Source organism: Haliotis rufescens, unplaced genomic scaffold (assembly GCF_023055435.1).
Source record: "Haliotis rufescens isolate VD_foot unplaced genomic scaffold, xgHalRufe1.0.p SCAF_44, whole genome shotgun sequence".
In the NCBI taxonomy this organism is placed as follows: Eukaryota; Metazoa; Mollusca; class Gastropoda; order Lepetellida; family Haliotidae; genus Haliotis; species Haliotis rufescens.
Window position 1 is genome coordinate 1,802,602 of NW_025964157.1, and position 144,179 is coordinate 1,946,780.

The 144,179-nt window shown below is 40.2% G+C and overlaps 2 protein-coding genes across 3 annotated transcripts; one reads left to right on the top strand and one right to left on the bottom strand.

The window, feature by feature from the left end:
• The first annotated feature begins 1,394 nt into the window (after positions 1 to 1,394).
• On the top strand, positions 1,395 to 22,165 carry LOC124136054. The gene is made up of 5 exons (XM_046501821.2): positions 1,395 to 2,233; positions 11,068 to 11,176; positions 13,647 to 13,777; positions 15,467 to 15,614; positions 21,819 to 22,165. Exons 1-5 carry the CDS (start codon positions 2,191 to 2,193, stop codon positions 22,072 to 22,074), a joined length of 687 nt encoding a protein of 228 aa, XP_046357777.2. The 5' UTR covers positions 1,395 to 2,190; the 3' UTR covers positions 22,075 to 22,165.
• Positions 22,166 to 28,381: 6,216 nt separating this feature from the next.
• LOC124136055 lies at positions 28,382 to 113,922 on the bottom strand. 2 transcript variants are annotated; one of them, XM_046501823.2, is made up of 4 exons: positions 113,492 to 113,922; positions 37,904 to 38,036; positions 35,427 to 35,569; positions 28,382 to 31,462 (listed from the first exon to the last, which is right to left on the bottom strand). In XM_046501823.2, the coding sequence occupies exons 1-4, from the start codon at positions 113,547 to 113,549 to the stop codon at positions 31,365 to 31,367; spliced, it is 432 nt and encodes a 143-aa protein (XP_046357779.2). In that variant the 5' UTR covers positions 113,550 to 113,922; the 3' UTR covers positions 28,382 to 31,364. The 2 variants fall into 2 exon arrangements, with proteins under 2 accessions (XP_046357779.2, XP_048239073.1); XM_048383116.1 differs by having other exon boundaries at positions 35,403 to 35,569.
• Positions 113,923 to 144,179: the final 30,257 nt, after the last annotated feature.

The following is a 144,179-nucleotide window of genomic DNA, read 5'->3' on the forward strand; positions in this document are numbered from 1 at the left end:
CTGTGCATAAAGAAACAGATGGGTATAAAGTGTCCTGTGTGGTAAAAGAAACAGATGGGTATAAAGTGTCCTCCTATGCATAAAGAAACAGATGGGTATAAAGTGTCCTCCTGTGCATAAAGAAACAGATGGGTATAAAGTGTCCTCCTGTGCATAAAGAAACAGATGGGTATAAAGTATCCTCCTGTGCATAAAGAAACAGATGGGTATAAAGTGTCCTCCTGTGCATAAAGAAACAGATGGGTATAAAGTATCCTCCTGTGCATAAAGAAACAGATGGGTATAAAGTGTCCTATGCATAGAGAAACAGATTGGTATAAAGTGTCCTATGCATAGAGAAACAGATGGGTATAAAGTGTCCCCCTATGCTTAAAGAAACAGATGGGTATAAAGTGTCCTATGCATAAAGAAACAGATGGGTATAAAGTGTCCTATGCATAGAGAAACAGATGGGTATAAAGTGTCCTCCTATGCTTAAAGAAACAGATAGGTATAAAGTGTCCTCCTGTGCATAAAGAAACAGATTGGTATAAAGTGTCCTCCTATGCATAAAGAAACAGATGGGTATAAAGTGTCCTCGTATGCATAAAGAAACAGATGTGTATAAAGTGTCCTCCTATGCATAAAGAAACAGATGGGTATAAAGTGTCCTCCTATGCATAAAGAAACAGATGGGTATAAAGTGTCCGCGAGAAAAGATGTTAATGGATTTGTAGCTTCCATCTTGGTGGGAATCAGATCAGGGTCAGAAACACATGCTACATGTGTCCCTTTAGGCAAGTGGCTTCGAGATTGGCCTCTGTGCACAAAACAACGAACTGGCACCAGATAGAATGTTAAGGTGTTGAGAAGGTCGTGTACTCCAAAGGATGATGAGAAAGATAATGGAATTAACGCTGATCCGTAAAAAATACCCTCCGTTATCATTTTTATTTTTGATATTTTTATCATTATTTTATTAGCATTAGTAGTAGTCGTTGTCGTCGTCGTCGTCGTAGTAGTAGTAGTAGTAATAGTAGTAGTAGTAGTAGTAGTAGTAGTAGTGATCTGTCCATGACAACGAATATGGATGTTACATGGTAAGACGTCGAAAGACCAGGAACAACGCTTGTTTTGACGGATTGTGCTTCCGACATGGGCGTTCATTTTAACTCACAGTGCAGAGTTAAGTGTGTTAATGGATAAAACTCGCAATGTAAAGACTTATGCAGAATCAGAATGCCTTGTTTTGTTGAAATTGATAATACAAGAACAATGATATATAGCCAAGCAACATAGTTTCTTAACTAAACATATATCGATGTTTCCTTTGGGCTGCGCATGCTCCTCAAGTTGAAGCATCCTTACACAAACACGCGCTGATATATGTTACTCGTGGAAAGGAATTTCGGTGAATGTGTTTATTTCTTCCATACAGCTATCAAGTCATAAGGATGCGAGCGTGACATTACCCACGGAACGTGGTGGAGCCGAATCGTGCTAGCCATCGCAAACAGCATCTGTCAGTTAGCCCTTGAGTCTTGTACCGCAAACACTGGCCGGGGCAGTCTACTCCAGCACCGCAGTGGAAAAAGTTTTACGATTATAGAGGAATATTGTTTCAGATGTTGAGGCATCAAAGACGAACAAGTGTGCTTCCTCATGTTTCGCCACTGCATCATGCATCCATAAATTCCTCATCTTGTATTCACGGTTTTTTATGATATCAAAGAGTTTTGACTTTCCCAGGGTGCATATGTGCAACATTCGGACACCTACGACGAAATTATTGGAAACGATTAGAAGTACTTCTCGTTCTCCACATGCATTGCATGGCAACTACACAATCACGAACGTTCACATGAAGAGAATCGCCCGTTCGACTTATCAGTGAAACAGATCTTCAAGTTGTGCCAGTGTAGGCCGTCAAAGAAGGCCGTCGTTCTGGAGGCAGGACATGGTGTTATAAAGATTATATTTCACACGTTTACATCACTCCTCAACGTTTTTATATCGGCGGAATATCAAGCGCTTTCACGCGTTGACTCAATACAATTAAGCCACGTGGGCACTTTTGGCGCCCAGTCGGAAGGAAACTACACCGGCAATTTGAGAGAGGCTTGGTTCGCATAGAAAAGCTTGTGTCAAAACACACACCACGTAACTTGGAGTTGCCCAGCTTTATTAGTTCTTGTCGAATCTTGTTCAAAGATGAATCTAATTGAGATTTCAGGAATTCTTTTATGGATATGCGGTAAGTTGAATTTTACAATCCCTTTAATTCTTTTTGTCCTTAAATTTAGGAAATGAATTATCGTTCCTCGCCGCCTTTTGCCCATCACGTTAACTGCGCGGAATCTATTTCCTACATATAGACCAATACTGGGAATCGAACCCACGGAGTGACGAACGGTCACTTTGACTTGACTTTACACCACGCAGTAGATGAGAGAACAGAGAAATCATTTAATCTATGATGAACATACTGTCATAATATGTTTTATTAATTCTATTTGAAAATTCGAATATAACACACAAACTCACGGACCCCCAGTCTCAGCGTTTTACAAACACGTTCCTCCAGCGGCAACCCTCGTATGATGTTTTGATGTATGAGGAATGACTTTACATTTCTCTAACAGTAACTCAGTGTCGATCAAACACTCCCGTGGGCGCCTTCAGTCCAAAGCCAAAGAAAAAGTTATGAAAAGCGGTTAAAGTCCATTGAATTCTGAACGTAATGCACATACCGGCTTATCAACACGTTTCCATGCCGCTCTAGGGTTACGGGTGATGGCGAGTGATGTGGTAATCTTGAACCTCATCTTACGTTGGCATCAGACAGATATGTACTACAGCTGTGAATGCATACGCCATGTTATTCAGAATGTCCTACTCCAACAGCGAATCCATGGGAAGTCTTTCATGTGTGTAAATTGCCGGGTTTTCTTACATCTGGGACCCCCAGGATTGTTTGCGTGAAAGTGAAACATAGATCCTTTCTTTCAAATAGATCGGCATACACTGTATGTAAACATCTACATTTGAATATGACACAGTGATACATAAACGTAGTTTTTGTTTCATTATACTAACGTAAAGGTCAACACGTACACCATGAACTACGCTTTTGAGCTTTTCAGCAATATTAACGGAAATCTACATTTTATCATAAACCTATTTATAGTAAGTTTATTTTTGACCGGAAAAAATGCTTTGTAATGAACTATATGAGCTAGAGTATATAGTTGTAGTGAATTATTGAAATATGTGTTGGTAGATATGTGCGGACGTATATGTGTTTTAATTTAAATTTTAACTATACACCTATATACCCCAGGTATTCAGGTACTAGTTTCATTTGATCCCCGACCAGTGGATCCGTTTGCATTCAAGTTGTCATTCTCAACTCCTTGGGGATTGTACCACCCAAGCTGTCCAGGGGCGCTAGAAGGTTTTTACATCCACGTCACATATCGGGTACCCATCCCATATGAAACCACACCTTGCTGTGTAGGGTTGAGTAAACACATAGACACACACACACACACACACACACACACACACACACACACACACACACACACACACACACACACACACACACACACACACACACGGCCAGAGGTATCGCAGTAGATTTAACAAACAAGTTTAACATCCACTAACTCACCTACCTTAGCCATATCACACAATGAATGAAGAAAAAACTGAACAAGTCCCATTGCAAGGTCGTGTCATGTTGCAAAAGAATGTGTGTACATGAATCTAAATAATTGGTCTAATTGCTGTAATATTACCGTTATCGATGTATTATTCTATGCTGCGGGCATATTTGATCGCCTGACTTCCGTCTCGCGGGATCTCGTGCACCTCTTGTGTGGTTTCCCCCATTACAAACGGCATGCATCTAATTGTTTCCGTCACCTCTACAGTAAACCATTTAAAGGAACATAAGAAACACGAGAATGACGCCTTTTAAAACTGACCTCAGTTCAATTTTCTCACGGCTACTGCTACGATGTGTTTCCGTACGAATTGTCTTAAACTGCATCCAGGTAAGTAGCTCACACTTCATAATTTAATTTAAAAAATCAGGGTCGTGGTTTCTGAGAGTTGATATAGTATTTCTACGGTCGAGGCATTATGTTACATATAGCCATAGAGCATTTAATGTATGGTCCAGGCACTCGAGATTTGGCCAGCGAAGTCAAGTGCTGCCATCTGACGGGATGACGACTAATTAAATACAATGAGTGGTTCACGCGCGGTTGCCTCATGCCACGGACGTGTATAGAAGATGTAGAGTTTGCTGGGTTTAAATGTAATCAGTGCTTCATCCACAACTGTCAGTGGTCGATAACACTTTTGGGACACTCAAAAACACATGCTTGTCGGAATCTCACACAGTACAATCGTACAATCGTACAAAGGACACTTCTTTATAGTAAAGATTTCTTACGTCTATGAAACTGTTTTCTTGTCGCTTTTTATTTTCAATATACAGTAAACTACGGTTATAACGAACACGCTTATAACGAACTAACGGATATAACAAACTAACTTTTTTGTCCCGACTATATGCTGTAGTTATGCTGTATATATGCTTAAAACGAATTACGGTTATAACGAACTAAAATTAGTAGTCCCTTTGAGTTCGTTATAACCGTAGTTTACTGTAAGTGATGGGTCGACATTCAAGGAATTAAATTGCTGAAGCCGTATCTGGTATCACTACATGTTCCGCTGGAACATACATCATACATATTGTTACATCGCCTTAATATACTGACCCGGAAGATGCTATGTAGCTCCTAAGTATGGGTGTGGTCCATGTTTATCTAGAGTGAGTGACTGGGTGAGTTTGTTTAACGCCACTTTAAACAGTATGTGAGTTTCATCGCGGCGTGGCAGCTTGTTGTGAGAATGGAGAAGTTTTTGGATACTTGCCACATTGTTAAAATCTATGATCAATGGTATGATTGTGACAAACATAAACAGGTCGAACCTAAGAGTCTGACCAACGATTCTAGGTTCCTGGCAGGCACAAGGGACGCAACTCTGAAAGGCAAATAGAGGCGCCTTTGACGACTGGGTCAACCCTGTCCTCAGCCCTCTCTCTATCCCCTTACCTTTCTCAAAAAGTTTCGGATGCATGCGCATAGCCTTGAATAGAAATCAACACCGTCTACAGACAACTGATGTGGCTGTTTACTGGCCATGGGGTGTCTGACAAAATGTTATAAATGGCTGTTAGCAGTGTAATTTGTACACGCAAACGGTTGCTGTAAAAGCTGTATGTAATTCTAGTTGTAGACAATGACATTTGTTGAGGCCATGGCTTGTAGTCAGTGATATTTATACCGGCTAAGGGTTATAAGTAGGGCTATTTGTACATGTGAAGTGTTGCAGTAAGTGATGTCGATATACGTTTATGTTTGAAGGCAATGATACTGCACAGGCAAAGACCTTTTGGCAGGGATATTTCTACAATATTTCCACCATATTTGTTAGCAGGAATATTTTGACAAACTAACGTTTGTTGAAGGAGATATTTGTTCGGGCTGACAGTTGTAGACAGGGGCGCTTGTAAAGGCTACAAGATTGTTAGAGGCAATAGTTGACAGGGGTGTTTGTATAGGCTACAAGATTGTTAGAGGCAATTGTTGACAGGGGTGCATGTATCCGGTGCTAGTTGTAGTCAGGAGTGCTTGTATAGGCTACATAATTGTTAAAGGTTGAGGCTAGTTGACAGAGGTGCTTATATATGGTGCTAGTTGTAGTCAGGGGTGCTTGTATAGGCTACATAATTGTTAAAGGTTGAGGCTAGTTGACAGAGGTGCTTATATATGGTGCTAGTTGTAGTCAGGGGTGCTTGTATAGGCCACACGATTGTTAGAGGCTGAGGCTTGTTGACAAGGGTGCTTACATATGGTGCTAGTTGTATACTTACAATATTTATTATTATTTACGGATTAAAATAAAAAGCAGCAAAGAGGGTTTGGGTGATCCTGGCACAGTCAGGATGGTTAGGCTCATCGTCAGCTCAGGGCCCTTGCCCCCTCCACACGCAGCCCAGACAGCGAATGGGACTTCTCCCAGGGAGTGTTGCCTAGTCAAAGCCACCCAGAACTTTTCGGAGAATGTTAAGACTCCCCAACACTGCAGCCTTCTGCATTACCCAGATTGTCAGAAGGGCTGTATTCCTGGTAGCAAACCCGGGTACTCTCTCAAAGTCAGTCAACAGATTGGGAGGTACTAAACCTAAGACACCGAGGACAATGGGGAGTCGGACAACTTGGTACTTGGGATGCAAGTGTGATATTTCGAAAGCGAGGTCCGCATATTTGCCATGTTTTTCCTCAATCCTGTTAATCACATTAGTGTCAAAGGGGACAGAAAATTCAATGATATAAATGATTTCATTGGAATTATCAAAAAGGACAAGATCAGGTTTGTTGGCCTGGATACGTCTGAGTTTATATGCAGTGTTGGGAAGATTGGGCAGATACCTTTGCTTTGATGAAGTCGTCCGGCCTGAAAATTGAAACAGAAGGCTTTCTGTTTGCTGCTCAGGACCAGTCACTTCGCACTCGAAACCGTCAATGTGTGATTTTGCATCAAAATGTTAATATGAAATGTAGATTATGTAATGAATTTAATGAGACTGTCCAACACACTGTCAGTGGATGCCAAGCTTTGGCCCAAACACAGTATCTTAAACGACATGATGGTGTAGCTCGATCATTTTATTACCGTCTTCGCCATGCTTATGGTTTTGACACAGAGGCCCACCCATGGTACGACCCGGAATATGTAAAGGGCGTCATGGAAAATGATACATAGAGAAAATTCTTTGGAATAGGCCCATTTACAGCCTCAGACGTATCCAGGCCAACAAACCTGATCTTGTCCTTTTTGATAAATCCAATGAAATCATTTATATCATTATATCTGTCCCTTTTGACACAAATGTGATTGACAAGATTGATGATAAACATGGCAAACATGCGGACCTCGCTTTCGAAATGTCACTCTTGCATCCCAAGTACCAAGTTGTCCGACTCCCCATTGTTCTGGGTGCCTTAGGCTTGGTACCTCCCAATCTGTTGATTGACATTGGGAGAGTACCCGGGTTTGCTACAACGAATACAGCCCTTCTGACAATCTGGGTAATGCAGAAGGCTGCAGTGTTGGGGAGTCTTCACATTCTCCGAAAAGTTCTGGGTGGCTTTGACTAGGCAGCGCTTCCTGGGAGAAGTCCCATTCGTTGTCTGGGCTGCGTGTAGAGGGGGCAAGGGCCCTGAGCTGATGATGAGCCTAACCAGCCTAACTGTGCCAGGATCAGCCAAACCCTCTTTGCTGCCTTTTTTATTTTTTATCTGTAAATAATAATAATAATAATAATAATAATAATAATAATAATAATAATAATAATAATAATTTAAAAAAGCGACAAAACCCTTTCCATATTCAAAAGAAATATATGCATATGAATCACTATCAAATAAATGATACCAGGTGTTCGCGAAAAGGTGACGGAACTCATTTTGTTTATCTTTGCAGAATACCCATGGACAAATAGCACAAACATCCAAAATCAATCGGTTAGAGGATTCATTTGGAGCGTGTTTCCTTATTGATTAAAATATAACGTCAGCTGGGAATTCACATTTCAACATATCTAAACCGTGCACTAACCCTTTTGTAAATTATTTGCTCCGCTAATGCACTTTTCGAATGCATTGAAATATATGGGGACGTCAACATTTCCTGAACACATTGATAATTACATCATCGTTTTCACATCTTTTACATGTTTACTCAGCGGATTTCTGTTGGGATATTGATCAAAATGTTCATTCCTAGTCTGTATGTCATCCCCGGACACGTCCGGGATAAAATGCATTTCCAGCAACCCATGTATGTATGTTGATGTGAGCGACCGTATAGACCACGGAGCAGGATACGCTGACTTTTTCGAAAAAACTCTTGGTGTCATGACTATTTATTTGATATAGGAGATAAACATACTGTGTTTTCAATGTAGAGCTAGGTTACCTGTAGATTTAACCGTGCTAAATTGAATTTGGAACCGAACGTGCAGCAGTTTGTTTACAGGGTAATACAGTAAACTACGGTTATAACGAATACGCTTATAACGAACTGACGGATATAACGAACTTACTTTTTGGTCCCGCCTATTTGCTGTAGTTATGCTGTATATATGCTTATAACGAACTACGGTTATAACGAACTAAAATTAGTAGTCCCTTTGAGTTCGTTATAACCGTACTTTACTGTACTTCACTCGAACATATGAGGGGCATTGACAGCATATAAACACGGCAACTTAGTAAGCTAACATGAGGTAGGCATCCCAAAAGAAAACAAAGCAAGCTTTGCAAGGCTTTCGCTCTATATCGCACGTCATCATTAACACGTCATATCGCTCATTGTGACGCAAAAGATATGACGTCACAGTCATATATAGAAAAGCGCCAAATTTCAAAGCTCTCTTGTCTCCAAAACGTAAATACATTCCCTTTGTAGATTTCTATCGTGTTTCCTGCGCGAAATGAATTGCCACACATCCTTTGAATATTGTAGTAACCGCATCTGTGCATTTTGTAACCTGTAATTGTAGACATAATTATTTAAATATGCCTACCGACAATGACTGAAAATAGTACTATCCTATGAATATTAGCTTCCGCGGTGATGGGGCCGTCAAACCAGCTGTTTCAATCAGAGGGGTTTATTGTGATTTAATTGCCTCTGATTGTCCAATCAGAATCGAGTGAATTCCAAAATCATGGTAGAATTATACCTTTAACACATGCTCATGATATTGTCGGAAGCCCACACTCGACTCGCTTTCTGCGAGATTTCTTTTGATTAAGGAAAGGGCTTTGTCGCTTTTATGTAGACCTGTGTGTCGTGTTTATCTATCTTGAATTTCTAACCGCTATTCATATACTGTTTCGTCTATTTCTGTCTATCACACAAAAATAACAACTTTGCATACGTCACATTTTTGAATGATTAAAATATTGACAATCTACAACTGGTCTTTATGACTAACATCCTGTTTGAGAACAATAAATCACTTGCCGTCCTCGGTTCTATTCTATACAATGAATTCCTGCCAGAGATTAATCCTGACATTTTCAAAGTTGTTACTGACCGCCTCTGTGATCTAGTGGCAGAGCGTCCGAGGTTCGATTCACGGCCGCGTCATACCATAAGACGTTAAAAAGATGGTACTTGTTGTTACTCTGTCTGACGCTCGGCATAAAGGGGCCATAACAAGGACTGGTCGGCTCGGTCTGGGGTAATCATGTTAAACTGTGGCATGATATCTCAGTGGGCTAGCACTATAAATCAGCCACGCACACACGTCGCTATATGAGTTCAATAATCTTGGACGCGACCCCATTTTACCTCATCCAATGTTGTTACTAAAAGGCATTAGTTGATAAATATGAGACTGGCCGCTGGAATAATGTACCCAGAGACCAACGTCCTTGTTCACTCTGTAACTCCCCGGCAATAGCTGATGAATTCCATTATATATTTCGTTGTCAAGATTTGATAACAAATGACTCTCACGTATTCCTAGCAGATATTTAACTTGGTCAAATATGTTTTCATTAAAAGGCCTATTTTCAACGACCAAACTAAACGAGCTAAAACGTCTATAAAAATATGTATAATTTTTATTTAGCACTGTGAATGCTTAATCTACATGCACACAGCCTTCGCGATGTACATATTATATTTGTCTCTCTGCTGTATATATGCTCTTGTACCACCGTCGGTGGTCTATGGAGATATAAAGAATCATAATGTGTATAAGCTGTAAACACGGTAATCAAACGGATGAGCGTAATGCGATTAAAAATCCGGTGCGGAAAGCTACCACTAAAATTGTATTTAGTTGTAGGTCACAGATTTTAGTTATGTTTTCCTGAATAAATTATTATTAAACCTCATTACCTTACATCTTGCAGATAATGTGTGGCCTGGCCAATATCAAATATACAGTTCAAACCAAACCCAGACATTACAGACATACCAAACTTGTATTAAGTATTTCTTGGCACCATATGTTTCTAGTCACCAATACGCAGGTCGAAAACAACCATTGTTGCAGAAATGTGAACATAAAGTATTTGCTTCAAAAGAAAATACAAAGTTATGCCTAACTCGTGAGCTCTTAGAATCCTTGTCCGAAATCGAGAACCTTGTCAACATATTTACTTGGCACCACGCCTCAGGGCTAAGCACAATGTCTTGTTAAGATGTATGTCCACGAAGAGTATCGATTTATTCACACACTCTAGGAAAGGTGCCACATGTCATAAAATCAGTTCCATTTCGAGTCTTTAATGGACATTTACGTGACACTTTGTGGAGGATTACAACTGCTTTCATTCTTTGCAACGACGTTTCAGAGCAACGTCTTGCCCCTTCCCCACCTGATGAAATGAAGCACCATTTATTTGCACGTTACGACTCAGGATACGTAGAGGGCGTCATGGAAAATGATGCTTATAAAGCTAAATTCAGTCGTTATCGTGAATACAGTCGATCGAACACCTGTTTAAATCACACATTACCATCTACAGTAAAGTACGGTTATAACGAACTCAAAGGGACTACTATGTTTAGTTCGTTATAACCGTAGTTCGTTATAAGCATATATACAGCATAACTACAGCAAATAGGCAGGACCAAAAAGTAAGTTCGTTATATCCGTCAGTTCGTTATAAGCGTGTTCGTTATAACCGTAGTTTACTGTACTTATTGTCTGAAGTCAACTCAACAACGTGACGAACACCTTAGGGCTATAGGCATGCTTCAGGCTGGTACATGCCTCAGGCTGGTTAGGTGTATCATGATAGCTAGTAAACTGAATGTGTCATCTTTGATTAGCAGATAGCGGGATATTTTCTATGAAGCAGTACACATGAAAGTGATTTTATCCGTACAAGCGGATTTTAATTTCAATAAATAAAAAAGGAAGAAAAACCTAATCAAAACGAGTCGTATTAATATCCATCATTGAGGTCAATTTTATTTCAGTGCGATACACCCTGGGGAATGATGGCTGTAAACTTGACGCCTTTCAGCGCTGCTTCCAGTCTCAGTTGATGGACATGAGCGGACCAGACAGTGCCCGTAGTATGTGCGTGTAAGTAACAGGGTAGGGCATTCTTATATATATGATCCTGTGAGGAGTCTGGGGCAGAAAGGGTCCCCATGTCCCATGCTTATCGTAAGCCGACTTCGGTTTTTGGTTTGGTTTGGTTTGTTGTTTAACGCCTCACTCAGCAATATTCGAGCTATATGACGGCGGTCTGTAAATAATCGAGTCTGGACCAGACAATCCAGTGATTGACAACATGAGCATCGATGCACGCAGTTGGGACCGATGACAATCATCAACCAAGTAAGCGAGCCTGACCACCCGATCCCGTTAGTCGCCTTTTACGACAAGCGTAGTCCCCTTTTACGGCAAGCATGGGTTGCTGAAGACCTATTCTACCCCGGATCTTCACGGGCCTTGACCTAGGTCAACCGTCTAACAACACCCGGTGTCGCTGGTCCATGATATTCATGCACTGATTTACTTTTAATTCGCTTTCTAACGTTTATCAATTTGCCGTTTTGTTTCTCTGACATATGCCTGACATTCGAGTTCCTTTTAAGTTTGATGTTTTCATGAACTCAACTAATCAATGTTTACTTGAATCATTGACGTTGACATGAACACATCAATTACTGACGTTAATATGTACACGTAAAGCATTGGCGTTCATATATATACACTAACAACATAGACGTTTAGATGTACACAAATAGCACTGACGTACGTTTGCCTTGCATTTATCAATAGTTTCGATATTTCTCGTTTTCAACTCGGACATTGAAGCATCGTATAATACCAGCGAACGCCATAAATTCCGTTCAACTTTCAGACTGGCGTGATTTCTGTCCCCTGATATGACGCGCTAGAAAAAATTGAGCAGCTGCTTTGCATGGGCAGTTAGCTCTTTTCATTAACAAAATACATTATATACAATCTCTACGTTCAGATTCGTAAGTCTTATATAGTGCTCCCTCGTCAATTTTTTGGTTCGACTCCAAGCATGGTTACGAAGTGTGTACCCAACTCACTGCCGACCCCTGTCTTGATACGAATGTATGCAGTTGAATTAGTCGAAAATAAATCTTTGCATTTAAAAGTGCTTTGCATAACGCAAATATGTCTTAATCTTATTAGGTTTGGTTTTGTTTTGTTAAACGCCGCACTCAGCAATATTCCAGCTATATGACGGCGGTCTGTAAATAATCGAGTCTGGACCAGACAATCCAGTGATTAATATCATGAGCATTGATCAACGCAATTGGGATCAATGACTTGCATCAACCAAGTCAGCGAGCCTGACCACCCGATCCCGTTAGTCGCCTTTTACGACAAGCATGGGTTGCTGAAGACCTATTCTACCCCGGAATCTTCACGGGTCTTTAATCTTATAAAATCTAAGGGGGGCACGGGTGGCCCAGTCGTCTAAGGCGCCGCGATTCGCTGTGCAGAGTTGCGTCCCTTGGGCACGCCAGAAACCTATGATTGTGGGTTCGAATCCCGGTTCGCCCCAATTATGTTTCTAGGTTTGTCAGCACCATACCCGTGCTCGTGGGTTTCACCGAAGTGGTAAACGTCTGAGACCTGCATCACTTCGGGCTTTCCTCCCACATTAAGCTGACACGCCGCGATATAACTGGAATACTGTTAAAAGCGGCGTTAAACCCAACTCACCCACTCACTCACTATTAAATCTAAGAACCGAGTATTTTTCAGTTATCAGATCATTGAAAAAGACAGTTGTGTATAAAAACTGTCAATCATCAATATGGGTGATGAAACAGGAGCTCATGGTAGAGAGACAGATGAAAGCGCGTTAGCGTAACATAACACCCACACGGCTCTGTTTACAGAACACGTCCCACGCTGCAAGAGTTTGGCGTACAGTGAAACAATTAATGTTGAAATATAATCAGAAGAGGCATCCTCGATTAATCTGTGAATGTCTTAATCTAGGAGATTTCACAGTATACCGGATAAACGGGGTTTCATTGTACGGATGTATATAGTACTGCCTCACTCTAACGTTGTTGCGTGTGAGGGACGGTGGGGTAGCCTAGTGGTTCAAGCGTTCGCTCGTCACGCCGCAGACCCGGGTTCGATTACCGACATGTATACAATGCGTGAAGCCCATTTCTGGTGTCCTCCGCCGTGATATTGCTGGAAATTGCTAAAAGCGGCGTAAAACCCAACTCACTCACTCTTTCGTGTCGAATAAAAAGTGACGTAATTCTTGCGGATTTCCGTCTGAACTGAGCTCAGATTTCACCACCAGGCGAGAACGCTTTTGATAATTTAATTCATTTAAAAAAATATAGATGACATACAAATATAAGCCGCACATAAGTTTTGCGGAGATGTTTCTTTCTGCCTAAAGGGTGCACAAAGAGCATTAGTTAAGTATTGTCCCTTGAGATTTTTCTTGCATTTATTTCCACGGCCAAAAGAGCAATCAACTGTCGCAAAAGAAGTATATTTTCTTCTTAAACGTTGGTATTATTTATGGACATTTCAGTCGTCAAAGGTTGTCAAAGTCGTTACAATGCATGGAGAAGATAAAGTCAGAGTGTGAAACGGAGCTGAGACGGACCATCGATACGGCCGCGTGGAAAGAAGCTGTGGCATTATATTGTGACAACACTGATCGTAAGTATAACCTCGGAAACCCACTATTGCATGAAGTGCGTTGCCGGCAGTGAATAGGCGAGTATTGAAGTGAATGATGTCGATGATAACATTTTAATTGAATGGTAATGACGATAATCATTGAAAGTGATTGTTAATACCGATATCCATTAGAGTGATTGTTATTGACGATAATCGTTAAAAGTGAGTGTTAATTAACTATAACCATTAAAGTGATTGTTATTGACGATAATCATTGAAAGTGATTGTTAATACCGATATCCATTAAAGTGATTGTTATTGACGATAATCATTAAAAGTGAGTGTTAATTAACTATAATCATTAAAGTGATTGTTATTGACGATATTCATTAAAAAAATGTTTTTGACTATAATCATTTAATAGAATGTTATTGACGATAATCATTAAAAGTGATTGTTAATAACGACAAACATTAAAATGATTGTTAGTGACGATATTCGTTAAAAATGTTTTTGACTATAATCATGAAATTGAATGTTATTGACGATAATCATTTAAAGTAAAATTTAATGACGATAACCATTCAAGTGATTGTTAGTGATGATATTCGTTAAAAAAAGTTTTTTGACTATAATCGTTTAATTGAATGTTATTGACGATAATCACTTAAAAGTGATTGTTAATGACGATAACCATTAAAGTGATTGTTAGTGATGATATTCGTTAAAAAAAGTTTTTTTACTATAATCGTTTAATTGAATGTTATTGACGATAGTCATTAAAAGTGATTTTTAATGACGATAACCATTAAAGTGATTGTTATTGACAATAACTATTAAAAAACTGTTTTCGACTATGATAATTTAAGTTAATTATATTGACGATGATCATTAAAGTGAATGATGCTGACGAGAGCACCCTTGTATTTTCACCGTTTTCAAGCTAACATTCCTTGGTATCATTGACAGACTGTTCAAAGCTGCGTTAAAACTGAGATCAATTTCTCATTATTGTATATGTAAATGTAAATGTGACTTCAGAATATTGGATAGGGCCTGGCCTAGTGGTCTATGGCACCACGATTTACTCTAATGATTCGCCGGTTAACGGTACAAAGGTTCTTTTGTAAGCACCATACTATACAAAAAGGCTTACTTTGACATTAAATACGTGCATGGTGGGCCAATAGAAATGATGTTCAATTTGCTCACTCCCTCTGTTTGTTTATTTGTTGTTTAACGCCACACTCAGCACTATCCCAGCTATATGACGGCGGTCTGTAAATAATCAAGTCTGGACCAGACAATCCAGTGATTACCATCATGAACATCGATCCACGCAATTGGGATACGATGACATGCATCACCAAGTCAGCGAGCCTGACCAACCGATACCGTTAGTCGCCTTTTACAGCAGGCATAGGTTGCTGAAGAACTATTCTAACCGGGATCTTTGCAGGTGGTTCTAATATGCTAACATTAAGTTAGACCGTCAGCTCAATAAGCACTCTCACGTTACAGTGATCCGATCTACCTCCTAAACAGATCATAATAATATTCAAAAGGATGTTTTATGCCATGTTCAGTGATACACAGTGAAAGGCTAGTGATCCGTTAACACGCTTTCAGGACGAGTTGTTTGAGAAACGTATACTTATATGTCTGTCTTTTTAAGTAGCATGACGATGTTTTTAATGTTTAAATGTGGTAGTGTTGTTCTTGATGCAGTCTTTGCTGACAACGTCAATTGCACTCAACGGGTCCGGCCTTTTATGAGGACGTGCTCAACGTCGCGCATGATACACTTCGCTCAAAGGATAGCAAGGAGAAATATTACCATGACCGACCCCAAGACAGGGATGCAGCTCACATGCGAGTAAGTATGGGGAAGAACCAGCTTCTTATAATGCCAACTATATGATTGGCCTGACGGCGAAATGGCATCGTTAAACTGGTGGCCGACCATTTAGACATCAAACATGCTTACCTTTTGTGTGAGCACCTGGTGTCATCACTGATTTCAGCGATCCATTCGTATACTCACCCCCCCCCCCCCCCCCCCCTATTTTGCCTAGTTACGCCGAAGAGAATCTGTTTTGTTGGACAATCGAGACTGGTTATTTTCTGGCGTTGACGTTTTATCGTCATCACATTTTTGGTCTATTTGTTGTCCATTACTTGATTTTTATTTAGAGTTATTTAAAAGTTGGAGTATTAAGTAAAACAATAAGGAAAAGATATATGGATGAACAACTTCTTTATTACAATTTGGACCGACGTTTCGGTGTAGGTTCTTACCCCGTTATCAAGCAAGTTCTAACACTTGCTTGATAACGGTGTTAGAACTTAACCGAAAAATCGCTCCAAATTGTAATAACGAAGTTGTTCATCCAAATATCTTATACTTACTTACATCACTTGATTGTCTGGTTTGTTTATAGGCCGTGTTATGGCGGCGTTTTGCAACAAACAAACACTTACGTTTTTGTTATGTGAATTGTGTGAATGACGGGTGCTACCGGTTGGACAGGACAAGCTTACCCTCTTCGGGAACACCTGGTGTCATCACTGGTTTTCTGTGAACCATTCATATAATTGTCACCGCTATCTTGCCTTTTACGCCCAGTGGAATCTGTAAAAGCGGATAACCGAGACTGGTTATTCTCTGGCATTGACGTTTTATATTCTGTGTAATTAGGGTAATTGTTGACCTCTTGAGTGACTACTGTCTACAATGTTAGTACGAAGATACACAAATTGAATAATACAAATGAACTTGCCTTGACTGTTAAATTACCAGAGCCTAGCTCACAGGTTTATATATTCTAACCGCGACGTATCCGTTAAAGCAATCATTACCAGACAATCTTTGCGAACCCTGAAGCCCAAATGGTCCTTAGAGCGAATCACAAAATAAACAGACCACACTCAGAGGTATTCATTAACCAGATTATGTAAATATAACACGTAAGTCCTGTTTAGCACACCGACTGAATATTAACATCCCACTTAAAAGCCCTGGGACTAATGAAAAAATGCACATTTCAGATTTAACATAGCTCTGATTCAAATAATCATGTTACAAAATCTTTGATGAGCATCTAAATGTTTGAAGACATGAAACAGTTGTGGGTAGAGAGTGATTGTTTGTCAATATACACAGAAAGACCGTGTCCATACTCAAGCTCGAACGCCCTGCTTAACGTAGAGTCCCTGGTGTGATTCCGACCGTATCGTAAGGATGTGTTTATGCATCACTATCACATAGTAATGATACCAGGTGTTAGCGAAAACATAACACAATAACATCACTATAGCGTAACAATATAAGAACATGACAGCATGACAGCATAACAACATAATAACATAACGACATGACAGTAAAACAACACAACGTAACAAAATAAAAGCATAGCACCATAACAGCATAACAACATAACATCTTTAAAGAATAACAGTATAACAACATAAAAACATAATATAACATGACAGCATAACACAATAACAGCATAACAATTTAACATCGTAACAACATAAACGCACAACAATAACATAACAATATGACAGTGTTACAACATAACAACATCATGATATAAAAAACTCAACAACAAAATAATAACATAACAACATAACAAGGGTACGAAAATGTCAACATGGCAGCATAACCACAAAACAACACCACATCACAACTGCATACCAACATAACTGCATAAGAACATAAGAACATGACAGCGTAACACCACAACAACGTATCAAGTTAACAGCACAACAAAATCCCAACATCACAGCATAAAACACACCAACACAACATCATAAACAGCACAGCAAGATAACAGCATGACATAAAGGCACAAGAGCATAAGATCATCACAGTTTAACATCAAAACATTACCACAACATAACAACGTAACAACATGACATGACATAATAAAATCAGGTAAACAACATACCAACATAACAACATCACAGCATAACAACACAACATAACAGCATAATATCATAAGAACATAGCAATTTAACAGCATAAAAAAATTACAGCATAACAAGATGGCAACATAAAAACATAACAGCAGAACAACAGAACAGAATAACGGCTTAACAACATAACAAATGACAGCATAACAACATAAAAATATAAAAAGAACATAACAGAATAACATAACAGTATGAGAGCATCACAGCATAAGAGCACAACAGGCTAACAGCATTACTACATAACAACAGTCATCTCTGTATTTAATTGGCCTTTCTCCTGCTAGTCCTATTTACTTGCTCGTTTTATTGGTATCTTTGCACATTAATCCTACCTTACTACCACATTACTTTACTATAAGACTGTGAAGATCCGGGGTAGAATAGGTCTTCAGCAACCAATGCGTGCCGTAAAAGGCGACTATGCTTGTCGTAAAAGGCGATTAACGGGATCGGGTGGTCAGGCTCGCTGACTTGGTTGATGCATGTCATCGTATCCCAATTGCGTGGATCGATGTTCATGATGTCAATCACTGGATTGTCTGGCCCAGACTTGAATACCTATCAGCAGTAGTATAGCGTTAAGGTGTATTTATACGTTTTACGTCTTACCTTATCATGGGGGAGAAACAAGAGGTCAGCCTGATGAACTTCATTCGTTGTAAAAATATCAAACTTCTTCCTCGGTATATAACGCGGTGCCGGTAAATATATTTGCCACATCGCTTGTTTCTTTAACCAATCCTTGGCCACATCTTTAGATACCTTAGCCGCGATGGCTATTTTTTGTATTGCTCCTATACCTTTCCATTATCCTCGAGGGCTATAGTAAATTTTATCCATTATTAATTAATATTCAATTTTCTTTTAATACGAGTCATGACGATCGTTGAATTGCATCATCGTTTTTGCATAAAAAAAATTCCCTCTGTAGTAGCAGTATAGGGGTATAAGTCTGGCTCCAGTGGAAGTGAGCCAGAACCATAATTACCTATACTACTATATACAGTAAAGTACGGTTATAACGAACTCAAAGGGACTACTAAGTTTAGTTCGTTATAACCGTAGTTCGTTATAAGCATATATACAGCATAATACAGCTAATTATCGGGACCAAAAAAGTAGTTCGTTATATCCGTCAGTTCGTTATAAGCGTGTTCGTTATAACCGTAGTTTACTGTACGCTATATACGCTTACTCAGTATTCAAGGAGTAGCCCTGAAACGTCCACGTTATCTATCTTCACGTTTACCATTTGAGATTTTATTGGTCAATTTATTCAAATTCCTAATAAGGGAAAACCAATACTATTATTACCAAAGTTCTGCAAGGTATGATAGTAAGAGAACAACAAACCATAGTGGAACAGGAAAACGCAGTTGTTGAGAGAAATATCACTTCGTTATAACATAATGTCAATATGTTCCTCATACGTCGTAATTGTCATGCTTGTCATGTGAAAAAGGTCAAAGGAAAAGGATCAGTCAGCTTCTTTCAAGGAGAAGCATTGGTCTCTTTGATGTGCGTTAGTGTCAATACATCCAGGCTTGGCAGGGGAAGGCGGATATTTGTGTTGCGCTGTTTTCTTTATACGAGTGAGCTGTGAATATGTGACTATCATCGTGAGAAATATTGTTATGATTTATTTAATTAAACCAGGCTTGGCAGGGGAAGGCGGATATTTGTGTTGCGCTGTTTTCTTTATACGAGTGAGCTGTGAATATGTGACTATCATCGTGAGAAATATTGTTATGATTTATTTAATTAAACCAGGCTTGGCAGGGGAAGGCGGATATTTGTGTTGCGCTGGTTTCATTATACGAGTGAGCTGTGAATATCTGACTATCATCGTGAGAAATATTGTTATGATTTATTTAATTAAACCGAGAGAGGGAGGTCGGTGGTTCGCTGGTTCGCGTAATACCAAACGCAGTGTATGAAATTCCCCAAATTCTCGGTCACACCACCGGACTGGCAACTTTGCAAATTTACCAGATCAGATAAAATGATGCCAGTCCAGATTTTTCTAGACTGACAAACAAAAGATGCAGAAGCGTAAACATAAGAATAGTATTGGGACAGAAACTTGATATCAACATACGCTGAAGTGACTGAATAATGTGTTTTGTTAACAGTTAATTTACCTCTTACATAGAATTAAAACTAGAATGCTTAGGTTATTTAGGGAGTACAGTAATAGCTTGACCATCGGGCGTAAAACACTCCTTCCATTTTTTTACATCTGTCTTTTTAAATGGATGAAAGTGAATGTAAATAATATGATATTTGTAAGGTACAGAGATACAGTATTATTTGGAGTGAAAAAGAGTGCGTCCACCGACGAAACGATACTCAATTATCTTCCACTAATGGCACAATATTATGTGCGTAAATGTAAAATTCTTGAATGAATCTGTACATTTAATAACTTTTATAAGGTCTTAGTGTTTCATGTACAAATTATTAACAAATATCAGAAAATGAACCATGTAATGATAGGGCGAATATCAGAAGCTGTTCCCAAGTGATGTCTACTGAGCCTGCACATACAACGTACGACCCGTTAGGCCAGCCATTTTGTTGTAAAATCGTGGCACCTAATGTGAATTAGATAAAAAACAAAACAAATTCAAAACACTGCTGCTTGGCATCCCAGTTGACTAGCATTAAAACCGACATTAGTCCAGACGATATATACTGAAGGGCAAAAGTGAGTGAGTGAGTATGGTTTTACGCCGCTTTTAGCAATATTCCAGCAATATCACGGCGGGGGACACCAGCATTGGGCTTCACACATTGTACCCATTTACCCTATCAAAAATATATATACAGGGTACAAAACCATTTCCATAATCACAAGAAGTCTCTGCTGAAAGCAGTCCCCGTTTTACGATTCCAGCGTTGTGTTTGAAACTATCAGTTAGTGATGTTTCCCGGTGTCCGCGTCATGGTAAGCGTTACCTACCCTACCGGTTGGAAAGAAAAATAGTGTAAGATTCTAACTGCAGCATAAGAATATAGTTTGAAATCCCTATCAGTTAATGATGTTTCCTGGTGGCCGCGTCAAGGTAAGCGTTACCTACCCTACCGGTTGGAAAGAAATCATTGTACGATTTTAACTGCAGCATAAGAATATTGTTTGAAATCCCTATCGGTTAGTGATGATACCAGGTGGCCGCGTCAAGGTTAGCGTTACCTACCCTACCGGTTGGAAAGAAAAACATTGTACGATTTTAACTGCAGCGAAAATGTCAGCGTAGCCTGCCCTACTGGTGTGAAAGAGTGAGTGAGTATGGTTTTACACGCTTTTAGCAATATTCCAGCAATATCACGGCGGGGGACACCAGAAATGGGCTTCACACATTGTACCCATGTCGGGAATCGAACTCGGATCTTCGGCGTGATGAGCGAACGCTTTAACCACTAGGCTACCCGTCCGCCCCCGGTGGGAAAGAACTCCAATTCCAATTATGTCATAAATATTTATGAATCACAATCAACAAGACAATGTGGTCCAACACTCCCCGGCAACGTAAATGAAATAGCCATTCAAGACACATTCAATGGGTATCAAGACTCGAATACAAATGCCACATTAAGATACTATTAGGAATGTACAGAAGCAAGGGGGCTTATTCGCCTAGGGTGGCGGAAACAAAATGATGTGCAGAGTTGTGTACATTTGACCCTTGATTGTAGGTTCGAAAAAGGGTTAGCCCCAATGGTGTGTATAGTGAGTGAGTTAAGATTTAACGTCACATCGGCAGTATTTCAGCCAAATCGTGACGAGCATGGTGTTTATAAGTATCTCAGAACCATTCCCGTGCTCGTGGGTTTCACCAAAGTAGTAAACGTCTGAGACCTGCATCACTTCGGGCTTTCCTCCCACATTAAGCTGACACGCCGTGATATAACTGGAATACTGTTAAAAGCGGCGTTAATCCGCTCAAATTATTATGCTCAAATCTGTTTCAAATGACTCAATTGTGAATATATGAACTGTGGCTATAAGGCTGAAATAATGCTGATGCGACGTTAAATTTTAACTCACTCATAAACATCAGGATCTGTGAAAGAGACAAACAGATTGTTGTATGTCCTCTTTCAGACATATAGAGGACACATTGGAGTGTGTGGACAGTAAGCTGACCAGGAAGTGTCCAGACAATGCCCGGAACGTCCTCATGAAGGTCATCCGTCTATTCAGCCAGCCAACGTGCATGTTCGGACCGTACGTGGACACGACCGTGCCTCCAACTCTCTCTACACCATCACAGCAAGAGACCATCACCAATACTAGCTCCAGGATGACAGCGGCATATATTATCGTGTTGGCTTTAGGTCTAGTGCACTTGTTGTGGTAGCTGATGATAATGAAAGAGTCAATGTTATTATATGAATGGTTTTAATATTATAAGCAGCAGTGTAGATTATACCAAATTGTCCTTCTTTGAATATAGAATTCACCCTCTTTCATAAATTTGCGCGAGACAAAATTCGGTTGTATCAAATTCGACTTTTTTTTATTTAATAAGGAATTGTGGTATCCTTAGAACAATACTCATATGCAAATTATGATTCATGTTATTTTGCATTTTATGTTTACATCTGATGTAAGGTGTGTGAAGGTGTTTTGAAAATATACAAATGGCGTCACAGAAATTCAGTTGTTTCTTTGTCAGCGTCTCAATTCAATTACAGCACGAAAGGATGTTGCATATGACAAACTTCAGTTCACATATGGACAGACACTGTGTCACTACACAGGGGATAAAATGAATAAAATGATGTAAATAAATTCTTCTAAATACCTCTCAAAGAACTATTATCTCATAGTTTTAACGAAATGAACATTGTGCTGAATGTCAAGGTCACTGTAATAGTAAAGCCGTTGTAAAGTATGGTATTACTGTAATAGTAACGCAGTAGTGAGATTGTAGTTAAGTAAAAGTAATGTAGTTGTATAAAAGTAACGTAATAGTAAAGTCTTTCTTTCTTTGTTGTTTAACACCGCACTCAGCAATATTCCAGCTATATGACGGCGGTCTGTAAATATTCAAGTCTTGACCAGACAATCCAGTGATTGACATGATGAGCGTCGATCCACGCAATTGGGATACGATGACATGCATTAACCAAGTCAGCGAGCCTGACCCCTCGATCCCTTTAATCGCCTTTTACGACAAGCATAGTCGCCTTTTACGGCAAGCATGGGTTGCTTAAGACCTGTTCTACGCCGGATCTTCACGAGTCTAATAGTAAAGTAATGTGGTTGTAAAGTAATGTGTTAGTGTAAATTGAGTGAGTGAGTGTGGTTTTACGCCGCTTTTAGCAGTATTCCAGCAATATCACGGCGGGGTAGTAAAGTAATGTGATAGTAAAGTAAAGGTAAAGTGGTTGTATGATAGTAACGTTGTAAAATTCTAATATGGTTGTAAAGTCCATCGTTGTAGTGACCGCATCCGTGGTCTAATGGTATAGCATCCGCCCGTAGAGCGGAAGGTCCGGGTTCGACTCCAGTCGCGTCATACCAAAAGACGTTTAAAGATGGTACTTATCGTAACCCTGTCTGGCGCTCGGCATTACTGGGCAAAAACAAGGAATTGTCGGCTCGGAGTCAGTATGTCTGAGTGGGGTATTCATGTTAAACTGCGGCATGGAATGTGCTAGCATATAAATCGGCATCAGCCCGGACTAGTACAAGCAGCCGCACACACCGTACACATCATAAGTGCAATAATCTTAGAACCCCATTTCACCTCACCTCATTGTTTATTCTCTGGCTTTGATGTTTTACAATGTATATATACAAAGCAAAACAGTTAGAATGTAAGTTAATGAATTACTTTCATGTCACACTGTTTATTTAAAATACATCTTCTTAAACACTTTGTGTGTTTAGCTTGCAGTTAAACTCAACATTACAGTCATGTGGGATGTACGGAAGACTGCTGAACCCATTTCTTATATACGCGGAACTCAAACTCATTAAAATCAGATCTGGTTCCTCGATACGATACCTCTGTGTGTGTAAAGATGTGCCAACTCTTGGAGGTTGGAGTGGAACTAAATGTTATCGTACGTGAATAATGAACTTCGAATAATGATTTTTTCGGGTAAATAATTGACTTGCCTTTGCATGTGTATGTGACGGGTGCCACCGGTGGGTCAGGATACGCTCACCTTTTCGTGAACATCTTGTATCATTACTTGATAGTGATTCATACACACATGCTCATGATCTTGTCGGAATTGTACAATCGATTCTGCTTTATGCAGAGATTTCTATTGGATATGGGAAGGGTTTTGTCGCTTTATTTATTATTATTTTGTTGATATCAAAACTACACAGAGAGTAGATTTCTGCTGACCTCTCATATTCTGAATAATTTTCACTATAAAATGAAAATTACAAGGGGTCATAGGTAATATCAACATTCTTCATTCCAAATTGATCACATTTGACTTGTTCTGCAATGCTCGTCTTTGGTACCAAGGGATACGTGTTTTTGTTTGTTGTTTAACGCCGCACTCAACAACATTGCCAGCTATATGACGGCGGTCTGTAAATAATCGAGTCAAGGACGGACAATCCAGTGATTAACATCATGAAGCATCGATCTACGCAATTTGGATAAGATATAATGCTTGACGAAGACCACACGACCCCGTTAGTCGTTTCGTACGAAGTGCATGGGTTGCTGAAGACCAATTCTTACCCGGGCCTTTACGGGGCTTGCATTAAAATGAGTTGCTGGGATAGCCTAGGGGTTAAGCGATTTCTCGAAATGAGGGGTTCCGATTCCTAATGTGAGTACAATTGGTGACTCCCAATTCTAGTGTCCTCCTTATTGATACAGCTTGAAAAGAGCTAAAAGCGTCTTCTTTTCAGAATGTAGACGACATTGGAAGCATTGATTCCCTTGATAATCTACGTTAGACTCTCAGTGCTTTTGAGGGGGCACGGGGGGCCCAGTCGTCTAAGGCGCCGTGATTCGCTGTGCAGAGTTGCGCCCCTTGGGCACGCCAGAAACCTATGATTGTGGGTTCGAATCCCGGTTCGCCCCGATTATGTTTCTAGGTTTGTCAGCACCATACCCATGCTCGTGGGTTTCACCGAAGTGGTAAACGTCTGAGACCTGCATCACTTCGGGCGTTCCTCCCACATTAAGCTGACACGCCGCGATATAACTGGAATATTGTTAAAAGCGGCGTTAAACCCAACTCACTCACTCACTCACTCAGGGCTTTTGAACTTGACGGAAAGCCAATTAACGGCAACGTTATCAACTTCTAACCCAGATCTTCACTGGTTAGGATAGATGTCCGAACAGCTTAAGAACTGCAAATCTTTAAACTATTTGAACAAACAACAAACATTTTTTCTGTTACTTAGTAAACATTTTTATTGGTAAAGTGTAACATATATTAACGTCGAAACATAAGTAAGAACATAAGCGAATGTACATTTAGAGTCAAAATTATCACATGACTTAGAAACAAACATTAGATACACTATGACATCGCAAACATACTGCTCAAAGAATATGCAGGTTGGCTGCCCCACATGATATTAACAAAGCCCATTGAACATCGATCCTCATCATCCTCAGAAAAATAATTTTGCAAAACCACACGAAAGGTATGACATGGTCGAAAACGCCTCCGTGGTCTAGTGGTGGAGCGTCCGCCCAGAGAACGGAAGGTGCGGAGTTCGATCCCCAGCCGCCTCATACCAAAAGACGTTAAAAGATGGTACTTGTTGTTACCCTGTCTGGCGCTGGGCATTAAGGGGTTAAAACAAGGACTGGTCGGCTCGGAGTCAGTATACTGTGTCTGAGTGGAGTATTCATGTTAAACTGCGACATGGTATCACAGTGTACTAGCACTATAAATCGGCATCAGACCGGACCAGTACAAGCAGCCACACACATCCACATCGCTATATAAGTGCAATAATCTTGGACGCGACGTAAAACCCAATTTAACCTCCTTCACCTAATTGGCCGATATTAAATTTAGAATAAACACTGTCTAGTTGAAACTAAATCATATTTTCTAAGACATCTTCTGTAATTGCAGTAGGAATATGACTAAACGTTCTAGGCATTTTGTAAATTTCCTAAGTGAATCACATTTTCCTCATTGACTGTAGTGTATATACCTTAATCATCTTTTCTCTTTTGCAGAAATGTCTCCTATTTTTGTGGCGACAAACCTTCATTTCTTTGAGTGAAAAAGTGAATTAGTATTTTGGTTATGTACCTGTGGGTCAGCTTTAAGTGGGACCGGAAGTCTGCAGAGACTCAGGACTTACACGTTAATCCCTTTGTGAAACCCACCAGCACGTTCATGATGCTGATAAACTTTATTAACCATAATTAACCAGGACCAATCTGGGATTCCAATTTTCTGGCACCCTCTAGGGACGCAACTCCGCACAGCGAACTGCGGCGCCTTAGATGATTGGGCTTAGCGTGCCCCTTCAGTTATTGGGAGTGTTTGGTGATTTCATGTAAGCCTTGTATGACATGCATGAACATCGAGATACTGTAAACTACTGTCACAATTCGTCCAAACTGAATATTTGCATTCCATCTGGTACCGTACTACGATAGCCTAATGGTGTCTCTTTGGTAGCATAATTCTTTTTTTAAAACTGAAATTTCGAGAATATTTCTCGTTATTTCAGTTATTCATCTTTTTTGACTAAATTTAGAGATCTTTCGCGTAACTTCGATTATTTTCTTGTTATTTCGATTTTTTTATCGTTATTTCGAAATAACGAGAAAATACTCGGAAATACGAGAAAAACAAGTGAAATTTCGATTTCAAAAATAAAATAAAACTAAAATAACGAGAAAAAAGTCAAAATTACGAAAATATAATTGAAGTAGCGCGAAATTTCGATTATGCTACCAGCATATTAAAGTGCGCCATTAGGCTTTCGAACTGTACAATCTATGTTCAGTGTATTCATCAGTAGCTTGCAATGAGAATACCTGAAAGACAGATACCTGAGATATATGGTATCACTAGTGCATTATAATAGTTCCTTCGCGGGGTTGTCGTACCAACGAGCGCATACGACCTTAAACTGTGCAGTGCAATATGTTCCCAGTGAACTCAGTGAAGGAGATGCTCCATCCGTCCCCAGATCAAGAAAACGATTTTCACTATACGCCTCGTTACATTCATTTTGTACCTCAAAAGATAAACAGGAACTTTGAAAAGATTGAGGCACCACGGGATCATATCCAGACTGTAACTTACAAGAACGACACTGTGGTAACAGCGGTTATTATATAATGCTAGGACGCTCGACGTACAATGAACTGTATTGATTTTTGGGCCCTTTCAGATAACTTCTGCGAGCTATCGGTTATCTTCCTTAACGCTGGCTAGACAAGTCAATACAATGCCGGCTATGTTTTATTTGCTAGGGACATGGACACCACAAGTCGTGAGCAGTCATACTCAGCTCTCTGTATAACGGTGATGCAGCGAGAAACTAACTACGCGTTCATTGTCCCGCGACTAACCACAACGTGTACTGCTTTGTCAGACTTTAGACGGCATCGTATGAGAATAGTTAATGGACTGTGCGGCCACTGATCAAAACTCTGCTTCATCACTGAACGGAACAAGTACCGATTTGTCACTGGATAGAACATGGGCGGCCAAGTCAGTAAAAACAATTAACCCTGCGTTATCACTGAATAAAACACGATCTGCTTTGTCACTGAACACACACTGCTTCGTCACTGAACTGAACACACACTGCCTCGTCACTGAACTGACCACGGGCTGCCTCGTCACTGAACTGAACACACACTGCCTCGTCACTGAAGTGACCACAGGCTGCCTCGTCACTGAACTGAACACACACTGCCACGTCACTGAACTGACCACAGGCTGCCTCGTCACTGAACTGACCACAGGCTGCCTCGTCACTGAACTGACCACAGGCTGCTTCGTCACTGAACTGACCACAGGCTGCCTCGTCACTGAACTGAACACACACTGCCTCGTCACTGAACTGAACACACACTGCTTCGTCACTGAATAGATGAGCTGATGTTGGCTGACATGTGTTGTATTTGATGCAATACTAGTTAATGTTTATTGTCTGCTTTTAATTTTTCTTCCCGCATATAAACTGGTTAATCATTCTTCTCTGCATTAACAATAGGTTCAGTTTTAATCTACAGAAAACAAACTTGATTAAAAGGGGCAACAAAACCTTTCCTAATCCTTAGAAATATCCGTGTTAACGTTGCTCTGCTACTAGGGGCTCGATATTGTTATGCCCAAATATGTTTGACAAATTTGTCTTTAAAAATATAACTTGTATTCACGACTCAATTGTATATGTATCAACTTGTTCGGATCGCTATATGGCTGAAATAGTGCCGATGCGACGCTAAATATTAAATCAGTCACTCACAAGGGGCGCATAATATATTAATCTCATATGCGACTGTGTCATGTATACTTTGTAATGTGTTACATATGTGTCACACATGTATACTGATATGTTACACATTGTACCTTGTTACATTTGTGTCACACATGTATACTGATATGTAACACATTGCACCTTGTTACATTTGTGTCACACATGTATACTGATATGTTACACATTGTACCTTGTTACATTTGTGTCACACATGTATACTGATATGTAACACATTGCACCTTGTTACATTTGTGTCACACATGTATACTGATATGTAACACATTGCACCTTGTTACATTTGTGTCACACATGTATACTGATATGTTACACATTGTACCTTGTTACATATGTGTCACACATGTATACTGATATGTTACACATTGCACCTTGTTACATTTGTGTCACACATGTATACTGATATGTTACACATTGTACCTTGTTACATTTGTGTCACACATGTATACTGCTATGTTACACATTGTACCTTGTTACATTTGTGTCACACATGTATACTGATATGTTACACATTGCACCTTGTTACATATGTGTCACACATGTATACTGATATGTTACACATTGCACCTTGTTACATTTGTGTCACACATGTATACTGATATGTTACACATTGCACCTTGTTACATATGTGTCACACATGTATACTGATATGTTACACATTGTACCTTGTTACATTTGTGTCACACATGTATACTGATATGTTACACATCGTACCTTGTTACATTTGTGTCACACATGTATACTGATATGTTACACATTGCACCTTGTTACATATGTGTCACACATGTATACTGATATGTTACACATTGTACCTTGTTACATTTGTGTCACACATGTATACTGATATGTTACACATTTCACCTTGTTACATTTGTGTCACACATGTATACTGATATGTTACACATTGTACCTTGTTACATTTGTGTCACACATGTATACTGATATGTTACACATTGCACCTTGTTACATTTGTGTCACACATGTATACTGATATGTTACACATTGTACCTTGTTACATTTGTGTCACACATGTATACTGATATGTTACACATTGCACCTTGTTACATTTGTGTCACACATGTATACTGATATGTTACACATTGCACCTTGTTACATTTGTGTCACACATGTATACTGATATGTTACACATTGTACCTTGTTACATATGTGTCACACATGTATACTGATATGTTACACATTGCACCTTGTTACATATGTGTCACACATGTATACTGATATGTTACACATTGCACCTTGTTACATATGTGTCACACATGTATACTGATATGTTACACATTGTACCTTGTTACACATGTGTAACATATGAATAAAATGTAAACTTAGATGAATTAAAAAGACTCCATGTGAAGTGTCAAATTAAGTTGTAACCGATGATATGAACCTGAAGGACGAGGAAGGACACTGGAAACGTTGCAGTTGTTAATATATGGAAACCTTCCAAATATTCGTATGAAAATTATCAGACATGTTCAAAAGGCTGCCAAATAGATGTTTGTTCTGTAACGTTGGGAAGGTTTGAACTCCATCTAATGCATAATTTAGTCAAGAATGAGTGATAAAGTCCATTTATCGAATTTTAAGAACTGTGGGAAAGTCGACCCTTGACCCACGATGATCGTTTCACAGGTGATATTATAAGGGTAACGCTTTTTTTCGGGGCATTATCATATGCAGAAGCCCGAGGTCTTCCATTAACTGCCCGACGAAGGAGGGCGGTTGAAAAAGACCGAGGGCTTCTGCAAATGATAATGCCGTGAAAATAGCGTTACCGTTATTATAGCTAACATGAGTGGAATTTGCTATAAGATAAAAAGAAACAATAATATTGGTTTGGAAACATTTACTGTAATCAACACGAATGACCGACCCACTTTTACAAATATGGAAACGCCAGGGAACAAACCAGATGACGTCACTATTGAACGTGACGTCACCGTTCCCTATCCTATGACGTCACTTAACAACGGGCGTGATAATGGCCCGTCGTCAAGCAATATGAGGGCATTATCATGTTACAGTGGCCCGCACATTTCTGATAACATGCGGGCGGTTTAATGATAATTCTATCCATTTTAGCTATAATATATCTATATACATCTCTTAAGAGAACCAGAGGACAAAAACTTGCACATGTTCAAATATTAGAAAACGCTTCACTAAAACCTTTCCATAAATTTTGACATAGACCAACTACCCCGCCATCTCACAGAGATCTATCAGATCGAACGAAAAAGGACGGAAACGACTGTAACATACACAAACACGTATTTGACATTCCAAGCTTAAAGCTGACAGATCTTTCACTCTTATCATGACACACAGCTATTACAATACACTAATTACCGGCGTATAATCAACTTGTGTCATGTTATGTGCATCAGTGACGGTCCACATTCTGTACTGAGGTTTCAAACAGTATTTGAAACCTGTTCAGTTTCAATACAATATGTAAACGGCTGCCAAATGCATTGGTTACGTGAAACATAGACAAATATAGGCAATTCATAACATGTATATGGTAATATTAATGCTTCAATACAATTCAGAGGTACAGCTGAAGTGACAGTCTAATCAAAGGACCATGTAACAATAAAAAAAGTCGCAAAAAAATAATCATAGACGAGACCAAAGGCCGGGATTTTTTTTGCGACTTTTTTATATTTTTATTGTTACATGGTCCTGTGGTCTAATGCATTCAAATCAGTTCAATCTAACGTTATCATTGAGATAACTAACATGGCGCGATAATTTGGCCTTACATAATCATGTCCGTCATGCATGTAAATATACCCATTTAAAACAAGGAACAAAATGGTATAAGGTTATTAATGGTCACTGAAATAAAGTGTCTGTATGATTCATTGAAGCGGATGAAAGATAGCCCCTTGTCTGCATAGGGGGATACAGATCCAAGGCGGACTCTATCCGTCACCGACACCCTGTTCAAGAATGAAGCATGTCCACGTTTCCATACTGTTATGTACGATGCGTGCTGATTATTCTGCATATATGTTGACGTGCGCCCGAATCTGTTAAGTGGATAGATAAAGGCACCTCATGGAGATTTGCATCATCACAAAAGCTGATATTCAGGTTCTTGAAAACACAGTGTGTATCCATTGTCTCTGCCAAGGAGAATCAAGAAGTAGAGTGTACATATCACGATGCCAACATCCTAGTCGAGAGGACGCCACCGAGGATCAATGTTAAATGGTGCCAAACCATCGATGACGAGCTGATCGCCTTTGCGTCAGGTGCTGGAAAATATGAACGCAGTGTCTTACTTACATGAAACGTTTCAGGCAAAAATACAACACGTATAATTTAGATTGAAATACTGATAACATAATGCATTTACCAATCTCTCTCTCTATATATATACACATCCACAGATAAATGCATAGTTACAATGTATATGCCACTATTTGACATTTGACAACACAGAAGTAAGACATACAAAGAGGAAAATGGATTATTGAGATTTCGTTGGCATGTCAGATATTGACTATATAACATGCATTGAGCAATACAAATTGAAATCTTTCTATCGCATATACAGTTCCACGTACTAACTGTTTGATTGGCATTCTTCAAGGTGGTGAGTAAGTAAAAAAACGTACAACAATATGGATAGCAAAGTTCTGGTTTATTGCATATATATTGCAAGAATTGCAAAATAAAGAGAAACGTAAAGGTTAATTATCAAAATCTAACTAATAGCATATATAAAGAAAAACAATCATGTCTCAAGAAGGACTAATCTTTTGGAAGGACTTGGGAAGTTGATTTGAGCATTTTAAGAGGGTTTTTATTAATAATGAAATGAGATTTTTTTCAGGAATGTATGCTGAAGTCGCACATCACGGATTAAGAGATCAGGCAGCAATTAACCCTGTCCCCTGAACATGACGATAATATCAACGAAATGTTGAAATGTTCTGAAACGGTCACATTTCCATTCTCAAGACTTTTATTTAAAAAAGTTGGTTGATTCTCGGGATAATAGGGAACCTCCACATGTCTACCATAACACGTTTTGAAAGCTTCACTGAGCCCTTGAATGTTATAGCCTTGACTTCTAAACTAGACTCGTATGACGCTCTATGACATTTCGTAGAAAGAGCATGCTCAATTATACCTCAAAAGTTGTGACGCCAAGGTCTCGAGTTGCTAGAATATTGCTTCACATAAAGGGACATTTGGAACTGGAAGTCATCTGTCCAGTCATATAGTCTTTTCGAGAGTGTTCTTTCACTCCGAATCTTTATGCATAGATCTAAATATGAAACGGAGGACGCGGTCTCACTGGTCTCCTTTATTTCTAGTTCATGTGGGTAAGTCATTGGAAGATGATTTGATGGTTATCAGATCATCGATATACCTGAAGCTTAAGTTAAACTTCTTGGCCAGATTACCTCGTTTTGATATGAGAAGAGGTGAGGTGAGGTGAAATTGGGTTTAACGTCGCGTCCAAGATTATTGCACTTATATAGAGACGTGCATGCACGTGTATGTGTGTGTACTAGTCCGGACTGATGCCGATTTATAGTGCTAGCTCACTGAGATACCATGCCGCAGTTTAACATGAATACCCCACTCAGACACAGTATACTGACTCCGAGCCGACCAGTCCTTGTTTTAGCCCCTTAATGCCGAGCGCCAGACAGGGTAACAACAAGTACAATCTTTTAACGTCTTTTTGTATGACGCGGCCCGGGATCGAACCCTGGACCTTCCGCTCTCCGGGCGGACGCTCTACCACAAGACCACGGAGGCGGCTGATATGAGAAGAAGTTCTGATTCGTATGTATAAAGAAACAGATCAGAAAGAAGGGGAGCACAGTTAGCGCCCATCGGGATGACCCCCAAATTGTACATATATATGTCATCATTGGAAGCTCACATATTGTTTTCTCAGTAAACTTCAGATGACATTGGATTTCATTTTTGACAAATTGACCTTAATCTCGCAAGATAGATTTGTAAATATACTCACCGCCAAAAGAAACGCGAATACCATACATGTTGGTTAATTTATGAAGACTTACTCATATTAGAGACATTAGATTTGTTCGATGCACAAACGAACACAGTGGTATGTTGTATGAACCGATGCCCATGAACGCATCATATGTGACGTCATAGATCCATGACTCCAGATTTACTATTTGTATCGTTCAGGGTTAGCATGTAAAGTTTGGAAGTCACATGCAGCATATCGTGATAAGAATTAATTGGTACACATTGGAAACATTTCTTCTTAACGTACATACTTCCCTTTATGTTTCTGAGGTTGGCGTTTCTTTTGGCGGTGAGTATATATCTATGGACACAACGTTTTGTAACAAAAGCACCACGTGTCAAGGAATAAAGTTAAAGAAAGGCAACGAACAAAATCCAGATAATTACAGAGTAATATAATATATCTCTTGGGTATATTAGTAAGTAAAATGTATACCTCCCTATTAAATACCAGACTTTCCAACTGGGGAAATTTGAGAAATACAGTTACAGAAACACGAGCTGATTTTCGACATGGATACTCTGCAATGGATAATGTTTTCACTTTAAATGAAATGTTCAGTCGGGTTTAACAAAGTTTGTCTTGTTTTGTCTTTGTTGACTTTGAAAAGGCATTCGACTCGGTTAATCGTGTTAGGCTTTGGAATTATTTGTACACATCAGGTTTAATCGGGAAAATGTTATGAGCCCGTATAAAGCCATCTATATCTTCTTCCCCTCGGTGGTAGCATGTGTCAGATGCAGTGATGGTGTGTGGCCTGATCTTTCACTGTACTATTGGTTTAAAAACAAGGTTTGGACACAAATACTGCATTAAAGAAAGATTAGAGAGCTCAGGTGAGACTGTGGATGAGGCAACTCAACAATACTAATGGCTCTGTGCGATTTGACGACATTTCACTGTAGAGTCAAATCTAAGAATTACCCCCGACCGACGCACACAGAAGAATTGCAACAATTGCACGTTTCGGGTGTGTTGGTAAATATCCAATGTGTTGGTCCGACCTATTTCCTCAAAGTCAAATAAAAAACCTTCCATAACTATTTATCCTGTTGTTGGGCCTGGAGTATTTTTGCTTGCAATGAACACATTGATGGCTCAATCGCTAAAGTCTTGTTATATGGCAATGTAATCTATTGTTAAACAATGATTGTAACTGTATTACATGGGTTCTTTTGAGATTCAGTAGAAATTCATTGCATTGTATTTGGACAATGATTAGTTGCCAGGAATGTAGTACTATTTAATGTAAGCAGTGGTGAGAAAGTTATTATATTTATATGCTACAAGTATCTGTAAACTTCCGGAAATACATGGATAGACGTCAAATGTTAAGAAACATGTTGAATATTTTGTGATGTTCAAGTGGCACTGTACTGGTCAAGCACTGTGTGGAAAGTGCTGGAAGCTAGATAGATTATATAAGTGGAGCAGGCGCGGGCCTGTCATCTCGTATTTCATCTCTTAATTTATGAAAAATAACATGAAGACAAGCTTTTTTGTGAAGATCAGATTTCACGCTGGATTTCCGAAGATTGACCACTGTTGCAATGAGGCAATTATTCTTGTCATTGTCATTTCCGCTTCTGTTACATTTTATACTGCCATTAGATATTGTACTACAACTCTATTGTGTACTACTATTCTAATTGCTGGGTGTGCAGTAATTTGTTTTGATTTGTTAACTTTTTCAATTTTAACTTGTTTTGATTTGTTAACTTAGTTAATTGTTGACACAAAGTCAACCAAGTCACTGAGCCAAGCTGTGGCCTAGTACAATCATACTACTCAACATTTGTTAAGGCTTTTCTGTGAGGGGATAAACCTGGATATGTTTTCATGCGAGTAGGATGTGATTTGTGCTTAACCTGATGCATGTTGAGCTTCATTTCACTTTTAGAATATCCCTACCAAATGTTGAGTAGCATATATGATGCGGTGGACCTATTGCAACATGGAAACCACATTGGGTTCCTAACGAATTATAATTTCCTGCGGAAACAGACAGGCCTCGCCTGAGTGATCAGTTCAATATGGAGACTGCAGAATATGATCATATTGAAAACGTAACAAATTTAGGATATTTATATGCAACACAACAGCTACACAGCATAGGCAATCATTCAAGCAAGCACATAGACAAGGAATATATTGTAAGAAGTAACATGTCCTACTTGGAATGTCATAGAAGCACTGACCACAAATTTGTTCGCACTTCTTGTCAAATGCAGCCTTCAGTTGATTGGTCACATTCTTCAGGACTTCTATTGAACCGAGGCCTGTGTCTCCTTGACATTGGTGGAGGATCTGCTGCAGACATGCCGGGGCTTCCTTCAGGGTTCTGCGTTCAGACATATTACTGGACTTCAATAAATCAACATTGATTCCACAGTTTCATTGTTTGAAAAGGTCACTTGCAATGATTGCAACATGCATTTAACATTTGATATAACGTTGGATTGCATCGGACGCATATTTAAAATAATATGATATAAAATATAACGGAAAACTGTAAATGTGCTTCATACAAAGTTCAAATATAATATTCTGAAATTTAATAATGTACCTGGCAATAAATATTCATGAGAATCTTCTCGAGTTTAAGATCATGATTCACAATTTGCACGTGCAAATTATGATCTCTGCGTGTTTGTTGGGAGCACGATACTCTTGCACTATGCTATGATTGTTTAGCTATGATTGTTTAGCTATAAGGTGCTCATAAAAATATATTACCACGGCTTTCTGAAAATCAGCCTCTACACGCCGTCGGTATGCTGCAAATAGGAATGGCGCAAAACGTCACCACACACTTTTATGTTCCTCGAAAGACAACGTCATCTCTTTGGAGACAGCAGAGTTGCCTACAGCAGGGCAACACTCATGACCTCCCACGGTCGGATGTCCACGTGTGACGTCATGTCAACAAGTCACCCATTTTCGGTTCATCTACGGAATCGACACCAAACTGTCACATTAACAGCTCGGACAATCTCTGGGTTAAGACCAATCAGTGGCAGAACCGTATACAGCCGTTGAAAGGGCACAACACTCGGCCCCTTCGTCCAACGATACGCACAACGTTGCTTCCACGTCACCGTCAGGCACGCCTAGCTTGGATTAGACAACGTCCGAGATTCTGAAGACGATACCAGGACAGTATCCAGTTCCGATGTGAGTCCAGGTTTCATCTGAACACCTCTGATGGTCGTGCTAGGGTCTACAGATGTCCAGGAGACCGTTATAGCGACACTTGCGTTACTCCAAGTCGTGGAAGGGTGGACGTTAATCATAGGGTGGACGTGTAATGGTATAGGGTGGTATCACCACTCAATCATTGTTAATGGTAATTTGAATGGCGTGTACGCTACTGGTACGACATCGATCGAGAACATGTTGTGCTCTTTGTGTAAAAGCAGCGACGTTGCAGCAGGGTAATGCCTATCCTAACCAGCAGGTAAATAAAGCGACAAAACCCTTTCCATATCCAATAGAAAACTTTGCATAAAGCCGAGTCGATTGTACAATTCCTACTATATCATGAGCATGTGTTTATGAATCATTATCAAATGGTAATGATACAAGGTGTTCGCGGAAAGGTGAGCGTAGGCTGCCCAATCTGTGTCACCTATCACAAACACATGCAAAGGCAAGTCAATCATTCACCTGCCAAAACACGGGAAGATATGGTACAAGTTAAAATAAGGAATTGCATCGGACATAATTTTTGTCACTGATGCGTCAAATTTGGAAATGTCCTCCACATGTCTACCATAAAACGTTTTGAAAGCTTTACTGAGGCATTGAATGTTGTTACCTTGATCAAACAACTTCTGACAAGAGTCGTATGACGCTATTTGAAATCTTGGTAGGAAGGGCATGCTCGATTGTATCTCAAGTGTTGCGAAATGTGACCACCAAAGGCTGGAGCTCGACATGAATTCGAAGGAAAAGCTGACTGTTGGAAAGTTGAAGTTATGCCTCTTGTCATACAGTCTTGAAGAGTCTTTATGCATAGATGTAAGTATGTAACAGATGAGTTGGTCTAAGGCCAACTAAGTTGAGAATCTGTGGGGAACAACATCCCCCTGACTAGTGTCGTCAATTAATCATCGATGTCTCGCCTGCATCAACGCCATTGGTGGTCACACCCGATATTGACTATAATATTGAATTGTTACACCACACCTCCTTTAGGGCGTGTCGCTCTGTCATTAACAGAATTCGAGTTGAAGAAGTTTCATATTGGTTTAGGGTCTGAATTGTGGCACAAGGCAATATAATAACAGTTGCCTGTTTACTTAATAACGAGCAAAAACAAATACCCAGACCACTTAATTTTAAATTAAATGTTTGTTTCATCCCAAAGCTTCTTTCAATTGTACAAATACGAATCGAACTATAACCCTCGACACATGATCTCATTTGACATGTTGAATCAAATATTCGAGTTATGGTAACTTTAAACTCTTAAAAGATATGCGACCTATCAAAATATTCTCAAACTGACCGCTCTTTTAGCAACGTTTTTGAAAGATTTCATTTACGTCAGCCGATCCTTGCATGAGGTCACGAAGTTATTTGAAACTTCTACTTTCTGTGTAGACAATAGTGTCATGTCACTGTATTTAATGGTCAAGTATCGTATCGTCATGAATAACTATGAAAGGTGTACCTGCAATATTTGGTGAGGGCCTCTTTGTTATTGTTGTTGTTGTTGTTACCAAACTGATTGAGATGCTTGGTGCACATTTGTATTCTGTTCTCAGCGTCGGCGGGACACTCTCCTGACACCATTGTGGACAGGCCTGAAATGACATACCATCGGTAATTGGTGTCTGTGGTAAGGACAGTACATAATAAAACACATCTACACACTGATTAAATTGCATGGCACTCATAGATGGTCATATATCTCAAGATATGTCTCATAGATGGTCATATATCTCAAGATATGTCTCATAGATGGTCATATATCTCAAGAAATGTCTCATAGATGGTCATATATCTCAAGATATGTCTCATAGATGGTCATATATCTCAAGATATGTCTCATAGATGGTCATATATCTCAAGATATGTCTCATAGATGGTCATATATCTCAAGAAATGTCTCAAAGATGGTCATATATCTCAAGATATGTCTCATAGGTGTCATATATCTCAAGATATGTCTCATAGATGGTCATATATCTCAAGATATGTCTCATAGATGGTCATATATCTCAAGAAATGTCTCATAGATGGTCATATATCTCAAGATATGTCTCATAGATGGTCATATATCTCAAGATATGTCTCATAGATGGTCATATATCTCAAGATATGTCTCATAGGTGGTCATATATCTCAAGATATGTCTCAACGATGGTCATATATCTCAAGATATGTCTCATAGATGGTCATATATCTCAAGATATGTCTCATAGATGGTCATATATCTCAAGATATGTCTCATAGATGGTCATATATCTCAAGATATGTCTCATAGATGGTCATATATCTCAAGATATGTCTCATAGATGGTCATATATCTCAAGATATGTCTCATAGATGGTCATATATCTCAAGATATGTCTCATAGATGGTTATATATCTCAAGATATGTCTCATAGATGGTCATATATCTTAAGATATGTCTCATAGATGGTCATATATCTCAAGATATGTCTCATAGATGGTCATATATCTCAAGATATGTCTCATAGATGGTCATATATCTCAAGATATGTCTCATAGATGCTCATATATCTCAAGATATGTCTCATAGATGGTCATATATACAAGTATTAGCACTATTCCAGTAACATAATGGCGGAAAAGGTGTTCGCGAAAAGATGAGCATATCCTACCACTCCAAGGGTACCCACCACAAACACATGCAAAGGCAAGTCAATTGTTCACCCGAAAGAACATGGGAACGTATGGTACAAGTCAAATCATTATTGTCATTGATGAGACAAATTTGGACATGACCACATGTCCAGCATAAACCATTTTGAAAGCTTTACTGAGGCCTTGAATGTTGTAACTTTGATCGAACAACTGAGCAAGAGTCATACACAAGTTGATATAAACCTGATTAAATTCATTTAAGTTGAATTGCGTTGCTTATAAGAGGTGTTGTTTCTTGCGAGAATATTATTTTACTCCATAGTCAGGAATATTTCACCGACACAATGGCGCTCTGTAAATAATCTATAAACCAGTTATTGATAAAATATGCAAAAATTCATAGGGGCGAGCTAATGTCCCTTTGTATTAATAAAGACGTTTCTAATGAGATCTCCCGGTGGTGACATTTCTGGAAAAAACCAGGGTTCGACATTTGTATTATCCAAATCGGCTGCCAATATATCCTCCGTGTGCGATTTTTAAAACCAGCAAAATATTTATTATCTGAAATTATCAAAAAGTGAATGTGAAAAAGCCCCCAAACCATTTCCATAATCATAACTGATCTCTGCAAAAAGCAGAGTCGATTGAACGATTCCGCCTATATCATTAGGATGTATAAATCACTGGCCAACAGGTGGTACCCGCCACAAACACACGCACGGGCAAGTGAACTGTTCACTCGAAAAAAGCCACAGGAACATATGATACAAGTCAACATTGGGAATTGCATGAACTAATGATTGATGTTCAATAACAAAGACTGAGAAAACTTGTATTTGAATGTTGAAACTTGTTGACATGTGCCACTCCTTTGGTGCAGCAGACTAAGTATAACAACGCTAATGGACTGTTCACCTGTTCAAACAACCATAAAAAAACGGGTCACCAGCTAGTCAAGCGTACCTCAGAGGGAAGCACCTGACGCCGTCGACTCGTACATCGACGCCGCTACAGCTGGTCTTTTAGTAACCTTGGTAGACAACGAAGGGCAGATGTCTTTTGATCACCGTGGAAGATTAGGCGTGATCGATGTTGCAGTGGCTAAGTGTCAGAACGCCTACACTCATTCACGAAGGTTGTATATAGATATACCTCTTCCCATTAATGGTTGATACCATATATGTATATGTATTCTGATATTTTAGTCCCGAGTCTTGATTCTACTGAAAGGTGAAGCCTTAGAGCGCGGTACAAAGAGAGCGAAACTTGTGAAGACTACTTGGCGAGCCATATCTCCAGACATGCTCTTAATACTCACTCTTATGACATACATGGTGCCGCATATTTGAATGTGTAGGCTAGCCCTTACTCTGAACAAACAAGAGCGCCCATGGACAAATGTTAATTCCAGAATGTCCCTCCTTGTCGCCATGAAGTACATTGCATAGTGTAAAGTCGGTTCATGTGTCTAACGAATCTACGGCTCTTAGTTGATTATATCATATGTTTGATTTCAATTGAAAATACCGCAAGTTAGCGATATTATATTCCAATAATGCTTAGTCATCACTAAAAGAATTCTTCTACATGGTTTTATAATTTACAATATAATTTGATTTAAACCTTTAAAAAAATAAAAGAATAATAATACACAAGTGCTAATGGGTACCTAAGACATCTTATTTTTGAAAATCAACAAACTTGCATTTTTCGGCAAAAATATACAACAAGGTACATGTAGAAGTCATGCTGGTACGAATTCATTTCTTACCCCAGTCTTCATTAAACCTTTTTATTGTTACACAAAATTATATACACACAGTTTACTTTTTACAAACTGTTCCAGGAATGAGTGATGAATCGATAGATCTAAAACCAAACTCGGTTTATATTCCTTTGTCCCCCGGTTATGTTCTTATTTTAACTTTGCGTACCCTTAAGTTTTCAGAGGTTTGTCTTAACAATATTTTCTGTATGAATACATGTTATGATAAAAGACCTTGACCATTGCTGTCGGCAGTATATTGAATGGATCAGGTTGGTCTTCATGCCGTTTATGTTCAGGGCTTTCCATATATGATGCTGAGGTCTGAGACTGACACCGGAAGGAAAAGGTCCATAGTCAGACTAACGTATTTCGAAAACGCATATGCACTAGCAAACATCCTTTAAGAATTGACCTTCACTTTCCGTGAGTTCATTGGAGTATGAACCTTCAAAGAGTGAAGGCCAAACTGTATGAACGTCGGAGCTTGCAACGACGTTTATACAATGTTTGGCCCTCACTCTATGAAGGTTCATACTCCAATGAACTCACACAAAGTGAAAGTCAATTCTTATAATTTTTCATCACAATTTCTTACCTCAAAGGATGTAGGCCAAGATCTAAACACAATTTCATTTAGTACGTGTGACTTCATGTTTACACTGACAACCATGCAACAACCAGCTACATCGCGGAGTAAAATAGTTCCTCAAAAAAAGAGGTGACATGGGCGTATGGATGCACAACTTGCTCTTCAGAAACATCTTAAGCAGCACATGTGTTCAAATCATATCCTCATTAAATGAGAAAGGTCTGTAGAGAACTACCTCAGTAAGTCAGTCACAATGACAGCGCGTCGTAATACATTTACATCAAGTACAAGACGTCAAAATGGCCGACACGATAAACGTGACGGGAGAGATTTCCGAAGTTGTTAATGAACATGTGGCGGTTACATGTGTTAGTCATCATTGATCAACTGGCCGATCATGGAAAGGTGAATAAAGATGCGTCAAACAAACACTAAGGTAAATTCGTAGATTGCTGGAGACGGTCAGTGTCAGCCAAGACACGAATCGAGTCGATACTACGATAGTTTAGATGTGCATTTCTTCGTTTGTTCATTAGGATAGGCCGTAGCGAGGATATTCGTGAACAATCATGAAGTCACGCTCTCTGACATTTCTCAATGTATACTGAAACGCTGAGACCAAGACTAAAGGACCTAAATGATCAGAAAGAACGCTTATGTATGTTTTTGTGCTAGGGAATTCCCAGGGGTTGCCCCAGGAATGTGGAAGTAGTCCGTCAGTGTTTACGCCATTTCAAGAACACGGTCTCGTGAAAAACGTATGAATGTCAAATTGTGTCGTTCATACACTTATGAACGTCAATTTCGCGGTCATCTGACCGACCTCTCGTCTAATGGAAATGCCGTATATCGCGTAAACTTCAAATTAAAAAATTATTACAAAATGACTGCCTGTCTTAGGCGTGTACCACTTTGATAAAAAAAAAAACAGGCATGGTGCTGACAAACCAGAATCGTAGTAATGGCAAATTTGGGAACCCACGATCACTGAATTCTGGAAGGGTGGGACACAACGACTGGGCTACATGAGCAATCCTGTGTAAAAGTGTTGTTTATATGTCTTAATAGAATTAGTTGAGTTCTTTGATCACGTTTACAACATTCAAGTACAGCTTTCAAAAAGGTTTATGGTAGACATTAAGAGGACTTTTTTTAAAGTTAAGGCATATGTGACAAGAATGTTGTCCGATGCAATTCCCTTATTTTACTTGTACCATATGTTCCCGTGTTTTGACAGGTGAGCAATTGACTTGCCTTTGCATGTGTTTGTAACAGATTCCATCCGTGGGGCAGCATACGCTTACACTTGGTATCATTACTGTTTGCCAGTGATTCATAAACAAATGATTATGATTATGATTATGAATCGTACAATCGACTCTGCTTTTAGCAGATATGTCTCATGAATAATGACAGGGTTTTCTCGCTTTTAATTAAATTAAGGGTAGAATTGCCATATAATCCAGACATTGAGCAAAGATATCATTGTTTTAATGCACGAAGTTAGGGAATAACCCACAGGCGTCACGTCGTAAGGATATGCTACATAGGGGAGAACACATGTGCCTCAGTGGATGCACAACGGACGGTTCCTACTTAGTGTTACTGTTCCTCTCTGCCGGATGCAAAACATTGTTACTGTTTATCCATTAGGCTAATGATACTGTCAGCAAACAGCGGGCGCTGGCGGTAGATCGTGACTTGCTCATCCTCAGAAAATGGTTTTGTTTCAAAAAAATATTTTGGTCTCAGCTGTTATAAGATAAATGTTGACTGGAAATGCTGGCTGTTTTGTGAAAAAGGGAAGCTGTCCCCACCAAAACGAGTTCGGATCCTTTTTTAAGGGAAAGCAATACAGTTTGTGATTATCTGTAAATCAGTCTCCTAGGAGAATGTGTGTAGTGACTGTCCGTGACAAGCTACGTGTAGGGACTGTCTACGACAAGCTACGTGTAGTGTCTGTCTATTACAAGGTACGTGTAGGGACTGTCTACGACAAGCTATGTGTAGTGACTGTCTATTACAAGGTACGTGTAGGGACTGTCTATGACAAGGTACGTGTAGGGACTGTCTATTACAAGGTACGTGTAGGGACTGTCTATGACAAGGTACGTGTAGGGACTGTCTATTACAAGGTACATGTAGGGACTGTCTATGACAAGCTACGTGTAGGGACTGTCTATGACAAACTACGTGTAGGGACTGTCTATGACAAGGTACGTGTAGGGACTGTCTATGACAAGGTACGTGTAGGGACTGTCTATACCAAGCTACGTGTTGGGACTGTCTATACTAAGCTACGTGTAGGGACTGTCTATGACAAGGTACGTGTAGGGACTGTCTATACCAAGCTACGTGTTGGGACTGTTTATACCAAGCTACGTGTAGGGACTGTCTATACCAAGCTACGTGTAGGGACTGTCTACGACAAACTACGTGTAGGGACTGTCTATGACAAGGTACGTGTAGTGTCTGTCTATTACAAGGTACGTGTAGGGACTGTCTTGGACAAGGTACGTGTGGTGACTGTCTATGACAAGCTACGTGTAGTGTCTGTCTATGACAAGCTACGTGTAGGGACTGTCTATTACAAGGTACGTGTAGGGACTGTCTATGACAAGGTACGTGTAGGGACTGTGTATGACAAGGTACGTGTAGGGACTGTCCGTGACAAGGTACGTGTAGGGACTGTCTATGACAAGGTACGTGTAGGGACTGTCTTGGACAAGGTACGTGTAGGGACTGTCTATGACAAGGTACGTGTAGGGACTGTCCGTGACAAGCTACGTGTAGGGACTGTCTATGACAAGGTACGTGTAGGGACTGTCTATGACAAGGTACGTGTAGGGACTGTCTATGACAAGGTACGTGTAGGGACTGTCTATGACAAGGTACGGGTGGTGACTGTCTATGACAAGGTACGTGTAGGGACTGTCTATGACAAGGTACGTGTAGGGACTGTCCGTGACAAGGTACGTGTAGGGACTGTCTATGACAAGCTACGTGTAGGGACTGTCTATGACAAGGTACGTGTAGGGACTGTCTATGACAAGTTACGTGTAGGGACTGTCTACGACAAGGTACGTGTAGGGACTGTCTATGACAAGCTACGAGTAGGGACTGTCTTGGACAAGGTACGTGTAGGGACTGTCTATGACAAGGTACGTGTAGGGACTGTCTATGGCAAGGTACGTGTAGGGACTGTCTATGACAAGGTACGTGTAGGGACTGTCTATGACAAGGTACGTGTGGTGACTGTCTATGGCAAGGTACGTGTAGGGACTTTCTTTGACAAGCTGCGTATGTGGACTGTCTATGACAAGGTACGTGTGGTGACTGTCTATGGCAAGGTACGTGTAGGGACTTTCTTTGACAAGCTGCGTATGTGGACTGTCTATGACAAGGTACGTGTAGGGACTGTCTATGGCAAGGTACGTGTAGGGACTGTCTATGACAAGCTACGTGTAGGGACTGTCTATGATAAGCTGCGTCTACTGACTGTCTATGACAATCTGCATGTACGGACAGTTTATGACAAGCTACGTCTACTGACTGTCTATGACAAGCTGCCTGTACGGACAGTTTATGCTGCCTCATGTACGAATTGTCCACGCGCAGCTTTGTGGACTGAGAGTCGACATCATGCATTAGGAACATCTTTGGAGATATCGAGATGGAGATAGTGTTCCTATTTGTGCTTTAGACTTTACTTTCCAGTTGCCTACAGAGAGTTCAGGGCAGTATACGTCCAATTACGAGCAACATTTGGCTGTCTACAAAAAGTTGAAGGCAGTGTACGTCTAATTAGGAGCAAACATCGGCTGTCTACAAAGAACTCAAGGCAGCGTACGTCCAATTAGGAGCGGAACAGACCGTCTATACTTACTTCAGAGCAGAGTACGCCCATTTAGAAGCAGAAACCGAATGTCTAAAACGACTTCTGGGCAGGGTACGGAGGTGAGGCGCAGTTATAACCGGTTGCTTTTTGATACGAACAGTCTACTCATGGACCGGGCATTCGTCAGAACAACTAGGAAACGCCGCGAGTAACAACGACCAGTATACGACAGTTCCTGTCAGTTTAGAGCTACGAGGTCCTGTGAGAAGTTACGAGGAACTGATAATTAGACCAACGGTTGTTTCGCTCTCACTCACCAAGGCATTCCATCAGAAAACCGATAGTGTTGACGAAGAAGAAAAGTACTGGGGACTTTTATAGACTACACTATAGCACTCTAGAGATATAATCTCTACATGCTTCATTCGTTGTATGAATACTATATTAACTGTGGCTCCCGAGGACTACCAAACTGTGTCAGCTAATTTCCGGCCAAGGCAATAGGCTTGGGCATCCGCAAGGTATTATTCATATATATTATCATCCTCGCTTTGTGCAGTTGGCTTAAATAAAAGCGGCTGAACCCTTTCCATATTCATGAGAAATGCCTGCTAAAAGCAAAGTCGATTTACGATTCCGGCCACATCATGAGCAACGGGATCGGGTGGTCAGCCTCGCTGACTTTGTGGATGCATACCATCGTATTCCTTCATCGTAAGACCGCCTCCGTGGTATAGTGGTAGAGCGTCCGCCCGGAGAGCGGAAGGTCCGGGGTTCGATCCCCGGCCGCGTCATACCAAAAGACGTTAAAAGATGGTACTTGTTCTTACCCTGTCTGGCGCTCGGCATTAAGGGGCTAAAACAAGGACTGGTCGGCTCGGAGTCAGTATACTTTGTCTGAGTGGGGTATTCATGTTAAACTGCGGCATGGTATCTCAGTGGGCTAGCACTATAAATCGGCATCAGTCCGGACTAGTACAAGCAGCCACACAAACACACACACGTACATGCACGTCGCCATATAATCTTGGATGCGACGTTAAACCCAATTTCACCTCACCTCACCTATATTGTAGATCAATGTTCATAATGTCATATTTACAGACCGTCGTCATTTTACTGGCATATTGCTGAGTACGGAGTTAAACAACAAACAAAGTATCTGAACGCAATATCTGATCATAATGACATTTCACATCATGCATGCACAGCATGTGATGCACGTGCACACAGAAGCCAAAGTGTGTGCGCCTATAGGGGAAATCACAATCACTGATGCAATTAAGCTAAGCACACGCTTACAAATGCCTCCGAGACAGTATCTCACTGGACAGACAAAATGGCGAGGGGGCCTCAATATCCGAGGTTGCCCGAATGTTTGGTTGATCAAAAAATGGAATTTATCAACTGTGTGTGCCCTCAAACGGATGGGGTTGCATTGAGACATGGGCGTGGCAGGTCTAAAAACACGACACCAAGAAAAGAATTAGATTAATTCCGTCACGCAATAGATTCAAATCTGCGCCTTTTATCAATAGAGAGTACAACAACCTACGCGGACTTGACATTGCCTATTGCCAATCAATCCAAATCATGTATATCTTTTAAGATATCCTGTTTCCATGTTGTGTCATATACTATTTGTAGATCGAAAAAGATAGACACTACTTGCGACATATGTTCCTGTGTTTTATTCTGAACGATTGACTTTCTTTTGCATGTGTTTGTGACGGATGCCACAGGTACAGCAGGATAGGCTGGTATCATGACTATCATTTGATAGTAAATCTTACACACATGCTCATGATATAGTCGGAATCGTAACTTGACACTGCTTTTGGCAGAGCTTTCTGATGAATATGGAAAGCATTTTGTCGCTTTGACTTCACATAAACATAATGGTCAGTAGTACTGCGGTTTTTACGAAAACCACATTGAACGCTAGATATTTATTCATTTGATTCCAAGTACCATGTCAATCTATTGTTCCATGGTTTTGCAAATGCAACTGGTCCATAAATTGGTCCATAATTTGAGGGATGGGTATGGGAACAACTATGGTGAGTGAGTGAGTTTGATTTTACGCCGCTTTTAGCATTATTCAAGCAATATCACGGCGGGTGACACCAGAAATGGGCTACACACAACTATGGCATTACACAATGAAGAAGGAAATATCATCATATAATAGCAGAAGGGTTTCTATGGTATGGTAAATGTTTCAGGAGTTGATGATGTATGTTATCAGCTCATGTAGCGGTATAATGAGCTCCAGGGCCCACTTGCACAAAGCGATCTTAGCGCTAAGATGATCTTAACTCCCATACTTTAACATAGGCTTACAATAGTCGTAGCGCTAAGATCGCTTTGTGCAAGTGGGCCCAGGAGGGTAGTTTGAAGCTCACGAATGGAAAAGTTTTAGTGTAGTTTTCCCCATTATCTGTTTTAAAATTAGTGTTTTCTTTTGCTGCTAATTTTGAAATGTAGGTACATAATTAGTCGAGGAAGAATGTTTTGCCGAAGTTTCACCCAGTTTATTAGCAATATCTGAGCTATTAGTTAGCAATTCATCCCAATTATCAAGATGACGGAGGCTGAATCTAGAACTCTTACTTTTGATCTTTTGGATCATGTTCCATACGTGAATTTATTTTTGAAACATAATTTTGCTAAGATAGGATTTTAATTTGTTTAACTGTGAGTCAGGAACATCAATAAACAGATGATGTTTTAACTTGTTTGATGAAGTAGATCAAATTATACTTGTGTGGTATTATTTGTTATTTAACGCCGCACTCACCAATATTCCAGCTATGTGTCGGCGGTCTGCAAAAAACCGAGTCTGGACTAGACAATCCAGTGATTGACATCATGAGCAACGGTCCACGCAATTGGGATACATTGCATCAACCAAGTCAGCGAGTCTGACCACCCGATCCCGTAAATTGCCTCTTACGACAAGAATAGTCGCTTTTTACAGCAAGCATGGGTTGCTGAAGCCTTATTCTACCCCGGATCTTCACGGGTCGACAGTATGCCCGCAACCATCAGGCTGCTCTACATTGTCTCGTCGCAGTTAACAGTCCCTTTATCTACACAATAAGCAACACCGACTCAACACGGGTCGAAGTAGATCAAAGTACGGCCAGTTGGCGTTAGTAAAGTTCCATCTAATTTGGCAAGACTTCACATCAAATCAGCAGATTACTTAAGCACTGAGCAGACATCGATGCCGTCTTCACTGGCTCCCCATCCCCCAGGGCCATCCTCCAAGATAATAGCCGTAATCTCCCCCAACAAGTAACCTCCAAAAGGAGTCATCTATAAGAATAACTGTGCCTGTGGTGACATTGGCGAAACCTCCTGCACAGTAGACAAATCCAAGTCCCCCCTACCAATCATCAGGACTTCACGAAAACCAGAAACCATAGAAATACGCCGTCACAAACCTTTGATTAACAGAGATCAAGGGTATTACATCCTGTCTGCCTATTGAGATCTAATCAAGCAACATACTTTTTAATTAGTATCCAATGAGCTTGTTAATTCAAACACCTTTTTTAATTCATACTATTGTTAATCTGCTTCCTATCACTACGCATCATGCATATATACCACTCTTCGCATGGTTGTAGTCACTCCAGCTTGATAAGAATAAGTGTAAGAATCTAACGCCGCACTCAGCAATATTCCAGCTATAGGACGGCGGTCTCTAAATAATCGAGCCTGGACAAGACAATCAAGTGATTTTCATGCATCGATCTACGCAGTTGAGATTCAATGACATGCATCAACCAAGTCAGCGAGCCTGACCACCCGATTCCATTAGTCGCCTCTTACGACACAGTCACCTTTCCCGGCAAGCATGGGTATCCATAAAATTTATGAGACATATTGTGTTATTAGAAATCAAATTTTCCAATACTTTCCCCTTATTGCTTGTATGTGCGTAGGGAGTTATGTACATTAAAATCACCAATTATGATGCAGGGCTTGGGAAGCTTGTCATAAAGCGCCTGACGATCAACATGTTGAAGCGAAGAAGACGAAGGAACATGGAGGAAGCACAAGGTGAAAACAATGTGTATGGTAACATGAACAGCAACAGCTTGAAGTGTGGTATACAGCAACTGCTTGAAGTGTGGTATTCAGGGATGGCCATGCTTGAAGAGTGAGTGAGTGAGTTGGGTTTAACGCCGCTTTTAACAGTATTCCAGTTATATCACGGCGTGTCAGCTTAATGTGGGAGGAAAGCCCGAAGTGATGCAGGTCTCAGACGTTTACCACTTCGGTGAAACCCACGAGCACGGGTATGGTGCTGACAAACCTAGAAACAAAATTGGGGCGAACCGGGATTCGAACCCACAATCATAGGTTTCTGGCGTGCCCAAGGATGTTTCCTGAATACATCCAGCTGATGGTTTAAAATGTTGTTTAAGTAACTGTAAATCATTAAGATTATGGCGCAGTTTTCAGTAAGTCCTTTGAATGATATCACCCGAACAGCTCATGAGTCTCAACTGGAGATCTTGAGGGAGAGGAAGGGTCACGTCCCAGGACTGGGTGTGAATGACAGACCCCAATCTTTTGAGGCTCAACTGATTATGAACACCTACAAAGGTTGCAACAGGAGAAGTCACCTCCAAGTGTTGGTGAGATCTGAATTTTCTCTTTTTTTCTTTGACTGATTCATGGGAATCGGCCTGAAATGTTCCTGTTTCGATTCTTCTAGAGTCTGGTTCTGGGTGTTACATTTGATCTGTAAATGGAGTTGAGATGTTCTCTATTTGGGTGGCATCAGTAGATATGGTTGGGTGGTCTTGAGATACCAGAATGGTGTCATCAAGGGTAAGTTGATCATTCTTAACCAAGAGATAGAAGTGTGGTATTGTACAGCGACCTTAGTTTCTTTAATTTTGCCATTGGAAGTGGGAAAGAGACGCCAAGCGGTTTACTTTATTGGGTGTCTAGTGTACGGTATGTTATTAGTATGCTTGATTTTCGATGTTTTGTTTCCCAATAAAAAAGGACAAGATTTTATAATTGTCGTCGCAGTTGGCACATGTGATCACTTCTGCACTCAGGTTTTGTTCCCATGATAAGTTCTCACACGTGTAACATCGCGGTGGATTTGGGACATAAACCTCGATTCTGATGTTAAAGTAACCAGATTTTGTGGACTTTGGAAAAGTTGTTTGAGAAAAAGTGATAGGGTAAGTTTGGGTCTGATGTTTCCATCTTCCGGTTTCCTGGTAAACCGCTTCATTGCGGTGACACCTTTTTTTTTAATTCAGCTGCTATCTCTTTTTCAGTCATGTCAGACAGACAGCGAAACCGATAACGAATGATGCCTCTACTTGAATGTAGTGTCTTGTGCAGAGATATATCAACCTGGGTGTTTCAAACTGCTGAAGGCCAAGCATATTGACAGATTGCTGTATCCACAAGGATTGATCAGCCATAGCACTTTCAATGTCCTTTGATATCTCAAACAGGTTAAGTTCTGGAGGACTTTCATCCATAGATGAAATGACCAATGTGAACTATTCCTCAGATATTTTTTCATCGGATGAGGGCGAAAGGTGTCTTTATTGTTAGCTTTTGATGAAGCAGTGCGTGCTAGGAGCCATAGTGTAATGATATATACTAAACAACAAAGGTTCCTGTGACATTGAATAAGATTTAATGCAAAGTTATGTTTTTTACCAAATCTGAAACAATTTCGGTTTGCAACAGATAAAAGACTCCTGTAAGTGATCAAATGGTTTATACTGACTTCAGAAAATGCGTGATTTCATAAAAAACATGAACATGCAAAAATGTCAATTTACAAATCAATATTCGTAAAAGGCGACTCACGGGATCGGGTGGTCAGGCTCGCTTGGATTTGGTCGATGCATGTCATCGATCCCAACTGCGTGGATCGATGCTCATGATGTCAATCACTGAATTATCTGGTCTTGACTTGATTATTTACAGACCGCCGTCATATAACTTGAATATTGATATCATGAGCATCGATCCACGCAATTGGGATGCGATGACATGCATCAACCAAGTCAGCGATCCTGACCACCCGATCCCGTAAGTCGCCTTTTACGACAAGCGTAGTCGCCTTTTACGGCAAGCATGGATGGCTGAAGACCTATTTTACCCCGGAATCTTCACGAGTCTTTTAGTAGAGATTTCTTATGATTATGAAAATGCTTTTTATCGCTTTTATTTAAATCTTACCCGTCCACTTCGTGGCAGCATCCAAGCCAACATGAGCAGCTATGATAGGCTCCCCCATTGCTGGTTTGCACGGAAACGTTTATCAAGGAGACTGATGAGCCCTTTACAATTCACCCATCATCCAATATGTCAATTACATAGCCATGCTTCCTGGATCTCTGAAAACGTAATCGTGAAACACGAGCTCTGATAAAGGAGAGGTTTAGCTATTTTATGTTTACTTTTTGTGTTATGGTAGTTGGTCTGATCTTAATTGGATTCACATCAGAAACAATAATCGCGGAATTCATTGGAAAACGTTTCAGTCCTATAAAGGATAACGATCTATTATAACATTGTGTGACGATGCAAAATGATTTTTATTCAAAATAACCTCAAGTGGTTAAAATGATAAAGAAGTGGATGCAGATTAAGAATACAAGGTGAGTTGAAATGGGGTTTATCGTCGCGTCCGAGATTATTGGACGTGTGTGTGTGGCTGCTTGTACTGGTCCGGACTGATGCTAGCTTTGGTATCTAGCCCACGGAGACACCATGCCACAGTTTAACATGAGTGAGTGAGTGAGTGAGTTGGGTTTAACGCCGCTTTTAACAGAATTCCAGTTATATCACGGCGTGTCAGCTTAATGTGGGAGGAAAGCTCGAAGTGATGCAGGTCTTAGACGTTTACCACTTCGGTGAAACCCACGAGCACGGGTATGGTGCTGAAAAACCTAGAAACAAAATCGGGGCGAACCGGGATTCGAACCCACAATCATAGATTTCTGGCGTGCCCAAGGGACGCAACTCTGCACAGCGAATCGCGGCGCCTTAGACGACTGGGCCACAGTTTAACATGAATACCCCACTCAGACACAGTATACACTCGCCGACCAGTCCTTGTCTTAGCCCAATAACGCCGAGCGCCAGACAGGGCAACAACAAGAACCATCTTTTAACGTCTTTAGGTATTAGGTGGCCGGGGATCAACCCCAGACCTCCCGCTCTCAGCGCGGACGCTCTACCACTGGACCACCGAGGAGGTAATTCCTTACAAGGAAATATTTTAAAGATATATAATAAAAAGATGCATATGCTAGGTCTCATTAGAGAAGGTCTAGGTAGTAACCATTGAATTTTCTGAAGTATCATGATCGACAGCTACATTGAGGTGTGTTTAACATTTTGAAAGTACATTTAGGCCTCTCCAAAACGACTTGAAAAACAACTTAAACGTTATAGCTAAGATTAATTGTCCTTCTCAGTTTTGTGGAACACATAAATCTTTGTTGCAATTAGCAAATTTGTTGAAACTTGGACAACACATTGCTCCAAGAAATGTCTCGAAGCATTTCTAATGATACAAATAGCAAAACATTCTCATTTGTGAAAGGGATAATGGCAATTCATTTTGAGTGGATATCTCGAGTATCAAGAACAAATCTAACCATGCTAATGTTGAAGTCATACAAATAACAGACTTGAGGGAATCAAATCAACGCCATATCACTGTAGCTCACCTTTCATTGTTGAAACACCTGTCGTGGTATGGTATATAGCATTTTCTCCACATATTATATTGATCAATAAGGTGAGGTGCCGTGTGTGTGTGGCTGCTTGTAGTGGTCCGGACTGATGCCAATATATAGTGCTAGCATACTGAGATACCATCCCACAATTTTAACAAAAATACCCCACTCAGACACAGAACACTGACTCCAAGCCGACCAGTCTTTGTTTTAAACCTGAGCGCCAGACAGGGCAACAACAAGTATCATCTTTGAACGTCTTTTGGTATGACGCGTTCGGGGATCGAACCCCGGACCTTCCGCTCTTCGGGCGGACGCTCTTCCACTAGACCACGGATAACGTTTCATGAATTGATATAATAATTATATAATATAATAAGGCCTTAGGGTTAAGATGATTTTGGATAGGATATTTTTTTCCTCAACTTGAACAACATTAAAAAAGCGACTATGCTAGTCGTAATAAGCGACTAACGGGATCGGGTGGTCAGGCTCACTGACTTGGTTGATGCATGTCATCGTATCCCAGTTGCGTGGATCGATGCTCATGTCAATTACCGGATTGTCTGGTCCAGACTCGATTATTTACAGACCGCCGTCATATAGCTGTACTATTGCTGAGTGCGGCGTTAAACAAACAAACAATTGAACAGGGGTATTTGTGTGGACAGCAACAGTGTATTAATGTCGTGAAACCTTCATATTGAGTCATGACAGATATTTCCTTTAAACCTATATGACATTTTTATGTAGTTTGATCAAGCTTGTACTTTTCAACAGTCGAAAGGTTAACGAAAGTATAAATGCTAATTGCCAGTCACATTTACACTCGTATTATATTTGAAAGGGCATTTTCAAAGCTGTACCAACCTCTTTAATTTTGTCTGGTTTGTTCTTTGCCAAAAAAGATCTCATTATTCACCTTCACTTGGGCACCAGTTGTGCTCCCTCCCTGCCGATCTGTTTTTTTAAGCAAATGAATTGCAATCAAAACACGGGAATCTGGCCAAGACCTTTAACTTCAGGTATATCAATGATATGACATCATTCAATAATTGTTACATAGCCAATTCCCTTCCAGTGGATTTCCTACTTGAACTTTTTGGCAGATACTTGAGACTGATTATTATCTGACTTGTTTCCCTTTAGCACTATCCCAGGAGCTCCAGTCTTTGGTGCCTACATGGCAAAGATTGTGAGAAAAAAATCGATCATGATCTTTCTTCGCAATATCGTACGACTCATGCTCAAAAGCTGTATGATGCTGGTTGCAAAATTCAAGGCCTAAGTGAAGCTTTCAAACGTTTTATGATAGACACGTGGGGGACAGTTCAAAATTGTACGCATCAGTGACAAAAATGATGTCCGATGCAATTCCATATTTTGACTTGTACTTGTTCCCCGGATATTTATTCATGTAAACAATTGACTTTCCTAATCATGTGTTTGTGATGGGTGCCATCAGTGGAGCAGGATACGGTCACCATTTCGCGACCACCTGTTATCATATCTACTTCATATTTTTTCATTTGCTCAGAATAAAGTTGGAATCGTACAATCCACTCAGCCGATAGCAATGATTTGTTATGACTATGGAAAAAGGTTGGTTGGTTGGTTGTTTTACGCCGCACTCAGCAATATTCCAGCTTTATGACGGCGGTCTGTAAATAATCGAGTCTGGACCAGACAATCCAGTGATTGATATCATGAGCATCGATCCACGCAATTGGGATCGATGACATGCATCGACCAAGTCAGCGAGCCTGACCACCCGATCCCGTTAGTCGCCTTTTACGACAAGCAGAGTCACCTTTTACGTCAAGCATGGGTTGCTGAAGACCCCGGATTCTTCACGGGTCTCCAAAACTTGGTAGAAGGACCATGTACCTCAACATTTGTGAAAGGTAAACAGCAAGGGTTGGATCTGCTGGAAGCGAGCCTGACCACCCAATCCCGTTAGTCGCCTTTTACGACAAGCATAGTCACCTTTTACGGCAAGTATGGGTTGCTGAATTCAACCTATTCTACCCCGGAATCTTCACGGGTTTAAGGGATTTGTCGTTTTTCTTAATAAGGATGCAGCGGCAGGTCCCATATTAAAGGACCGTGAAGAATAGGTCTTCAGCAACCAATGCTTGCCGTAAAACGTGACTATGCTTGTCGTAAAAGACGACTAACGGGATCAGGTGGTCAGGCTCGCTGACTTGGTTGAAGCATGTCATCGATCCCAATTGCGTGGATCGATGCTCCTGAAAAACAATCACTGGATTGTCTGGTCCAGACTCGATTATTTACAGACCGCCGTCATATAGCTGGAATATTGCTGAGTGCGGCGTAAAACAACCAACCAATCAACCCATATTAAAGACTCATCAACCAACCAACCCATGTCATTGGCCCTGAATGATTCTCGAGCTGTCAGTTCCCTGTCCGTACTCGCGCATTTCACCATAGTGGTAAACATCTAAGGCCTACATCACTTGGAGTTTCGCCCAATGTGCGACAAAACCCTTAATATTATTACTGAAAAAACGTTTAAAGCGGTGTAAAAAGCGAACTAAGTTTGAGAGTAGATATTGCAATTACGACATTTTCACTTTAATCCAACAAGCATTGGCGACATGTATGACAACGACGTCGAATGACATTAATGCATTCTTATAGATGGCTATTTTGACAAGTGTCTCTATTAGATTGCGCACCATGTGTTACTCAAGAGCAGCGGTTTGAAAGACTACGAAAACAACATGACAGAAGAAAGCATTTCCTTTCCGCCTTTTCGATTGAATCAATCGGCCTTGTATGTCGTCTTACACTCAACGCTACCCCGTTGTTTGAAGACTGTAATTGTTTTTAAACGTATGGGCACTAACGGATGTAGTTCCAGACAAATTGTCCCCTTTCTTTCAGCGCATTGATTTGTGTACCATCCATGAGAGGCTGAATTGTTTTAGCGTCCGCAATATGTTCAGAATGACTCTTGTCAAGTTAAGCGATGTTTAAAGTGAAGTGCATTAGATCAAAGCACTGAGTTACACAAGTGGGGTATGTAGTTGACTTCATCCATGATGACAAGATGCAGTGAATGTTTTGGTATAACAAGGACGGGTTGCTTCCCACGGAAAGATTGAAGTAAAATATTTGGGTTTCCAGTTTCAAATAACCACATTGTCAAATTGTTCTTAAATGAAACCACCAGTAAGTGAATGTAAAACACTCTTTGGTTCATTCAATAATTTTATATTGTTGTGGTCAATACACCTGTATTGGTGTGGTCTAGTGCATGTTTTGTTTGTTCGTTGATTAACGCCGCACAATTCCAGCTAAATGACGGCGGTCTGTATAATAATCGAATCTGGACCAGACCATCCATTGATTGACATCATGAGCATCGATCCACGCAATTGGGATGCGATGACATGCATCAACCAAGTAAGCGAGGCTGACCACCTGATCCCGTTAGTCGCCTCTTACCACAAGCATGGTTTGCTGAAGACCTCTTCTATCCCGGATCTTCACGGGTCTCCATTGACACGATACCACATAAACTGATTTCGTTGAAATTAAAAAGATAAGTTATTTTTTAAATACGTTTGCTGTGTACAAGTACGGAGATTCCCATTTTCATAGTAAAGAAAATAGTAAAAGTAAAATATGTGTTTGTTTTTTGTTTGTTGGGTTGCTGAAGATCTATTTCTATTTCTTTCAAAACTCAATACAATGTGTGTTTGGGTACTTTAAATTGTGTAGAATGTTGAATTGTTAACTTAAATTATCATAATACTAAATGCACTCTTTCCAAAACGTGTTTTGTATCGGTCGTTTAACGGAGGCAATGTAAACTTTCATGTACAGCAAATGTACATGGCGCACGTACACTTTGTACATCTCAACCTTAACAATTAGCATTCCCCTTATAGAAAAGCATGACTATTTAAGCATTTCAACAATACTACACTATGTGCAGTTGTAGGTAAAAACCTTAATAACTGTCGAACGGACATGGCAAAATATATTCCTATCGAAGAATAACAACTGATACACCACTAAACTTTAACTGTTGACACAACAGACGATATCGAAAACCTATTCGCTGAATATCAACCGGAATGGAAATACAGTAAACTACGGTTATAACGAAATCGAAGGGACAATTAATTTTAGTTCCGTATAACCGTAGTTCGTTATAAGCATATATACAGCATATATACAACAAATGGCCGGGACTTTAAAAAAAGTTCGTCATATCGGTCAGTTCGTTATAAGCGTGTTCATTATAACCGTAGTTTACTGTAATCACAGGAACACGCTCATCACTGTCACGTCTTCGTAAAGGCTCAGAAATTAAAGATACCTCAAGCTCTCTGGCTCTTACACCTACATTATTTGGTGTGTACGACAGGTTGTGACTGCGAGAGCGCGACAATGTCCTTTACAGTATTCCATAGGTAATATCTCCATGTGGCCGTGCACGTATCTCACACCAATACAGTCATCGTTGATACTTCAATACGTTCCTTCATCACTCGTGACTACATGCAGCTTAACAGTATGGACACTATGTTTAACCAACGAAGTCAGAGAGTGTTCAGACCAATTAACGTTCATGCAGCTAACGGCGCACTGGCGGCAATGCTTCTCGCTTGACATTGTGTGCAACATGTGTTACGGCCTTGCGGTCGTCTGATGTTTGCATTGCCTCAACGTCAGCAAATAGTAGGCTTTGCACAAGTCTCAACCATGAAGTAGGGTTTTTAACGTCCTTTTGTTGAAATCGTCCAATATATGTCAAATAGCCAATCCCCGTCCACTGATTGACCCACTAGAGACCAGTGAAACTACCTCATCCGCTTCATATTTATACAAGACACTATTCACAAGGCTGTACAACAAGATGGATGACTTCGACTTTCCAGTTGTCCACTTTCCCTTTAAGTCGAGCATTGTTCAGCATCTCCAGCCTTTGGTGCCTTTGATGTACAAGATGAGCATGCTCCTTCTAGGAAGATTTCAAAGACTCCTGCTAAAAGTTGTTTGAGAGGTGTACAGTCGATTCTGCGTTTGGTAAAGAGTTCTTACGATTATAGAAATGGTTTTGTCCTATCTTTCAGTAACTGCTTTGCCATTGATATTGTTGAGTGTGGCGAAAGAGCCATCGTTGCCGAATTATCTCTGGATTTTTTTTGGGTTGTAGTGGGAATCTTACAATGGATTTCCTCATTGATGACATCTATGTGAAATTTCGGGATAAGACATTTAGGTAAGAAGTAGGCATCCCCATGGGCACCAATTGCGCTCCTCGTCTTTCTGATCTGTTTCTTGCATGTGAAGTTCTGCACGGATTGGCTAAGTTGCAACAAGGTAAGAAGTGGAACTTAAGCATTAGGTATATCGATGATCTGATTTCGTTCAATAACCATCAAATAGCCAATTCCCTTCCACTGATTTACCGGGGCGGTCGGGTAGCCTAGTGGTTAAAGCGTTCGCTCGTCACGCCGAAGACCCGGGTTCGATTCCCGACATGGGTACAATGTGTGAAGCCCATTTCTGGTGTCCCCCGCCGTGATATTGCTGGAATATTGATAAAAGCGGCGTAAAACCAAACTCACTCACTCCACTGATTTTTTCCAACTGAGGTAATGGTGAAGGAACACCGCCTCATCTGTTTCATATTTAGATCTATGCATAAAGATTCAGAGACAAAACACTCTACCTAAGATTGCATGATAATGAGGGATGGCTACAACTTTCCAATGGCTAACTTTTCCCTTTATGTGGAGGAATATACCTGCAGCCCAAGCCTTTGGTGTTTACATTTCACAACTTTTGAGATACAATCGAGCATGCACTTTAAACCAAGATTTCAAAAAGCGCCATACGACTAAAGCTCAGGAGTTGTTTGATCAAGGTTTTACAATCCGTGGCCTCAGTAAGGATTTCAAAAAAGTTTTATGTTAGAAATTCGAAGGACATTTCCAAGTTTAAGTGTCAAAAAGATGTCCTTTGTAATACAATATTTTGATTTGTACCTTAGGTTCCCGTGTTTTTTTCAGGTGAACAATTGACTTGCCTTTGCATGTGTTGGTGACGAGTGCCACCGTCGGGGCAGTATACGCTAACATTTTCGCGAACACTTGGTATCATCTCTATTTGATAGTGATTCATAAACAGATGCTCATGATATAGTCGGAATCGTAAAATCGACTGTTTTAGGCAGAGATTTCTTATCAAGATGGAGAAGGTTTTCTCGTTTTCATTTTGTAGAGATTCCTTATAATTACAAAAAGTGTTCTGTCGCTTTTAAATATACACGAGCTCATTTCATTGTAATTAGTTTAACACTTCAATGTATTACGACTGTGTTTATTCACGAGTGGGGCGGTCGGGTAGCCTAGTGGTTAAAGCGTTCGCTCGTCACGCCAAAGACCCGGGTTCGATTCCCGACATGGGTACAATGTGTGAAGCCCATTTCTGGGCCGTGATATTGCTGGAATATTGCTAAAAGCGGCGTAAAACCATACTCACTCACTCACTTATTCACGAGTGGTTGAAAACTGTAGAGGCAACAATACGTGAAGTATTGACCATCATATCAAATATCTAAATGTGCATATGCAACCAGTTGTTGAAGAGTTACGTTCACCATGTCTCATCAGGGCAGTGGTGTAGCCTAGTGGTTAAAGCGTACGCCTGTCATGACAATGGCCCGGGTTCGATTCCCACATGGGTACTATTTTTTAAGCACACGTTTTCTGGTGTCTGGAATCTGATAGCCCTATCATATGATAGCCCCGATAGAGCTGGAATATGATACGTTTTTATCTGACTTCATTCGCCCAGTTTCACGTGAATATTTTGAGATGGTTTATAGGAAATCCTACAATCGTCACTTTGTACAATACAATGAACCAGTATGGTAAAACGACAGTGAATATGTACAACATTCAAACTGGATATAACACGTTGTAAAATGGGAAATATGTTTTACTAAATTATGTATTTCGTCAATCACTAATTTGGAAACCCGTTAGATTAGGCTTGGTGAAATAGATACTGCACTTATTATAAATACATACGTTTGATAAATCTGCAGCAGAACAGCTTAGACTTCGTTCATTTGCCTTTGAATTCTGCTAACAAGGTGTGTTCAGTTAGCAGCATCAGACAGGATCCAATGTATTATCATAAGGAGACACTATGCAGACTCAAATGCAACTTGACATGTCACTGTGGCAGATTAATCAATAATGTCAAAAAGGTTACCATAGTATACTTCCTGATGGACATAAAGTATAGAAGACAGTTAAAACATACAAACAAAAATAATCTATACCAGTGGTGTGAATCCCATTTCTGGTGTCCCCCGCCGTGATATGGCTGGAATTTTGCTAAAAGCGGCGTAAAACCATACTCATACACTATTTCAATGGTATTAAAAATCAAGGATGAATAACGAAACACAATTTCACAGTAAAGATAATAAAATCATTATATTCTTAGGAACAAATTCCATTTCAGTTCTCAGTGAGTCATAATACGACAATATTGATTGAATTGTGACAAGTCAAATAACATACCCATGCGATAAGAACGGGCAGTTACATCAAGGTATGACGCGTCTAACAATTCGTGATCGGCTTTTCCTCCCACATCAAGCTAACACACACCGTTAACTGAAATATCGGTCAGAGTGCCGTCAAAAGTAATCACTTACGCACCCACGCCTTAGAAGGATACCAGCTGTTAATACTAAACAAACGTCTCGAAAACATGTCTTCAACAGAGATATTCGTTTGACAAAAACAATATTGGATAAACCTGTAGATTATGAAGTAAGTGTTCGTGGTCTTCTGTGTATTTAATCACATTACTACATGTATAGAAAGCTACCTCAGACGTTCGCACTGATCAGGTTATATTTGTTTAGCATTCAATGCGTCTCAGAAATCTCTTCACTACCCTGGGCAGTGTTACACACTGAAGCCCCCATCTCTCAATCAATAAAGAAGTATAACCATGCTTGTAGTAGTGCTTGGCTGAACTTGATATCCTGAATTGGCAAAACGTGAATCTTGTGGAATAATGCTCCTCCAACTTTCTATATATCATCTTCGAGGGGGGGGGGGGGGGGGGAGCCTAGTGGTTAAAGCGTTCGCTCGTCACGCCGAAGACCCGGGTTCGATTCCCGACATGTGTGCAATGTGTGAAGCCCATTGGGTGTCCCCCGCCGTGATATTGCTGGAATACTGCTATAAGCGTGTTAAACCATACTCACTCATTCATCTTCGACAGTCTCATTAAAATCATATCTTAGTTCTCACTACCACTAAACAAAGATCTGAGGACATCCCGTTAGGGGTCATGTCAGAACGACCTTTCATCCGACCAATCAGAGCGTCGCTTTCCAGATCATGAAAGTGACAGTCGGAAGGTGATTTCTAATCATGCAGCCTCGAAAACGTTAAAACGGGGTATTCTTAACGATAGTTACGGGCTCAACGACTAAATCTATACAATCTAGACCATATATTAGGCATTCTAGAACGTTCTTTTGTTCAGGATTCAAATTTGTAAGCGAGAATTTGTCAAAATATGTTTCGAAGCGTAGTCGCCAATTTGAAATTAGTGCCGTAAAGCACGAGAAAGCTGCCTCCTGATTGGCTAATGTCGATTTCCTGTCAGTAATTCCATTGGTCGGTCAGAGTTTGCGAAAGGTCGGTCTGACGTGACCCGTAATGGGATGTCCTCAGATCTTTGTTTAGCGGCAGCGAGAAGATCTGATTTTAATGAGATTGTCATCTTCGAGGGCATGCCGCGACGGACACAATAAGATAGATAAACTGATAGAAGGGATCTGTTCAACACGATATGGTCCAGTTCTGCTAAAATGATTGGAGAAAAAGTGTGACGTTGCATGCGTGTTTACACACCTCTTCACTTTGACGCTTGTTTTGGAACCATTTACAATCAATGAGCAATTCGAGACTTGACTACACCACAACCCATTGTTTCACGTGAAGTGTTTCGAAATAATAAAGATGATATGATCGATTGATCAATAGCGGCGGCTGAATGCTACACAATTGATGCAATGTAACATTTCATTTTGGACATGTATTTACGTAGAATTTAGAAATAAGGACAGGTAAAATAATCGACAAAACCATTTCCCAAATCATAAGAAAGCGATTGCAAAATCCCCATTGTACGATTCCCAATGTTTCATTAACATGTGTTTATGAATCACTATCAAATAGCGATGTTACCAGGTGTTCGCGGAAAGGGACGTGCATCCTGTCCCACCGCTGGCACCCGTCACAAACACACGCAACGGCAAGTCAATTGTTCACCGGAACAAACACAGAAACATATGGTTAAAGTGAAAATAGGGAATTGCATCAGACATCGGACAAGTTCAATTCCATTTCCCGTGTAATAACCTTTCCAAAAGCAGAAAATCGACTCTGTTTGAAACCCTGGATCCTATTGGAATATTGCAAGAGTATCCGGAAACATCCGGAAGCCGCATTGCGGTGCATAAATCAAAATATGTAATGCTGCATTCTATCTTTAGGTATAAAGTTACATGGACTAGATAACTGTGCTTGAGTCTTTGGTGCTTATTTTGTAGATGGAGGTGCTGCTAATTGCGACGAGACAATGTACAGTAGTTAGATGGTTGCGGACATATTGTCGATCCGTGAAGATCCGGGGTAGAAGGGGTCTTCACTAACCCATGCTTGCCGTAAAAGGTGACTATGCTTGTCGTAAGATGCGTCTAACGGGATCGGGTGGTCAGGCTCGCTGACTTTGTTGCATCAACCAAGTCAGCGAGCCTGACCACCCAATCCCGTTAGTTGCCTTTTACGACAAGCATAGTCACCTTTTACGGCAAGTATGGGTTGCTTAAATCAACCTATTCTACCCCGGAATCTTCACGGGTCTAAGGGATTTGTCGTTTTTCTTAATAAGGATGCAGCGGCAGGTCCCATATTAAAGGACCCGTGAAGAAGAGGTCTTCAGCAACCCATGCTTGCCGTAAAACGTGACTATGCTTGTCGTAAAAGGCGACTAACGGGATCGGGTGGTCAGGCTCGCTGACTTGGTTGAAGCATGTCATCGTATCCCAATTGCGTGGACCGATGTTCATGACGTCAATCACTGGATTGGCTGGTCCAGACTCGATTATTTACAGACCGCCGCCATATAGCTGGAATATTGCTGAGTGCGGGGTTATACAACAAACAAACATACTGTCTGGACACTATCCATTGTTGAACGTGGGAAAGGCGGCGCCGTGTATAGCCATTTTCTTGGCCGTTGAGACAATATGGAATCACGTACTGAAGCGACGGTACAACATCGAGGATTGGGCCAGTCAGCTGCAGATCCTTTGCTGCCGTCATGTTTATTTGCCTTTGTTTGGTTCCTCACATTACTATTTAATCAACGCATCATGTACAGACCCGAAGGAAATTCAATCTTAAGCTTGTCGGAAATCGTCCGTGCTCCCCCTGTGGTTCTGATGTGGAACTTCCTGGGCCACACGAACGCTCCCATCTATCAAGAGGGATACTATGGAGAGAACAATGACTATCCTCTTTAGTTTTATATTAGGGATCTGAAGAGGATTACTCCTGCCTCAGAAACTAAAGCTTGAAACGGGAAATTGGCTGACTTTGAATAGGTGCAATGTTATTCTGATTGATGAGGCGGATCTTGTCTCCCTCGTCGCCAAGTAAATTAGGACTTGCACGATATATACGTGTCCTTGACGCGAGGCACGATGCACAGGGTTGTATGTTCGCAGGGATGAATATTGCGGTCATTTGGTATTGCATAAGTTTCTATTACCATTATCACCTCGCCAAAGTGTTGTCGTTACAGCAGGGAGCTCCGGGAGTCCGTTATTCTATATCGATATACAGGGAATTAGTTGTATCATAATTGTGTATGGGACTTCAAACACAAACATGGGTGCTGTGTCAAACACAAAATTGTAAAGGTTATACATATACTGATCGACATAAATAAGATTGGTTTGTTGGTTGGTTGGTTGTTTAACGCCGCACTCAGCAATATTCCAGCTATATGACGGCGGTCTGTAAATAATCGAGTCTGGACCAGACAATCCAGTACTTAATATCATGACCATCGATCCACGCAATTGGGATCGATGACATGCATCAACCAAGTCAGCGAGCCTGACCACCCGATCCCATTAGTCGCCTTTGACGACAAGCATAGTCGCCTTTTACGGCAAGCATGGGTTGCTGAAGATCTTTTCTGACCCGGATCTCCACGGGTCGACATAAATAAGAGAACACGTCCATAGATTATTGTCGTGTTCATGAAGTAAGTCCCTGAGTGAAATATACGTTTCTGGCTGCATGAAAAGAAGTGTGACTTCAACTTTTAATAATCAACTTTTCCTTTATGTAGAACTTCATTCCAGCGACACCTACCTTTGATGTCTACGTTTCACAACTTTAAGGTACAAAGGATCTTTCTGATCTTTCTGCGAAGATTTCATTATGTTTGATGCAATTCCCAATTTTGAACATAATAATGGTCAAGTGTTTTTCGGGTGAAGAATTTACTTGCCTGTGCATGTGTTTGCGATGGCTGCAACCGGTGGGGCAAGGCACGCTTACCTATTCGCGAACAAATGGTATCACCACTATGTTAGAGTGGTTCAAAAACACATGTTATGATATAAGCGGAATCATACATGGACTCTGGTAAGGATTCTTTTGATTATGGAAATAGTTTTTGTCGTTAAAATTCACGAAAAGGTTTGCCAGTGATATTGTTGAAAACCCAACAACATTACACATTGCCGAATAAACTTTGGATTTCTTGGGGCTTCATTAAAATCACACCAAATATGTTCTGCTTTTATATGTTCCCTTATTTCTTTCCGCCAGTATAATTAAATCAAATGTAAAATCGCAAGGATCTATCACACGCTTTGTGCATACCCAACATAAAAGAGACAAGATCAAAATACAAATTTTCTCTGATCATGAGTTAACTACACCCACGAGGACATCATCCTAGCCGTCCGTGGAAGACCCATGATCTTCAGCAATGAAACCCAGCCAAATAAATACATAACAGATGACACATCTTTTCATTGAGAGTTTTCAGACGTCATAAATACAGCACCAGTTGTGTTTGGTCCAATTACCAATGGATATCTGATCATGATAGAGACGCAAATGACCTTTGTGATGTGCTGTTCCCTCTGGTAGGGAAATCCTAGAAGACACTTACCATGTTGTGGAGTTTTATCATTAGTAATTATGCTCCTCTTAACACATCGTGAAGACACATTTACTGACATTGTAGGGCACTGATATCATAATTTGTAGGGTCTCCTGTCCTTTCATGTCGAGAAATAATCCTGCAGCTCTATCCTTTGCAGTCTATATTTCACAATTTTTTAGGTACTCTCAAAATGTTTTTTCTTCGAAGATTTCAAAGAGCATCATATACGTCTCTTGCTCAAAAGTTGTTTGATCAAGGTTACAACATTCCAAGGCTTAGCAAAGCTTCAAGAACGTGTTTTGGAGGTCATTTCCACTTTTGACACATCATTAACAAACATGATGTCCGAGCTATTCCCTTGTTGACGTGTATCATATGGTCCCGTGGACAATTGACTTACCCTTGCGTGTGATTGTGACGGGTACCACAGGTTGGGCAAGACACGCTTACCTTTTCGGGGACACCTGGCATCGCCACTATTTGACAGTTATTCCTAAACACACCCTATGATAAACTCATATGTGCAAGGGACACGTCTTTTCGTATATTTCTTATGATTATGGAAATGGTTATTGTCGCTTTATCTATTTTAGATACGGTCTGTGGTTATACGTGCTTGTCTAATGTGGCTTGGTATGGATTTTGTCCTGTGCTAAATATTTTGATCTCTGTCGTGTTTCTACAGCGGGTGTGTTTGGTACCATATGAAAGTCACAAATTGGTTCAGGTGTTATTGCTTTGTTGAAACCAGCGACCACGGGGATGGTACAGACAAACCAAGGAGCACTATCAGGGCGAATCTGAGATTCGAACCCCCGACGCATCACTACACGGTAATTTTGGGCGAATTTGTCGCATGTGACCCGTTGTAGATGACATCTATTGCAGTAGGGATATGACGGGCTATGGAATTATCCGACCATGGTAGCTGACCACTTAACCTATCCTCGTTGCTTCATGCATCCATAACCAGTACAAACGTATCTTGGCAAACCCTTAAGTCGAGAGTCAGTTGAGTGTCATGTTTGTCTATAAATACAAATACAAATAAAGATGTCATCTGGCATGGCCATTCTCTGCGCAACTGTTGTGCGTGGAAAGACATTTCACGACATATCCTCATCAAACATGGATCAAGAATATTCTTTTGGATATTTTTATGAAATTGTATGCTTAGTCTTCACGAGAAAAATACTAAAATACTAATGATTAGTTTCATTTGTTCTGCACATGCAGTTTTTCGCAAGTATAAAATGATGCTACCGAGAATCAATTAATATCAATACGACAGGTTGCGTGTTGCTAATATAACCTTTTCAGTAATGCCTTCATATGATTGTAATCAATAGTCTGCCTTTTACATTCAGCGGAATCTGTTTCGGCAGATAATCGAGACTATTTGTTTGTTCTCAGGTGTTTCACAGCGGAATCTGTTTCGGCAGATAATCGAGACTATAATTAATGTTTGTTCTGAGGTGTTTCACAGCGGAATCTGTTTCGGCAGATATTCGAGACTATAATGTTTGTTCTCAGGTGTTCCACAGCGGAATCTGTTTCGGCAGATAATCGAGACTATAATGTTTGTTCTGAGGTGTTTTTAACAGCGGAATCTGTTTCGGCAGATAATCGAGACTATAATGTTTGTTCTCAGGTGTTTCACAGCGGAATCTGTTTCGGCAGATAATCGAGACTATAAAGTTTGTTCTGAGGTGTTTCACAGCGAAATCTGTTTCGGCAGATGATCGAGACTATAATGTTTGTTCTCAGGTGTTTTTAACAGCGGAATCTGTTTCGGCAGATAATCGAGACTATAATGTTTGTTCTCAGGTGTTTCACAGCGGAATCTGTTTCGGCAGATAATCGAGACTATAATGTTTGTTCTCAGGTGTTTCACAGCGGAATCTGTTTCGGCAGATAATCGAGACTATAATGTTTGTTCTCAGGTGTTTTTAACAGCGGAATCTGTTTCGGCAGATGATCGAGACTATAATGTTTGTTCTCAGGTGTTTCACAGCGGAATCTGTTTCGGCAGATAATCGAGACTATAATGTTTGTTCTGAGGTGTTTCACAGCGGAATCTGTTTCGGCAGATGATCGAGACTATAATGTTTATTCTCAGGTGTTTTTAACAGTGGAATCTGTTTCGGCAGATAATCGAGACTATAATGTTTGTTCTCAGGTGTTTCACAGCGGAATCTGTTTCGGCAGATAATCGAGACTATAATGTTTATTCTCAGGTGTTTTTAACAGCGGAATCTGTTTCGGCAGATAATCGAGACTATAATGTTTGTTCTCAGGTGTTTCACAGCGGAATCTGTTTCGGCAGATAATCGAGACTATAATGTTTGTTCTCAGATGTTTTTAACAGCGGAATCTGTTTCGGCAGATAATCGAGACTATAATGTTTGTTCTGAGGTGTTTCACAGCGGAATCTGTTTCGGCAGATAATCGAGACTATAATGTTTGTTCTCAGGTGTTTCACAGCGGAATCTGTTTCGGCAGATGATCGAGACTATAATGTTTGTTCTCAGGTGTTTTTAACAGCGGAATCTGTTTCGGCAGATAATCGAGACTATAATGTTTGTTCTCAGGTGTTTTTAACAGCGGAATCTGTTTCGGCAGATAATCGAGACTATAATGTTTGTTCTGAGGTGTTTCACAGCGGAATCTGTTTCGGCAGATAATCGAGACTATAATGTTTGTTCTGAGGTGTTTCACAGCGGAATCTGTTTTGGCAGATAATCGAGACTATAATGTTTGTTCTGAGGTGTTTCACAGCGGAATCTGTTTCGGCAGATAATCGAGACTATAATGTTTGTTCTCAGGTGTTTCACAGCGGAATCTGTTTCGGCAGATGATCGAGACTATAATGTTTGTTCTCAGGTGTTTTTAACAGCGGAATCTGTTTCGGCAGATAATCGAGACTATAATGTTTGTTCTCAGGTGTTTCACAGCGGAATCTGTTTCGGCAGATAATCGAGACTATAAAGTTTGTTCTCAGGTGTTTCACAGCGAAATCTGTTTCGGCAGATGATCGAGACTATAATGTTTGTTCTCAGGTGTTTTTAACAGCGGAATCTGTTTCGGCAGATAATCGAGACTATAATGTTTGTTCTCAGGTGTTTTTAACAGCGGAATCTGTTTCGGCAGATAATCGAGACTATAATGTTTGTTCTCAGGTGTTTCACAGCGGAATCTGTTTCGGCAGATAATCGAGACTATAATGTTTGTTCTCAGGTGTTTTTAACAGCGGAATCTGTTTCGGCAGATAATCGAGACTATAATGTTTGTTCTCAGGTGTTTTTAACAGCGGAATCTGTTTCGGCAGATAATCGAGACTATAATGTTTGTTCTCAGGTGTTTCACAGCGGAATCTGTTTCGGCAGATGATCGAGACTATAATGTTTGTTCTCAGGTGTTTCACAGCGGAATCTGTTTCGGCAGATAATCGAGACTATAATGTTTGTTCTCAGGTGTTTTTAACAGTGGAATCTGTTTCGGCAGATAATCGAGACTATAATGTTTGTTCTCAGGTGTTTCACAGCGGAATCTGTTTCGGCAGATAATCGAGACTATAATGTTTGTTCTCAGATGTTTTTAACAGCGGAATCTGTTTCGGCAGATGATCGAGACTATAATGTTTGTTCTCAGGTGTTTCACAGCGGAATCTGTTTCGGCAGATAATCGAGACTATAATGTTTGTTCTCAGGTGTTTCACAGCGGAATCTGTTTCGGCAGATGATCGAGACTATAATGTTTATTCTCAGGTGTTTTTAACAGCGAAATCTGTTTCGGCAGATAATCGAGACTATAATGTTTGTTCTCAGGTGTTTTTAACAGCGGAATCTGTTTCGGCAGATAATCGAGACTATAATGTTTGTTCTCAGGTGTTTCACAGCGGAATCTGTTTCGGCAGATAATCGAGACTATAATGTTTGTTCTCAGGTGTTTTTAACAGCGGAATCTGTTTCGGCAGATAATCGAGACTATAATGTTTGTTCTCAGGTGTTTCACAGCGGAATCTGTTTCGGCAGATAATCGACACTATAATGTTTGTTCTCAGGTGTTTCACAGCGGAATCTGTTTCGGCAGATGATCGAGACTATAATGTTTGTTCTCAGGTGTTTCACAGCGGAATCTGTTTCGGCAGATAATCGAGACTATAATGTTTGTTCTCAGGTGTTTTTAACAGCGGAATCTGTTTCGGCAGATAATCGAGACTATAATGTTTGTTCTCAGGTGTTTCACAGCGGAATCTGTTTCGGCAGATAATCGAGACTATAATGTTTGTTCTCAGGTGTTTTTAACAGCGGAATCTGTTTCGGCAGATGATCGAGACTATAATGTTTGTTCTGATGTGTTTCACAGCGGAATCTGTTTCGGCAGATAATCGAGACTATAATGTTTGTTCTCAGGTGTTTCACAGCGGAATCTGTTTCGGCAGATGATCGAGACTATAATGTTTATTCTCAGGTGTTTTTAACAGCGAAATCTGTTTAGGCAGATAATCGAGACTATAATGTTTGTTCTCAGGTCTTTCACAGCGGAATCTGTTTCGGCAGATAATCGAGACTATAATGTTTGTTCTCAGGTGTTTCACAGCGGAATCTGTTTCGGCAGATGATCGAGACTATAATGTTTGTTCTGAGGTGTTTCACAGCGGAATCAGTTTCGGCAGATAATCGAGACTATAATGTTTGTTCTCAGGTGTTTCACAGCGGAATCTGTTTCGGCAGATGATCGAGACTATAATGTTTGTTCTCAGGTGTTTTTAACAGCGGAATCTGTTTCGGCAGATAATCGAGACTATAATGTTTGTTCTCAGGTGTTTCACAGCGGAATCTGTTTCGGCAGATAATCGAGACTATAATGTTTGTTCTCAGGTGTTTTTAACAGCGGAATCTGTTTCGGCAGATGATCGAGACTATAATGTTTGTTCTCAGGTGTTTCACAGCGGAATCTGTTTCGGCAGATAATCGAGACTATAATGTTTGTTCTGAGGTGTTTCACAGCGGAATTTGTTTCGGCAGATGATCGAGACTATAATGTTTGTTCTCAGGTGTTTTTAACAGCGGAATCTGTTTCGGCAGATAATCGAGACTATAATGTTTGTTCTCAGGTGTTTTTAACAGCGGAATCTGTTTCGGCAGATAATCGAGACTATAATGTTTGTTCTCAGGTGTTTCACAGCGGAATCTGTTTCGGCAGATAATCGAGACTATAATGTTTGTTCTCAGGTGTTTTTAACAGCGGAATCTGTTTCGGCAGATAATCGAGACTATAATGTTTGTTCTGAGGTGTTTCACAGCGGAATCTGTTTCGGCAGATAATCGAGACTATATGTTTGTTCTCAGGTGTTTCACAGCGGAATCTGTTTTGGCAGATAATAGGGACTGCACAAGAGAATGAGAGTATCAAAGCAACCCATGCTTGTCGTAAGATGCGACTAACGAGATCGGGTGGTCAGACTCACTGACTTGATCGATGCTTATGATGTCAATCACTGGGTTGTCTGGTCCAGACTCGATTATTTATAGACCGCCGTCATATAGCTGGAATATTGCAGAGTGCGGCGTTAAACAACAAACAAACAGTGTAAATGTTTTAGACTCTAAATACTGTGAATTACGTATAACTGTTAATATATCATGGTCATGTGTTTATGAGTCACTGCCAACAGTGATGATACCAGGTGTTCGCGAAATGGTGAGCGTATCCTGTCCCATCTGTGGCACCCGTCACAAACACATGCAAAGGTAAATCAATTGTTCAACACGTGTCTACAACAACCTTTTTTAATGCTTTACTGAGACTTTGAATGTTGTCACCTTAATCAAACAACTTCATTCTCAGCATCCTGGGGGTATACAGCCAAAGCTAACTGACCCGTGAAGATCCGGGGTAGAATAGGTCTTCAGCAACTCATTCTTGCCGTAAAAGGCGACTAGGTTTGCAGTAAAAGGCGACTAACGAGATCGGGTGGTCAGCTCGCTGACTTGCATGAGGCATGTCATCGATCCAATTTGCGTGGATCGATGCTCATGATGTCAATCACTGGATTGTCTTGTCCAGACTATTTACAGACAGCCGTCATATAGCTGTGGCGTAAAACAACAAACAAACAAACAAACCAAAACTAACTGTAAGGCACAGGAAAGTTAAGAGTCACATTACCATCCCATCCTACCGGGTACCCATTCACTGTGTTGAACAGAAGCAGCTTACGAACAAAGTCATGTGCCACAGGTGGGGCAGGAAGCGAACCGAAACCCTGGAAACTCTCTCAGAAGTCAAGATGCTGAACTGGTCAGCCAAACATTGTTCATTTTCACCTTATTTGTGACTTGTGCACATGACACGAGCCAACAGCTCATTAAACATTCACTGTAGCGTGTCCACCATAAAACCTATAGAAAACATTGCTGAGGCCTTTAATATTGTAACCTTTATCAGTACAACTTCTGACAACGAGTCGTATGACGATCTTCCAAATCTCGGTCGAAGGACCATGTACCTCAACATTTGTGAAAAGTAAACAACAAGGGTTGGATCTGCTGGAATATCGCTCGACATGAAGGAAGATCTGATGATTGGAAAGTTGAAGACGGTGACATAACCCGAGGAAAAATTAATTAATTTTATTAGTATTAATTAATATGCTGAAAACGGGCAATCGGATACCACAAAGTAAGCAGTGCAACTTTTTCTAAAACCCATACTACTCTCAGCCGCTAACCATATGCTACATGTACAATATGACAGAAAAAACGGTATGTAACATCCACCAGTTTTTAATAAAACACAATTACGAAACTGTAAACATTATTGCACGTAATTGCACGTATTTACAGAAAAGATGATGTTTCAAATAGCTTCGAGACATCTTCAACTTTTTTATCAGATGGGAAGGGCAGGTCTGTCTCCTGTTTGTCAACACCGTAAAGGAGGTCCATAATTGTTTATCATCACCGTATTTCATGTGGAAAATGTAGTGAAAAGTTTAAAATGTCACTAATGGCAGCCAAGGAACTTTTTCTCAGCGTTGATACTGGCATATTTTCTACATAACAGTGAGGTCAACAGTCTGGCAATGTCTTAGAAGGTTTTTACAGAGCAAAGTATCTTGAGAGAATATTTAAGAATGGTCAAAACGAGGTCAAATGGCCAGGCAATGGCCAGAATAGAAAGTGTTTTCAATATGGCAGACATGTAGAAAATCAGATTCAAACGTCAAAGAATTCCAGGTCTCATCATTAGTGGGAACAAGTATGTGAAGTTTCAAGATGTATACACCGCAGATGGAAAACGGTCAAACAGGCAATGACATAAAAAAAACAGGCAATGACATAAACACAGTGAGGCTACCTCATATGGAATTGACGTTGAGTGGTTATTCTCATATTCTCTTGCAAACAGGCAACAACAGAACATGTTGGCTGTGTATAGCGAGGAGGCAAACAGGCAACAACAGAACATGTTGGCTGTGTATAGTGAGGAGGCAAACAGGCAACAACAGAACATGTTGGCTGTGTATAGTGTGGAGGCAAACAGGCAACAACAGAACATGTTGGCTGTGTATAGTGAGGAGGCAAACAGGCAACAACAGAACATGTTGGCTGTGTATAGTGAGGAGGCAAACAGGCAACAACAGAACATGTTGGCTGTGTATAGTGAGGAGGCAAACAGGCAACAACAGAACATGTTGGCTGTGTATAGTGAGGAGGCAAACAGGCAACAACAGAACATGTTGGCTGTGTATAGCGAGGAGGCAAACAGGCAACAACAGAACATGTTGGCTGTGTATAGTGAGGAGGCAAACAGGCAACAACAGAACATGTTGGCTGTGTATAGTGAGGAGGCAAACAGGCGACAACAGAACATGTTGGCTGTGTATAGTGAGGAGGCAAACAGGCAACAACAGAACATGTTGGCTGTGTATAGCGAGGAGGCAAACAGGCAACAACAGAACATGTTGGCTGTGTATAGTGAGGAGGCAAACAGGCAACAACAGAACATGTTGGCTGTGTATAGTGAGGAGGCAAATAGGCAACAACAGAACATGTTGGCTGTGTATAGTGAGGAGGCAAACAGGCAACAACAGAACATGTTGGCTGTTTATAGTGAGGAGGCAAACAGGCGACAACAGAACATGTTGGCTTTGTATAGCGAGGAGGCAAACAGGCAACAACAGAACATGTTGGCTGTGTATAGTGAGGAGGCAAATAGGCAACAACAGAACATGTTGGCTGTGTATAGCGAGGAGGCAAACAGGCAACAACAGAACATGTTGGCTGTGTATAGTGAGGAGGCAAGCAGGCAACAACAGAACATGTTGGCTGTGTATAGTGAGGAGGCAAACAGGCAACAACAGAACATGTTGGCTGTGTATAGCGAGGAGGCCAACAGGCAACAACAGAACATGTTGGCTGTGTATAGTGAGGAGGCAAACAGGCAACAACAGAACATGTTGGCTGTGTATAGCGAGGAGGCAAACAGGCAACAACAGAACATGTTGGCTGTGTATAGCGAGGAGGCAAACAGGCAACAACAGAACATGTTGGCTGTGTATAGTGAGGAGGCAAACAGGCAACAACAGAACATGTTGGCTGTGTATAGTGAGGAGGCATGCAGGCAACAACAGAACATGTTGGCTGTGTATAGTGAGGAGGCAAACAGGCAACAACAGAACATGTTGGCTGTGTATAGTGAGGAGGCATGCAGGCAACAACAGAACATGTTGGCTGTGTATAGTGAGGAGGCAAGCAGGCAACAACAGAACATGTTGGCTGTGTATAGTGAGGAGGCATGCAGGCAACAACAGAACATGTTGGCTGTGTATAGTGAGGAGGCAAACAGGCAACAACAGAACATGTTGGCTGTGTATAGCGAGGAGGCAAGCAGGCAAGAAAGACGAACCTTTAATTCGAGATGACTTCATCAATTATGTGTCATTCTCCCATGATTGATTGACTGTTTTGGCTCGATTTCTTAAACCTATTTGCTGATTGTTTGATTGGCTTTCTGCAGAAGCCTGTTCCAAAGTCTGTAAATTACAGACTGAGACACATTGAAAATATTGGCTCCATCTCGCTGAATTGCAGTTTATGAGTTTGAAACATGCCAGTAGCGCCACGGCGTTCACCACAATGGAGACGACGCATTCCTCATCTGATCACAGTACTACAATAGAGCGGGATAAAGAGCTGACGTGTTATAGTTGTGAATGTAATCAATGCTACTCGTGACTCGGAGCGATTAGACGAACTCTCCCTGAAAAATCAAGAATGTTTGTTTGTCTGTTTGTTTGTTGTTTAACGCCACACCCTTCAATATTCCAGCTATTTGACGGCGGTCTGTAAATAATCGAGTCTTGGCCAGACAATCTAGTGATTGACATCATGAGCATCGATCCGAGCAATTGGGATACGATGACATGCATCAACCAAGTCAGCGAGCCTGACCAACCGATCCCGTTAATCGCCTCTTACGACAAGCAAGTCCAAACCGGATCTTAACGGGTCAAAAATCAAGAATGACCCACGCGCACGGAACAATTGCATGGTCGACATTCAATGTTTCGGGTGTTTTTGGCGTCAGGTAGGTACAACTGGCAGTGTTTACAAACAATCTCCTCGGTCGGCTATCGAGTCAGATTACTGGGATAAATATTATCATTATCAAAATAATAGTCTAATATACAGATGACTAGTATCTAGCAAGGGCGAAGCTCAGGTCTTTTCACAAGTGTGGGTAACTTTGGAAATAAAAATAGCGATGCAATAATAGCGAGGACTCAATTTCCATATCTGCACATGCAGACCTCTGGGGCTTTGGGTCTTTTTCAGAATTTAAACCACTTGAGATGGTTTCCCTCTTTTCATTTTGCTGCTTGGACGGACATCTGACGAACTTCATGACTCCAGACGCAACGTCTCATTGACAAGAGTAAGTCTTTACAAAGTGCAATTACTCAAGCGAGCGGGCCGACTGATTACATAGTATGTATTCAGCTCTTTCAGTGTAGCCCACTGAGATACCATGCCACAGTTTAACATGAATACCACTATCAGACACAGTATACTGACTTCGAGCTGACCAGTCCTTGTTTTAGCCCCTTAATGCATATGCCGAGCGTCAGACAGGGTAACAACAGTGCCAACATTTTTTGGAATGACGTGGCAGGGATCGAACCCCGACATTTCCGCTCTTCTGGCGGACACTCTTCCACTACTAGACCCCGGAGGCGGTCTGATATGAATGACGGTATTTTTGTTAAATATATCGATAACTGGCCATGTTTTGAATAATCAATGAATTGACAAACACAGAAATACATTTTAAAATAATTATAAAATATGGTATGTACGTTATTGCATAGTCCCGCGTTTTAATGCTTTATCGGAGGACACAGTATTTATACCTCATATTTGAATGATTCTGTACACATCGATGTTACTTGATGTGCGTATCCAGCCTCCCAACAGTTCACATAGATGACAAGGTAAGACGAATAACTTTTCTGACCCACAGGATAAAAAAAAATTACAATTGAAAGAAAGAACAAGTCCGATTATGTTCATACCGAACGATTTGATTTTTCAGTTAACATGTTCAGTTAGCCTTGCTCCAAGGCTGTGCTGACAGATAAATCCATGGACATGTAGTAATTCTGTCCTCCAAATAGGCAAGTCTAGATATGGGGACAGTAGAAGGACTCCAGTCTCTTATAGGGACAACTTGTACTTATTATTTACATAATCTAAAAATAATGATTTAAACTAATACTTTTTGCCTTAGAGACTTGTGCAAGTCAAACACACTCCAGTCTCTTATAGGGACAACTTGTTCCTATTATTTACATAATCTAAAAATAATGATTTAACCTAGTAATGATTGCCTTAGAGACTTGTGCAAGTCAATGACACTCCAGTCTCTCATAGGGACAACTTGCTCCTATTATTTACATAATCTAAAAATAATGATTTAAACTAATACTTATTGCCTTAGAGACTTGTGCAAGTCAAAGACACTCCAGTCTCTTATAGGGACAACTTGTTCCTATTATTTACATAATCTTAAAATAATGATTTAAACTAATACTTATTGCCTTAGAGACTTGTGCAAGTCAAACACACTCCAGTCTCTTTTAGGGACAACTTGTTCCTATAACAGTAAACTACGGTTATAACGAACACGCTTATAACGAACTTACTTTTTAGTCCCGACTATTTGCTGTAGTTAGGCTGTATATATGCTTATAACAAACTACGGTTATAACGAACTAAGAATAGTAGTCCCTTTGAGTTCGTTATAACCGTAGTTTACTGTATTAATCTAGAAATAATGATTTAAACAAATGATTATTGCCTTAGAGATGTGAGCAAGTATTATATTCAGTGGGCCAGAAAGGTTCCCTTTCGTAGCCTCATGTTTTGTAAACCTATCCTGGTAGATTAAAGCCTAAAAACATCCAAGGGAAGGAGAGAACTTCTTTGTCTTGTCATTAAAACACGAACACTACCAGCGGCACATTTCTTTTAGTAATTTATCGCCCAACTGATTAATCAACGTTTGAAAATATAGGTTTTTGCAAATGTTCTTTTTTATTTCTCTATTGAAAAAGAAACAGGATCTGCCTAATCTTCAGCGAGTGAATGAGCCATGAGATAATAGTCGTGATGTAACCTATCGTGTCGCTGAAGACTGTGTACAGATAGGCTGGCACTGACAACCAAATGAATGAGACAGTTGCTGACTCGTGATTAATGCCGAAGGAGATGGTGTTTTTTTAGTGGGGACACTCCTGTGTAGGAGTGATAGAATTAGTGGAGACAGGTTATCTGCCCCAGCAATTACGACAACCAGTAATAACAATACTGATAAGAAGTTATGACATTAGACGTTACCTGATCGAGAATGCAGACGCAGACTCACATCAAGCCAAGTAACGGGCACTTTAATAGGCAGCTGCACAAGCGAAACCGGGCAGAGAAACGGGTGGTGAGGGAGGGGAAGGGGGAGTGAGGGAGATGAGGGAAGGGGAGGGGAGATGAAGACGGAGAAGAGGGGGAGGGGAAGAGGGGGGAGGGGGAGTGAGAAGGAGGTGAAGAGAGGGGAAGGGAGAAGAAGGGGGAGTGAGAGGGAGGTGAAAAGAGGGAAAGGGGAGGGGAGGGGAGATGAAGGAGGAGGAAGGGGGAGTTTGAGGGGGGTGAAGAGAGGGAAAGTCGAGATAAGGGAAGGGGAGGGGAGATGAAGGGGGGAAGAGAGGAAGGGGGACGGAGAGGGAGGTGAGGAGAGGGAAAGGGGAGGTGAGATGAAGGGGTTGGGGGAGAGGAAGGGGGAAGGAGAGCTGAACTACGGTACTGTTGGAAATGCTAGAAAAATGCTTTTTGCCTGTTAAAAAAGGATAAAAACTTCACAGACTGTTGCTATTGTAATATCCGATCGACCTTCCTGTGGTTCGAAGTATTTCAGTCACAAGAAGTCCTATCGATAAGCATACAGGAGAAAAATTCGAACTTCTCATTATTCGAAGTCTAATGATGGCAGACTAACACGGACTATAGAAGTATGAGCACGCGACTCCATTATAATGGTAATAATGTAGTCTTAATAAAATATCTAATCCACAAAAAAGAAATCATACTGAGTATCATACTGAGAAAATTCGAGATGTGCATCTTCTAAAATAACAAAATGACGCTGCGTTTGTTTTGCCAACACTGCCCCCTTGATACATATTACATTTTACTTGCATAGCAATAGCTAAGGTACACGACAATGAGTCTGTGTTAGGAAAGTTCATTACACTTAAGAGAGCTAGAGGGAAATAATTTTTCAATTTTGGGGCACGGGTGGCCCAGTCGTCTGAGGCGCCGCGATTCGCTGTGCAAAGTTGCGTCCCGTGGACACGCCAGAAACCTATGATTGTGGGTTCGAATCCCGGTTCGCCCCGATTATGTTTCTAGGTTTGTCAGCACCATACCCGTGCTCGTGGGTTTCACCGAAGTGATAAACGTCTGAGACCTGCATCACTTCGGGCTTTCCTCCCACATTAAGCTGACACGCCGCGATATAACTGGAATACTGTTAAAAGCGGCGTTAAACACAATTCACTCACTCACTCATTTTTCAATTTAGATAGCGCGAAATACCGAACTGCCCAAGCTATAGGGTTTTCAATACCATCAAGTCTACGGATTGATAAATAAAACAAAAAGGTTTAAGCAATTTTTTAGCATTTCCGACAATGCTTTAACACCAATAAGGCCATCACTCAAGGACAGCTCCGGTGTAACGAGTGTATGCCAGTATAACGCACAGTCCCTTCGTGATGTATTGCTGGTACTATACGGGAGAATTGGTTGCATATGGACCGACATAAACAGTAAGCTGTCAACATTGTTTTTGAAATAGCGTTGTCAGCTGTCTTCAAGCGTCCTCAGCTGTTGCATGTCCTTGCTTCCACGTTCTAGAATTGATTTTATGACTTCCAAAGAGACGCTTTGACAGGATCGTAGTGTAATAATAACAGTTAAAGCCATTCGAGAATGCAAATACTCCAAAAAAGTCAAACTACATCTTAGATTGACCTCATCACCTTATTCGTGTAGTAATTTGTTTGGCATCATCATTAACACATGTATCGTACTGTGGACTTTGCCTTAATTTAGCAGATATTTCTCACGATTATGGATAAGAATTGTCGCTTATATTAACTACTTTCGTGGCTTGTCCGGTGTAGGAAAGCATTTCAAATACTCACATAAATAGTTTACCATGAAATTATTGCTGTACTTGCTGAGATTATAACAACTTCTGATGAACACATGCTTGCCGTAAAAGGCAACTATGCATGTCGTTAAAGGCGACTAACGGGATCGGGTGGTCAGGCTCGCTGACTTGGTTGATGCATGTCATCGATTCCAATTGCGTGGATCGATGCTCATGATATGAATCATTGGATTGTCTGGTCCAGACTCGATTATTTACAGACCGCCGTCATATAGCCGGAATATTGCTGCCAACCAGCCAACTCTGCAGCCCTGTGACTCACAGGATGGTCACTAACTCCTCACCCACGTGTACTGACTGACCTTCCCTCTTCTACCTTGCCATGTTTCAGTTGAAGAATGCCATAATTGCTCTTCGCTAGGTTAACAGCTATTTCTGTACCGTCAAGCAGTACAGACTCGTTTAAGAAAACTGTGGAATGCCTTGTTTTCATCACGAGTCTTGACGTGCTTCATAAGAGGATCTTCAGATATATAAATGTGTTCAAAAGTGCACAATACAATTCTATCACAAAGTGACTCCACCCAGCAATATTCAAGCTTTTTGACGGCGGTCTGAAAATAATCGAGTCTGGACCAGACAATCCAATGATTGCCATCATACGCATCGATCTACGCAATTGGGATACGATGACATATAATTCATACAGATGTTCAAAAGCAATCATACGACGCTTAACAAATCATTAAAACCATTAACTGTAAAAAGAAAATGCATGTGACAATTCTTAAATACCTTCGCGCCGGATAATACAATGAGATCATCATATCCTAGTCTTACGCTTCCAGATTCCTGTGGGGCGGTCGGGTAGCCTAGTGGTTAAAGTGTTCGCTCGTCACGCCGAAGACCCGGGTTCGATTCCCGACATGGGTACAATGTGTGAAGCCCATTTCTGGTGTCCCCTGCCTTGATATTGCTGGAATTTTGCTAAAAGCGGCGTTAAACCATACTCACTCACTCACCATATTCCTGTATTTGTTGCCGTCAGTAAATACCTGTATAAACCTGTTTGTGTATGCAATTTCCAAATCGGAATAACTGTCAACTGCATTTTAACTTTGTACTTTTCACTTTAATTGAGAACGTTGTTAGAACAAAGTTAATTGTGCGTGACCTCTGCTGGCATGTGAGATCCAAAGATGGTATTACTCATGAACCTTGTCCAAACCTTACATCCATACACGCCTGTTCCTATAAACTGATACATTGTGCAAACAGAATCAACTTCGGTTCCTGCTTCGGAAGTTACCATTTACCATGGATCCACATGATTAATGACAGAATGCAGGTCGAAATCGCATAACTAATCATTGCTTTCGTCCAAGGCAACACAACTCCTCGTTCGTAAGAGACCCTCCAGACCTGCTGAATATCTCCTTACCACCTTCCGTTAAGCTTACAGTGTGTTTACTCCGCGGTTCCAGTGTGTTTACTCCACGCTCCCAGTGTGTTTACTCCACGCTAGCTAAATACAACGTCATCTCCACCTGGAGTTGGAAGCCTCTATCACACACTATATATCATGGAGACCCGACCGGGGGAGGGAGTTGGAGAGGCAATTACGTCTCATATAACAGTTTATGTTCACCATCGGAAGACCTAAACAGATTTCTGCTGATAAGTCTGGTTCTGAAGATATGTTTAGGGTACGTTGCGAAGACAGACACATCGACCTGGATTGGATTGTTATACTAAATACAGAACACATTTCGGTCAGTTTGTAGGTAGAAATTGAGCATGTTTTTTTCGGCACAAACACAGACATTTTACAATGTTTACTCAAGTACTTGTTTGATCTGCGAGATACAGTAAATTAAGTTGCTGAACGTCTGTTGTGGCCATTGTATTTCGGTCACGTGTTGCTTTAGATCTTCCAGGATAACTCAATGACTACCTTTGAGATTACGATTCTTTGAGACTAGAGGTAAAGTGAGGTGAAATGGGGTTTAACGTCGCGTCAAAGATTGTTGCACTTAAATAACGACGTGCATTGACGGTGTGTGTGTGTGTGTGCGTGCGTGCGTGCGTGCGTGCGTGCGTGCGTGCGTGCGTGTGTGTGTGTGTGTGTGTGTGTGTGTGGCTGCTTGTACTAGTCCGGACTAATACCGATTTATAGTGCTAGCTCACTGAGATACCATGCCGCAGTTTATGATGAATACACAGACACAGTAAACTGACCCCTTCAATTCTGTAAATAGTTGATGTCAATCAACATTTCCACATAAAAAACGGCCAATCGGTTCCATCGGTAAACCTTAATTTGATCTGCTCGGGCCGAAGGGTTCGGATGACGCACAACACTAATCTTATACTCTCTCTTGATTGACATTTTAAAAAACAAGCGATTCGACATAAGGTTATATGACACGTTGTCGTTTCCGTTGAGCTTAAGTGAAGAGGGTTAGTTTCCAATCGCTAATTAGAACTAAGTGAAATAGGTAAATATGTCTTTCAATTAGTGTCCATGTGGTTTTTTCCAAGAGAGTTTTTTTCGAAAAATAAGCCAATTTCCCTTGAACTCTACTGGCCAAATGAATCTGAAGACAGAGGTGAAAACAGCTTGTGACTTATCCGCAGACATAATTATTTGATTAACAGATGGGTTCCTGTTCAAGTAAGACGCACGTGGTGGGCATCGTGATAAACACATGGCTACTAGTTAGTTTTGTTGTGCCATTTAAACATTGTACATCTTTTAACAAGCACATCAAGTAGAGTTAGTATATACACCTTCCAAAGCTTTCTATTCATCGCGTAACAAAACACGTAAGATCAGTATCTACTTCATCATGCTTTTGTATTTGGTGAGATATCAAGATGTTTTGCAATTTCATTTGCGAGGAGGTAATAAATTATTTTCGTCATGGAATCCGAAGTTACTGTAACACTGCTGTTTCAATGTTCTGTTTTATAGAAATGTGCCTTTATCAAGTGTAGCGATAAGGTTTGACTTTTTAAGTTTAAAGATGGTTCCACGTGATCTTCAGAAATTCACCATCAAGACATTTGTAGAAACGGGTCATGGTCACAGGTTATGACCTTGACATCTAGAGCCGGCCACAGCAACATACAATCCCTGAAGTCAGCACCCAGTCTGATCACGTGACAACACCCTGGATGGACGTACACGGAGAAGGACGTACAGGTATGAACTACACTACTGGACAAAAAAAGGTCTTTCCATACCAGATGTTGATCTATTCAAACTGATGGAATGACAATAGTTTCCCTGCAGAGTAAGAAATCTTTGTAATCCTTCGGTTGCCTATAAAATACCATTGTTCTGCACGTCATATTGTTCAGCACGTACTTTTGTTCTCCTATTGTCCTATTGTTGTGCACGTGGCATTATCCTGTTCGTCATTTTGTTCAGCATGACTTTTAGCCTAGACGAAACATGAAAGTACAATCATAAAGGGCACAAATTCTCAAAATAATTCAACAAACCACTACCAGTGAAAATTATAAATTTAAAAACCCATCTCTTGCATTATCCACCAGCCCATACAAAGCTGTTTCTTATGTGTTTTTCATGTTATTGTCATACGGCTTACTTATGTGTATCATCCTTGTGATTGTACGAGTATAACGACTGTATCTTAGTGAGCTAGCAGAAATAACTTCCAAAATGTTTCTTGTATATGGATAGCCGCCTCCGTGGTCTTGTGGTAGAGCGTCCACCCGGAGAGCGGAAGGTCCGGGGTTCGATCCCCGGCCGCGTCATACCAAAAGACGTTAAAAGATGGTACTTGTTGTTACCCTGTCTGGCGCTCGACATTAAGGGGCTAAAACAAGGACTGGTCGGGTCGGAGTCAGTATACTGTGTCATGTTAAACTGCGGCATGGTATCTCAGTGAGCTAGCACTATAAATCGGCATCAGTCCGGACTAGTACAAGCAGCCACAGACAAACACGTGCATGCACGTCGCTATATAAGTGCAATAATCTTGGACGCGACGTTAAACCCAATTTCACCTCACCTCACCTTGTATATGGATAATTATAAAGGTGATAAAGACATCTTCATAAAGTCTATTGGACGATTCCAACTATATCGTGAACATGTGTTTACGGTTCACCATCAAATAGCAATGAAGGTTTTCCGGAAAAGACATAATCCGAACTGCTCTACACTTCCAGAGCATTCCAATGCAATTCAAAGCAATCCGGATATTCATGGAACATCATTCGTTACTGATCGCTTCCGTGGTGTAGCGGACATAATAATAATAACTACATATTTATAAAGCGCTGGTATCCAGTTCGAAGAACTGCTCAAAAGCGCTTCATTTGAGTCTACAAAAAAAGAGACATTACACAGCTAGGAAAACACAAAGCCTCAATACTCAAAGAAAGATTTGGTGAAAAGATAGGTTTTGAGTCTTGATCGGAACAAAGTAGGACTGTCAATGTTCCTGATATCCAATGGCAGCCTATTCCATAGCTCAGGGGCATCTTTGGCGAAACTCCGACCTCCAAAAGTCGCCGTTCTAACACTAGGCACAGAGAGTAGGGACTGGCAGCTTGATCTGAGAGATCTCCCAGGCACGTACTCTTCAAGAAGCTCCCTGATATAAGTTGGTTTTTGACATAGCGTCTGTCTTGGTTGTATTTCCACTTCATTCCGCGTAATCCCAAAAAGGGCGGCGGGGTGGCCTAGTGGTTAAAGCGTTCGCTCGTCACGCCGAAGACCCGGGTCCGATTCCCCACATGGGTACAATGTGTGAAGCTCATTTCTGGTGTCCCCACCTTGATGTTGCTGGAATATTGCTGAAAGCGGTGTTAAACCATACTCACTCACTCACTCACACAAAAGAGGTTAATGATGGTGACGCTTTTACCCTACCTGGCGTTCAGGTCGGCGTCAATGCAATGTGTAGGCGTTGGGTATCTATTTTAAACTGAGGCATGGTATCTCAGTGGCTTGGTCGTGACTATAACACCGGCATAAGTCTAATACAACCAGCAACGCACGCGAGCATTCAAGGCACTTTAGAAGTGAAATACAAATGTAAGCTTTAAGCGTGACGTTAAAACCGTTCGGGCTGTACTGGAGGGGCGGTCGGGTAGCCTAGTGGTTAAAGCGTTCGCTCGTCACGCAGAAGACCCGGGTTCGATTCCCGACATGGGTACAATGTGTGAAGCCCATTTCTGGTGTCCCCCGCCGTGATATTGCTGGAATATTGCTAAAAGCGGAGTAAAACCATACTCACTCACTCACTCACTCACTCACTCTCAGTACTGGATATATTTGTTTCAGGGTCTGCAGACCAATACAGTCCATGCAAGTCTACAATATTTGGCAAATCTAGATGAAGAAAGTCTCTCCTTTGTATTATATTTTATATATTTAACTATAATTTAACAACTGGTTTTCTTTCTGTAAAATATGTTCATTGCAGTCAGTCCAGTTAAAACCTATTTCACTTCACCTCTTTCGACTGAAGAGTTATTCCAAACATGGTGAAGGAGGTGCAATGAAAAATTTGAAACAGTGATGTCCTACACAGCAATGTGAGGTGAAAAATGATAAACCGTATGTCTTGAAGTTTTGCCCCGAGAACATATTTTAGTTATGAATAATAAACAGATTCAAACCCTTTCCACATTCAAAATAAATCTCTGGTAAAATAATTCAGCAGTTTTAGGGAACTGGGCTATCCCATATTTATTACACTTAAACTGAATATTGAACCCGTTGCTAGATAGTTTTAGTTTAAGTACGACATAGGCGAAATGCCGTTGAATGAACTTATATTTGCTACATGTTTTGTACAAAGACATATAAATGAGTTATATTGATATATTGTTGTCGTTTAATATACAGTCTGAATTTGGTGCTAGCTTGTTTAAGTTAAGTTAACATCGGGCTTCTGTGAGGTATATACTCGGGGGTACACCAATGAGCGCTCAGATAACATGGCCTAAACGTCAATGTATATCGCATTACGACTTATGCACAGTGGGGCCTACAGGTTACACACAACCAAATGTTTTCCCATAGACTTCTATAGTAACGTTATCTTTTTCTTTTAAAAAAAAATTAACTAAGCAGTCAACAGCTATTACATGTACGTGTGTGCACATTTTGGCCTTAGAGCAGCAATAAAAAGAAGAAAATGACAAGCTTAGCCAGCTCCTTTTCCGAGTACAGGAAGTTCAACACACCACCCCCAGTTTCGCACCAAATGTCACCTACTTGAAAATAGCTGGGGTCACATTCAGCATGAGTCATCATGTTGAAAAAGACAGTACTAAATATAGCCAAACCTGGTCAGTTGTAATAACTGGATGGATGTACATTTAAAAGACATAAAAATCTTACACAATATCCTCCAATCACAGCCTGCAGATATCTCTCGATCTGCACTGAAGGGAGCGGTACCGCAGTAAGCAATATTAAGACTGCATAACCAAGGCGACATTAAACTCGTCGAATCTGAACCAGGCAAACAACAGAATATATAAGCAGCTTCCCACGCGTAAGACAAGCACAGGGAACGCATGCCCCGGTAAGGGGCTTATACATATAAACAATGTGTTTGCATTGCATGAAACGGAAGCGCCACAAAACATGTTATTCGACTGTCGCGTCTACGAGTTTTAGGTAATTTTTTACTATCAATAGTATCGTGTTTGAAGTTTGTGGACGAATTGAGGCGACAACTTAAAAGCGATGAAATATGAGATCCACTGAACACAACTCTCTTTAAACGGTGCAACTTAATGTCAAAGGTTGCATAAGCAGTAAAAACGTACAATCTAAACACGAAGGTATCATAATGGGTGATTTCAAGACGCAAATTGCCGAGTGAATTACATCTTAATAGCTCAGAAAGAAATGATGCTTTGAGTTCTCCTATGCACATACCGCTCAATGTATTCTAACTACCGATTATTACTTTCCGTGATTGAAAACTGGAATCTAAACATGATCAATATACAAAGGGTTAAAAATATCTTTTAGTTAGATATCCGGTGACTTTGACTACAGACGTAAGTAAAATCAAATTTAGAGATAACATATATCTGAATCTATTTTGCAATAAATTGGAAATTGAATTAATATTTCCCCAAGATTTATTTTCCGGGTTCCCAATGCTCCATGAAGAGTAATACAATAATATAAATTGGTGTTTTAAACCGACAACCTTCATCTAGCAAACGGCACCATCATACCAATGTATATATGGATGTTTGAATATTTTAATGATAAGAATTGCTTTTGTAAGTTCTTCTTAAGGAAGTCCAGTGTTAGTTGAATCCTAGTTCAACTTGATTCTTTGAATGTTGCCATCAACCAATCTTTGTATATGATTAATTTCATTTGAAGATTTCATGCATTTACGGTTATTGCTTTCGTTCCATGTGTAATCATCATAATTAATACAATTCTCATAAACAATGTGTAATTAATTGTTGAATGGTTAACTGTTTAGCGCACAGAGCACTTATGCACAGTAAATGTTGCGCTATACAAATGAATAAATTACTATTATTATTATTATTATTATTATTGTTGTTGTTGTTGTTGTTGTTGTTGTATGCCGATTCCAATCTATTTGGATGGTTATGTTCACTAATACGTTAATACTTATTTTCACCCTTGGAGCAGGATACGCTCACCTTTTCGCAAACACCTGCAGCTGATAGTGATTCATAAACACATGTTCATGATATAGTCGGAATCGTACAACAGAACAAAAGTTTTCGCAGAGATGTCGCGTGAATATGGAGAGAGTTTCGTCGCATTAATTTCATTCACAAGTTTTCAAAATACCACATTTTTCTTCCAAAACTCTTTTTCTGATTTATGTGTCTGTCAGTAATCAAGATGGAAAAGCCTTTTATATGACAACAAAAAGTCAAATAATCAAAGTGGTATATTTGATGAACGTGTCAATTCCCTTTTAACCCAACGAGAATTGAACAGAACCGAGCAAGCAGTACACCAGATCTTGATTTCCGATCAGATATAACGTCTAAACCTACAACGGGGGCACGGGTGGCCCAGTCGTCTAAGGCGCCGCGATTCGCTGTGCAGAGTTGCGTCCCTTGGGCACGCCAGAAACCTATGATTGTGGGTTCGAATCTCGGTTTGCCCCGATTATGTTTCTAGGTTTGTCAGCACCATGCCCGTGCTCATTGGTTTCACCGAAGTGGTAAACGTCTGAGACCTGCATCACTTCGGGCTTTCCTCCCACATTAAGCTGACACGCCGCGATATAACTGGAATACTGTTAAAAGCGGCGTTAAACCCAACTCACTCACTCACTCACTCTAAACCTACAACACGCTTTCATTAAAATATCGCGTTCCGTTTCTGACGGAAAAAGCATCCTACTCCTGGAGGGGATGGAGGAGTACGTTAACAACTAACTGTTGTGCCGCAACATTGATGTCACAGCATGGTATGTGAGGAGAGAGGGGCAATACAAAAACCTCATCATGAAGAGGTAAGGGTATTTTTTCCAATGCGACCATCATCATTATAATATTCCTGTTTTTAATGTTTTTGACATGGACTACACAATGTCAATTATTAACATCTCAATGTGTAACTAGAAACTCCATTTCACATTCATGATCAAGTGATAAGAAGGCCAAGTGATAAAACACCATACTTTGAACTGATTCAATCCATTATTATAGATATAGAGGTATTATAGATCTATTAGATTATAAGAATTAAAGCTCACACTCAAATTAGATACAGAATTTAACATTTCCAGATTTCTAGTTATTCTGTAATCTGATGTTTTGATGTGTAAAATCGACAGTACATTCTGATTACACACAATAGAAATCAATAACTCGTTAATTGAAACGTATGAGTTACTCAGATCAAAATGAAGCCAGGTTTAGAACCGTAGGAGATCTTTACGAGAACATCATTTCAAGTGATCTTGTTTCACCTAATTATAACACAAAGGGCCCCTCTACAATTAGTTTATAGTTATACGTCTTCCAGAAACACTATACTCTTGATGGAGAGTTTCACTACACCAGCAATCAATGTTTTACCTGAAGATATGTCTTGTATTGATTAATCCACGACAGGTTGGTGATACTGAGGGGTTGTTGTCGTGTGTGTGTGTGTGTGTGTGTGTGTGTGTGTGTGTGTGTGTGTGTGTGTGTGTGCGTGCGCGCGCGTGTGTGTGTGTGTGCGTGCGTGCGTGTGTGTGTGTGTGTGTGTGCGGGTGTGTGTGCCTGCGTGTGCATGCGCGCGCGCGCGTGTGTGTGTGTGTTGGGGGTGCGGGGATGGGGCTCGGTGTGTGTGTGTGCGGGTGTGCGGGTGTGTGTGCGTGCGTGTGTGTGCGTGACTGTGTGTGTGTGTGTGTGTGTGTGCGCGCGTGTGTGTGTGTGTGTGACTCTGTGTGTGTGTGTGCGGGTGTGTGTGTGTGTGTGCGGGGGGTGTGCGGGTGTGTGTGTGTGTGTGTGTGTGTGTGTGTGTGTGTGTGTGTGTGGCGTTTAATGACTCATCCAGCTGTTCCCTAAGTGAGGCAAAGAAGTGGCTTATCGTTTCTGATTTAGGGTACACTTATTGTTTCTGACTTCTCCTGGGAATATTTCTGGTAAGGTAGCTGGGGTATACCGTCAAACGTGAAATGAATGCGTCTCCAAAAGAATGCGACCGCAGGCCCCTAGCCAAAAATGCGACTCAATATGAATGCGACACCCCCTCCTCTCTAGCATCAGTGGATTTATATCTAAACAAAATGTCTTCTGTCAGGTTTACAGGAGAATCCTCACCTTAATCCAACCTTACATCAATCCAATCAAACACCAAATAGCAGCGCTTATTAGCGCTGAGTTGATTACCTCAGCTAAAACAATAGTATATCTGTAGTACCCTTAACTACAACGTCATTTCTGTTAGAATTAGTCCCCAACATCTCTCAAATTGCCTGACTATTGTTATTAGCCCCGATGTTCTCATGATGGAACTGTCATGTTAATTATCCTGTCTAATGAGCTGAAATTCGTTGTGCAGGCTCTTTTGACGGTGGGTTGAACCCCAGAATCGTCAGAATGTTTCAAGGTGTGTTTCCGACATACTGTTTGTGCTCATTGCACCTGCATCACCCGTGACATGACTGAAATACAGTAAACTACGGTTATAACGAACTCAAAGGGACTACTAATTTTAGTTCGTTATAACCGTAATTCGTTATAAGCATATATACAGCATAACAACAGCATATAGTCGGGACTAAAAAGTTAGTTCGTTATATCCGTTAGTTCGTTATAAGCGTGTTCGTTATAACCGTAGTTTACTGTACTGTTAAAAGCGGCTGTCACCCAAACTCACTCACTATCAATATCGTACGTACTATATCCTGTACTTTACATAAACCTACTGGTATGCGAGTATGTCCTTCCATAATAATCTCTTGTTCCTATGTTGACGGTACCACTGACTATTTTCGTTTTATATTTACTACACAAGAGAATGAAAGTATCATAGCAACACATGCTTGTCGTAAGAGGCGACTAAAGGGATCGGGTGGTCAGGCTCACTGACTTGGATGATGGATGCCATCGCATCCCAATTGCGTGGATCGCGTTATGATACCAATCACTGGATTGTCTGGTCCAGACACGATTATTTACAGACCGTAGTCATATAGCTGAGTGTGGCTTTAAACAACAAACAAACAAACAATCAAACAAACATAATAACATATGAGAACAGTTACTTCTTTAATTGGATAGATGTTATAGTTACAATAAAGAAAGCCGCTTGTACCGGACACTTGTTGGATTTGTGCCCCAATTACAAGCCCTGCTTTATCCAGTTTATACACTAAAGTCACGTGATAAAACACAGGTACTGATCGAGATAGAAACTTAGCAACGATAGAAACCAAAGTGGCAATTCAGTTTTAATCGTAAGTGACGCCATTGTCCAATGGATGACATCATTTCTTTTTTACGGTTTGACATCATATGTTCTCCGTTTGTTTGTTACTGCTTGTCGACCGCACCCGTGGTCAAATGTTAGAGCGTCCTCCCGGCCGAGTCATACCAAAAACATGTTACTTGTTACCCTGTCTGAATCTCGGCATTAAGAGGTTAAAACAAGGACTGGTCGACTCGGAGTCAGTATACTGTGTCTGGCTGGGGTATTCATGTTAAAATGCGGCATGGTATCTCAGTGGATCAGCACCATAAAATCGGCATTAGTCCGGACCAGTATATGCAGCCACACTGTCGGAAAGGTACGCCCGGATTAACGATGTTCACTGTGTCGGCATTATAAAGTCAGCACGGATTAACATCAGCACGGGTTAGAACTGCACGGGTTAACATCAGCACGGGTTAGAACTGCACGGGTTAACATCAGCACGGGTTAGAACTGCACGGGTTAACATCAGCACGGGTTAGAACTGCACGGGTTAACATCAGCACGGGTTAGAACTGCACGGGTTAACATCAGGTGGACTGTAAGTTGTATCAGGATCCTGAGGGGTACATGAGGTTTTATGCGTCCCGCTTTAGGTTTTATACCACGAGCCACGAGGGAACCCATGTACCCCGAGTGATCCTGCTACAATGAATTTATCTTACCGACATGTTTTAATATGACATTGTAAAATATTTCAAATAAATTCCAACATGATAGAAAACAGCTGCTCGATTGAGCTGGGGTTAACTTGGGCTATGTCACGTGACATCCACTGGCTCGGAAGAAGCGTGCAGTTTTTTGCTTCGAAGCGGGGTATAAAGGATTTATTCTGTCTCTCAGAAATGCAGTGCAGCCTGTAGCGCTCGTGGCGGGGTATAAGAGATTTATTGCCCCGCTGAGAAATTTATTACCCTCCCTACAAGGCGGGTTACACAGTATTTTATCAAGATCACGTCGACCGTCAGATCTCATCATTCTGACTTGGAGGTATGATAATACAGTCTACACCATGTGGGGCCTCCCCTTCACCCAGACCTGGGACGCCGTGCTTTAACGGAATTACTTTCAAATCCACGTTAAATGTATTCACTTCCTCAAGTGATAATTTTAATAGTGAAAGGGGAGACGTTTGTGGGGAAAATGTCTTGAGAGTCTCTTTGCAAATGTTTTACAAAATGACCGACATCATGTTTAACAATGAATGACCATCAAAAAATTATGATGCCCATTTTTACATCATATTTTGTTTTCCTTCTTGGAACTTTGGTAAGGGCTTGCATCCCCATTAAGGCTATTTGTAGAACAAACGTCATCTCACTGCCAATAATTTGAGCAATTAGTGTCCTTGATACCAACGAAACAAATAACAAAATCAGATGTTTGGTCTGTAAAACAATAATGTTATTATGACAATTTGTGTTGATATCCCAACTCACTTGGTTACGATATCTGTTTCTAAGTCCATTACTCTTTCAGAGACTGTCTGACAAGGGATTTAAACGCATTATGAATATCAGTTCTGTTAAAGATAATTCCCCCCTATAGGATCTATCAAAGCACCATTACTCATTCTGAAAGCAGACAGGTATTGCCAGTGCTGTAAACCTTCCCTTGGTTTCACAAAACCTGCACTTCCCAGAGACGTCCCCGGAGAGGACATATCAATGAAACATCGAGACAGTTTTGACAGGCCGTCATAAACCACGTTTTGTATCTCTCACACTAGAGAGACACATGAGGATTGCTACGATCTGTCTGCGATGATGTATTTGAGTGTCAGTGAGAACGGCGTATAAGCAGCATAAATAGAATCAGGTTTGTTTGGAGATGTCAATCGGAAGAAGAATTATCTTCGTTTGAACTCAGACTTGTCAGTTCTCTGGAAGTATCAAGTTCAGGTTTTGTGAAAATGTACGCGCTTACCTCGTATGCTATGGGTTTTCGCTTATATTATATACTTCAGTGCATATTGAGAAAAGTAATATTTTTGCCACTTGAGCAGCGTGTATTCTTTCGCATTCAACAGCGTTCTCGTATTTTTCAAGAATATTTTGTTGCTATAGTTGATTTTGTACATTATCATATCTATATCTATGGTACAGACTTTCCGGTAGACAACTACACAAAAAGTATATATTATATAGAATATTTCATGTGATTTTTTTCCGCAACGACGATGCACAATACCGGCAGGGTATCTGATCAGATGGGTTTTAAGGTTGCAGCAAATATTCATTTCGAGAACCCCAATAGCGTGTTAGCTAATGTGCTGATCTGGGGATGAGAAGCTTTTGGCGTGGGCAGATCACAGATGCTGCTGATGTTGCTGAGATGAAAGACGCATGTGAAGTTGATGGGATTCAAATTACTTCAGGGCTCCTTCTTGGTCAGTCTGGAAAGTCTAAGACCCGCGGATTGGATCCGTGATTAACGTATCGTAAAAGTGAGTGAGTGAGTTGGGTTTAACGCCGCTTTTAACAGTATTCCAGTTATATCGCGGCGTGTCAGCTTAATGTGGGAGGAAAGCCCGAAGTAATGCAGGTCTCAGACGTTTACCACTTCGGTGAAACCCACGAGCACGGGTATGGTGCTGACAAACCTAGAAACATAATCGGGGCGAACCGGGATTCGAACCCACAATCATAGGTTTCTGGGTGCCCAAGGGACGCAACTCTGCACAGACGACTGGGCCACCTGTGCCCCTCCCCCCCAGTTTGTTTCTTATGCAATTGAAAATTGAAAAGAACTGTTGTTAAATTTGATTATGTCTATTAACCATCACTCATTTCTGCAACAGTTTGTAAAAGGTATTCTGTGGCTGGGTAATTTTGTGTAAAAATAAATTGGTTCAATAAAGGCTGGGGTAAAAAATAACAAACACCCCTACCATGTTTGAAATGTAAATTTGTGCCAAAAGGAGAAATTTATTGATTTGCAAAGATAAAATGTCTAAGATACCCATCAGCAGTCGTATGTTTTGTGATTTAAAAAAATAGTTTAATCAATCGATATCAATTCAAAGCTACAACCACGTAGACGTATTCCTTGGGAGCTTACTAAGCGCCACTGCAGTTCATGTAATAGCGTTAACCTCAGATATTATGCTAATCGAACGTATAATAAATTCAGATCAGAGGTACAGTTTTGTTTGCCCTCAGTTTATGATTAGATTTAACAAATCTTCAGAACTGATTGTATATGGACATCTTAGTTTTGTAAGGTAGATGTATGTGGACGTTTCTCCTCAGTGACTATACTGAACACTACATTAGTATTTGGATTATGACATGAGAGATATAAATATTTGAAAAAGGCTGTAAAAAGCCTTTATATAGTTTTATTTTCATGCACAATATCTTTTCAAGATGAGAACGAAAAATCATACTTCATTCCACTCATTGTTTCAACAATAGTTACCATCGTTGGTTAGACTTTGAAATTCGGATTTTTTAAAAACTAAACTATATTATGCATCTTCCAGAGGCAAGGGAGTTAACTGACTGTAAAAGTCTAGTTTTCACCCTTGCCGAAATAGGCTTGAATTTCGTGGCTCGGCCGTAGCGTCACCAGTGGCCGTTTCGAGTTATGTCCCTTCCTTTCTCTCCTATTGTCCAATCAGACTCCACCTCTCTTTTCACTTGCATTTTTCTTCAAACAAAATGGCGGCGCCCAGTCCAGACGATGTGAGCGATAATAAAGATCTTTATTGTAATACAATGGGTCTTACCTCGCGAAGTAAGAAAATGAGATCTTTTCCCACGAGTGGCGTATAAACACATCTCAAAATAAGTGCATAATCTTTGATTCGACGTCAAACCCAATTTCACCTCACCTCTCTCTCTCTCTCTGACATAGTTTGGTTTAATGAAATGGAATCTGTCACGGCCTTTACTGGAGCCTTGATCTTCTCTGGGTCTATGGTCTATATATTTAAGAATAATATATCAATATTACCCAATTGTACACAAATAATCCTCTAATAATTTCTGTATCTTACTGATCCTGCGGTTCGTATCGTAACACTTCCACCTATATGTACTAAACAGAACAAGATTCAATAACTCCATAATAAGCCGTGACGCGAGATAAAGCACTCTCTTAGTACTGTTGATGTATCATCAACCAATGGCTGCCCAGCTCTGATGGTATTGACGTTTTATTCAATATATCATCGGGCTAAAGAGACATCCAGACTACCATCCTTCATTATAGCATGCAATCCTACGCGTGGTGAGATGGTATATATACCGCGGTGTAATTAGCATGCATTCAGAGTTCAGGTATCGCTGTTATCGCGGTTCCAGACGGGTTCAGTTGCAAGACATTGTCTAGAAATGTCACACGACAAGCAGAATCCATGTTAATTAAAATCATTGTTTGGAGTCAAATATACATGAACAGGGTTTTGTCGCTATTATTTATATGGAAACCTGTGCCTTTCATTTCGAAAGGTCATGAAACGACTGCGTACAACGAATATACGATACAGAAGAAAACAGCCTTCTTTGCAGAACTAGGTACACAATAAGTCACCAACGTCCATTACGGAGTAATTCATTGCATTGCTTATATAACCACTTCACCTCCCTCCCTAACATTGGTTTATTTGTTGTTTAACGCAATATTACAGCTATATGACGGCGGTCTGTAAATACTCGCATCTGGACCAGACAATCCAGTGTTTGACATCATGAACATCGATCTTCGCTACTGGGATACGCATCAACTAAGTCAGCGAGCCTGACCACCCGATCCCGTTAGTCGCCTCTTACCATAAGCATAGTCGTCTTTTACGGCAAGCATAGGTTGCTGAAGACCTATTCTACCCGGATCTTCGCGGGTATCAATGCCAAATAGAGGTCGTTTATTCTAATATGATATATACCCAAGATAATCGAAGATTGATTTGGCCTGTCGACATGGACATTGTATTAATAGTATTCTGAGTTATATTTTCGTCATGAAAACAATTTCTTCTTGTATTTTCATTGAATTCTGTTGAGCAGGATGAATCCTGTTAAAGCATCATGACGTCCTAGCATTCAGCATGATGTTATGCATGCCTCCAACTACTTGTAGGACACGTAGAAAAAAGAACCGCGGACATCATTTTTATATTATCCATGTCAACAAAGAATTGTTATTAATTTTTCAAATTTTGAAGTATTCGCCGTCGGTTCTCATTTTTTAAAGCCCTGTTTCACCAAGCAATCTAAACGCTACGAGTGTAGTAAGCCTGTAGTAAAATATGGGAGTTACTATCGTCTTAGTCCTAAGATCGCTCTATGGATCGGGACACAGGATTGTAGTACAAGCTTTAAATTTATCGCACACAACATAATTAACGAGGGTATACCCCGGACTGCCAAGATGGATGCAGCTACTCTGGAAATAGAGATGAAGTTAGACAGCTGGCGATGAAGGCCATGGGGTAAGCCTAAGTAGTTAACTATTCATACGGGAGGAATGACGCAAGCGAATCTTTTTCGGGAGGGCGTGAGTGGTCTCCGTCACGTACAACTGTCCCAATCTGTAACGACGAGTTCCAAATCTGTTGTACTGAAATAAGCGAGTAGGATGCGACAAGTTATGAATCATTTATCTACCTCTTTCTCGAAATCTGTTTGAACACTACTTCTCGGAATTTTACTCCCCAATTAGTTGCTTTGGAATAAAATCGACCTTAACAGCTGGCATTGATTGGTCTTCTAAATATGTCAAAAGTTCGGCTTGAATTATGTCAGCCTCGATGGCATACTTAATGATTAGTAAATGGGAGTATGCTATTGGCCTATAAACTCAATTAAGGTATTATTTGTTTATTAATACATGTATGTTTAGCCTCCTGTTGTTTGTATTTCGAGGTAAGGCGAATCACAATACTGACACAATTCCGCAGGCATCAATAGCCTTATTGATTTGCCTTTGCATGTGTTTGGTTTGCATGTGTTCGTCCTGATTATCATCCTTGGTACCTAAGTACCAAACAGCTATTTTGGGTTTCACTGAATGGCAATCGTCTAACAGAGGCTTTTCTCCCACATTGAGCAGACACGTCGTGACCTTTCTAAGCTAATGGTGACTGCTGGAGAGAAATAGGTGAAAGTGCAACAATGGAGACGTCTACAGCGCGCATGGTACGTACAATGTATCTCGTGGGACCCTTTGATGATCACCCTGTCTTTGAAATGATATTCAAGAGGACCATCCTGTTTCTGTTGCCTACAATCACCAAAGGCGGTCAGCAGAAATAGACGACACTGGAAACATGCCCATCACAGTCAACGTCACAGCCAACGATCACAAAGGACGCTGCCAAAACGCCACGGGCCAAACTGGTCGACTTCTAAAAAGACTGTGCTGTGGCCGTACGCTTGTTTGATCTTATGGAAGCTTTAACTCGACATTCAAAGTGCGTGTTTGTAGAGCTCCTCATTAGATCAGTTATTTCTATGTACGTACACATAAAGACCTTGTTATTCCCAATGTTGTATGTCCAGGGCACATATGTATTTATGTGTATATCCTTAGCGTGGGTCAGTGACTTCAGCAGAATCAATGTCCGACTGGATTGACCACTGACTTAGGTGTACATCCGAAGGTGTGTACATGTATTTGTACATATAAGAGCCAATGTCTTTAATTAGGCAACATGTATATTGATTGACAACTTCAGCCAATATATACTGACTGATTCATCCGGGCAATGTACAGTGAATCTCCTCATTTCAATTTAGATCTATCTTGGTCTTATGCTGATCAACGAAACTTCTCTAAGTATACAGTTTCCATATATTGGAAGCAGTCTGACGTCATCTTCCCCAGGCAAGGCAGTTAACTGACTATATATGTCCAGTTTTCACACTTGCTGAACTAAACAAGAATTGGATGGAAACTTTTTAAATACCTCTGCGTGTGTTTGTGAGGGGTGCCTCCGGCCAGCAGAACACCTGGTGTCGTTACAATTTAATAGGGATGCACATGCTTATGGTCGAGCTGGAATCGTACAACCGACTGTGCTTTCAACAGAGATATTTTTCAGAATATTGAAAGGGTTTTGTCGCCAAGAATCAAGAAACTGAATTATCAGAGATATTACAACCACGAGAGGAGCACCATATACTCCCTGTAGTGCAGATACACGTCTTGCACAAAAATATTTCGGGTTCAATAACTCACAAGTTATTTAGATGGCAAAACCGCTCAAGCCACGCACATTAGCTTAATATCCTATCTCGATACAAAATACAAAGTACCAGCCGATACGTACTAAAACAGGATCAAGCTAATGCTCCGGGGTGTAGCAGATATCTGTTTTCATGGAAAGGGTTTTTCTGCTCTTATTTGCTCGCAGCCGCCCCTTATTGCTCATCATAAGAACTACCTCAGATTCGGTGCACACGCACCCAGGACACTTGCTCATGGAAAAAGCCACGTGTACTGAGGTAAAAGACGCAGTTGATGCCATAAAATGTAATCTTGTATATTTCCAGCAAAATGGAAAGAGAGAAAATAACACCAGCAATTATGGCTGATGTTGGCCGAGAGCTTGAAGCAGGACTGGAGATGAAGACGAGCTGACGGATACAAATGGACTGTGGAGGGACAGTCGCTTGTAAGTAATTACCTTGATAGCTATCAGCCTGCAAGGATTAGTCTGGAATAGTAAACGCAGTCCCCTCTCTCCCCCTTCCATACACGTCGCTGTGTAAATGCCATAATCTTGAACGCAGTGTTAAACCTCATTCTACCCTCACCTTATGAACGTTACTGTATTTTATAAAGAAGTGTTTCATTTTTCCGGCAGGTCGTGACCATGCGATTAACAACAAATGCTTGCGGCTTAGTTTCTTGTGTCATTAGAGTTTAGATTAGTATAAAATATAAATCGTTGTGTTAATACAAAGGGCTATATTTATGAAAAATATGAACCATTGACCATGAACTTACGTTCCTAGATATCACAAGATCGACATAATTTAGATGGTATTATGTTTTTGAATAAATCAGTATTATCAGATGAACGTACAAAAATACACGCGGGTAACCATGGTAACTTATCAACCGAGAGACGTCTGGGATGAATTAAGCAAGGATAAGATAAATGGATGAACAACTTCTTTCTTGCAATTAGGAACGACGTTTCAGTATGGTTCTAAGACCGTTGTCAAGCAACTGAACTAAGACGCCGCTCCTAATTGTGATAACGAAGCTGTTGATTCATATATCTTATCCTTACTAGTGCTCTAACTGCCAAATACCTCTCAACGAAGTTGGAAGGAATTAGTAGCTGCTTTGAAATAGCCAAGACTGGATGACACGACTGATGCATACTGTCGTTTCTGAATCTGTAACGAAAACAGGATATGTGCAGACATGTAAATGTTGTTTTCGTGTGAAAATCGTAATACACCTCACGTGACCTTAATGATTATTAAATCGTCTGAAAACAAGAATGTTTGAATAAGAATATGAATATCACGCAAGTGCAGTTTTTCAGAAGTTTGCACTGACGGCGATGAATATTGTTCTGGTAAATGCATCAAGCATATATATGGTATAAAATGTTTTTGGTTTATTGATATTTTCTAATGTAATGTGTTGTGTTTGTTTGGTGTTGTTTATGTCCGCTATGATGTTATCCCAGGGCCATACGTTTAATATGGCTTCGCTCGTAAAATTCAACATTCCTTGTTACTCCGTTGGCCTGAACTTGAATCATACATTCAAATAACATTTATGCGCACAGAAGCGGGAACATACTTCTCACTGAACTGGAATATGACATTTAGGGCTCACTTTATTGATAATTAGAAATCAGTTTCTCTGGAGAAATGCACTTTCATAACTAGAAGAGAACAATTACATTACTGGGTTTCATAGCGCCGTCTCCCATTACCCTTCATTTCCAAATGGATCCTTTCTAATGTCGTTAACCCTCTCACTGCCACATACATATGTACAGAGTGTATTTCAGAGTGACGTTGTGAAAACAGCATACATTCGTCCGGAAAAGAAGTAGCGTAACAATTATATTTTTCATTTTTTTCGTAATTTTCAAATTTCACACAATAAAATTTCTCAAACTGACTGTGTAAAAACTATAAAGGATTAACGTGACTACGAGTAAGTATAATAGCTCGGCAAGCGTATTGAATATGTGAATTCGTACAAAACGTCCACGACAGCTGGTTTGTTCACCATACGTACTGTGTCATTAACGAGTCTCTACAAGTTGTAAGTTTCCTTTAGTGTTAAACCCAAAAGCATCATATGAAAGCACGTTGTTTACCCTGGGGTTATTTCTTCAAGGACGATGATGATATGGTAGACATATATAATATCTGAAACGTCATAACTGTCATTAGTATGTTACAATTAAAAGATTAAAAAATGAATTGAACGTAATCATACACCCGCCATCTCATCTCATTGACATTAGCCATACTCAGTGTAGTCTACCGTACAATGAAATGATGCTACTTACCGCTTATTTCTTAGGAATGGGAGCCGAATTCGGAGAATCGACGGATATGTCTGACTCCCCCAAATCATCGTCTTTGCCAAAATTTATCAATGACATCGTTATCGTGTCTCATTGACAGCTTCGATCGCAATGTTGTCTTCTCTCTATAACCACGTGTGTGTGTGTGTGTGTGTGTGTGTGTGTGTGTGTGTGTGTGTGTGTTTGTGTATGTGTGTCAGCTTGTATTAGTCTGGACTCATGACGATTTTATAGTGCTAGCCCCCTGAGATACCATGCCGCAGTTTAACATGAATGCCCCACTCAGACACATTATACTGACTGACTCTAAGCCGACCAGTCCTTGTTTTAGCCTCTTAATGCCGCGCGTCAGGCAGGGTAACAACAAGTACCATTTTTTAACGTCTTTTGTTTTCACGCGGCCGGGGATCAAACTCCAGACCTGCCGCTCTCTGGGCGGAGTCGGTCCACAAGATAATAGTATATATTTAGTCAGGAAAAGGAATGGAACGTTTTACAGTGAGAGAGTTGTCAAACTGGATCCAAGATTAAACAGCCTTTGTAATATTTTAACCACATATATTATTCTTGAATGGTTCAATTAATAATCTAAATAGTAATAGCAATTACACACAGGATAGGTAAGATTTCATAATGTTTTCAATGTAAATGTGATTTCGTTTTGTTGTTGTTAAATAGTATGCATTATCTTAATTATGAAATACTTCGATCAATGCCATGTGAATACATACGTATTTAGTCATATTTGATTTAGTTTGTATCATTAATAAAATGAAGTCTTATGCAAGACCAAGAAACAACCAGTCTTGTGTTTGTAGATGGGTTTTCACAATCTTGAATTATATGTTTCCTCCATGTTCTAGTTTAGTTTAGCTACAATAAAATTTAAAAGTTAAAAAAGGGATGCGAGATAAAATTACTGAACACTGATTTATATAAACGAGTTTGCGTAGTTCAATACAGAAAAACTATTTAATATTCTGATTTTTCTGTTCTGACAAATAATTGCATTCGTATCATATATCTATGATCATTATCTATTTGAAGCCTTTCCTTTTGTAGAATGGGGTTAAATGGGAAACTTTACTTGAAATTAACTATCCCGTATGTCTTTAAATGTGCGTGTATACCACGGCGTAAATAAAGTAATTAAAGTCGGATTTATATAAAAACTATGAAAGAAATAGTTTTATTTCATGGATTTGCCAAACACGTATATTCTGAGCAAAGTTCTAAGTAAGGCAGCCAAGTGCCAAATGGTGAGACGATGATGTATTTCTTCTCGTGGTCATAGAGAAACAACTTTCTTAAGATTGTTCAGCACATGCACTGTATATACTTTGAACAAAACTTTAAACGCAGAAATTCATATTATCGTAATTTTCTCTTTCACTTAATCTCTTGATATTAATTATGATTTTACTGTCAAAACTATAATATTTTTTGACCTGCGTAAGTGATCGTTTTCCTTGTATTAAAAATAGCAAATACTCTACACTTCCTGTGCTTTCAACTTCAAGTAATAAAAGTGTCCAACTATTTTCTAGCGTTTCAAGCTATGTATGAATTAGATTTTACCCATTAACAACACATCATTTACAAGACCCGATGTATAAATAACGAAGTGTGTTTTTGCACAACGAAGCGATGCTTGTGTCACATGGCGCCCGAGTTACGAATGATCGAAAAGAGGTTTGTTGAATATTTTCGCGGCCGATGAATACGTTTCAACGATTGTGATGGGAATTTACGTGTACTTTCTCTTTGGTAATAGTACGCTAGTATTAAGAAATAATAATGATCTCCAATATTGAGCGATGTTAATTGTTTGGATTAGGTAGCCATCTTTTACTTATGTACGGCAAAGTTGATTTTGTCACTTATGCAAGAGCACGGACACCGAATGTATACTCTGCATAAAAAGAAATGCAAAAGTGATTTTAGATGTATATTTTATATATATATAAAAAAAATCAACTGATGGTGATCGATTCTTCAAAATTGGCACACATCATTGTCATTGAACCAGATTCCATATGGCACACAGGGAACAGTAGATTTTCAAGGTGAAGGTCATGTGGGAAAGTCGTCCCATTGAGGCAATAAGATCCCGAATTATGGCCTGGGGAATGTTCACCCACTCTGCCTGCAGTGCTTGTTCCATCTTCCCGAGGCAAGAGAGTTAACTGACTATAAAAGTCCAGTTTCCACCCTTGCCGAACTAGGCTGGTATTACTGGGCTCGATCGTAGCGCCACCAGTGGCTATTACCATTTATGTCCCTTCTAAGCCTCTTGATTCACACAAAATGGTTGCGCCCGGTCAGGACGATCTGATCGATAATCAATATCTATATTGTGATATAACGGGTCTTACATCGCGAAATGCATGAAATCACGTGAGCACCTTGATTAAAAACATGAGAAGATTTTGAAAATATCTGCTGAAAACGAGTTGGTGGTGCACATGCTTTGCAAATCCTGCACAGCGAGGCATAAAACGTTACTCCATCGCAGTTGTGACCATACTCTGTGACCGTGACACCATTCACGTTGCAGCCGACGATGCAGGTCCGTCAAAATGACACCTCGAACTGGTAGTCTAGCGCGAATACCTTCAGCGCGTTAACGGTTCCTCACTGTCTGGGCTGATTTCCTACGCAATCTTGGTATTGCCTTAGTTTCAGAGGTATTCGCTGTAGTTCTTTCACGTAGATGACGTAGCCGTATGAGCCGTCCTGTGTTTTTGTAGTGATGAGTGGGCGACCGGATCTAGGAAGGTCACGTGTTGTCCCGTGTTTTTGAAAACGGTCTCACAGTCTTGTAACGGTGCTTGGTGCTACGTGGAAAAGTCTGGCTACAGCTGAAGATAATTCTCCTTTTTGCAGTCGACCGATGGCGTTGTTGCTTTGGGCCTCTGTCAGTCGTGGCATGTTGCTGTAAACCCAACGTTCAATAACCGAACAAGTGATGTTGCACGTGCATGTCATGTTGGTGTGTTTCCGTGCCAGGCTTTCACGTGGCTGTGTTTTTGCGATTTGCTCATCTTTTCACCAAAATTCTGTAGTACCTCAATCTTTCAGCACAAATCAATCCCATGAAGTACTGACCAATTCAATTTTGTTATTAGTTTTGTATGGATTCGCTAACACTTTACAAATATTTACGATTTAACTGCTTTTGCGTTGTTGTTTTTGTAGAGTATATATAGACGTAACCGGGTTTTCATCAAGATATATAATCCAAAATGCCATTCGTTTGCAACATTATCTTTCAAACAGTCTGTGTATGAACTAATCACGACAACTTCCGTCAATTTTGGTTTGACGTAAAATACACAAAATTCCATTGGGATTGTTATTGGTAAGTTAAACGTACGGACAATTCTCAATGAAGGCATATTTTGACATGAATGTCATGTGTCTGTCATCGTTAGGATATGCACTTTACAATGATATGACTTATATTGACCTCAAGATTTCAAACAATTGCGTTTACTTGCCACATTCGGGTGCTTCCAAATTACGGTTTATGTAGAAAACTAGCAAATTCGGAATACCGGCACATTCACCGATGGCTTGGCAGTGCTTATATATCATTATTTGCTGAATTTAGCTACGGCTTGAAAGGCAATCAACTAGAGTTAAATGTCATACAAATTAATTTCAATGTTTGCCGAAATAACGACGTTGAATACAATGTATTCGTTTTTTGAAACCGCGACGTCATCACAGTGCAGCACTGCGTGGTAAACGGAGCCATTTGACAGCCAGGCACCTTGAGGGTTAACTTCCTTAGCCATCACTTTGTCTGTTTAGAAATGATAAAAGTGTACCAATTAGAAAAATCAATTTTTAGATGTGCTCTTGCTTCCCAAATGTCAATCTGACAAAAACGTAATTCCCATCTTGTATTATTTACTGGATGATCCATGATTTGGCCTTGGTGCATACTTGGCGCAGGATATCACGTCAATAAAGTGGTAGAGACGTTCGATGATTCATTGAATCTGGTTTTTGTTAAAGCTATTTGTATTAAGCTGAAAAAGACAAATAAGGTTATTTTTTAGATATTTTAACATTTGTGTACATACCGATTAAGCCCATATAGTTTCACGATTTTTTCACTGAACTAATCACGTGGTCACTTCAGTGACGTCTAAAAACGTTTGAACTCCATCATTTGATCCGCTAAGGTTTGAATCCTTAGTTGAAATCACTGTGCACTCGGACGCCAATGGCACTGTGTTCGGGTTGGTGGCATTACTCGCTAAAGTATCTACCTATCGGATTGGCCGATCTCCCTCTTGACATAACGTTTGATGTGACTTCACTTCATTGTGACGTGACAATTGTTAAGTGACCGTACCGCGGATTACCCAACTGAAAGGACGATGACTCCAGACAGATCGTATTATCACACACAGTAAAACAATTCCTTTAGGGAGTTTAAGAACTGAATGACCATACTATCATTACGAGTAACGATAGTGTGGTCATTCAGTTCTTGAACTCCCTGGCCTATCGCCATTGACAAAAGTAACCACAAGTCCTGGGAGGGTCACACAACCCTGACCAGAGTGCGAATATCGACCTATCGAGACGTGATTTGAACTGTCTGCAATATGTCAGTACATCAACTAACAACACCATAATGCTCCCGTCAAAAAAGAAGCTTTAATTTGACGTGATTCTTACATTCCCTTGAGACTGTAGCTTCTATACTGTCGCTTAAATAAGTGGGATGATATTGGAGTTTGTGTAGGTTGTGTATGACATCCTTTCAAATATTACTAAAGCATAAATTATATAATATATCTGCAAACATCAAGATCCGGGGAGGAGTAGGTCTTCAGCAACCCATGCTTGTCGTAAAAGGCGACTAACGGGATCGGGTGGTCAGGTTTGACCTAACTGCAAGAGCGTCATGATTTCTTTAAATTCTTTAACCCGCAAGACTTATTACATAACCCAGACTGTAGCATCATTCATACATGTCTTAAAAAACAATTAACTGTGAAATCAATGAAAAATGTCCAATCCTTTGTCTTTTATGAGTTTTCAAGAGCCATATGATAGTGAATGTGGCATTTGTAATATACCAGTGACTGTTCCCAAGGAAATGTATTGATCATATTACACGCCAGTGTTATGAAGTTTTGTAGTTTTGTGGCACTATCGCTGGTCAGGAATACACTGACCCAAAGGATTTATGAGCATGTTATGCGTTTCCTCGAGGCCAATAACAACACAGAGATTATCTCATAAACCATCTGTTTCATTTCCCAAAACCTCCACACAAAACAGGGTGTAGCATCCTTTGTTGTAAAAGCTTTCATGGAAAGAGGAAATGTCATCTGTACCAGGTTTCTTTGAAATGTGAATTTCCAGCCAATGTAAAGTTTCACAAGAAAGCGCTCACTGTTTATAGTTTGTTTCACAGAAGGAACCATACGACAACTTAAAGCTACAAAACCCGTTCCGTCATCAGGGGTGCGTTGCAAAGCGCCAATCGCTTGCAAGCGATGCACAGCGATTCGCTTCATAACGGTGCGCTAACTTTCAACAATCGCTGGCTGAGGTCCCGAGGTCGCTTCGCTCTCAAACCAAAATGGCGGGTGAATTTGACAGCGGGATAAGAAATTCTTGAGTGTATCAACTGGGAAATTAGCAAAGGCAGCTAACATCGCACCACCCTCAGTCTTCTCCACATCTACAAAGTAGTCATAAATGCATCGACTTCTAGTCATCGAGCCTCTTCTATTACGTTCTTCATTAGAGCAAGGCAACCAAGCGGTAGCTGCGCCGCCATTTTGGAAGAGTGCGTAAGCGCTTCGAGCTGTGCGCAATTACTTTGCTTAATCTAAACGATTCGTGGCTTGCGACGCGCCTCAGTTCAACCTTAAGGCCACGTGTGCATTTGAGTCACAACAATCATGTATCTGCAATGTTACATTGGCGTGAACACTATTCGAATATCCAAACTGAATTGTCAAATTTGAGCAGGGTTCAAACAACAGAGATAGCCATCCAAACTATACACCCGTAAGGACCTTGTATTGTTTGATGGGCATTACTTAGAAGTTGACCGATAACAAAGTAGACACAATGTTATGGAAAACAACTTCTTTAATCACTGTAGATGTCCAGCCTTTCTTGCCAACGGTATAAAGATCTATATCTTTACCTATACCTACACCTTTACAGTAATTAAAGAAGTTGTTATCCATAGATTTGTGTCTACTTCAAGTAGGCCTTATCGTCATAATAATGACCAATATTCACTTTAACGGTTAACACCTAGTTCGCCAAGCCGGTATGTTGTTATCTTGTTATCTATTTCCCTGAACATATTGTTCACGTTACTGACACGTTTCTGCTGTGAATAAACATGGATGTGCGTATAGCCTCACGATGTCTCGTCATGTATCCTGGAACTCAAGGCTTAATCATGTAAACTTCCGTATGCTCATGAGGGAAGGAGGCCTCTAGATGCAGATTTAGAGTGGCGTGCATGACCAGAGAACGCACCGTTCACGTGTTGCTCGGTTGGTGAGAGATCAGAACGTATGGATTTGTATAGGAATGTCCGTATGGTATGGTATGGTATGGTATGGTATGGTATGGTATGGTATGGTATGGTATGGTATGGTATGGTATGGTATGGTATGGTATGGTATGGTATGGTATGGTTGTTTAAGGTCGACTTCGACCATTAAAGGTCTATTTGCGCCAAACACATCAAAAAAAAATTCACACCAGAGCAAAGTGAGTAGAGGAAATGAAATGCTCATCTAATCTGCTTCATTGTCTAATTTATGTACTAACATACCAAGTAATCACTATGTTATTTCTGAAAAAGGAAGAACTAATTCCATAAAATAACTCAGATCAGACAAAAAAAGAAAACTGTGGAAATGGTTGAAAAGTCAATACACAATGTACGTATACATTTAATTTCTACAATATGTCAAATTTACCTGATATGGCCACGAAGTCTTATATTGCCCGCTGAATTGAACCGTAAACTATGACCCGGTCCGTATAGCCAGCATCAGTTAATGTCGCTTTGCAACGTACAGATTCTCCAGTATCACGAACCGTAAACTACGAACCGGTCCGTATAGCCAGCATCAGTTAATTTCGCTTTGCAACGTACAGATTCTCCAGTGTCACGAACCTGTCCGTATAGCCAGCATCAGTTAATGTCGCTTTGCAACGTACAGATTCTCCAGTGTCACGAACCGTAAACTATGAACCGGTCCGTATAGCCAGCATCAGTTAATGTCGCTTTGCAACGTACAGATTCTCCAGTGTCACGAACCTGTCCGTATAGCCAGCATCAGTTAATGTCGCTTTGCAACGTACAGATTCTCCAGTGTCACGAACCATAAACTATGAACCGGTCCGTATAGCCAGCATCAGTTAATTTCGCTTTGCAACGTACAGATTCTCCAGTGTCACGAACCGTAAACTATGAACCGGTCCGTATAGCCAGCATCAGTTAATGTCGCTTTGCAACGTACAGATTCTCCAGTGTCACTAACCGGTCCGTATAGCCAGCATCAGTTAATGTCGCTTTGCAACGTACAGATTCTCCAGTGTCACGAACCGTAAACTATGAACCGGTCCGTATAGCCAGCATCAGTTAATGTTGCTTTGCCACGTACAGATTCTCCAGTATCACGAACCTGCCCCTCGGGGAAATTAAATTACGTTACGTATGAGTGAGTGAGAACCCGAGCGAGGGAAACAATGTGACGATCAGATCAACGATCATCGGATCATTGTACGACTGAGTGACTATGCACAATGAAAGCACACTTTGATGAATTACTCTCAGCCTTCACTATCAGAAGTGTCTCTGAAGTAAGAAGGGGCACGGGTGAAACTTCACTGTGCATACACGTAGTTGCGTCCCTAAACCTGTGATCGTGGGTTCGAATCACGGTGCGTCCCGATTTGTTTGTAGGTTTGTCAACACCATACACGTGATCGTGGGTTTCAAACAGTGGTAAACGTCTAAGACCTGTGAGATAACTGGAATACTGTCAAAGCGGCGTTATACCCAACTCACTCACTCACAGTAAAGTTTTACAGCAACATGGATCAATCTGGTTTTCCCTTTCTGCAATAATAACCACAAGCATACACACATAAAAGGAGTTGTATGGTCAGATTTAGACCGTTCTGTATTTTCTAGAAGCATGTTTATGCCAGAGAAAAACAAAAACAAAAACAAAATTGTAAGAATATATTTTGAGATTTTAAAAGCCGCGGGGCAACTCATCAGCCCACTTAGACAACAGTGCACTTGAGATTTTCAAAGAAAAGGGGGGGGGGGGGGGGGGGGGCGTGCGGGATTATGTTCTACGGAAACTGACGGTGCTGTCTGCAACTGATGAGGCTTGTTCAGGATGAAAAAGCTGAAAGCGCCAATCAGTAATAGGCTCTCATTTCTACTTCAAGTCATGTTCTCGCTATATTGTGACTGAGAATTTGATCTCTACACTCATTAATTTCCTTATCCTGAAAGTAATAAGATATCACATACGTGATAACGTGAATATACTTGGTCAAAATGTTCCTTGCGCACTTCATGACATCAAATTCCGTAATTTGCGGAAACTGTCTCACAGGATCTTTAACATACACGCGTACAGTACATGTTCATTGTGCACATTATTTCTCCACGTATTTGACATTTGTTACATTTGTGGTGTTGAAGTCATCTTGGTCTCGTGTTTCACAAGAAACAAAACGAATTGAAGGGTGATCTGCCTAGTTCCTAATAATTCAAAGCGACAACAGCAGAGAAGATCAAGTCTCAAATATCAGTCCATACTCATTCCTTAGGCGAAGATTAGTGTTGGAAAGAAGATTTATGAATGGATTACTGAAAATAAGTGATGACACCAGGTCCTGCTCTACAGGTAAAACAGAAACCACAATGTTCATGTTCATGTTCGTGTTTGTGTCTTCACGACGCAGTCAGCAATACTCCTGCAACAATCGAGTCCAGACAACCAGTGGTTGATATAATGAGCAACGATCCTCCGGATCTGACCACCTGATCACAGAATGCAAGCAAGTAAGGACGCTTGAAATCCGTTGATTGAGCAATTTGTACTGGCAGAGGAAGAAAACTATCTATGGTAATTATTAACAGGGTTGTCAAGGTTATTGTGTATCTTAACTTACATGCCATTGTACCCGAAATATTGAACGACCGCCTCCGTGGTCTAGTGGATTGAGCGTCTGCCCGGAGAGCAGAAGGTCGGTGGTTCGATCCGCAACCGAGTCATACTTAAAGATGTTAAAAGATTGTACTTGTTGTTACACTGCTTGGCGCTCAGCATTGAGGGGATAAAACAAGGACTGGTCGGTTCGGCGTACGCTGTGTCGGGTCTCCATGTTAAACTGTGGCATGGTATCTCATCCAGCTAGCCAGAAATGGGATTCACACATTGTATCCATGAGGGAAATCGAACCGGGTCATGGGCGTGACGCGCGAACGCTTTAACCACTAGGCTACCCCACTGCCTAACGTAGGGAAAATATTGTGAATTTGATGAATGAAAAGGAATATGTACATATTATTTCATCAATGGTCGTTGAATTATGATTATCAATGCTATATTTAACAGAAACAGTGGTTCTAAATGTAGGTGAAACAAAGTATCTGGATAAATCATGTGTATAATAGAACACGTCATCGCCACATAAATAATCACTCTCCATTATAGGCCTCAATTTCATTAGGTGTAAAGGCAAACTACTGCTTCCGTTATATATGTTGGCTTAATGTGGAAGGAAAGATGCAGGCCTAAGACGTTAACCGAACTGGTAAAACCAACGAGCAGGATATGGCAAGCACAGGATCATAATCTGTCTTTCTAACCTAGGATCACAGGATCCTGACACTTCTAAGGGACGTAACACTGCACATCGAATTGTGACGCCTTAGACGACCGAGCAACCCGTATCCCAATATTTCTAACAAGAAATACTGGTCCTTAATTCTCAAGGGTTTGTTTGGTTTTGACTGAATGAGTGCGCCATTTTGGTTTCTATAAAAAAATGGAGTCTGTAAAATGAAGTGAAAGTGACTTAACCAGGACATTTTTTACCAATCGCCTGTCACATTCTGGGACTTAGTCATGTCTCCTAATGTAGCTAACCCATGCAGTTTGTTCATTTTGTCTTTAAAAGAGTTAAAATTGTTTCGGGGAAATATATCTCATTTCGCTAAAGTTAACCAATCTATATTTTGTCAGAATAAACTAAGCATTAAGCGATTATCTCCTTCAGTTATAGGCATATTATATAGCTTTATCACGCACTGACCTTGCAATGCTGTACCAGTGATGGACATCATGAGCATCGATCCACGCTATTGGTACACGATGACATGCATCAACCAAGTCAGCGAGCCTAGCCACCGGATCCCGTAAAGGGCAACTAACAGGAACGGGTGGTCAGGCTCGCCCTCTCGCTGACTTGGTTGATGATGCATGTGATCGTATTCAAATTGCGTGGATCGATGCTCATGATGTCAATCACTGGATTGTCTGGTCCAGACTTGATTATTTACAGACCGCCGTCATGTAGCTGGAATATTGCCGAGTGTGTCGTGAAACAAAAATAAATGAAAATAACATAGTGTCTGACTCAAGCTGTAAGCTGCCGCGTGTTTGGAGGGTGAGTGATTATCTCCCTTACCCAAATAGCTCTATTGCGCACCACCTTTGAAGTGTAAGGTGCACTCATTCTTTCTCCCTTCACACTGCTATTGCAACGTATTGTTCAACACGATTAATTACCAGACCTCTATAAAGTATGACCTTTTCAATAAACAACACATGTAAAACAACAGGTTTGATATGAGACGTTTGTAATTACTTGTCTTCATAATCATATGTATGGTGCTTGCTGTGCTTAGTTGAGCACAGTATTGTTTCAAGTAATTCACTGTATGTAATGCATGATTCATACCGTGTCATGCGGGGGTTTACGGTTGTGCATGGTTTATTGCTTTGACAGTTTTAACTTCCGTCAGAGATTATACACCCGCAAATGATCTTTGCTTCTGGATACATAGGAAATTTACGGCCAGGTGTGCAGTTGGCAATTATTTTCCTAAAATATAATACGGCTGCATGATATATTCACGATGGTTGGGTTGAACATAGTAACATTCTTCAAATCTGAACCAGAAGTAATCACAACACAGACCCAGTTAACCAAACGGTACCGTGAGTGAGGGATTTGGGTTTAATGCCGCTTTGAATAGTATTCCACGTATATCACGGCGTGTCAGCCTTATGTGGGAGGAAAGCCCGAAGTAAGCATGGGTATGATGCTGACAAATCCTGAAACATAACCTGGGCGAACCGGAATTCGAACATAGGTTTATGACGTGTCCAAGGATCACAACTCTGCATAGAGACCTATGAGGTATTTTTTGTTTAAAATATGTAAGATTATTCTCAATATTTATAGAAGACTTGACCAACCTGTATGTTCTTAAATTGCTATTGGATATACGAGAATTCCTGAATGAGTGCTTGAACATATTTTGACATTTGGACCGAAGTTTCTTCACAGTGGATTCATCACGTTTATTTGTGTTTACAATTTCAAAAGTTTGATTTGTTTAAACCATCTAACATTTAGACCAGAAAGATTGATATTTGCTGTCAAAGGATGTTTAAGAATGACATTTGTTGTATTCGGTGTTCGAAATAGACATCGGCCCTTAGGCCCGAGGCCCGCAGATTTCTTCTCGGGCTGATAGTTTTATATTTCAGCGGGCCCATACGGCCTGTAGTTTATTTTAAGCTGTAAAAATGGTATATGAATCATGATACTGAGACTGCTTGGTGAAACAGGGCCCAACTTCAAGGTACGCTTGTTAACTCTTTCAACACAGCAGACGTCAAAATATTAGTAGTTTCATGAACCTACCTGTCATGTTTTTCTTTTATCGAAGTTCCACATTTTAAATATAGGTAGCGATGTCCTGCTTAAAACGTTCAAAATAACACGACATAACAACAAACTTTCGCCTAAATCTTTCGTCTAAATAACGCAGGGGCGGTCGGGTAGCCTAGTGGTTAAAGCGTTCGCTCGTCACGCCGAAGACGCGGGTTCGATTCCCGACATGGGTACAATGTGTGAAGCCCATTTCTCGTGTCCCCCGCCGTGATTTTGCTGGAATATTACTAAAAGCGGCGTAAAACCATACTCACTCACTCTCTCACTAAATAACGCACATGATGATGGTATCCATTGCTGTTACTTGATTGGCTGCCTTATGTCATGTGCTTGATTTTGGCCAATCACGATCCTTATATGTTTAGATTACGGCAAAAACGTTATAAGAAACCAATTTGTATACAATAAAATAACATGTTACAGCTACGAACATACTCCTGGTGAGGTCACTGTAATATTATTGATGCTCAGAGCTTTCTAACGATATCAAACATCGAACGAATCTTCGCACGTGTTATTTATACAAATCCTCGAAAACGGAGTTATATCCCGGTATTTTCTCAACTCAGTGGGGTAAAGCCATTATTATCGGGAAACATGTGACAGATTGTAATTTAAATTCTTTTTATCGTCATTTTCCGATTACTTCAACAAGGAAAATAAAACAGAAAGAAGTTAGTGTACAGCTCCATTACGAAATCTTAAAACTGTCGAAAATCGCCATAATTTTCGCTTTCTTGGTGCTTAATATGAGCGTTATGAATGTGTTAGCTTAATTTTGTATTAAAAACGAACTTACTTACGTCATCAATGCATTATTTAAATAGTGTGATAAACACAACTTTCAGATTAGACCTTTCAAATGTTGCATGACATGTAGTAGCAAAGATGTTTTACAAACTGATTGTTTCCTTGATAAATGTAGGCTCCATCTCTCACCACAGAGTCTCTGGTGTGATCGCAGTACAAGCGTCTGGTTAACTGGTTGCGTTTTGTACTTTATTGCAAGAATGTTTCCCTGCTTCGGCTAAAATGTTTGGGCCTTCAGTTTTTTGCACGGGTCCAGCACTTTTTGAACTGTGCTCGCCCTGAAGGCTCTCAGGTTAGTCTTCTGAGTTTCAGACTCTGGTTTTGTTATCAACACAGGACTTTTTTCTATATTATTAATTATTGGTACAAATAGTGGGTACATATCAAGTTCTGCCTGACAGGCCAAGTTATGTGTTTTCTTGCTTACTCCTAGTAATGATTACAAAACTGAAGCTGTAGTCTTGCTGGAAGAAGTGTATAAATAATTTTAACATTGTAAGGCCCCACCCCAAACCTCACAATTGTATTTCATTATTGGTTCTCTAAGGGTTTAAACAATATTATTGCTACCTTTACCGGGATATCATATCAAAAACTGAAGTTTTAAATCTATGGTAAGCACTCGCGATCGTGGCTTTCCGAGTGAGTGACTTTTGAACCTTCCATTTTTATGAAGTTGTGTACATGGATATGTGTATCCGTATGGTTTTCCTTGTGCTGACCATTTACAGACAATGTTGCTTTTATTGTGCGTTCAAAAGATAACTATATTAATAAAAAAACAATTTGAACTTAAAACAAATCCTCTCCTTCCATTGCTAATAAGTCCTTCCTCTGCACCTGCCATTATATGGCGATAAAAATGCACTGCAGCAATCTCTACTTGTATATTAATATCTTTACTTAAATCAAGCAGAACATTTCACGAATAATTAAAGCAAAAAAAACCAATTCCATAATCATAAAAATATCTTGTACGATTACAACTATATCATAAGCGTGAGTTTGTGAATCACTGTCGAATTATAAGAACTTTAACCGATGGGATTCTGCCGAAAGCATTGGAAGAATTTTAAATCATAACACCTTAAGTGTTCCCGATTGCTTTTGAAGTAAGAATAAATTGTCGTTGTGTAAATAATATTGGGTTAAGTTTCAGATCACAGGTAGCAACAGGTAAAATGATCACATCAATATAAAACTTACCTTGGCAAATGAACGCAAAACATATTGCTCTGAGAACCTGGCTTGATACTGTATCCATTGTTTGCTACTGACTATATGAAGCTGCCTCAAGGCCTGGTGAGTAACATCTGTTTCTGGGAAGTGTACTGAAAGGTTTCAAATCAGGAAACTTCTACTCAGTCCATGTATTGTTGACCCGTGTCCAAACATTGCAGTGTCACTCTTATCTTAAACCAAACAGTGATGATTAATCATCTAATGAACTATCCAAATGGTCCTGCTTCCAAACCCCCATAAATACAGATGCAGTTGAGGGCACATTTATGCATGTCCTCCTATATTGGAGAAAACCGTACGGAAACGAGGCTGTGACGTCACTTTGGCATGACCATAAATATCAATATACACCAGACGCCCGGCACAGCAAACAAACGTCTAGGGTAAACTGCGGACTCCTGACATTGTACATGCTAGTGTTCTCCGGCTAAGCCGCTGCGCTGGTACCAATAACCACGCGAGACGGTTTAGGAGAGACTACACAGCCCCTCAGGTAGCCTGTAACATCAAGATACAATCTTATTCTTACTACACTCAGTCTCCCGCGATCTTGACGGAGCTGTGACAACTTAATGGTACCATGTTAAGACCGCTATTTACATCAAATTAGTGCTACGTTTTACTTTTGTTTCTAACAAGTTACAAATGACATTTCAAAATAAATCGTTACTGCAACAAGGCGACCCTTCTGTTGGGTCCGCTGGTAGCATATGATGTCGTTTCTGCATGAACCTAAATGTGTCTAGTTTACAAGAATAATGGCATGTATATAATGGCATTGACTTATATGTGTAAGTGCTTGTCAAGGTTGGATCGTTGGATTGGAGGGTTACTCTAGCTGGGCTACATTAATTGGTGTGTTCAGAGAGGCCATATTGATCCGACACTATGATGTGGAGCTCCATCAAACTACAATTGATATGATGGATGCTTTCGTGAAAAAAACCAATCCCACCAATCCCTCGTGTTTGTTTGGCTTGATAGTTCAAGCTGCTGCAGTCATAAAGTTAGGTTAATATCCTTGCTGTTTCTGTCTGAACACTTGTCTCTGATTTTCTGATTTTGATGTTGAATTATTGGGACGTGTCTGTATGTTTGCGTGTGGCAGTGGTGGAGTGTGGTTGTGCGATGCAGTTGTCGTGTACATATGTACATCTGTGCCTGAGAGCGTGCGTTTGCGTTTAGGCGTGTGGTTTGCGTTTAGGCGTTGAGGCGTGTGGTTTGCGTTTAGGCGTGTAGTTTGCGTTTAGGCGTGTAGTTTGCGTTTAGGCGTGTGGTTTGCGTTTAGGCGTGTGGTTTGCGTTTAGGCGTTTAGGCGTTTAGGCGTGTGGTTTGCGTTTAGGCGTGTGGTTTGCGTTTAGGCGTTTAGGCGTGTGGTTTGCGTTTAGGCGTGTGGTTTGCGTTTGGGCATGTGGTTTGCGTTTAGTCGTGTAGTTTGCGTTTAGGCGTGTGGTACACAGATCTGGTTGCATGGAATGTGATCGTGCACTGAAACGTTGTGTTTTTGTGATCAACTTATACTTAAAAAAATATATTGTGTTATTATGCGTAATTGTATATTATATATATACGTGCGGTCGTACGCGCGTGTGTTGATTTGTTATTATTTGTGTGTGATCAACTTATACTTAAAAAAATATATTGTGTTATTCGTAATCGTATATGATATATATACGTGCGGTCGTACGCGCGTGTGTTGATTTGTTATTATTTACTGGGACTCAACATTACGTTTGCTTGTTTATGTTTATTTGTTGTTTAACGCCGCACTCAGCATTATTCCAGCTATATGACGACATCTGTAAATAATCGAGTCTGGACCAGACAATCCAGTGATTAACATCATGAGCATCGATATACGCAACTAGGATACGATGACATGCATCAGCCAAGTCAACGAGCCTGACCACCCGATCCCGTTAGTCGCCTTTTACGACAAGCATAGTCGCCTTTTACAGCAAGCATATACACTGTAACATAATCCTATTGACGCAGAGGTGTGAGCCTTGGAATTCGCTGTGTAGAGTTACGCCCCTTAACCGTGCCTGGATAGAAACCAAGACTGTTGCGGTATTTTAATATTCCTGGTCATGAATGACAGTTCATCTTGGGTTCGATCAGGACTGTGTCAGGATAATTGAATGATCATATTTTCCTGAAGACAAATCATATATGTGTAAAAAATGAAAGTGAAAATAGATAATGATAACATAGTACAGTAAACTACGGTTATAACGAACACGCTTATAACGAAGTTACGGATATAACGAACTTACTTTTTGGGTCCCGACTATTTGCTGTAGTTATGCTGTATATATGCTTATAACGAACTACGGTTATAACGAACTAAAATTACTAGTTCCTTTGAGTTCGTTGTAACCGTACTGTACTGTATAAAATATATTGGAAACGAGGGGAGGTGAAAAGGTTATTACACGTATGGAGCGACGTGCATCCACGCATGTATGTATGGCTGCTTGTACTCGTCCGGACTAATGCCGGTTATATAGTGTTAGCCCACTGACACAACATGACATCCCCACTCAGACACAGTATACAGACTCTAAGCCGACCAGTCCTTGTTTTTCCACCTTAATGCCGAGCGCAAGGCAGAGTAACACCAACCATATTTTTGGTAAGACACGTAAGGGTCATATCCCCGACCTTCTGCTCTATCCACCAAACCACGGAGTTGAATGAGTGAGAGAACATTAAACGTCGCATCGGCATTATTTCAGCCATATAGCGACGAAATACATTGTTCTAGAAGCATGTTTTAGTCATAATGGACGTTAAACATACGTATTTCACATCTGTGGGCACGGGTGGCCCAGTGGTGGCCCAGTGGTGGCCCAGGCGCCGCAAATCGTTCAAATCCGTGATTGTGGTTTCGAATCCCGGTAATGATTCTAGGTTTGTCAGCACAATCATGAGTTTCATCAAAGTGTAAACTTTTGAGACCTGAATCACTCCCACAGTAAGCTGACACACCGTGATATAACTGTAATACTGTGCAAAGCGACGTTAAACCCAACTCACTTACTTATTGCACATCTGAACGCTTGATGCCCGGTGACATTGCAAACAGGTTGGTTTGTTGTTCAACGCCGCACTCAGCAATATTCCAGCTATATGACGGCGGTCTGTAAATAATCGAGTCTGGACCAGACAATCCAGTGATCAATATTATGAGCATCGATCCTCGCAATTTGGATCGATGACATGCATCAACCAAGTCAGCGAGCCTGACCACCCGATCCCATTAGTCGCCTTTTACAACAAGCATAGTCACCCCTTACGGCATGCATGGGTTGCTGAAGACCTATTCTACCCCGGAATTTCACGGGTCCATTGCATTGTGGCATTGCAAACAAGACTACGGTGGACACGTGACTGATATGAAGACATTACACAGGAAATAACGATGTCCGTAACAGTAAAACCTCATACCAGGTCTTACTGGGAAACAGTAAATCTTCCCAAGAGGTTATTACGAGATAGGAAGATGCCTAACATGAAGACATTACACAGAAAATAACGATGTCTACCATGTCCGCTGTCGGAAGCTCTGTCTGGCACCTCCTGTCCAAGGATGAAATGAGAGTACGAATCGCACTGTAGTGCAAACTAGTGTCTGTGTCCGGGGTTCCAGATGACGCTGTCGTACACGGCGAACCAATTTGTCCCATATTTGTGGCTTCAAATCTGGCGATTTGGATGTATAGGAGAAAACACGCCTTCGAAGTTTAGGTTGAAAAGGTAAACACGGGGGAGAAGGATATACCGACTCCCGAGTGTGTACATTTACCGCCAGAACCGAGGGGTTGTGTATTCTCAGGCTTATAAACCGTCAAAAGAGCTAGTTGAAACAAAAATCTAATTTACATTTGGCGCGTTATAACGAAACAATTGTAAAGCCTGTTCATGTATACGACTGTTTGCGAAAGCAGTCGCTGCACGAGAAATTGTTGAAATGCAAAACCGCGAACCAAAACCTAGGAATGTTTTGTCAAACTTATGAACCTTCTAAATGCAAGAAATACCAGAATAAAATAAGAAAACACCGGAATACCTTTTAGTGAAACAATAGGCGGTATAAAGGGAATTCGATCAAAGTGTGCGAGAGAAAGACAACGTGCAGCATGCAGCACAAACTGAAGTCATGACAAGTAAAACTGAACAACTTTTCATCATCTGCCCTGGTGGCTCACTGGGAAACGGTGGGTTACAAAACTAAACACGATATGTGAGGTTGCAGGGTCGAACCCGTCATCTCTAATGGAAACTTTCATTTCCTGTCTTCGAGTGTAGAACATTTGTCGTTTGAAACACAAAGTACCAATTTCATCTAGGAAACAGTAAAATCTCATACCAGGTCTTACCAATTGAAAGTAAAACTTCCCAAGAGGTTATTACGAGAACGGAAGATGCCTACACTTCAATAAGTGGCAGTAGGTTTATAAATATGGATCTTGTGCGTAACACATCCTAAGTGTCAGTGTGATGTAACAGTGGACCTTGAAGTTCAAACACGGTTTTCACTTACTGTACATTGTATTACATTCAGACAGACGGCCAACGAGACAGCTTAATATATTGTATTTCTTTGTAATTAATGTGTACATCAGTTGTCCTGAGTAATCCAAGTAGTTTCCTACACCTCGACATACCGGACCCGTGAAGATCCGGGGTAGAATAGGTCTTCAGCAACCCATGATTGCCGTAAAAGGCGACTATGCTTGTCGTAAAAGGCGACTAACGGGATCGGGTGGTCAGGCTCGCTGACTTGGTTGATGCATGTCATTGGTCACAATTGCGTGGATCGATGCGCATGATGTCAATCACTGGGTTGTCTGGTCCAGACTCAATTATTTACAGACCGCCGTCATATAGCTGGAATATTGCTGAGTGCGGAGTTAAACAACAAACCAAACCAACCAACCAACTCGCACAAATTGATGTGCAGAGGGGCGTTCCCGAGGCATGCAAGAACCCTATGAACGTGTGTTCGAATTGCCAGTGCGTCCTGAGAATGTTTCGTGTGTTGGACCTACGTCACTTCCGTCTTTCCTCCCACATCAAGCCATAATGACATGCCATAAGTGAAATACTGTTCAGAGCGGCGTTAAACAATTCTCACTCACGAATTTCGCAACAATGTTTCTGCGTATATTTGAATCACATATACTGAATCCGAGTTAATTCATCAAACTTCAGTTAACCGACGACCCTTTAACTCACAGACTTATTTCCGTTACAGACGTATGTATGCACATTTGTAATTGTCGTGACTGAGTTCGACTCTGACTGAGTTGGATCACTGATAATTACTGATGACACCAGGTGTTCACGAAAAGTGTAACCATGTCCTGCCTGTAACACATGCGGTATTGAAAATAAATATAATTCACAATTTTGATAGGTTCTTGTGACCAAATCATACTTCTGATTTACATCCCGTTATATGTAAAAAACAAAACAACATTTATGAACCAGGGGCGGTATTCATAAAACTTAAGTCTGAAAAAAAACTTAAGTCTTGAAAAAAACTAAGTTTTTTACCTTTTCTGACTTAAGTTTTAAGATTTTACTTAAGTCATATTCATGAAGCGACTTAGGCTTGGAATATTGCTGAGTGCCGAGTTAAACAACAAACAAACAACCAACCTCGACATACCCTTTTTACTGTTTGTTTGGTCACGTGTGCAAACAAACAATTTTATAAGTGACTACTTAGCTATCATTATTTGTTGAACTGAATCATGAATAATTTAAAACTAGGGAACGAACCATGCGTTAGATGTGTAGCCTTGTCCTGCACATTCCATAATGATATCGAAGTTAGTACGTTAAATAAAAAATAATCGTGTACAGTGCTCATGACATATTACACATATTGTCTTTTAAGCTGTATGTTTGTTTCTTTTGTTTGTTTAAAGCCGAACTTTGCAATATTACAGCTATATGACGGCGGTCTGTAAATAATCGAGTCAACCAGATAATCCAGTGACTGACATCATGAGCATCGATCCACGCAATTGGGATACGATGACATGCAACAACCAATTCAGCGTGTCGCCTCTTTCGACAAGAATAGCCACCTTTTACGGCAGGCATGGGTTGCTGAAGACCTGTTCTTCCTCGAATCTTCACGGGTCTTAAGCTGTATGCAAGGGTCAGATAAGTAATCGTTGTGGTTTTCTTTTGATATTACACAGCACATTCAAAAAATGTTTTCGCGAATGTGTAGGGTGGTTGTTTAAGCATTATTTTGTCACGCTAGAATACGGTTTGATGTCCCACATGAGAACAATGTTATTCGGTGCATCTATACGTTGATACATGATGGGATATTTCCTAAGGCGGAATGAGTGAGTGAGTTTGACTTAACGCCGCTTTTAGCAATTTTCAAACAATATCACGGCGGGGCCACCAGAAATGGGCTTCACACATTGTACCCATGTCGGGAATCGAACCCGGGTTTTCGGCGTGACGAGCGAACGCTTTAACCACTAGGCTATCCCACCGCCCCTGACCCTCAAGTAAATACAACTATGTAATGATTAAAAATAAATGTGCGTAGATATTGAGTGTTAGTTCATGATAATTAATGATCCAGGTTTGATTTTTCGGATGTTTGGTATTTACGTATAGTTTAAACAGTATCGATTTCCAAAAAGGAATGAGATTATGAACATACAATTGCCTATAAAGAAAGTGGTCAAATATATCAAATGTTATGTACGTTGTATGCTGGCGATTAGGTGTCCCGCTCTGGCAGTCTGGGTTCGAATCCCAGATGAGACTCAACCCCAACTAGTACTGGAATCTGTACTTTTCAACGAAAGTGTTATCCGTAATACAACATTTGTTAGGTATGAGATTGATGAACTACCAAAGCCTGTTTGTTGGCCAAATCTGGTCCATACATCAGTACGAGTGGTCTTCAATTGTTTGCTTGTTTGTTGTTTAACGCCGCACTCAGCAATATTCCAGCTATATGAGGGCGGTCTGTAAATAATCGAGTCTGGACCAGACCATCCAGTGTTTGACATCATGAGCATAGATCCACGCAATTGGGACCGACGTCAAGCATCTACCAAGTCAGCGAGCCTGATACCCGATCCCGTTCGTCGCCTCTCACGACAAGCATAATCGCCTTTTACGGCAAGCATGGGTTGCTGAAGACCTATTCTACCCCGGAGTGTCACTGGTCTGATCTTCCATAACCTTGTAACCATCTACAGAGAATGTGCCATTCCTGTTACCGATGAATAACGTTACTATTTTAGATCTCGTACCACGTTTCTGTAAGTAGTCTTTTATCGTAGTTTTTTCATTCATGGTGCCATACCACTGACAAAGAAACGCTTTACTTTTGACCTTCAAACTCCTCTGAAAATGTCCTTTTCAACGAGGTCTTGAAATAGTTCTGTGGCAACATGGTTGGCTTCTTGTGACTATTCTTTTACCAGCAGCACAGTCCTTTGGGTTGCTTCCTACCTTTTGATGGTATGGAAGATTCACTGATGAAACTAGTGTCCCAGAATTCCTCTCAGCCATGGGCCCAATGTTACTGGCAGAAAACATCAACAGAGTAGCTAACAGAACACTTCTGTCTCAGTACTCAAGATCTTGTCAATCCTGTGTTCAATATCCTGTACACATGGAGAAGAGAATGAGCATTCGGGATCATCAACTGGTCCTCATGAACTGGTCCGTAAGGCAAACCGGATATATTTGGTCTGTTCATTTTCACAACGAGATTTGAATATTTCACAGTAGCACTTGTGAACTGGAGGTCAACAGGAGCACACGCACAAGGCTGGTTAGTGTTGTGAACATGACAATGCTGTGATACTGATAACTCGTTCCTGATATTAATATTGTAAACTTACATATATTCAGGATCCAACTTCAACTCAGCAATATTCCAGCTATATGACGGCGGTCTAATAATCGTGGCTAAACCAGACAATCCAGTGATTGATATCATGAGCATCGATCAACGCAATTGGGATGCGATGACATGCATCAACCAAGTCAGCGAGCCTGACCACCCGATCCCGTTAGTCGCCTCTTAACGACAAGCATAGTCGCCTTTTACGGAGAGCATCGGTTGCTGAAGACCTATTCTTCCCCGGATGTTCACGGGTTATTAATGAGTATCCATTTAGACCTAGTCTTAAACGCCATCTCCGATAACATTTACAATAGTTACAGGATTGACACATACGAATCAAGTGTTAATTGTAGTGTGAGCAATACGTGCTCAAAGTAACCTTGTAATTGCACCCAACATATATTGTAAATCAAATTTGAACGAAATCGGATAATCATCTCAATTCAGAGGCCTCCGTTGAGTTTCCATGGTAACTAAGGTTCTTAGAATCTATGGCATTACGGTCGGGGTACCATAACACTAACACACACACATATATATATATATATATATATATATTGATCAAAGTCGGACAATATCTACATTTCAATTTATCAAAGGCTTCCTTTCCGTCGTTATCCGTTCTTGGGATAGTAACGGGACCTTGTTTGTTTGTTTGTTGTTTAACGCCGCACTCAGCAATATGAATCAGCTGTATGACGGCGGTCTGTAAATAATCGAGTATCGACCAAACAATCCAGTGATTGACATCATGCACATCAAGCCATGCAATTGGGAAACGAAGTCAGCAAGCCTGACCACCCAGTCCCGTTAGTCTCCTCATACGACAAGCATAGTCACCTCTTACGGCAAGCATGGGTTGCTGAAGATCTTTTCTACCCCTATCTTTTCTATTTTCGTCATGTCACTCCAACTCTTGGTTTAAAACAGACTGAGAGTTGCGTAGTAACCCCTTCATGAAAGTGTTATCCTGCTACTCTAAGTAGAATTATTTTCACAATAAGGGTTAATACGCAACTCACAATATGAACATGTTTACACCAAGGGTTGTAACAAAACAGGAAACATGAGTTCGGCTGCAGTTAGGGTATTCCAGATATATTAACGGGCACAATCCCTACTTCTAGGTTCTAGGCCTATGGAATCCTAGCAGATTTGGTTGGTCGGTTTTGTTGTTTTACGCCGCACTCAGCAAAATGCCAGCTATATGACGGCGGTCTTTGAATAATCGAGTCTGGCCCAGACAATCCAGTGATTGATATCATGAGCATCGATCTACGCAATTGGGATCGATGACAAGCTTCAACCAAGTCAACGAGCCTGACTTCTGCTAATACCAAAATGAGTATGACAATGAAAAGAGGAGTTATAACTTGTATACCAAAATCAAACAAAGACAAAACATTGATAAAAAAAACTGGAGACCAGTAACTTAATTGAATGTACTCTATAAAATAATTAGTACTTGTATTGCAAACCGTATGAATTCAAAGTTTGAATTGCTCAATCATAATACTCAAACAGGATTTATTCCAGGATGTTCTATTTCAGAAAACACAAGGTTGTTATATGATATTATCTTTGAATCAAAAAGACAAAATAAACAAGGATTACTTCTTCTGATCGATTTTGAAAAGGCATTTGGTACGGTATCAAAACAATTTATAAATAAAGTTTTACAAAAATATGGATTTTGACCAGAAATGATAACTTACGATACCACATCAAGCATAATACAAAAAGGGCATATTTCAGAATTTTTTACAAATGAAAGAGGCTGTCGACAAGGAGACCCATTGTCGCCATATATTTTTCTCCTAGTAGCTGAAATCCTAGGATGTATGATCAGAAATAATAATAAAACTGAAGGGATTACAGTCAATGACAAAGAATACAAACTTGGGCAATATGCTGATGATACTGAATTATTTCTAAATGACAAAGATGAAAGCTTATATGCAGCAATAGAAACACTAAATAAATTCTACAAAATGTCTAGCTTAAAAAATAATTTAGACAAGACAAAAACAATATGGATAGGCTCAAAAGCGGGTAGCAATGATCGTTTATGTCAAGACTTACACATAGAATGGCACAATAAGGAATTTGAAGTATTAGGAATTACGTTTAATCCAAACTTAAGTGAACTCTGGGTAATCAATACAAAAAGAAAGCTAGAAGAAATAAATAGATTGCTTGCAAATTGGAGAAAAAGAAATCTAACGCTAATAGGAAAAATTACAGTCATACAAACTTTAGCATTGTGAAAACCAGTTCATATATTTTCGACACTACCTAACCCTCCTGAGGACTTTGTCTTGTCACTTAAGCTTGACAAAATCTTTTACAATTTTATCTGGAATAATGAAAAAGACAAAATCAAAAGAACACTTTGACAAGAAACTATGAGGAAGGTGGATAACGCATGATTAGCATCAGAGCCTTTACTGACGCACTAAAACTCTCTTCGCTCAGATTATATTGTAAAAAACAACATATAGTAACTCTTGTAATATCAAAATTAAAGATATACTATCTTTGGGTGCTAATGCTGACAAGCGATCTTATATTAAAAAACCCATACTGGAAAGATGTATTTAAAGCTTGGAACAACTTTTGTCAAAATAATATTATTAATGTTGATCATAATATAGAAGAAACTTTGTCCAAACCATTATGGCTCAACCACAACTTCAAACAAGCAGCATACTACATAAAGCAATGGGCTAATAGTGAAATTTACTCAATTAAAGATATATGCAATGAAAACGGACTGATGTCATTTGAAGAACTGAAACTAAAATACCCGATAAAAGGTACAATACTAGACTATAGATATGTAATCTTCAATATACTAGAATCACGGAAAACACAAGAAAAAAACAAGAAAAATAATTTTCCAGAATTTGTATATAAACAGTTGCTTAAGTGATCTGATGAAGCCTGTAAAAGGCGCTAGAATCTTTTAAGATAAATTAATATCAAATGAAAATATTCTTCAAGTTTGTGATAAATGGCAATCAATTTTTCACTGTGATTTTCATTGGAAAACGATATTTACTGTTTAAAGATATAAACTGAAGGATGTAAAGCGTTTAGATTTTCAATACAGATTTCTAAATGGAATTATCTACACAAAGAAGGAACTATTAACAATGAATCTTGTGGACAACAGTGTTGTAGCTTTTGTAAGCTGTCAATGAGGACGCCACCCATGTTTTTTGGGAATGTAATGTAACTTAACCATTTTGGAATGATCTCGAACTTTGGCTTCAAATTATCTTTCACAAAAAATTAAATTGACACAATGTCTTATTTAGTTTGGTTCTAACTACTCTAATACATTAATCAATCATATAGATTTATTGGGAAAAAGGCATAATCATGTAAGTGGAATTAAAGGAACCAAACCGAAATTTAAGATATACTTTTAAAACTATTTAAAAACATATAATCAATCGAGAAATTTACTGCTATAAAAAGGATGACAAAAATAACTTTAACAAAAAATGGTAACCTTTATTCTCGGGATTTGATTCATAGCTCTCTGTTGATACATGAATCAGATATGTTTGAGTCTGATTGTGTGTTGCAACCGTTTTGGTTTGAAATAGGACAATGTTTGTTTCAAACCCTTTACTTTTTTAAAGAGTGTATTGTGCCATTCTATGCAAGCCGAAATATGTCTTTGACGGAAAACTGTATTAATCTACAACTCTGGGAACATTAAAAAAAAAATTTAAAAAGAAAAAAAGTCAGCGAGCCTGACCACCGGATCCCGTTAGTCGCCTCTTACGACAAGCATAGTCGCCTTTTACGGCAAGCATGGGTTGATGAAGACCTATTCTACCCCGGATCTTCACGGGTCTCTTAGAAGGGACATTTGGTTAAGTTTGACACGTTTCGCGTTTTTTTTGTTATTTTTTTGTAAGGGCGACAGAGCAACAATGTCCCTTCTTGGATTCTATTGCCAGGTGACGTGGTCATGCGTTCCTCCTTAACGTATCCTACCAACGCCTTCTCCCAGTTGTAGCGTTAATCTTGGCATTTGTCACTGTCCCATGGTTAGGGGGCTCGGACCTCTCTGGAGATTAGATAGTTGTTCAGCTACAGCTGCAACAGATGCTTTTAATTAAAACTGAGCCTGGATATTTTGTATGAAAAACACCTTGCAACAATGTATTTTTTGTGGCAGGCCATTTCTTTTCTTTTCAACAGTCTGAAGCATAATTACTTCTTTTCAATTATTTTCTGGGAGAATATATTTTTTCGATAAAATCCCCGCTATGATATAGTTGGACTGCTAGCATTCAGTTTGACATCTTTTCTCATCTTTCTTCTTGTAACATCACTATGTAACTGTCAAAAAGCACTGCTCCATATACTTACTACCACTGATCAGTCTTTGGGAGAGAGTCAGAACTTCATGTACACTAACGCTTAATGGGATTCTCTGTTAAAGAAACGTTGTTTTTGATCGGTAAATTTTGCAAGCAACGTACAGAAGCAGATGGTAGATAATAAACTTGAGAAATAGCGCAGTAAGCGTACACAGTAGGTCATATCTCTGAAGAGCTTTTACAGAACGATCTCTTGAGTGTCGTGAATGCACAGTGTGTAGCACTTATTGTGTTACTGGACGTAACTGCGGTATTCGCCATCACCGACCATAGGACTCCAATGATACGCCTTAAAGATTGTATACATGTAACAGGAGGTGCTTTGTTTTGGTTTGTCCCCTACCTCTCCGACAGATTCCAGACAGTTGGTTGGAATAATCTTCCAATGGTAGTCAACAGATTTAGAGGTACCAAACTTAAGGCACCGAGAACATTGTTTGTTTGTTGTTTAACGCCGCACTCAGCATTATTCACGCTATATGACGGCGGTCTGTAAAATAAATCAATTGGGATACGATGACATGCATCAACCAAGTCAGCCAACCTGACATCCCCGATCACGTTTGTCGCCTCTTACAACAAGTGAGTGAGAGAGTTAAGATTTAACGTCACATCGGCAGTATTTCAGCCATATTGTGACGTACAGAAGTACATTAATAATACATATATTTATACAATATAAAAGCTGTCAACGATGGACAGTACAATAACTAGAATATCACAGAGTCTATTTAAAACTAGTTCAGAATATATAAAAGTCATAAGTATTAGTGAACAACACAATATAAAAAAATGGGCTAGAGATCGTCAGTAACTAAAGGGAGATCACCATACTAAGGACCATGGGGACTTACAGTGCCTTTGCGTCCTGCATGGACCCCGGCAGGATTTATATCATCCCTTCAGTCACTGGCGACAGTGTACCAATAAAGCCAAAGTTTAAAACGACGAATATTCTACGTTTAAAAGCCTGGCATGCAGAAAAATACCTGGAATTATATGGGACTTACATACCCTCTTAGAGGGACAATAATTTTACGCTACTTCAACCCCCCTCGAGGGTACAGCCACTAACAATCTAAGTTATTAATTAGCACTACCAATTTTTACAACAATACAATACATCAAAATTTATGAATAAGTTCTATTTCTTTTAAAAAACATACTATTAAATGAGAATGAACTTTACTAAAATGGTCCTTCACAGTTTTTACACTAAAATATTTATCCCTTGTGATGGAAAAATCAATACAGTCAAGCAGGACATGCTTGACCGTGATTCCTTCATCACAAGCTAGCGATACAAAACGGAGGATCCTCACCTTTTAGTACGTACTCATGTGTATATCTCGAGTGGCCAATACGACATCGTCGCATAATGAAATCTTCAAATCTGGACTAACAGCCCCAGAAGGTGTTACCAATATTTGGTTTAATTTCATGTAATTTATTGATACCTACTTGAGTGTCCCACTTCTTTTGCATCAGATCACGGATGTAAGATCTAATAATAGGTTTATAATCACTGTATGGTAAAAGAAGTGGTGTCACAGATTTGTTGAGAGCTGCTTTTGCAGCAGCATCAGCCATTGTGTTACCAGTGATACCAACATGGCTTGGTAACCAACAAAAGACGATGTCATACTGGTCAGTCGCAAGATCATTAAATAACTCAAGAATTTCAATTAAAAATGGATGTTTGCAAGACATATTTTTAATAGCCTGAAGGTACGAAAGTGAATCTGAAAAAATAATGAATTCTTTATATTTGGATTCGTTCTTGATATATGTCAGTGCTATTAAAATGGCGTGTGCTTCTGCTGTGAATACAGAACTAGTATCGGCTAATAGTGAAGATACTGTTCTGAATCCAATGACAGTGGCACTAGCAACTGCGCCACCATCCTTGGATCCATCTGTAAATATAGATTTATAAGTGTCATAAGTGTTTGTAATTGATTGTATTCTTCTTTATAAATTAGTGAATTTGTATCAGATTTCTTAAGTCTAGTTAATGTGAGGTCTACATTTGGCCTTACCATTTGCCAAGGAGGCGATGAAAAAAGTTGTGTTGGAGCTATATCTTGAAAGTTAATCTTCGCAGCAGAAGCGACAGATCTTATTCTTATTCCAAGAGGTGGAACAAGAGTTTTTTTCTTATTGTAAATGTCTTCGTAAAGAGGAAAAAATACGCAATTAAAAAGTGGATTTGACTGATTAGAATATAATTTAGTGATGTATTGTAAAGATAGTTTCAGACGGCTTTGTTAAAGAGAAGGCTCATCCACTTCAACAGACAGACTTGGAATAGGAGAAGTGCGAAAGGCTCCAAGGCAAAGCCTTAGTCCTTGGTGATGGATAGTATCTAGTTTTTAAAAATTACTTTTACATGCTCCACCATAGACGATGGAGCCGTAATCAAGTTTTGAACGGATCAATGACCTGTATAAGTGTAAGAGGGTTGTCTGATCCCCTCACCACTTTGAATTAGATACAACTTTCAACAAATCGAGTGCCTTCAGACATTTAGCTTTAAGTGATTTAATGTGTGGTAAGAAAGTTAAATGGCTATCAAAGGTGAGTCCCAAGAATTTGGCCTCCTTTACAACTTAGATAGGGGTGCCATTCAAAAATAATTCAGGGTCTTTGTGCGGCTTATATTTTCTGCAGAAGTGTATACAGTTAGTTTTAGATTTAGAAAATGTAAACCCGTTTTCGAGAGACCAGTTGTGAATTTTATTTAGACAGATTTGTAACTGCCTCTCTATGGTATGCATATTTTTACTACGACAAGATATATTAAAATCATCCACGAACAGTAGTCCATCCACTGAATCACTTAAAACCTTGGACAGACTATTTATTTTAATACTAAACAAGGTAACAGACAAAATACTGCCTTGTGGGACACTCTGATCCTGATTTAACGGTCAGACAGGGTGGTACCCACTCGGACTTAAAATTGCCTGTGTGTTAAAAATTGTGATATAAAATGAGGTAAACGACCTCTCACAAAACACAAATGGCACTTAACTTTGCGTTAAAAATACTCTATACTCGTGACTTCTTTGCACAAGGACGTATAAAAACTTTCAGACATATTTAGTAAAACGATATTGAAACGTTAAGTTGACAAAGTAATCATTAATCCAATAAAATAGTGGATTAATAAAAGAACGGAATCCAACTTTTTCCAAATGTTTCACCGTGTGATGTTATGCCAACATATTTTATTGATCATTAATTACTGTTACATGGAAAAATGTTAAAAGCCTTAGAGTTGTCTTGAATTTTTGTCTCCTTTAATAATAATAATAATAATAATAATAATAATAATAGTTACAAAAACAATTCCAGAGTCATAAAATAACCGATTATCCTACGAAACAGACTCCTTTGCGCGTACAAGTCAAAAGAGAAGTGGATATTAAATGAATGGATCACTGACAATCAGTGATGGACCCGTGAAGATTCCGGGTTAGAATAGGTCTTCACCAACCCATGCTTGCCGTAAAAGGTGACTATGCTTGTCGTAAAAGGCGTATAACGGGATCGGGTGGTCAGGCTCGTTGACTTGGTTGATACATGTACATGTCATCGATCCCAATTGCGTGGATCGATGCTCATGATATTAATCACCGGATTGTCTGGTCCAGACTCGATTATTTACAGACCGCCGTCATATAGCTGGAATATTGCTGAGTGCGGCGTTAAACAACAAACAAACAAACAAAACAAACAACAATCAGTGATGACATCAGGGGGAAAAGGTAATCCCGACCGGTAAAACTCGCCCGTCACAAAATTTGCATGAAAAAGGGATGTGTTTTCTGTCTGACGCTGCACAGCAGACCTCCCGTAAGAAATCAGTTGTTCTCTCGGGCACTCTCTAATGTGTTCTATACGGACTTTTCGCATGTGTTGTCAAATAGTGGTGACACCTGGAGATCGTATCCTGCCTCCATTGCTACCGCACACACACATGCAAAGGCATGTCAATTCTTCACAAGATAGAATTATTATATGGTTGTTCGCTAACACTAAAATTAATGGAAAATGTATTCAATAATGTATCGTACCATCAAATAACATCCATACTTTGTCACTCTAGATGTTGACGGACTGATATTGATTTAGTGCATTGTGTACTGCGTTTACATAGTTTCTTGAAATACGAATGAACCCTAATGAGCAAGCCATGACTGGTTGTCAATATATTTGTACTCCGCGTGTGACTAAGTGTCGGTGAAGGAAGTCTGTATTTGCTGTGAAATTGATTTTTTCTACTTTCTCGTGAAATCTATAACCTGAATCTGAAACCAGACCCTGAAACTCTTACGAATTACAAAAAATAATCTTCTGGTGCTATTTGTTGAGTATGCGTCACAATTCCCAACAATACTTGAAAGAGAAAAGGAGAAAAAACACCTTTCCATGATCATAATTCAAAACGTCCAAACCAGAGAACAATCAGTCTCTATTACATGCCGAAACACATACAGGATCGAATAGGTCTTCAGCAACCCATTCTTCTACAGGTCCACAGGTTAACAAAAGATTGCAAATCAAATGAACATATGTAGTGTTTGACGTATCTTTGTGAGGCCAGTGAAGATCCGGAGTAGAAAAGGTCTTCAGCAACCCATGCTTGCTGTAAAAGGCGACTATGCTTGTCGTAAGAGGCGACTAACGGGATCGGGAGGTCAGGCTCGCTGACTTGGTTGATATATGTCATCGTATCCCAAATGCTTGGATCGATGCTCATGATGTCAATCCCTGGATCGTCTGGTCCAGACTCAATTATTTACAGACCGCGGTCATATAGCTGTAATATTGCTGAGAGCGTTAGAGGCAAAATAATGGTGACTGGATCTTTGAAAATCAGTGATGACACCAGGTGTTAGAGGCAGTCGCGCCGAAACAATTCCCATAAAAAGTAAGTGTGTGTTGACTGACTCCGCGCCCACCAATACTCCTGCCATACGCCGGCGGCAAGTATACAATTGCATTTTTTGGACCATCCAGCGATCTATCCTGTGAGCCTGGACGAGACAATCCAGTGATTGATATCATGAGCATCGATCTACGCAATTAGGATCGATGACATGTATCAACCAAGTCAGCGAACCTTATTAGTCGTTAGTTAGTCTCTTACGACAAGCACAGTCGCCTTTTACGGCAAGCTTTAAAATACATGTAGAGATTATACATAGTGTAGGATAGCAGAGCGCAATAAGTTGGAAAAAAAAGAAAAAGCGACAAACTCTTTGCATATTCACAAGAAATCTCTATTGTACGATACCGACTATGTCATGAGCATGTTCATGCATCACTCTTATACCGTGATCATACCAGATGTTCGCTGAAAGGTGAGCGTATTCATCACAAACACATGCAAAGTCAAGTCAATTGTTCACCTGAAAAAAGCGGGAACGTATGGTACAAGACAATACAGTGACTTAAGTTTTGTCACTGATGCGTCATAACATTTTTGGAAAGCTTTAAAGGGGAAGTGTACACGCAAAAATCACTTTCTTTCTTTTTCTAAACAAAACGCAATTTTAGAATTAATTAGTATCTGTGTTTGAAAATATACACTCATTTTTTTCACAGTGAAAGTAGGAAGCTCACAATAGTGTGAAAATGATATGCCGTTATGAGGCCTTCGTTTTTCGAGCTAAACAGGCCTGAGTTATCCCCCTTAGATTATGACGTAATTGGTGCCAATTCAACTGGGTCCCTGTCTATTCTCAACGCAAAAAATATCAAGTACCAGTTTGCGGTAAAACAACATGGCCTACGACACACCCCGGATCAGTGGTGACTCAGCATAACACTATGCTGGCTGGCATCTGAGACGCTAGAATCACACACCTAGACCTACACCACGTGAAGCGGCTCTAACAAAGCATGATGACGTCATAATGTTTATCAATTGGCACCAATGACGTCATATTGCAAGGGGCATAAGCCATGGTGTTTTTGTTGTGGAAATAGAACACTTGGTAAATGTGAAAAATATAAATCGTTTTAATGCGAAAAATATGTAAATTAATTGTGATATCTTTATATTTTTGTCTATGACACTTCTAGGTTAACACTTTTAATGTGGAAAAAGTACAAGAAAAATAGGTTAATTTCCGTGTGAACTTGCCCTTTAAATGAGGCCTTGAATGTTGTATCCTTTTTCATACACCTTCTGAGCAACGAGTTACATTTAGTTCGTATGTCGTATATTTAGTTCGTATGTCCAGCCACACACGTTCGACTAACTCACTCTACGCCATGCCCACGACAAGATTACCCACTGCCACCAAACACCAACACAACATTAAGACGAACACTTTCTACCATCGGCAACATCATCTACATAGGGCGTTACTCACTCACTCATTCCCTCTAAATTGGACACAATCCGCCCAGTTCGCTTTCGCTCAGTCTGTGATCAGCAAAACAAATAATTATACTAAAAAGCTGATAAGGATCCCGAGAGATAGTCATCGGCAAATCGGTTCCCAAGTTAAGTCCTAATAATAACCGTGCTGATATCATTGGCCTTTTCTGCAACGCCTTTGACCGCACAGCATTTGATCATAAGACTGTTATTTTTTCTCTTTCATCTTTGCCACTAATAGGGATAGTTGTTGGGCATACGCAAAACCAATGAGTCTGTGTATGTTATACCGGGCCTGGAGGAAAAGACTCAACAACACTCTCTGGCTTGTGAGCAATTGTTCTTCGAACATTAATCCTGAGGGAAAATCAAATGTGACATGTTTTCATGATCCGTTGCCTGATAGATCTGTCTCATAAAGACTTCACTTACAGACTACCTCATCGTATGGTACATACCGTGTGTTTTAAAGGTACTGGGATTAAATTGAGCTTCAGCAATCCACCTTTGCGGTAGCGGGCGAGTGGAAGACTATGTAAAACATGCTAGAAATATAAAAAACAAGGGCAAAAGTGAGCGTGGCTCACCAATACCCCCAACCCGCCTAGTGTGTCAGTAGTTTCAAATTAAATAATGGATAGGGTTAGGGTTTGAAAAATTCATTAAAAAATGGTAAATTAATAAAAACAATTTTTTCTTTTGACTCCATATGACACAGATGTACTAAGTTTGAGATGAATCCACTGAATAGTTTAAGACAAAATCGCGCGGACAAAGTTTTCGGACAGACGGACGGACGGACGGAACCTTGGTATAACTATATACCCCTTAAAGGTCGGGGGTATAAAAAAACTCCTTTTGGTTTAGAAAATAATTAGTAAGGTGGCAGTTGTAATGCTACAGAATATGAACTTTTCGCGTTATTCTGCTACATTCGAAAGTTACTGTATTGGTGTTAAACAAGTAGACACAATTTATGGATTACAACTTCTTCAAAAATTTAAAGATCCTCATATCGATGTCAAGCAAGACTGTATAGGTGTTGAGAGGTACTGAAAAATACTCGTCAGTTCAGTCCGTCTATCATCGAGCCCAACGCAACTTCAACATGGATCAGGAGGGGGTGAAAAAAAAACATAAAGCCGTAGGCAGGGTTATAATTACTTCCTAATTCCGAAAGCATTTCCGACAAAAAAAAACAGAATACATGTTGACTTATGCAATGGTGTATGTACAAGTGTAGATCATTCACTATCAGAGCTATTTCCAGGAGCATTGACACACAATTAGCCAATGAAATCGCAGAGTGACCTTTTTAACTGACAGGTTATTTGTTGAGATGTACATACCCTGCACGAATTCCTTCGGACATGCGTGCTTCGTGTTATTCAAATAGGCATTTTCATTTATCACTTTTGGCAGGTTACGGTCTTTGGGAGATTGTGTGTGTGCCATGCCACGGAGCGAAGGAGACACAATGAATTAATATTCCGATGTCACATTAACTTTTTGTGTGTACTGTGAGTGAGCGTAGGCACATGTTTTATTTCAACATATGATTTGAAATTTGTCTCTGTAGCACAGAGACAGTGATGGCCCCAGCATCATGTTGCATGGACGAGTCATAATCTGATTGGTTGATATGATTTACAGCTTTTGGACATTCCACTGCGCATTAACACTGTACTTACGAAGGATAGCGTCTTCTATTTATATGCCTCTGTATGTATTTGTGACGGGTGCCATCATTTTCTTGAACACCTGGTATCATTACTATTTTTAGTGATTCCTAACCACATGCTTATGAGGGGCGGTCGGGTAGCCTAGTGGTTAAAGCGTTTTCTCGTCACGCAGAAGACCCGGGTTCGAATCCCGTCATGGGTACAATGTGTGAAGCCCATTTCAGGTGTCCCCCGCCGTGATGTTGCTGGAATATTGCTAAAAGCGGCGTTAAACCATACTCACTCACTCACATGCTTATGATATTGTCTGAATCGTAGAATGAACTCTATTCAGATATTTCTTATGATATATGATGGCGGTCTGTAAATAATCGAGTATGGACCAGACAATCCAGTGATTAATATCATGAGCATCGATCCACGCAATTGGGCGAGTCAGCGAGCCTGACCACCCGATCCCGTTAGTCGCCTTTTACAACAAACATAGTCGCCTTTTACGGCAAGCATGGGTTGCTGAAGACCTATTCTACCCCGGAATCTTTTAGACGGGTGGTCGATTTCATTTTAAAGTATTGCTAATGGCATATCTTGTTGATAACTCATATTCAGTCCAATGGTGAAGGTGAGGTGAAATGGGGTTTAACGTCGCCTCCAAGATCTTTGCACTTATATAGCGACGTGCATGCACGTGTGCGTGTGTGTGTGTGTGTGTGTGTGGCTGCTTGTACTCGTCCGGACTGATGCCAATTTATAGTGCTAGCCCAGTGAGATACAATGCCGCAGTTTAACATGAATACCTCAATCAGACACAGTATACTGACTCCGAGCCTACCAGTTCGTGTTTCAGCCCTTTAATGCCGAGCGCCAGACAGGGTAACAACAAGTACCATCTTTTAACGTCTTTTGGTATAACGAGGTTGGGCTCGAACCTCGGACCTCCCGCTCTCCGGGCAACAAGTACCATCTTTGAACGTATTTGGGTATGACGCGGCTGGGGATCGAACCCCGGACCTTCCGCTCACCGGGCGGACGCTCTTCCACCAGACCACGGAGACGGTCTCAATCCAATGGTAATTTGACTTATTTTCATATTTGAAAAGAGGGGAAATTACACGAAGGTCTAAGGTCCAGTTATTCATTCGCTCAGATTTAGTTAGAATATCAATATCATAATACAGCTGAGGGCATGGCTTGATTAAAACATGATTTTCTTTCAAACACTAACAATCCTTTGAACAGTTATAAAAGCGAATGGATTTATTTTTTTAGGTAACTTTAGCAAGACATTACTGAAGAGTAAATTTATAGGGAGTGATGTTTGTCCTTTAATGAGTAAATAATGCTTTTTTCGCAGCACGCTGCTTTCCATTAATAATACCGAGCCCTCACAGAGAAGATGTGACAATCATATCAAATAATCCAAAGACCCCTACACACAAGGGGCATATGGCTTTACATCATCCACAGAAAGAAACAAACTGGTTATGACCACCATATACATTCAGAACATTTCCACTGCAGAGAAGGACGTCTTTGACAGGCATTTAGAAGATGACGGAACAGGAAGGCACGGACATTAACGGATGGCCTGATGAAGAAACAGGAAATGGGCCTGTAACGTCATGCATAAAAATAAACTTGTCATCAATACAATTTCCTTTGCTGTGCAAATATCTTATTAAATACGTGCTACGAGACCTAACAGTGTCGTCTCAACATGTTGGTTGTTTTGTCTCACGACAAGACTAGTCGCCTTCAACGCTGTTCAAAATCTTTCAAAATCCCAAATCATCAAAAGGCAACAGTTCACGACTGGGCTCATCTCCAAAGCAAATTTTGCAACAAGAAATATTCAACGGTTTTGCAGTTCTTTTCCGGAAACGAGCACTACCCTCAACTAGTATGAGTCCAACTTGTCATTGAAAAAAACCCTTATACACACAAATCTCAAATCATCAAAAAGGCACTAGTATCCCCACGAAGCCGAGAATGAAAATTGAGATCGCACTGATTCATTGATCGGAGAAAACAATAATGCAGCGCCATGAACCTTCACTTCATTTGAATTAGGCGCATTATAAACGGACCGTGGTTTCTGTAATGATAATCCATGTAAATCCTACGGATATGGTCGGCCTAATATCTCGTCAAAGATATATAGGTCAGTGTGCACGTCTTATGGGAAAACATTTTAAAGAAACAAATCAAAGGTTATCTTCAAATCACTGTTCATGACAATGTAAAGTAACTGTCATTGAAAAGCAGAAATGTCGCCAATGTTTTAACATGTTACAGCCTGCTGGGCGATCAGTATCTATATGCTTCTCGTTTTCTTCCTTAACGATCTTGGAAATATTTAATAGTAAGCCAACATGATAGCCTAGCATTAGAGTGAGTAGGTGAGAGAGTTGGGTTTAACGCCGCTTCTAACAGTATTCCAGTTACATCACAGCATGTCAGCTTAATGTGGGAGGAAAGCCGGAAGTGATGCAGGTCTCAGACGTTTACCACTTCGGTGAAACCCACGAGCACGGGTATGGTGCTGACAAACCTAGAAACATAATCGGAGCGAACCGGGATTCGATCATAGGTTTCTGGCGTGACCAAGGGACGCAACTCTGCACAGCGAATCGCGGCGCCTTTGCCTTTGCATAATAATTATTCTTTCTAAAGCCCCATTCACATGGACACTTTTACTTACGTGAGTATATATACTTACATAAGTAAATTTACTTATGTCGGAATGTGAACGCATTTGCTTACGTGAGTAAATATACTCCAGGAGTAAAGAGACATGAGTAAAAGTATATTTGCTACAACCGATGAGGTCTAGTAAAAGTATATTTACTCATAAGTATAAATGCTCCTTGAGTATTTCTGGTCATGTGAACAGATTCTCTATTTGCTTACGTAAGCAAATTAAATCCAAGATGCTGATAATCAGTAAAGAATTCCGAATGAAATTTCATAAGGGCTATATTTAGCAACAGGGATTGCATCATAGCTATTCTATGCAGATATCTGTTTGTTTTTTGTTTGTTTGTTGTTTAACGCCGCACTCAGCAATATTCCAGCTATATGACGGCGGTCTGTAAATAATCGAGTCTGGACCAGACAATCCAGTGATTTACATCATGAACATCGATCCACGCAATTGGAATCGATGACATGCATCAACCAAGTCAGCGAGCCTTACCACCCGATCCCGTTAGTCGCCTTTTACGACAAGCATAGTCGCCTTTTACGGCAAGCATGGGTTGCTGAGGACCTATTCTACCCCGGAATCTTCACGGGTCCTATGCAGATATCATGCACACATTTATGCACGGTTGAGATACCAACCCCAAACAGGATGCTGATTGTTCTAAACTCCGCAGAGGAGGCAAGCCAGTAAATTGTTATGGCCACCTTGTGATCCAGCTCCAATAGTTCCCTCACATACATTTCCTGTGCAGAAAAATACGGCTGTAGTTCCTTGCAAAGAACATAAAATGTTTCGCGTGTCATGCGAAAGTTATCGAGTTTCAGCATGATAACGCCCGTGCCCACGCTGCGAGATCAACAAGAGTTGGTTAGTTAGTTGTTTAACGCCGCACTCAAATATTCCAGCTATATGGCGGCGGTCTGTAAATAATCGAGACTGGACCAGACAATCCAGTGATTGATATCATCAGCATCCATCCACAGAAAACGGAGCGGTAAAGTCCAGCGCCTCATACTTTCAGACTTTTCCAATGGATTGAAAAATGAAACTTGTAGTCTGGAACCAGAGATATAAATAAAACAGAGCCTTAATAAATCTGAGGTAAAAGTTGTGTGAAACGCACAAACGAATAGGGGACAAGAGGGAAGAAAGGTGCCTCTGATATTAACCAAAAAATTGGAGAAGAACATCAAGGTAAATGTCAACCATATGGGAATGTAGGAATGTTATAAGCTAGTTAGCAGTCTGTGAAACTGGACGGCTTTAGGGTTTTGTTGGAATTTGGTGAATTACCTTTGGTCTACTACAAAAAGAGTATTCACAATAAAGATTATTATTCTAAATTGATTTTTTGGAACTCCTATGGCAATTAAGAAACGTTCAGACAAAGTCACATGAAAGATAGGTTAATTTCAGCATTCTAGATATGTTTTCAGTTTTGTTTGTTTGTTGTTTAACGCCGCACTCAGCATTATTCCAGCTATATGAAGCGGTTCTTCACGGGTCTGTCTCTACGCAACTGAGATACGATGACATGCAACAACCGAGTCAGCAAATTTGCAATAAATAAATGGACCAAATCAAGTTTGATAGTCGAAAACGAGTCTAAAATATTGTATCATTTTTTATATTTAACTTACCAAGAAGGCACATATGATTCTTGAATCAAACATACTGATTCTGCATTATCACCCACTTTGTATTCTCCCCGGAGCCGAAAATAAAAATTGAAATCGCACTGATCCATTCATCGGGGTAAAAAATAATCCGGCGCGATGAACCTTCACTTGATTTGAATAAGGTCCGTTATGAATGGACCGCGTTTTCTCTCATGATAATCCATGTTAATGCTATAGATAGGGTCGGCCTTATATACTACTCAAAAAAAAGTTAAGGATCACCCGAGACCCGTACCCATGCTTGTCGTAAAAGGCGACTAACGGGATCGGGTGGTCAGGCTCGCTGACTTGTTTGATGCATGTCATCGCATCCCAATTGCGTGGATCGATGTTCATGATATCAATCACTGGATTGTCTGGTCCAGACTCGATTATTTACAGACCGCCATCATATAGCTGGAATATTGCTGAGTGTGGCGCTAAACAACAAACCAACAACAACAACTAAGGATCACCCGATTCTTTCATAATGGTAAAGTTATCTGTCATGACATGAGAGATTAACTATAGTAATATGAAAGAATTAGGTGATCCTTAATTTCTTTTGAGTAGTATATCTCGTCAAATATATATAGGTCAGTGTGCCAGTGGTTTAACATGGTACAGCCTGCTTCAAAATATAAGCTGGGCGATCAATATCAATATGCTTCTCGGTTTCTTCTAAACAATCTTGGAGCTATTTAGTTACAGAGTTCGCCACCATGGTACATTAGCAAAAGGAAGAGAACGGAGCTGCAGACAATCTATCTATCTAACCAATAACAAATTCACTTTCTCGGATTTACTAGTACCCATAATGATTTTTGTATTGGAACTTGTTATATGTCTGTGTCCTTATAATTTGCTGATACATTTATTCAAGTACAGTCGAGTCTCGTCAGAAGGTAAATCAACAACTCCGACAAAAAGTATCTACTGGTCTGGTTACTTCTTGGTAACAGGAAACGCCATTTAGGTAGAGACTGAGACATTTATGATTTATTGTTACCATATTGACCAGGTTGATGACTGATTTCTTCAGAGATTTTCAGAGATTTTCAAAAGAATGGCATTCAACACATGCTTGAGACTTGACTGATCAAGGCCCCGGGATGGCGTGTGGTCATCGCTGACACTTCCTCAAATACATTCCGACAAGATACATCATAACGGATGACTTTTCTTTCGTGTATGTAAAGTTGGCCTCAGTCAACTTACGTATTTCAGGATTCTACCACTCACGGTACGAACGGAAGTAGGCAGAGAGGTGGCAGGTTTCCCTGATAGATTACCTCGCTGAGTGGTCTCGACAGCTCTTCGTGTGCTTGATTCATTTTCTAATGATAGCGCTGCGACTCAGAAGAGGTATTACTGACATATGACATGCACATGGATTGGATCTTTCCGAACTACTCCTATTGACAGTCTGTATGTTGAGGCGATGAGCTATCTCTTAAACAACGCCGAATTAAATTATCCTTACAGTATATCTCTTATGGTTTGGTTTGGTTTGTTGTTTAACGCCGCACTCAGCAATATTCCAGCTATATGACGGTGGTCTGTAAATAATCGAGTCTTGACCAGACAATCCAGTGATTGATATCATGAGCATCGATCCACACAATTGGTATCCATGACATGCATCAAGTCAGCGAGCCTGACCACCCGATCCCGTTAGTCGCCTTTTACAACAAGCATAGTTGCCTTTTAAGGCAAGCATGGGTTGCTGAAGACCTATTTTACCCCTTTTACTCCATCTCCACATGAAACCGAAAGGAGAACTACAAAGTCTTCCTCACGTTCGCGAAGGGGCGGTCGGGTAGCCTAGAGATTAGAGCGTTTGCTCGTCACGCCGAAGACCCGGGTTCGGTTCCCGACATGGGTACAATGTGTGAAGCCCATTTCTGGTGTCCCCCGCCTTGTTATTGCTGGAATATTGCTAAAAGCGGCGTCAAACCAAACTCACTCCTCACGTTCGCGTGACATTTGTCCAGTGGAAGCACCACCATGAATCCACAAAACATAATACAGTGGAATTACAGAGGTCTTAAAAAGAATTTTAATGAAATACAACTTTTAATCCAATTTTTTTTAACCGTCAGCTTTTTGACTCCAAGAAACCATAATCTTAAAAAGACAGATCTATTTGATATCCGTCAGTACAGTTCTTACTACTCGTTTTCCCCGCCTGGTGTTAAAGCTACAGGAGGTTCTTCTGTCCTGGTGAGGCAGGGCATTATCCATAGCCCTGTTCAACTCAATACTACTCTACAAGCTGTTGCTGTCCGTGTTACTTTGAACTTAGTGTTTACATTGTGTTCACTGTATCTTCCACCTTCTTCAACTATCCGTCAGGGCGGTCGGGTAGCCTAGTGGTTAAAGCGTTCGCTCGTCACGCCGAAGACCCGGGTTCGAATCCCGACATGGGTACAATGTGTAAAGCCCATTTCTGGTGTCCCCCGCCGTGATATCGCTGGAATATTGCTAAAAGCGGCGTAAAACCAAACTCACTCACTCACTCACTCACTCAACTATCCGTCAATCAGATCTTCAGACTTTGTACGATCAGCTCCCGAAGCCCTGTATCATCATGGGCGATTTAAACGGTCATAATCCCCTGTGGGGGGAGTACTCGTACAAATAATAAGGGCAAACTCCTTGAAGATTGTATCTCAAATAATGATCTATGTATCTTCAATGATGGTAATTATACATATCTTCATCCTGCCACTGGCATCTACACTGCCCTTGACCTTTCACTGACAGATTCAAATATTTTAAATGAATTCGAATGGTCGATCTATGATCATCTTTGTGGAAGTGACCATTTTCCAACAATACTTCCAACTATTAATCCGTCTGACGAACCACCTTCAACAAGATGGAATTTTACAAAGACCAATTGGGCTTTATTCCAAACACTATGTTCTGAAAAACTAAAACCTGACAGTTTCAGGAATGTTCCTGATCTTATACAACTTTTTTCAGATATGTTAAGGCTATTGGAGACGAAAGCATTCCTAAGTCCTCTGAAAACATTCATATACGTAAACCATGGTTTGATAATAATTGTAAATAAGCTTGGAAAAATAGGAAGAAAGCTGAGAAATATTTCCGCCGACATCCCACTGTCCACAACTTGAAGAACGTTAAAATCACCGGCGCCAAAGCGAGATGTACCTTCAAGCAGAATAAACGTCAGTCCTGGAGGAACTACATGTATGTATCAAATATCAATTCCCGCACACCCATGTCCAAGGTGTGGAACATGATTCAAAAGATAAATGCAAAAGATCCAAATCTGGAGTTCACCATCTCAAAGATGGTAATACACTTTTAACTACAAATCCGAAATTGCCAACAAACTTGGTGACACTTTGGTAAACAATTCCTCCTCATCAAACAATAATCCTCAATTTCAGAGGTTTCAAAACCAACCAGGAAAAGAAAACAGTAGATTTCAACTCTGATAATGGTGGGGACTATAACGAAACATTTTCACTCCATGATTTATATACTGCCCTAGGGCAATCTCATGACACTGCAGCAAGAGCCGACAACATCCACTATCAGCTCCTGAAACACTTGCCCGATTCATGTTTGGAAACGTTACTGAATATATTTGATGAAATATGGACAACTGGAAATTGTCCTTCTTCGTGGCACAATGCTATTATTATTCCTATTCCACAGCCTGGACGGGATCACACAGATCCATCCAACTACCGCCCAATATCATGACTCGCTGTGTTTGTAAAACCATGGAACGTATGGTCAACAATCGATTAGTCTGGTACCTGGAGACCAATAACTTCCTGAGTGACATCCAGTGTGGTTTCCGAAAAACAAATACCATCGACCATTTGGTGCGTTTAGAATCATATATTAAAAATTCCACTGTCAACAAAAAACATACTGTATCAATCTTTTTCGATCTATAGAAGGCATATGATAAAACATGGTATGTTAAAAGATTTGCATGAATTTGGATTGAGGGGCAGATTATCTCAGTTCATATCTCAATTTTTAAATAGACAATTTCAAGTACGAGTTGGCTCTACCCTCTCTGATCATTTCGATCAAGATCAGGGCGTCCCTCAAGGCAGCATACTATCAATCACACTTTTCATCATCAAAGTTATTAGTCTCACTGAAGTATTAAACAATAACGTTGATGGTTCACTTTTTGTGGACGATTTCAACATTTCCTGTCGTGGTAAGAATATGAATACAATACAAAGACAGCTACAGCTCTGTCTTAACAAAATTAAAAAATGGGTGAACAAAACAGCTTCAAATTCTCAAAATCCAAAACAGTGTTTTCATTTTTGTCGTAAATACAAACCGCATACAGTCATCTCTAATTCTTACCACACATAAAATATCTCAAGGCAAAGTGTTTGAAGGCTCTCGACTTGTTAAAAGTCGTTTCAAATTCTGAGTGGCGAGGGGATCAGACAACCCCCCTTCACTTGTACAAGTTAATATGCTCCAAACTAGACTATGGTTCCATTGTCTATGGTGGAGCCTGCAAAAGTAATTTAGAAAAAATAGACACTATACACCATCAAGACCTAAACCTCTGTCTTGTAACTTTTAGGTCCTCTCCCGTGGACAGTTTGTATGTGTAGGCTGATGATGATGAACCTTCACTCGAACAGCACCACATTAAACTTACACTGCAATGCATTACTAAGCTGCATTCAAATGAATCAAATCCAGCATATAATTGTGTTTTTCATCATCATTATGAAAACCTGTTTCAAAATCTGTCCAACTTGATTCCATCACTTGGAATCAGAATTCTAGCACACATCATTGCAGCTAAATTAGATCTAAATATTATATCACCCTCCCGACTTCTGTCTTCTCCTCCCTGGCAGATGGTGGTGCCAGAGGTGGACCTCACTCTAACTCAGCTCAAACAAGCATGAAATACTCATATCCCCCCGCCAATATGACATGTCCAGTTATGTGCAATGCATTAGCTCCTGTAAAGTACGTTCACTGGACCATTTTATAAATGGCCTAATTGCAGCACTAAAAAAAGTTATTACTGGTATTGTTTTGCCATCTGCAGTTGATGATAGAATACATAATTACATTTGTAATGTGTAAGGATGAGACAAAGTCACATATGGACGAACAACTTCTTTATATCAATTAGGAGCGACGTTTCGGTGTAGGTTCGTACACCGTTATCAAGCAAGTTAAGTACAGAGTATGGTTGACAATATATACAGGATATGAGGCAGTGTTTATACAGTTGAATAGGTTTAAGATCAGTTACACTGTTGTATTTGTAATGAGTTGTGATATTACTTAAACAATAATCAGAGAAGTAAGGGGGTTCTTACTTTACTAAGAGATCAATGAAAGTCACCACGAGGTGTACTGAAAAGTACAGCACTAATCATCTTATGACCTGAATAGTAGACTGGAGTCTGGAATGCTACAGCACTGGCATGATCAGTAAACAACAAATCCAGTGTAGGTCCAAGACAGTGAGTTGGAGTGTGAATGAGTTGAGTCATTTTCCGCACATTAAAGAAATCTTCAAGTTTCAGTGTTTCAATCAGATCACAGTTGAAATCCCCAGTAACTAGGACATGTTCACATTCATCCTGCATGATGTTAGTAAGTGAATGCGACAACCGTGTCCATGACACTTTTGGAGAACATACACACAAGCAATGCAGAAATAACTAACACGAAAGGAAATGTATTCAATACTGCAAGATGACATTATGTGCCAAGTTTGGTGAAGAAATATCGTACAGTTTTCAAGATCTGCTCTGGAAACGAGGACTATCGCCATATTCAGTCTTAGTCAAAGTCGTTGTCATTGAAACTCGAAAAATATTTTTTTACAAATCCCAAACTATCAAAAGGCACCAGTTCACCACTAGAC

Excerpts from the sequence above, each read along its gene's own strand:
- LOC124136054 (XM_046501821.2), top strand. The coding sequence starts at position 2,191 with ATGAATCTAATTGAGATTTCAGGAATTCTTTTATGGATATGCG. Across the intron at positions 13,778-15,466 it reads ATATTGTGACAACACTGATC|TCTTTGCTGACAACGTCAAT; the intron begins GTAAGTATAACC and ends TTCTTGATGCAG. Across the intron at positions 15,615-21,818 it reads GGGATGCAGCTCACATGCGA|ACATATAGAGGACACATTGG; the intron begins GTAAGTATGGGG and ends GTCCTCTTTCAG.
- LOC124136055 (XM_048383116.1), bottom strand. The coding sequence starts at position 113,549 with ATGGATACAGTATCAAGCCAGGTTCTCAGAGCAATATGTTTTGCGTTC. Across the intron at positions 38,037-113,491 it reads TTTTGCGTTCATTTGCCAAG|GCCTGTCCACAATGGTGTCA; the intron begins GTAAGTTTTATA and ends ATGTCATTTCAG. Across the intron at positions 35,570-37,903 it reads GCCCTCACCAAATATTGCAG|AACCCTGAAGGAAGCCCCGG; the intron begins GTACACCTTTCA and ends GTCTGAACGCAG.